General features: G+C 32.6%; 23 protein-coding genes and 4 long non-coding RNA genes across 36 annotated transcripts; 11 read left to right on the top strand and 16 right to left on the bottom strand.

Annotated features, from left to right (window-relative positions):
• Window positions 1–3,488: 3,488 nt before the first annotated feature.
• On the bottom strand, window positions 3,489–5,292 carry LOC107416476 (protein trichome birefringence-like 19). The gene is made up of 2 exons (XM_016024959.4): window positions 4,777–5,292; window positions 3,489–4,331 (listed from the first exon to the last, which is right to left on the bottom strand). Exons 1-2 carry the CDS (start codon window positions 5,290–5,292, stop codon window positions 3,489–3,491), a joined length of 1,359 nt encoding a protein of 452 aa, XP_015880445.3.
• A 1,684-nt stretch (window positions 5,293–6,976) lies between these two features.
• Window positions 6,977–9,723, top strand: LOC107416486 (uncharacterized). Its single transcript, XM_016024973.4, has 6 exons — window positions 6,977–7,330; window positions 7,799–7,921; window positions 8,079–8,267; window positions 8,366–8,447; window positions 9,027–9,091; window positions 9,206–9,723. The coding sequence occupies exons 1-6, from the start codon at window positions 7,040–7,042 to the stop codon at window positions 9,494–9,496; spliced, it is 1,041 nt and encodes a 346-aa protein (XP_015880459.1). The 5' UTR covers window positions 6,977–7,039; the 3' UTR covers window positions 9,497–9,723.
• Window positions 9,724–10,219: 496 nt separating this feature from the next.
• LOC107416493 (protein trichome birefringence-like 19) lies at window positions 10,220–12,065 on the bottom strand. Its single transcript, XM_016024982.4, has 2 exons — window positions 11,406–12,065; window positions 10,220–11,264 (listed from the first exon to the last, which is right to left on the bottom strand). The coding sequence occupies exons 1-2, from the start codon at window positions 11,910–11,912 to the stop codon at window positions 10,485–10,487; spliced, it is 1,287 nt and encodes a 428-aa protein (XP_015880468.3). The 5' UTR covers window positions 11,913–12,065; the 3' UTR covers window positions 10,220–10,484.
• Window positions 12,066–14,675: 2,610 nt separating this feature from the next.
• On the bottom strand, window positions 14,676–16,417 carry LOC107416495 (protein trichome birefringence-like 19). Its single transcript, XM_016024983.4, has 2 exons — window positions 15,897–16,417; window positions 14,676–15,603 (listed from the first exon to the last, which is right to left on the bottom strand). The coding sequence occupies exons 1-2, from the start codon at window positions 16,362–16,364 to the stop codon at window positions 14,830–14,832; spliced, it is 1,242 nt and encodes a 413-aa protein (XP_015880469.3). The 5' UTR covers window positions 16,365–16,417; the 3' UTR covers window positions 14,676–14,829.
• Window positions 16,418–17,223: 806 nt separating this feature from the next.
• LOC107416490 (protein trichome birefringence-like 19) lies at window positions 17,224–21,043 on the bottom strand. Its single transcript, XM_016024978.4, has 2 exons — window positions 20,297–21,043; window positions 17,224–18,275 (listed from the first exon to the last, which is right to left on the bottom strand). Exons 1-2 carry the CDS (start codon window positions 20,846–20,848, stop codon window positions 17,448–17,450), a joined length of 1,380 nt encoding a protein of 459 aa, XP_015880464.3. The 5' UTR covers window positions 20,849–21,043; the 3' UTR covers window positions 17,224–17,447.
• Window positions 21,044–24,223: 3,180 nt separating this feature from the next.
• LOC107416491 (protein trichome birefringence-like 19) lies at window positions 24,224–27,538 on the bottom strand. The gene is made up of 2 exons (XM_016024979.4): window positions 26,822–27,538; window positions 24,224–25,102 (listed from the first exon to the last, which is right to left on the bottom strand). The coding sequence occupies exons 1-2, from the start codon at window positions 27,374–27,376 to the stop codon at window positions 24,338–24,340; spliced, it is 1,320 nt and encodes a 439-aa protein (XP_015880465.3). The 5' UTR covers window positions 27,377–27,538; the 3' UTR covers window positions 24,224–24,337.
• Window positions 27,539–28,399: 861 nt separating this feature from the next.
• Window positions 28,400–30,583, bottom strand: LOC125421774 (uncharacterized). Of its 2 annotated transcripts, none has more exons than XR_009638563.1 (2): window positions 29,085–30,583; window positions 28,400–28,933 (listed from the first exon to the last, which is right to left on the bottom strand). It is a non-coding gene; the product is annotated as an uncharacterized LOC125421774 (long non-coding RNA). The 2 variants fall into 2 exon arrangements; XR_009638562.1 differs by having other exon boundaries at window positions 28,400–28,936.
• A 3,479-nt stretch (window positions 30,584–34,062) lies between these two features.
• LOC107416477 (protein trichome birefringence-like 19) lies at window positions 34,063–36,845 on the bottom strand. The gene is given in 3 exon segments (XM_060816817.1): window positions 34,063–34,428; window positions 34,431–34,871; window positions 36,225–36,845. Coding segments are annotated over 3 exon segments (1,428 nt in total).
• A 9,952-nt stretch (window positions 36,846–46,797) lies between these two features.
• On the top strand, window positions 46,798–47,986 carry LOC107416494 (uncharacterized). Its single transcript, XR_001581300.4, has 2 exons — window positions 46,798–47,257; window positions 47,358–47,986. It is a non-coding gene; the product is annotated as an uncharacterized LOC107416494 (long non-coding RNA).
• Window positions 47,987–51,648: 3,662 nt separating this feature from the next.
• Window positions 51,649–55,677, bottom strand: LOC107416489 (uncharacterized). 2 transcript variants are annotated; one of them, XM_048472840.2, is made up of 7 exons: window positions 55,321–55,677; window positions 54,992–55,125; window positions 54,435–54,621; window positions 53,701–53,847; window positions 52,552–53,166; window positions 52,175–52,354; window positions 51,649–52,026 (listed from the first exon to the last, which is right to left on the bottom strand). In XM_048472840.2, exons 3-7 carry the CDS (start codon window positions 54,570–54,572, stop codon window positions 51,853–51,855), a joined length of 1,254 nt encoding a protein of 417 aa, XP_048328797.2. In that variant the 5' UTR covers window positions 54,573–54,621; window positions 54,992–55,125; window positions 55,321–55,677; the 3' UTR covers window positions 51,649–51,852. The 2 variants fall into 2 exon arrangements, with proteins under 2 accessions (XP_048328797.2, XP_048328796.2); XM_048472839.2 differs by having other exon boundaries at window positions 55,305–55,675.
• Window positions 55,678–56,337: 660 nt separating this feature from the next.
• LOC107416480 (protein FLX-like 2) lies at window positions 56,338–59,977 on the bottom strand. Its single transcript, XM_016024963.4, has 5 exons — window positions 59,794–59,977; window positions 58,348–58,927; window positions 57,772–57,917; window positions 57,593–57,690; window positions 56,338–57,006 (listed from the first exon to the last, which is right to left on the bottom strand). Exons 2-5 carry the CDS (start codon window positions 58,905–58,907, stop codon window positions 56,473–56,475), a joined length of 1,338 nt encoding a protein of 445 aa, XP_015880449.3. The 5' UTR covers window positions 58,908–58,927; window positions 59,794–59,977; the 3' UTR covers window positions 56,338–56,472.
• A 686-nt stretch (window positions 59,978–60,663) lies between these two features.
• Window positions 60,664–64,400, bottom strand: LOC107416482 (uncharacterized). The gene is made up of 6 exons (XM_016024966.4): window positions 64,068–64,400; window positions 62,745–63,072; window positions 62,428–62,644; window positions 61,746–62,283; window positions 61,568–61,666; window positions 60,664–61,452 (listed from the first exon to the last, which is right to left on the bottom strand). Exons 1-6 carry the CDS (start codon window positions 64,135–64,137, stop codon window positions 61,196–61,198), a joined length of 1,509 nt encoding a protein of 502 aa, XP_015880452.2. The 5' UTR covers window positions 64,138–64,400; the 3' UTR covers window positions 60,664–61,195.
• Window positions 64,401–65,559: 1,159 nt separating this feature from the next.
• Window positions 65,560–67,045, bottom strand: LOC107416492 (uncharacterized). Its single transcript, XM_016024981.4, has 2 exons — window positions 66,723–67,045; window positions 65,560–66,623 (listed from the first exon to the last, which is right to left on the bottom strand). Exons 1-2 carry the CDS (start codon window positions 67,043–67,045, stop codon window positions 65,762–65,764), a joined length of 1,185 nt encoding a protein of 394 aa, XP_015880467.3. The 3' UTR covers window positions 65,560–65,761.
• LOC112491220 (uncharacterized) lies at window positions 66,730–67,954 on the top strand. Its single transcript, XR_003055512.3, has 2 exons — window positions 66,730–66,870; window positions 66,998–67,954. It is a non-coding gene; the product is annotated as an uncharacterized LOC112491220 (long non-coding RNA).
• Window positions 67,616–72,341, bottom strand: LOC107416481 (uncharacterized). 4 transcript variants are annotated; one of them, XM_016024964.4, is made up of 7 exons: window positions 72,164–72,341; window positions 71,159–71,240; window positions 70,728–71,074; window positions 70,250–70,395; window positions 69,766–70,042; window positions 68,771–69,043; window positions 67,616–68,376 (listed from the first exon to the last, which is right to left on the bottom strand). In XM_016024964.4, the coding sequence occupies exons 3-7, from the start codon at window positions 71,034–71,036 to the stop codon at window positions 67,876–67,878; spliced, it is 1,506 nt and encodes a 501-aa protein (XP_015880450.2). In that variant the 5' UTR covers window positions 71,037–71,074; window positions 71,159–71,240; window positions 72,164–72,341; the 3' UTR covers window positions 67,616–67,875. The 4 variants fall into 4 exon arrangements, with proteins under 4 accessions (XP_015880450.2, XP_015880451.2, XP_024928624.2 ...); XM_016024965.4 differs by having other exon boundaries at window positions 72,131–72,341; XM_025072856.3 differs by having other exon boundaries at window positions 70,728–71,240.
• Window positions 72,342–75,683: 3,342 nt separating this feature from the next.
• On the bottom strand, window positions 75,684–77,343 carry LOC125422195 (uncharacterized). The gene is made up of 3 exons (XR_007240528.2): window positions 77,207–77,343; window positions 76,959–77,033; window positions 75,684–75,949 (listed from the first exon to the last, which is right to left on the bottom strand). It is a non-coding gene; the product is annotated as an uncharacterized LOC125422195 (long non-coding RNA).
• Window positions 77,344–79,330: 1,987 nt separating this feature from the next.
• LOC107416498 (proline dehydrogenase 2, mitochondrial) lies at window positions 79,331–82,326 on the top strand. The gene is made up of 4 exons (XM_016024986.4): window positions 79,331–80,089; window positions 81,035–81,680; window positions 81,780–82,020; window positions 82,109–82,326. Exons 1-4 carry the CDS (start codon window positions 79,487–79,489, stop codon window positions 82,146–82,148), a joined length of 1,530 nt encoding a protein of 509 aa, XP_015880472.2. The 5' UTR covers window positions 79,331–79,486; the 3' UTR covers window positions 82,149–82,326.
• Window positions 82,327–83,846: 1,520 nt separating this feature from the next.
• On the bottom strand, window positions 83,847–87,695 carry LOC107416497 (probable inactive ATP-dependent zinc metalloprotease FTSHI 3, chloroplastic). The gene is made up of 4 exons (XM_016024985.4): window positions 86,207–87,695; window positions 85,317–85,640; window positions 84,652–84,952; window positions 83,847–84,390 (listed from the first exon to the last, which is right to left on the bottom strand). The coding sequence occupies exons 1-4, from the start codon at window positions 87,317–87,319 to the stop codon at window positions 84,191–84,193; spliced, it is 1,938 nt and encodes a 645-aa protein (XP_015880471.1). The 5' UTR covers window positions 87,320–87,695; the 3' UTR covers window positions 83,847–84,190.
• A 1,780-nt stretch (window positions 87,696–89,475) lies between these two features.
• Window positions 89,476–93,446, top strand: LOC107416484 (uncharacterized). Of its 3 annotated transcripts, none has more exons than XM_016024967.4 (9): window positions 89,478–89,715; window positions 90,527–90,783; window positions 90,911–91,106; window positions 91,594–91,764; window positions 91,844–91,960; window positions 92,333–92,530; window positions 92,631–92,690; window positions 92,778–92,876; window positions 93,118–93,446. In XM_016024967.4, the coding sequence occupies exons 2-9, from the start codon at window positions 90,641–90,643 to the stop codon at window positions 93,214–93,216; spliced, it is 1,083 nt and encodes a 360-aa protein (XP_015880453.2). In that variant the 5' UTR covers window positions 89,478–89,715; window positions 90,527–90,640; the 3' UTR covers window positions 93,217–93,446. The 3 variants fall into 3 exon arrangements, with proteins under 3 accessions (XP_048328659.1, XP_015880453.2, XP_015880454.2); XM_016024968.4 differs by having other exon boundaries at window positions 90,578–90,783; XM_048472702.2 differs by lacking the exon at window positions 91,844–91,960 and having other exon boundaries at window positions 89,476–89,715.
• Window positions 93,447–96,044: 2,598 nt separating this feature from the next.
• Window positions 96,045–98,896, top strand: LOC107416501 (S-adenosylmethionine decarboxylase proenzyme). Its single transcript, XM_016024990.4, has 3 exons — window positions 96,045–96,336; window positions 97,076–97,234; window positions 97,329–98,896. The coding sequence occupies exon 3, from the start codon at window positions 97,537–97,539 to the stop codon at window positions 98,638–98,640; it is 1,104 nt and encodes a 367-aa protein (XP_015880476.3). The 5' UTR covers window positions 96,045–96,336; window positions 97,076–97,234; window positions 97,329–97,536; the 3' UTR covers window positions 98,641–98,896.
• Window positions 98,897–100,986: 2,090 nt separating this feature from the next.
• On the bottom strand, window positions 100,987–105,327 carry LOC107416487 (uncharacterized). The gene is made up of 8 exons (XM_016024974.4): window positions 105,163–105,327; window positions 103,924–104,043; window positions 103,689–103,835; window positions 103,006–103,152; window positions 102,772–102,921; window positions 102,338–102,435; window positions 101,682–101,892; window positions 100,987–101,360 (listed from the first exon to the last, which is right to left on the bottom strand). Exons 1-8 carry the CDS (start codon window positions 105,239–105,241, stop codon window positions 101,275–101,277), a joined length of 1,038 nt encoding a protein of 345 aa, XP_015880460.3. The 5' UTR covers window positions 105,242–105,327; the 3' UTR covers window positions 100,987–101,274.
• A 149-nt stretch (window positions 105,328–105,476) lies between these two features.
• On the top strand, window positions 105,477–107,825 carry LOC107416488 (pentatricopeptide repeat-containing protein At5g38730). Its single transcript, XM_016024976.4, has one exon. It carries the CDS (start codon window positions 105,896–105,898, stop codon window positions 107,663–107,665), a length of 1,770 nt encoding a protein of 589 aa, XP_015880462.3. The 5' UTR covers window positions 105,477–105,895; the 3' UTR covers window positions 107,666–107,825.
• Window positions 107,826–113,606: 5,781 nt separating this feature from the next.
• Window positions 113,607–114,379, top strand: LOC107416496 (stress-induced protein KIN2). The gene is made up of 2 exons (XM_016024984.4): window positions 113,607–113,843; window positions 114,005–114,379. Exons 1-2 carry the CDS (start codon window positions 113,715–113,717, stop codon window positions 114,074–114,076), a joined length of 201 nt encoding a protein of 66 aa, XP_015880470.1. The 5' UTR covers window positions 113,607–113,714; the 3' UTR covers window positions 114,077–114,379.
• A 1,553-nt stretch (window positions 114,380–115,932) lies between these two features.
• Window positions 115,933–120,356, top strand: LOC107416479 (pentatricopeptide repeat-containing protein At3g02490, mitochondrial). Of its 2 annotated transcripts, XR_009638705.1 has the most exons (3): window positions 115,933–117,981; window positions 118,330–118,417; window positions 119,801–120,356. XR_009638705.1 is itself a non-coding variant. In XM_016024962.4 (2 exons), the coding sequence occupies exons 1-2, from the start codon at window positions 116,007–116,009 to the stop codon at window positions 118,332–118,334; spliced, it is 1,980 nt and encodes a 659-aa protein (XP_015880448.2). In that variant the 5' UTR covers window positions 115,933–116,006; the 3' UTR covers window positions 118,335–118,763. The 2 variants fall into 2 exon arrangements, 1 of the variants encoding a protein (XP_015880448.2); XM_016024962.4 differs by lacking the exon at window positions 119,801–120,356 and having other exon boundaries at window positions 118,330–118,763.
• Window positions 120,357–125,368: 5,012 nt separating this feature from the next.
• Window positions 125,369–129,148, top strand: LOC107416502 (protein NSP-INTERACTING KINASE 1). The gene is made up of 11 exons (XM_016024991.4): window positions 125,369–125,989; window positions 126,136–126,268; window positions 126,410–126,481; window positions 126,606–126,749; window positions 126,877–126,948; window positions 127,048–127,107; window positions 127,194–127,291; window positions 127,414–127,563; window positions 127,663–128,004; window positions 128,093–128,472; window positions 128,581–129,148. The coding sequence occupies exons 1-11, from the start codon at window positions 125,893–125,895 to the stop codon at window positions 128,899–128,901; spliced, it is 1,869 nt and encodes a 622-aa protein (XP_015880477.1). The 5' UTR covers window positions 125,369–125,892; the 3' UTR covers window positions 128,902–129,148.
• Window positions 129,149–129,282: 134 nt separating this feature from the next.
• On the top strand, window positions 129,283–133,073 carry LOC112491419 (protein NSP-INTERACTING KINASE 2). Of its 2 annotated transcripts, none has more exons than XM_025073021.3 (2): window positions 129,283–130,115; window positions 132,573–133,073. In XM_025073021.3, exons 1-2 carry the CDS (start codon window positions 129,927–129,929, stop codon window positions 132,816–132,818), a joined length of 435 nt encoding a protein of 144 aa, XP_024928789.3. In that variant the 5' UTR covers window positions 129,283–129,926; the 3' UTR covers window positions 132,819–133,073. The 2 variants fall into 2 exon arrangements, with proteins under 2 accessions (XP_024928789.3, XP_024928790.1); XM_025073022.3 differs by lacking the exon at window positions 129,283–130,115 and adding an exon at window positions 131,442–132,369.
• A 380-nt stretch (window positions 133,074–133,453) lies between these two features.
• On the bottom strand, window positions 133,454–134,902 carry LOC107416478 (F-box/FBD/LRR-repeat protein At1g13570). Its single transcript, XM_060816818.1, has 4 exons — window positions 134,615–134,902; window positions 134,193–134,555; window positions 133,868–133,996; window positions 133,454–133,750 (listed from the first exon to the last, which is right to left on the bottom strand). Exons 1-4 carry the CDS (start codon window positions 134,900–134,902, stop codon window positions 133,454–133,456), a joined length of 1,077 nt encoding a protein of 358 aa, XP_060672801.1.
• Window positions 134,903–137,896: the final 2,994 nt, after the last annotated feature.

Raw genomic sequence — 137,896 nt, forward strand, 5'->3', positions numbered from 1 at the left:
ATTTAATTATGGTTTTATTACGGTTTAATTTATTTATTATGCATGAGCAAAGTGTATTTCGGTAGTAATTATACGTGGTTTTCAGTATTAATTTTTCGGGCATAATTGGGTTAAATATTTTATGAAAATATTTGTTTAAATTTTATAAATTATGCCCGCGGTATTTTTATGGTTGCATCTCGTACTTCGAGAAAATTGTGGTTTGTTGGTTATCAATGTTTCGTACCGGTTTATTAAATAAAAATATGTGGGATGGTAAGTGTGAGAATTTAATGTATTTCCCACGGTAATTTTGGAAAACGGTACGGTTGGGTAATAATGTTTATTTTTAGACGCACTCATACAGTATTGGTGTTCTGGTGTATGGACACGTGGTAGTGCGCAGGTATTATGTGGTTTAGCGCGCGGTTATTACTTCACCCGTGAGTTGCCATTGGACCGTGGGCAGGCAAGTTTGTTATTGCGCACAGCCGCCCCCCTCCTTGGTCGGGTTGATGGTTTCAGCAGCAGTACTGTCGGGATGCCGAAGTGCCGTTGCAGGTTTCTCTTTTTAACCCCCCCGCCAGTCGGTGCTCGGGATGCTGGGTATCGGAGGGCATCACCGGTATATGATGTGGTGCGTCAGGTGTAAATTGCAAATAATATTTTAAACCCCAAAGGTGTTCAAAAATTATTTACTATAATTTATTACATTTTAATTATATATTGGGGTATGTATTTATTTATTTATTGTTTATCAAATGGTTTGATCCCTTGGTTTTCGGAAGGTACGTACATCGGGTTTTGTGAAAAAGTTTTAAAAAGGAAACATTTCAAACGGAGCGATTGGTGAGAGTTTTGAGGGAAATTATTATTTCCAACAGTTATTATTATTATTTATTAATTGTTGGTATTTATTCAATTTCCTTAATTGTTATTATTATTATTTTATTATCATTAAAGGTGTTCAGTAGTTAGGGTCACTCATTGAGATGATTAGCATCTCACGTTTTTAAGTTCTGTTCCCTTAGGTGCAAGTGGTGGTAGACGTTCTTCCGGAGCGAACCAAGTTTTCCGCTGCTGTTGTGTTCCGAGAAATACTTCTGTACTCTTTCATTTCAGTGTATTATTTCTTTCATCTTTGTTGTATTTCTGTTGATTAGCACTTCTTAAAGCTCTGTATACTATTGGGATACTTATGTTTTATTTATGCACTGGACTGTTGTTGTTTTTGAGAAGTGCTGAAATTTGTGGAATAATTTGTAGTTTGCGGGAGGAATAAGGGGATGAGTATAGAAGTGTGTTTTCAGTGCAGGTAATTTGTGGTAAGTCCATCCCTTAGGGGAGGCTCTGCCGGATTTTCCGTTGGAGGGTCCGGTAGGGTTTCCCTGGGATCAGGGCTTGTCTAGGGTTCCGGGGAGGAATTCTGGACGGGTCCTGACATATCTTTCTATGTACAACTGCTCCTGTACTTATTTCAATGGAGCCTTCTACTGGATACCCTTTAGAAGATTTCCTATTAGTTCAAGATTTATTGTGAGGTTTGATTTTTGTGATGAAACTATTTGGAAAATAAAGCTGCCAGTATATGATGATAATAAAATCATTATATCGATGGGATCACTTAAAAATTGCCTTATTTTATATATTTCTGATGCTCGAAAAGGTCAAAGACTTGGAAGTGGATCATGCACAATCGATATATGGGTGTTGAAGAAATTAAGTCGTAGTAGAAGTGGTGATATGGTATTGTGGGACAAGCAACTATCTGTGGTAATACCATCATAATTTGCTTGGCCGCTAACAACTGGATTGAATGGTGAAATTTTAGTCTTCAAGTATTATTGCTCGAACAATTTACAATTCTGTTTCCAATTTGGTGTATATGATTTTAAGAAGCAGAAAATTTGGTGTACATATTAAGGCTCTAGGTTCATTTACTTTTTATGAAAGATTGGTGTTTTTAGGGAAAGGGGACACGTACTAAAATTCTAAAATGACCTTCATTCTTCTTTTATTATTATTTTCCTTTTAATAATTGTTGTGTACGATTTTGATTTGTCTTATATATATTTTTTTTTTTTAGTTAAGTTCTTAACTGTTTATATAGCAATATAAATTCCATGATTATAATTTTTTTTTTTTTTAATATCTCACCCTAAAATTGATTTTAATTTTGATTATTGCTAAACAACAACAATAACAAAAGTTATAAACAACAACAATAACAAAAGTTATCTTTGAAAACTTACACATACCATAATTGATCCAAACAAATTTGCACTGCTGCCAAATAAAAGAAGAAGGAATTTGGAAAAATATGGCGAATGGACAACGATGAAATATTCACCTAAAATGCAAAATGCTTAAATAGCCGAAAATAGGTGGAGAGGAAAATATAATTTTACACCACAAAAAAATGCAACTTTAACCACACTTTTAAAGTTGGCCATCAAAATTACTGAAACTTTTACATATAAAGATTCAATCCATAACATTTTTTTGGATAATAGTACGAGAACTCTTAACCATACTTCTGTTAAACGTTATACTTATGGATTTAATCTCCTTATCAATCCAATTCCAATAATATCGCGCATATAATATAAATAATTGTTCTCTACCATTTCTCGTATCATATCTACTTATCTACTCATATAATATAATATCTGCTTATCGTTTTCTCCACTAAGCAATCGGAAATGACATAAAGAAATGCAAGGTAAACAAAACAAAACACAAAGCAGATAAGTAAACAATAAACGTTAATGCAATGCAAGCAAAACAAAAACATAATAAAAGATAAAAAAGTACATACATTTGCTAACAATGTAAATTAGAGGTAAACAATAATAAACCATAAACAAAACTCATGATAATGTCAAACGCCGATCCCTAAATTTCAAATTACACACTACAAAAAAGTCTTAAAAATTTTCAGAGTGAAAAAGGCTATAAAGAACAAAAAACCACTCAAAATGCAACAATTAAACAAATGTACGATTAAAAAAAAAAATGCAACATATATAGAACCCAAAACACAACCTAAAGCAAATGCAATCCACTGTTCATAAACCAAGATTAAAAAATCAAAAGGAAGTAAACAAGTGCTACAAGAATATAGCACAATACACACTATAAAAAAAACTCAAAACACCACCCTGCAATGGGTCAAAAAGCCATCGAAAAAGAACAATAAATACAAATAATACAATAAATATTCATACGTAGAACCCAAAAAAAATAAAAAAAAAACCCTGAATCAAAAGCAAAAGCCACACATCGTTCTTATAAATCAAGATCAAAGAATCAAAGAACTTGCAAACAACAATATGGAACTCAAGAATACTTAACAAATGACATTTTATTAAAAAAAAAAAAAAAGTTGGCCAAATGATGTACCATTATATCTTTGGTCCTACAGGAATAGAACGAAAATGGGAGAGGAAAGATGCGAATCTGTCACGGTATATAACATACCAAATTTTGCTCATAGTAACATGCTATCATTATTCTATAGCCTTCCCATGTAGATGTAGATGGGTGATTTGCGGTGTCTTCAAGACGTAAAGCAAAAACTCATTCCATGTATCAATAGGGCCAGGCAAACACCAATGAACACAGTCAGCAATTGACATATTCCTTGTTGGTGAATATCCATAGAAGTTTGGATGTCCATCAGGTCTCAACAACATAGCTTCAGTTAAATCCAACACCCTCAACTCCAAGCGCTTCTTATTCTTCTTCTTCTTCTTCTCCTTCCTAATTGCTTTCTTCTCTGCTTCCCTCAGCACCCCAACTTGATTCAATTTCATCTCCAAAATAAACCCATCTAACTTCTTCTCCTCCTTGCCATAAGGCCTCGTCCTCGGACACTGTCCACCTTCTTTCCATGACAGATTCTCGAAGTGTGCCGGAGAAAATGTCCTCAGAAATGTCACCCCCTTGTAGTTTTCAAGTTCCTCAAGGGTTCTAAAGAAAGTCCGGAATGCCTTCTTGTGTCCATAGAAGACTGTTAGGTCAGTGATGTTGTCATGTTGGCACCTTGAACATCCAACGATTTCACCATTTTCGTAGTATATTACAGGTCGAAAGAACCAATGTCCACCGGAGACGATTACGTAATCGAAGTTTTCGACCTCGGTTGCCCATGCCTCGTCGGCTTCGTCCAAGTAGAGGTTCATGAGGTCCTTGGAGTTGGAGTAAATTTTGGGGTCTGCTTCTTTGGCTTTGACTAAAAATGGTGACCACAGTGTCCCTACGGTGAAGTTGTAATCCTTGTACAAATAGCGCTTGAAATTATAACTTGTGTATGAATAATAGTGATGAGAAATATCCTCAGGATAAGCCACCTGACAGTTGCAGTGTAAAATTAAATGTTTATATTATATCGTCATATAAAACTTTTTTTTTTTTTTATCTGGTCAATTTGATAATTAATCTTAGCCAACAACTCTTTTATCACAAACAAAATATATTTTCAAAAAAATTGTGTAAATACACTAAACCTATATTTTAAATTAGATCTACCTGTTAAATTGTTAACATAATATTATTAGGTTGACTTAAAATAACTCTGAAAGAAAATTTGATTTGACATAATAATAATTTTCTTGACTTGATAATTTTAACCAACCACCCTTTATCACAATGTTAATTTTTTTTTTTTTTGAATTTGTTTAATTACAACAAACCTATATTTTAAAAATTAGAATTAAGTGCTTAATATAATATAATTAAGTGACTTTGAAAAAAAAAAGATCTTGCATATGTAGTGATTGATTCAGTCGTACTTACACTGTTTAAGAGGCACAGCAGAGAATGCATTTGATTCCTTCCAACGGAGTCCCCAACAAAGGCCAATGACTTCCCTCTGACAATTTCAAGGAATTGAACAGCATCAAAGAATGGTAGCTCACAATCATCTGGTTTCCACCTCCATTTCAAGAACTCGGTATCAGATCTCCCAAACTTCATGCAGTTTTGTTGATCAATGATCAGATTGCAAGATGTATTTGTGTAATAAGTTCCATTTGGGTATGGAACCCAATTTCCTCTAAATATATCACAAACTTTTCCCTTGGGTTCTATGCTTTTCAAAGTAGTAGTGCTGGTATTATTTTCTCCCTTCGGTTCTATGCCTATCAAACCACTACTAGTGATATCACTCTGGGGAGATGGCAATAATGGTGAGGTAGAAGAGTAGTTTAGATAGAGAGGGATGGCAATGAAGAAAAGTGAGGCAAGGGCTAGTAGAAGAATCTTGGGTCCTGTGAATTTTACACCAGGAAGCTCAATAGCTTGAAACTTCATGGTGGACAAGTGTGAAGCAACATTTTAAAGATTTTGACGATGGACTAAATATATAATGGTCCTTAATTGGAATAATTACATATTCCAATTTCTATGTTATCAAAACCTGTTTGTTTTCTCGTGAGGCATTATGGTTTACAATAAAATGCTAACTGGAATGTTGAGTATCCTCAACCAATAATTATCGTTTTATGATTTGCACATATTTAATAATAGATAATAAAAGCAAGCTAGATGATCCATTGGTTAAAATAATTAATCTTTTTATCAATTGCACATTTGTATATATCCAAATCATAAATTAGAAAAATGTAATGGGTTTTTTTTTTTTTTTTTACTAAAAATTTCCATCTTATCAATTATATTTGTATATATCTAAATCATAAATTACCAAAACATAACAGTTTTATTTGTATATAACTAAATCATAAATTTCGAAAATATAATGGTTAAAAAAACAAGAAGCAACAAGATAACACTAAAGCAAACATGCCATTTAGCTTATTAAGTTCTAGCAAAAGCTTAACTTTGATACTAGAATTATAGTATCCTCATGAAATAAAATTTTGCAAATAAATTATGTCATTAAACTGTAAATTTCATCATCCATTTTGATTAAAATATAAAAATATATTGTGTGACATTTTTTATACAGCTACATAGCTGTTGTCACAAAATATATTAGATATAAAAAAACAACTGGTAGTCTTTTTGCAACATCATATTCAATTTGGAAAGATAATTGAATTTGGAAAAAAAAAATTAAGTATACGTTTGTTAAAGAAAATTTCAAATGTTAAAAGCCTAGAATTGAAAATTAAAACAATTCAGAATTGAAAAGCCATGCTAGAAACTTTTTCATGTCTAACAATAGCATTGTTGATGAAGAAAAGCCATTAAACTATCAACAAAAAAGAAATAAAAAAAATTTCATTTAGTTTTATAAACCTTGAATAGTTTATTAATATTGTCAACTTTTAAAAATAGCTAATAGATTTTGATTATCAATTATGGTGCCTTTTTATTTAAAATTTCATTTATCAATTATATTCGTATATATCTAAATTATAAAAGAAGGAATTATATTTGAAATTTAAAATTAAAAAAAAAAAGAAAAGAAAAAACCAAAAAAGATGAGGTTTCTAAAATGAGTGTTCCAGAGTTAATATTTATATATATTGGAAGTGTGAATTGGATATTCGAATATATATTACATTGCTAGGTATTTGATGAACTAACCAATAAATGATGGCCATTAACTACATATGATAGGTTATTTCTTTCATACATCATTACTAAAAATTTACAGCATCATGATAAATTATATAGGACACTGTGTATACACGTTTTGATTTACAGCATTCTGATAATTATATAGGACAGTGTGTGTACACTTTTTGATTTACCGACTTGTAAATTACCAGTTTTGATTTAATAAGGCTGGTAAAAAGAAATTGAAAAGCAGGTAAAAAGCAAAATAAAGAATAGAAAAAAATAATAATAATAAAGAGTGTTGTTGCATTAATATAAAATTTTAAAGTTGGGGTTTTCTGGAAATCAATGGTCTATTATAGTTTGTGAGTGGGTATAGAGATTTTGTGTGGTGCAATTAGAGGTTCCCAAACATTTCCTTTTTGGTAAAGCCCAATCTGAACAGCCTTTGCTGTTGTTGAAGTCGGAAACTGTGACAGATTCACAGGCATTCTTGAGAGAGAGAGAGAGAGAGACAGAGAGAGAGGGGGAAGAAATGGCGGGTTTGCTAGCATGGGCAGCAGACGTAGTAGGAGGTGGTGGTGGGCAAAGCAACGACGAGAACGATTCGATTTCGATCCCAATAGTCTTCACCGAGGATCAGAGAAAGTACATACTAGAATTGGATCAGAAAGCAGCTTCTCTGAACCGTTCGATCCAAGACCTACGCCTCAGACTTCCTCCCCCAGATATCTCCCAGCGTCTCCCTCACCTCCATGCCCACTCCCTTGCTTCCAATGCGGCTCTTGCTCTTCAGCTGAATGCCCACTCAGCCACCCGCGAACAGGTTTTCGTCTTCTTCTTCTTCTTCAATTTCCCCAGCTGGGTTCTTCAATTTCAGATTTTTCCTTATCTGGGTGCTTGTCAATTTTGCCTTTTTTTCTTCGTATCCAATAATTCGATTCTTAATGCATCTTAACTGGTGTCTTTTATCCTTGATTCTTTTGGAAAGATTGATTTTTGTTCGCCATTCTGCCAGGGTAGTCTAATGCTGTTGATTGGGTGCTTTTGTTAGTTTTAAATGGTTTTATTATGGTTTGATAAAGAAATGGATGCAATCGATTTAAAAGAATTTGTGAAGGGTAAATAATTTTTAAATTTTGTATGGTGTATAAAGAAATGGATGATCCAATAGATGTAGCTGAAAAATGATTGATCACTTAGTGTTTTGCAGTGCAGAGGATTTTTTAAAAAAAATTTCTATGTAAGATTTGAGTTTTCCCTATTAATAGTTTCAATTACTCCTTTTGGCTAGGCCCAATTGAGAGAGGTGACTCTGCAGGAAGAAAACGTTGCATATGAGAAGGCTATATCGAATTGTGAAGGTAAAATACAGGAGAAAGTGCAGGAAGCAGATTTGCTTGAGAAGAAGTTGGAGGTGAGCACTATAATACTTCCTTTATTAAGATATCAACAACACATCCCATCCTGTCGTGCATCATTTTCTCCAATAGAAATCTTGTAATAATTTCGTTGTGGTTTATGAGAAGTTAACAGCACCGTTTCAGTTCCTCTTTGTTAACTAATGTTTTCAGGAATTGGAGGAGCGCGAGAAGAGTTTGAGAGCTGAACTAGAAAATGCGCAGACAGCATTGAACGCCTGCCGGTCTGATAGAACAGATGAATTGGTGGGTGAATCCAAGACAACGGATGAGACTGGGCAAGATACAGAAGAATCAAAGTCTTCCATGCTAGACAAGTTAGAGAACAAGAAGAAAGAATTGGTACGTTGCACCTTTTCATTTGATCTCGTCCGTATTTATTTTGTTGTTGTGTTTTTTCGTACTCTGTTTATTTATATAAATCTGCTTGTTCCTTTTAGACTTCACTGGAAGAGGTAGTCCACGACTTAGAGAAAAGATGGGCACAAATTCAAGAAAAAGCACTAAAACAGCCCACCCCAGGTATCTTTAATATTCAATTTCCTTAGAATATTTGTCTGCTTGAAGGATTTTAAACTTACAAATTATCTGTCAGGAGCTGATTTCTCACTTGGCTATGCATTGGTATCTGCAGGACCTATTTATTAGTATTTATGTTTAATTACAAACATTTTTAAATCTAGGGAAAATCTTAGTTTTCTTTGAGCATTAAAGTGAGACCTTTTTTGGAAAGACTGTGTAAGGCAGATGAATGACTTATAGCGTGAATTGAAAGTTGAAAGTTTGATAGATATGAAGAAACTAATTTGTTCATCACAATTACCTTATTAGGTGTGATTTTAAACTCTGTTTGGTTTGGAATTTACAACTTAATGGTCAATGATAGACTTTGAAAAGGGATTCACTAATCAAGTAAGGAATTTCCAGCTTTCCTGGGGCTCCTGTCATATAGCAGTCCCTGAGTGGCTGATGTGGCACCATCATCTCATATATGATGCTAGTTGCCAATATCGGATGAGCATGCTAATCTGTAATTAAAAAATCCATGTCTATGCTGCTAGCTTGTAAAGACTTTGACTTAAAGCAGTTTCTAATGTGCAGCTCAAAGGGAGAAAACTTTGGATAAACAACTTCACAGCCTTATTGAGCAACTAGCAGCTAAGCAGGTTGTAAATTCCCAATAATCTTTTGATTTTCCCTACTTGTTAATACTGATTTGTCCGTTTATCCATTCAATAGCTGAGAACAGAGTTCATCAATTGTTTCTGCTTTCTTTGCAGACACAAGCAGAAGGTCTAGTTAGTGAAATTCATATAAAAGAGATGGAGCTAGAAAAATCAAATGGGTTGTGGAGGAGGGTTGGAAACAATAATGCAGAGATGAATGCAGCTAGAAACCGATTTGGACGAACGGCATCTGATAAGGGATTTGCTTCATCTGATTATGTTACAGATTCTAATCAGAAGGGTCTTTATGGTACGAGAAGTGAAAGGCTCATGCTGCTCAGGTCGGCGTTTGTGCTATACATTTTAGCTTTGCACGTCTTGGTCTTCATCAGAATTTCATTTTGAAGAGCATACTGATAATACTTGATGAATCTTCATCCAGACTATGAGCACATACTGAACTTGATGTAATATTTTTTTAGGCCTTGCCTATATGGAAACCAAAGAGGAGAGATATGAGAAAAAAAAAAAAAAAAAAAAAAAAACCTATTGTTGGACGTATTATTCTTGTTTATATTATACTGAAAATAAATAATACTACATTGGCAAGTTTGTTTTTCTGTTGAGTTTGAGATTGAGTTTCATCATCAATGCTAAATATTAACGACTTATTGTGGCTTTTTAGAGATTTGAAAATATTATACAGAAACAAAAACCGATTTCAACAATTGGTCAGCAGCAATATCTTCCCTTGAAATTTTGTAATATAAGATTAAGGGCAGTTTTTCTGTTTTTATCCTTGGCGTGATAGTTCCTGAATATGGTAAGTTAAAAGGGATGCTGGCAAGAGTAAATTTTTAAGCGGTAACTCTTGAGACTAACCCTATGTTAGGTACTTGTTTTTTCCCTCAAAAAAAGAATCCTTGCACATTTCAATGGAAAATCTAACATGAATTTTCATTTTGTTGTTATCTTTATCATCCATCTAGGTTGTTGCTATCTTTAGCATCCATCTAGGTAGTAAAATCAAATTTCGATCATCAGAACAGTGATGCTATCAAGAATCCAACGAACTCTGACCAAGCTTGTGATGATGGTCTTTCCCCCCCCCCCCCCCCCCCCCCCCCCCCCCCCTTTTTTCGGTTAATCTTGAAGTCTGCAGCAAATGGAAGCAAAAGAATAGAAGTCGCAGAATTATGGAAGTAGCCGGCAATCCAATCCAGGCTGATCAAAGTACGCTTGAATATACTTAACTGACAATTTTCCGTATGTATACAGCTTTAAATAAATATATATAAATATATGTGATCACACTGTGAAAAAAAATGAATAACTACATCTTTCTTTACACAATATGTATATGTTCTGATTCAACATTTTTCAGTCTTCTCATCTAGGAACTCTGCTCTGTCTTCAACATATACAGCAAAAATTCATTCCAGGTATCAATGGGGCCTGGCAAGCACCAGTGAACACAGTCAGCTAGTGTCATGTTTCTGTGTGGTGAACGTCCATAGTAGTTTGGGTGTCCATCAGGTCTCAACAACATAGCTTCGGTTGTGTCTAGCAGCCTAAACTGTAAACCCATTTTCCTTCCTTGTTTCTCTGCTGCCTTCAGTTCCTCAACTTGATTCAAATACATCTCCAACATATATCCATCCAACTTCATTTCCTCTTTGGTAAAAGGCTTGGTTCTTACACAATTTCCTCCTTCATTCCATGCTCCATTCTCAAAGTGTGCAGGAGAAAACGTCCTCAAAAATGTCACCCCCTTGTAGTTTTTAAGTCCCTGAAGTGTTCTAAAGACAGTTCGGAAAGCATTCCTGTATGCATAGTAGGGTGTGAGGTCTGTGATGTTCTCTTTTTGGCACGTTGAACATCCAATAACTTGACCATTTTCGCTGAGTAATAAAGGTCGAAAGAACCATTGTCCAGCTGAAACAATCACATAGTCAAACTTTTCAACCTCTGTTGCCCATGCCTCGTCTGGTTCATCCAAGTAGAGGTTCATGATGCTGTTGAAGGAATAACCACTGGGGTCTGCTTCTTTGAATTTAACTAAAAATGGAGCCCAGAGTGTTCCTATAGTAAACTGGTAATCTGTGTATAAATAGCGCTTGAAATAGTCTGTGTTTGAAGAATAATCATGAGAAAGATCCTCAGGATAAGCCACCTGACAGATGCAATGTAACGGTTGTATCAGTATTAGTATATATGTGAAGATTGAAAACAAGTTTAATCAACAGGGAATTGGCTACTAAAGAAAATTCTGCAAAACAATTTCTCTTGCTGTAGTGCCTGATTGAGTGCTTACACTGGATAAGAGGCACAGCAATGACTGCATTTGATTCCTTCCAACGGAGTCCCCTAGGAAGGCCAATGACTTCCCTCTGACAAGCTCCAGGAATTGAACAGCATCAAAGAACGGTAGCTCACATTCCTCTGGTTTCCACCTCCATTTCAAGAACTCTGTATCGGGTCTCCCAAACTTCAAGCAGTTTTGTTGATCAATAATCATACTGCAAGATGTATTTGTGTAATAAGTTCCATTGGGGTATGGAACCCAATTTCCTCTAAATACATCACAATTTTTGCCTGGTACTGTGCTTTTCAAACCACTGATATTATTTTTGCCTTGTTCTATGCTTTTCAAACTACTGATATCACTCTCTGGAGATGGCAATGGTGAACTTGGACTGTTGTTTAGACATAGAGGGATGACAGTGAGGAGAGATAAGGTAAGGGCTATTAGAAGAACCTTGATGTGTGTGTTGGGTGGTGGGTATTTTCCACTGGGAGCCTCTAAGGTATGGAACTTCATATTGAATATGTCTGAAGCCAGGTGTTTAATTGATTTTTCTATATATGGTTTCAGAAATTATGCCGTTTCTTCTTGGCTATGGTCCTTGGTGGATTAATAATCAAATTTAATATTATTTTTTCAAACCCTTTTTTTTTTTTTTTTGGTGGCTTCAATCACTAACCGTATCTTCATAATGACACATCTTTATTTCTTGGTGAGGCATCATGATCATTATTTAAAGAAGACCAGGGAAAAGGTATTTCAAAGCATCTTTTTTCAGAAATACATATTTTCTTGAAAATACGTCTCAGCTAGCCTAATACATGCTTCATACTGGACTCGTTTTCAACAAGCTAATCGTGTCATATTTAGACCATGCACATTGAATGAGTTAAAACATTGCTATCCACAAATGGGAAATACATTTTTTTTGTTTGACATATTTTCTATGTAAAATTCATGAATTTACAGAGAATCTTTGCTGTTGGTTATAACTCAGCTGATTCCAAGCTGTCAAAATAAATATTGATAAAGAAAAGAAATAACATGTGATGTAAGCCCAAGTTGACAGTATATTAGATAAAGAAAAGAAATTTTCTAAAAAAATATTTACATATATATATATATGTATGATTTTTCTCCTATATAGAAATCCTAGACAATTTTTTGTTCAGAATAACACATATTCTTGATAGGATACATGTGTAAAAGAAAAAAAATATGTACATTTGTATCCTTTTCAAAATACAGATAAAATTTTGTCCAGAATTCTAGATGACAGAATTATTGTGTATATATATATATATATATTATAAATACAAATTCATATATCATTCCTACATAATAACATAGATCCATGTGCACCCAGTTATATTTCTTTGATCAATCACTGATTCATATGGCTATGATTTTCTTCATCGACGGGTCTTGAATCTACCCTTCATGGTAGGCCAGAAAGTGATTGGGAAATCACAGAATCATAAAAGGGTGCTAAGTAACGGTACTGGCGTGGCTTAGGAGTGAAGTCTTTTAATGATTGCCAAGTTGTAAATTGTTGCCTTCTAAAACAGGGTTCACACCTTTTACATTTCAGAATGTCCTTTTGCTATGTCTTTTGGAGTGCTTATCTTATCTTATATGCATATCTTTTTGTCTGAACTTCTTTTGCCTTATTATATTGTCTGGAACCCGATAGATATAATGATTAAATATTCTTCCTATAGGCTATAGTTTTCACTAAAGTAAACTCCGGTTGGCAATGGAAGTTGGGCAAAACCAGATAAGCTAATACTTAATTGTAATAACCATTGGATACTTGGTCAATTCTCAAGATTAGCCTAAAAGTTTAGTTTAATGGAACATTAAGCAGAAAAAAACTGCTTCTTTGGCTTATTCTTTTCTAGTGCATAGCTATAAGTGAAAAACTAGTATGATAGTTATTAAATATATTGCCCTTATTAGGTGTCTAGATTGGATCCTTAATAATATATTTAGACAAAAAAAAAAAAAAAAAAACTTTTTATCAGGAAATTGTTTATCAAAATACGCCAGTTTGAGTAGTTGGGAGAAGCATCTAAGCACGATAGCAGAGAAATGATTGTAGAGTTATTTTCTGTCAAAGTTTCCTTAAAAAGTACCGTTCGTACATTTTCTACGAAACTGCAAGTCCCTCTTTTATAACGACGGTGCAGATTTGAAAGATCATTTCATGCATAATGTTGTCCCAACAGCAAAAGTCAGCTCCCAAATTCAATTATTTTAATCACCATTTTTTTGAGCTGTTGCTTTGTTTCTATCAAAATTGCCTCACAACAAGCAGCGATATAATACCTCAGTATTTGTAGAATTAATGCAATGACAATAAAACATTTGTCGGTCTACATTTTTTATTCATTTGGGAAAATGGTAAGTCATGATAATTTGCAAATATTTTCTGCAAGAGAATAGAGCTATTAACATGGGAATTAAAAGAATTTAGAACAATTGTGCATTATTATTACTATTTGGGGTGCAAGAAAAGGTCTAAATTTGACAGAGATAAGTTTTGCTGATTTTTGTTCACTGATGAGTCTTGCTTCAAGGGTTGTTTTGCTTTACCTCCTTGTCTGGGTGATGACTTAAACGTGAAGGGTTGGACACCTTGTTGAATCATATATGCAATTTTTTAATTTTTTTTTTTTTGAGTAAAATACAAATAAATATAGGAAATAATTTTCTGTAGAGAGAAAGTCTGTCTTGCATATGTTCTGATGCTTGGGAATTTAGGAATCAAACATTCTGGACCAGTGAAGAACTTTCCAGCAAGAAAATAAGTAGTATTAGCAAATGAAAGAAACATCAAAATTTTCTTATGCCTCCAATAATTTTCCATGTCTAAAAACGAGACCAATAATTGACTATAACAAAATTGTGACAGATATATTGATGGCTAACAAACATGAAACGATGTATGATCTTACACAGTCTGCACAAAATAATATATCTTCATTTGACTACCAGCCACCACAGGTAGACTGCTTACCTAGAGTTGGCAGTCTTTTTAACAATGATAAATCCAAGTTATGTATAAATTATTTGGTTGGTTAGTTGGCTTTAATAAATTTAGTTGGTTTTGATTAATTAATTTTCCCCTCCTCTATCCCGATCTCTGAACCTTCCCAAAATCCACCCATCCCCAAATCAATCTGCTCAAGAACGCATAAACAAACACTTTGATTTTTTAGCAAGTCCTTTTCCTTTAGTTCCACTTTAAATGTCACGGAAGAGGAAAGATTGATTTCTGATTTAGACATATCGCCAACTTTATGACTGGCATCTTTTTCACTTTTGGAAAATCTAAAGTAAAAAAGAAAAAGTTCAACATGCTCATATGTCTATCATTTTGTGCAACTTGTTTTTCATTTTTATTCAGCAGCCAATCAAAATCTAATCTTTCTCATTTTCCATGAATCTTTTTCAACATGTGAAGCAAAAAAGCATTCCAAGTATCAATGGGGCCTGGTAAGCACCAATGAACACAGTCAGCAATGGTCCCATTCTCATCTGCCCTGTGACCATAATGGTTTGGATGCCCATCTGGCCTAACCACCATTGCTTCGGTAATATCTAGCAACCTGAACTTCAAACCCTTTACTTTCCCTTCTCTTTCTGCTGCTTTAAGCTCCTCCACTTGAGTTTCATACAACTCCAAATCGGCCCCGTCTAATTTCATTTCCAGTTTGGAGACTGGTCCTGTTCTTTTGCATTCCCCTCCTTTATTCCACTCTCCATTCTCGAAATGAGCCGGTGACAATGTCCTCAGAAAGGTGATTCCCCTGTAGTTTTTAAGGTTTAAAAGTGTTCTAAAAGCAGTCCCGAAAGCCTTCCTGTATCCATAAAACATGGTAAAGTTTTTAATGCCATTTCTTTGGCATAAATGGCAACCAACAATTTGACCATTTTCATAGAATATTTGGGGACCAAAGAACCATCTTCCTGCTGAGATTATCACGTAATCAAATCGTTGAATTTCCGCTGCCCAGTCACTGTTAGTCTCATCTAAATAAAGGTTTATGAGTCTGTTGTAAGTTGGCCCATTTGGTTCTGTTTCTGTAGCCTTAACCAAATAAGGTGACCAAAAGGATGCCAATGTGAAGTTGTAGTTAAGGTAGATCCAGATTTTGAACCTTGAATCAGTTTTGTTGGAAACAATATCTTCAGGGTAAACCGCCTGTTATTAATGCAGAAAGTGGAGTGAGAAAATGGAACAAATTTAACAGAAAGGAAACAAAATCTGTTTTCTTTTTTGTCGACAATATACCCAACAAACATATGTTACAGGCATAAGCTTCTGCATTCGTACTCTATGCACATGAGCCTAGCTGGACGGAAATGTGTAATGTCCCAAACAATTTTCTTCGAACACTTTATTGATTTTATTCCAAGTAGAAAACAAAATGCTTAGCTGCAAATTAGAATATTGGAAATGTGGGGTTACATTACTCATTATTGAACATTACTTACACTGGCTAACAGGCACAACAATGATTCCATATGGTTTCTTCCCAAAGAATCTCCAACAAAAGCCATTGACTTGCCTCTGACAAGCTCCAAGAACTGTACTGCATCGAAAAGAGGCAGCTCACATTGTTTGGGTTTCCACCTCCATTTTAAGAACTCAGAATCTGGTCTTCCAAACTTCATACAATTTTGATGGTCAAAAATCTCAGAGCAAGTGACATTAGTATAAGAAGCTCCATTGGGGTAGTAAACCCATTTACCGCGAAACATGTTGCAGTTGTTTCCAAAATTTATGGTGCCAATCAAATTGCTTGTGAAAGACAGCCATGGTGGTGAAGATGAAGTATTGGTAAAGAAGTAGAGGGGGACTGAAGAGAACAGTATTACTGCAAATGCAAGTAGGACAAGTTGGATTGTGGTGTACTTTTGTGTCGGATTCTTTGGAGGGGTAAAATCAATGACAAGAACCATAATGGGAGAAGAAGATACTATTCTACAAGAAAACAAACTATCAAAATATGTGTGATTATATAGGATGAAGAAAAGGATTCATAAACAACTATCATCATAGTTGATTAGCCAAAAAAAAAAAAAATCAATCATAATTCGCAAAGTGTCTTTGTTTTACCAGTAAAGTTAATGTAAATGGGAAAAAGGAATCATAGCTTTACCAAAACTCCTCTTTATGTGATTATGATCCACATCTGATCAAACATAACCATAATGAAAGTGGACAGTAGTTCATGAACCACCGTGACATAGAGTAAAATATGCATATATCAGTAAGTCTCAATTAAAATTATAAAGTTATGTTAAAAAGAAATATTATTCAATAATTACAATAAAAAATAAATAAATGCTGCAGAAAATGAAAGGAAGGAATTATTTAGGACTCTCATAAGACATTTACTAGGACAAATTTTTGCCAGCATGAAGGATAATATGGACCATATATGACTTGTAACCGAGTGATCCCTAGCGTGGCTTTGGTGCCAAGAAACAGATGATTCTGATGCTTGTCCTATATATCTAGTTTCCAATGTACCCATCAAATCAGCCATCCATGTTTCAGGGGGAAAAAAGTTACAGAGAGGGACAATTTGAAATTTTTTGTAATTTGGTGGGAATTATTTAATTTCAATGTGGAAGAATCACATAGAATCCAATTACTTGATTGTTGCACAATCATGATTTTAGGTTATTCATGAATCACGTGTCATGTCCTATTTTATACCATTCTTGTACTTTTAAAAAAAAAAATTAGCACAATTAAGCAACAAGAAAAAAGAGAAGAAAAAAACAGAGAGAAAAGCTTTGTAATTGTATGTAATTGGTGGGAATTTGGGAATCTTATATAACTTCAATATGCAGAATCACAAAGAATACAGTTACTCATATATGCATATCCATGATTTTGGGTAATCCATGAATCATTTCATGTCCTATTTTATACCGTTCTTATATTTTTCAAATAAAATTTAGCACGATGAAGCAACAAGAAAAAAGAAAACACCATTTTAAATACAAAAACAATTAATAATAAATAAAAAAAATCTATTTCACGAGCAATTTCCTATCATTGGAGTACAGATTTTTCTCCTCCTCAGCAGATCTGAGTCGTTCATTCTTCATCATCTCCAACAAGAAATCATTCCAATTATCAATGGGTCCAGGCAAGCACCAGTGAACACAGTCATTATACAAAGTCACATTTTCATGTGGCCAATGACCATATCTACTAGGATGACCATCTGGCCTCAATAACATAGCCTGTGTTGTATCAAGCAGCCTGAATTTCAAACCCCTTTCTCTCCCTTCTTTCTCAGCAGTCCTAAATTCCTCCAATTGGGTCATGTAAAGCTCCAAATTTGGACCTTCCAAATGAGTCTCATTGCTCCTAAATGGCTTTGTCCTAACACAATTCCCACCTTCATTCCACAACCCATTTTCAAAATGTGATGGTGCAAAAGTCCTTAGATATGTTATTCCCTTGTAGTTTTTCAAGCTGTTGATGGCCTTGAAAGCTGTCCTAAATGCTTTTCTATAGCCATAGTACATTCCTAAGTCTGTCACATTGTCAAGGAGGCAGTAATGGCACCCAACGATCTTTCCATTTTCATAAAAAACAAGTGGACGGTAAAACCAGTGGCCTGCTGAGATTATAATGTAATCGAATTCTTCAACTTGGGTTGTCCATTCCTCGTCGAATTCATCGAGGTAGAGGCTGAAGAGGCCGGTGTGAGTTGGACCATTAGGATCAGATTCTCTGCCTTTAACCAAATGAGGTGTCCAAAGTGTTGCCATGGTGAAGTTGTAGGTTGTGTATCTCCAGCGCTTGAAATGCTCATCTGGTGTGTATGACACATCTATAGGATATTCCACCTGAAAAATAACCAAAATTCCATGAAAAATTTCATGCAGAAATTTAGTGATTTTTTTTTCTTTCTTTTTTTCTAGTATAGAAAATGATATTTAAGCAGCATAATTTGATTTAAATTCAAGATGTGCTCAACTGGTCATGAAGGAAATAAATGTGGATTAGCTTAGTAGACCATCCTCTTATTGGACAAGATAATTAAATTCCAATATTATATTCTAAGGGCCCTAATTTGGTCACTATCAGGACTCGACATTTTGTTCTCAAAATAATAATTTAATTTGTCTTCTCGTTGGATTCTTTTTCAGATAGACAATATAAGGTTCACAATGCATGTTGCGTATATACTTTCCCATGTCCAAACATATATAAAGTGACAAATATTTCACAGATGGTAAACTTTTTTTTTTCAGTAGCAGCATATAAACAGGGACAATTGTTCTCAGATAATACATTAGATTAAAAAATTATAATATACTAGAAATGGAGGGTCAGAGTGCAAATTTAGCCACCGGAGATCTGTTTGGAAAACAATTTGTATATCTCTATGCATTATTTAAGAACTATTCAGATAATTAGAAAAGTATGTGTTAGGGTCCACATATGACTGATTGAAATTAAGATTTGACGTTGTAATAAAACCTTACATTATTAATTAGTTATTGTTGATGTAGATTAAATCTAATCATATACCAAACAACTTTTATTCAAATTTGCTGTAATGTCAAAAACCAGTGTCACCTATATTAATCAAATTTACTAAGCAGTGGTGCATATGATTTCAATTTCAACTTTCAAATTTCAATTTCAATTTCAATTTTATGAAACTGCGTGCATACTATTCATTTTTTATTATTATTATTTTTTTTTTCCTTCTGTTTCCATTTTCTCTTTCTTTCCCAAGAAGAAAACAAACGAAACAGAGAGATATATAGAAAGAGGTTAAAAGTGACTTAAAAACTTTGGAATCAGAGTACTTGGATTTATATTGTACTATATATACGATAGGGGCACATTACAAGGTTCTCTGACTCCTTCAGATTCTTTCTTGTTCATTTTTAAAATAGAAGAGTAAGTAATAGCTTTTTTGGGTAACCGTCTACACTAAGTATATATATTTTTATATTTGACTGCAGATCTATTTGATTAATTATTTAATTAATTAAAAGGTTTAGATCAACAAAAGTGAATGAAAATCAAAAAAGAAAAAAAAAGACTTTTAAAAAGAACCACAACATCAAATGGAGAGAGAGAGAGAGATAGTTTTAATATATTTTGTTTAATTATCATAAACTTCAAAATTAATTGTTTTCCTTTTTTTTTTTTTTTTTTTGTATGTCATGTCATACTTTTATATTATATATAAACTAATTTAATTGGAGGGTAAAACAACAGGCTCACAGTGCCACATGACATGTATATATACTGTGGGACAAACAAAGTAAAAAATAATAATAGTAATAATAATAATAAAAGCAGGTGAAATGGCACTCACATGCAGTTTTGGCTTCTCATAGGTACCATTGGCAAAGATTCCATGCCATATATGCCACACACCCAACTAAAGATAATATTTTTGGACTACTGTTGTTGATAGAATTTACCTAATCCTTGAATTGCTTAAAAGGCTTAGGTCAACTAACCTTGCTTCAAATATTAAAAATTCATTAAGTAAAAACAAATCAAGCAAACTGAAAATGAGAGCCATTGGAACTTATATTGAGGATCAAACCCCAAAGATTGAGTATAAGGTTCATGCATGTTCGTATAATTCTAAGCTTATATCTATGCATATATAAGTATAAATTATATGTTACTCTGTCCAAGACCAACTTTTTCTCAACCCATTCCCAAGAAAAAAGTAAAAAGAAAAGAGAAAAGACTCTAGACAACTTCTTGTGAGAATTAAAAAGAAAGGCAAAGGTGCATATGAATAATTAATTAATTTGATCATAAAAATAGTAGAAATTAAAAATTAGAAGGAAGAAGAGGAGATTAAATTAAATTAAATTAAAATTAAGCATACCCTAGAGAGGAGGCAAATCAAAGACTGCATTTGGTTTCTACCCACAGAGTCACCAACAAAGGCCAAAGACTTGCCTCTGACCAATTCCAAGAACTGAGCCGGGTTGAAAATAGGAAGCTCACACCCATCTGGTTTCCACCTCCATTTCATGTACTCAGAATCAGGTCTACCATATTTCATACAGTTTTGGTGCTCATGAATTGCCCAACATGTTTTGTTAGTGTAATAAGGAGCTTTTGGATTTGGAACCCATTCCCCTGAAAATAAATCACACTCGTTTGTGGAAGAAGAAGAAGATGGCAAAGCTGTATGATCATAAACAAATTTATGGTCATGGTTATAATCATCGGAATTAGGAGGTGGTTTTGAAATGCTTTGAAAGAGCAATGAAGAGTAGCTTATGGAAGGGTAGCAGAGAGGGATAAAAATGGTGAGGAAAACAAGGGAAGAGAATGCTATTACAAGTACTAGTTTGGGTGATTTCTGAACAAGAAGTGATTGGTTTTGGTTTTTCCCATGGGGAAAATCATGAAGAGCTTGATTATGCTTCATTGAGAAAGAGATAGATTGGGCGAGAGAGAAAGAGAGAAGGTAGTTGAAATTAAAATTTTAAAGAAGAAGAAGAAGCTGATGTTTATATGGGGGTATAGGTGAATGATGCATGATGTTACACAGACAATTTTTCTAATAGTCCAATTTTTATAATAGTCACACCCTCTTTGTGTTTTGACCAGTTGCTCAGTTTTAAATGGGAAGCAATAACATCGAAGGAGGATCCAAATATACATTGGTTTAGGAAATTAAATAAATATAAACTAACAAATAAAATAAAAGAAGGAAAAGAATATATATATATATATATATATATATATATGTGTGTGTTGAAATTTAGATCATGTGCAAACTACGTTTTAGTTTTGACCCGTCAAGTGGGTGAGATTTAATATCTATCTATATTCAATTTTATTGTAGATCTCTGTTTGCTTATTAGCAATAAGTACTTTTTTTAAATTATTTAATATGATGATAAGTTAATGATCAAGTTATAAAGCTTGTTTAGCCGTACATACATATAGATATATGCTGTGAAAAATTCATTTTGAATTGTACAAAATCATTTTTTTATTTATGAAATTTAGAACATATATGCATATAATATTTTAATTAAGTATAAGGTCAAATTAATACTGCTTCTTTATTATTTATATGATGCATATATTATATAATATGTATTAAGTACTGTAAAATAAGAACTGTTTTGGGTTTCTTTTAATTTCGTTGGATATAGTATAGCATTTGTTATTGATTATTTTTGTTGGCTCTACATATATGGCTGGTGGTATATGAAATATTGTTTCTTTTAGGACTAATTAATCTCTGAAAAAGATGTCAAAATGTCTCTCTCCCCCTCTCTCTCTCTCTCTCTCTCTCTATATATATATATATATATATATATATGTATGTATAGATTCATAAAACAAGTAATTAATGTACGTATAGGTAGGAAGCTGGTGATGAAAGTAACAAGGTTATAATTACCAAAAAGTTTGTGGCGATTTCTGAACAATGTTTCTAAGAGCTTTTTCTACAAGTTTTTAAAGGATTCAACAATTCAAACTTAAAAATAGATAGTCTGATGCTCCCCTTAAACTGTAATATTGACTAGGATTATTTGCATTTCCTATCACTAATCATTTTTTTTTTTTTTTTTTGGGGAAAACCTATCATGAATCTGCATACACTTCTAATTTAGAAGTGGCTAGGAATATATATAATATTCCTAAATATAAGTTAAAGTAATTTGTATACATATATATATCAACGTCAGCCTTATATATCTTATTGGGTCCGCTTAATCATGTGGTTGCTGAATCTTAACTCCCTACCTATATTTAGCATCTGATCATTATAATCAGCTGAATGTTAGTCTTCAATCTTTAATATTAACCCAAAACAAAAAAAAAAAAAAAAAAAAAAAAAATCGGCTGAGTGTCGACAAAGGAGGCAGCTATATATATAATATATGTATATATATAATATTATTTACAAACTTTGGCAGTAATGTAACAAGCTTTTTGGGGTAACATGTCATAGATTGTGTGTGTATATATAATTCCATGCTCCAGCCTTGGCTTTGGATTCGGCAATCGCCATTCAACAGTACCGTGGTTTAATAATTAAAGCTGCATGCATCTTGATCTTCTTAATTATTTTATATCAAATATGTCATTTATTTTTCTCAACCTTTTCTTATTGATCTTTCTACACTTTTTCTTTATATATAACATGTCATTTTCACAATATTCGGATGATTTTCTAAATTTAAGAAAAATGTGTATACATACTAATTAAATCAAAGTAATCTTTTTTTATCTGGTCAATACAAACCTATCTCATATTTAAAGCTATCCTTCTTGGTAAGAAGATTTAATTAAATACAATATTTTTACGCATTTACTTTTCAGAACATCCAAATCAAGGAAAATACATTGATATGTAGTACTTTTAGAATTGAAACTTGGTGAGAAAAAAATGTTACAAAATTACGCAATTCCAAATTCCAATAATGCTATATAGCATATGGCAGACATGAATATATGGTGGAGGGCACAATTATAATGTTAGAAACCCAAAGCGCCATGTATTATAGCTAGATTTGGTATATTGATGCATATGCATTCTTAGACGAAACACAAACTAAATGACGTGTTAAATTTGTCTTCTTAAACGATATTTGTTATTAATATTTATTATTTTTTGATAAACGTGAAATTATTAGTTGGTATTACATTACTATCATAAATAATATATACAAGTATACCACACGACTATTTTAATTGTTATTTAATTATTTACAATAGCAGTCGTCCAAATAAAGGTGCGAAATGTTTAGGTGGGCTTATTTCTTTAGGGTAACCAATAACCATGGCCCAAGTCTTCTTTGCTGCTGACTTTTTTGCTCGTGTGGTTGTGAAGATTTCCATTGTTCCATCAGTTCGAGATAGACTGTCATTTTTATGGCCGATTTGCAATGATTATGCACCTTTTTAATTAATTAATTTAATATTATTATCTTCTTCTTCTTCTTTTCCCTTTTTTTAGTTTCCTTTATTTATTTTTTTTATTTGTATTAATTGTTTCCTAAATGTAGGTCTTTTTTCTTTTTCTTTTTCTTTTTCATTTTTTGGGGCTAAATGTGGGTCTTCTGCGTATATGTAATGTATCTGCCATGCATGAATATGATAATTATGATTGGGAAATTAAGCCTTTTTTTTTTATTGACAAACCGGAATTGCCTAATCAATTCAACGATGCATTACATTAATTATATTTATTTTTTTAATTATTTATTCATTTTGTTTATGTTTTTTAGAAAAAATATTTTTTAGAAATTTAATACTTTGATATTTATTTTTCAAAGAAATAAATAAATTTTATTTTGGTTGAAGTGGATTTATCATTTCGAGAATCCAAGAATGCAACGAGTCAGCGGTCTGATGACACAAACGTAAATATGGGACAAAGAAGGCTCAACCTAATTGGATGTATGGGTGTATATAGTCAAGCTTTGGTGCATCCAAAAAACACTTTTGGTGGGTTATGTGGACCAAATTTCTTTTGCTGTCAGCTTTATAACGTGAAAAAGGATAATTTTAAACCCCATATGTCCTCGTTGAAAAGTGCAAGCACATATATTCTACTACTTTGTCATTGAATTTTTTATATATTAATATTATTATCATTATTATTATTTTTATTTTTTGGTGTGTGCGTGTGCAAAGGAAAATATTTAAATATGAGATGGATTAGCAATCGGTGTTTCAGAATTGGTGGGAAATATAAACAAAATTTTTTGGTGAATTTTTTATTTATTTATTTATTTCTTTTTTTTTTTGGTGAATGGGAAATATATACAATATGCAAAAATTACAAGTACGTAATTATCATTAATTATTTCTTTCAGGTAATCACAATTAAAGAATGCAGTAAAGAAAAACTATCTCAAGCAATTTGCTATACATCAATTAATGGTATTATAAATTAATGCAGATCAATCTTCATCATCTCCAGCAAGAAATCATTCCAAGTGTCAATGGGTCCAGGCAAGCACCAGTGAACACAGTCATTATGCAAAGTCACATTTTCTTGTGGCCAATGACCATACCTACTAGGATGACCATCTGGCCTCAATAACATAACCTGTGTAGTATCAAGCAGCCTGAATTTCAAACCCCTCTCTCTCCCTTCTCTCTCAGCATTCCTAAATTCCTCCAATTGGGCCTTATAGAGCTCCAAAGTCTCACCCTCCAATTGAGTCTCATTCCTCCTAAAAGGCCTTGTTCTCACACAATTCCCTCCTTTATTCCACAACCCATTTTCAAAATGTGATGGTACAAAAGTCCTGAGATATGTTATGCCCTTGTAATTTTTCAAGCTATTAATGGCCTTAAAAGCTGTTCTAAAGGCTTTTCTATACCCATATGACACTCCTAACTCCGTGGCATTGTTGTTACTGTCTGGGAGGCAGTAATGGCACCCAACAACGTTGCCTTTTTCATAGAAAATAAGTGGACGGAGGAACCATTGGCCTGCTGAGAGGATTATGTAATCGAATTCTTCGACTTGGTTGGTCCATTCCTCGTCGAATTCGTCGAGGTAGAGGCTGAAGAGGCCACCGTTGTATGATTCTTTGCGTCTGATTAAATAGGGTGTCCAAAATGTGGCCATGGTGAAGTTGTAGGTCGTGTATCTCCAGCGTTTGAAATTAAAATCTGGTCTTATTGAGACATCTACAGGATATTCCACCTGAAGAAAAAAAATAAATAAATAAATAATTATCAGTGATGCGCCTTAAAAAATCAATGCAAATGTTCATGGATTCAATTCTAGAAATAATGTAAAGCTTCATAAAATAATGATACCAAACTTGAATTCTTTCACTCCTAATGTTGAAGACATTCTAGCAATAATATTTGGACACCAAAAATGCGTAATTATCAACTTTATTTACCATTGACTGTAACATGTTTTTTTTTTTTTTTTATTGGTTCAAATTGAATTTTACTAATCCATTAAAAAAGTTTTATTTATCTTTTAATTTATTTTATTTTTTCAAGCAATAAAATGATGTGACATTATTTATCATATTAATTGGGTCTTCATGATATTATTGTTAATTTTATTGAATGCCAAATTTAGTGCTTTTTTAGTATGCAATATAAGGAATTTTATAAGAACATAATTTGATTTAAATTCAAGATGTGTGATGAAGGAATTAACTTCAGTCACATGCTCCATCGGCAAGTTACGGATCTCCAATTCCATCAACACGTTGTTTAAAAAAAAAAAAAAAAAAAAAAAAAAAAGAAACTCCATCAACACGTTTAATCAAATATTATTCTAAGGGCCCTAACTTGGTCAAAATCAGACAGACTGGACATTTTATTATAATCTTTTTTCTTAGTCTTCTCACGCGTTGGGATAATTAATTAATTTTTTTTTTCTTAATTACAGATATATAGATTCAAATGCATGTTAAATACTTTCCCATGTCCAAACATATACATATAATTAATTGAAAATATATTACAGATGATGAACTTTCTTAGCGAATTCATAAACAAACTATTTTAGGTAATACATTATTAGATTAAAAATAATAATACACTAAAAATTGGTGTAATTCAAACATAGCAGGCAGAGACGGATTTATTTGGAAGACAAAGAGAGCCGTCTCTTATGACTTATGAGGGTTGCTTAAATTAGGATGTTTATATGGTAAATGCCTAATTTGTTGGATAGAGTTTGTTTGAATTTAAACTTAAAAAGATAGATGGCTTAGTATTTACCACATAATCCCTCTTAATTTAATGGTACAAGATTCTTTCTTTCATTAGAGAAATTTGTATATATTTGTACAATGTTGATATATTGAGAATGGATAAAGCTTTGCTATCTTTCTTTTTTTTCTTTTTTTGTTTTAATTTCTATTTGACTAATAATAGAATCTTTTTTCGTCTTAAAAAGTTTTTTTTCTTTTTTCTTTTTTTTGCATTTATTATTTTTCATTTTATATTTGTTAATATATATTTTTAACTAATATGATATCATATTAAAGACGGAAAAAAATGAAACAGAAAAAAAAAAAAGAAAAAAAAAAGGACATAAAATCCATATTTGCTAGGAACATAGGTGTTACTGTGTATTGAAAAATCTATTGGTAGACAAATATTATTGGGTTTTACAATCAATATGAATATTTACTTCAAAAACCGAGATTTAAATATTTTTAATGACTTATATACACTAACATTGGTGTAATACGTTCTCGACAATCCCAAACAAAAATATATATCTCTAAAAAATGACTCGCTCTCTATCAAACCCCCTTTCCCAAGAAACAAGACAGTGACTGTAAGACTTCTAGTGGGAAATAAATTAAAGAAAAGAAATGAGCATATGAATCATGCAGTTTTGATGAAACAGTAGAAATATTAACTAGGAAGAGGAAGAGGAAGGACTTACCCTTGAGAGGAGGCAAATCAAAGACTGCATATGGTTTCTGGCCACAGAGTCTCCAACAAAGGCCAGAGACTTCCCTCTGACCAGTTCCAAGAACTCTGTTGGGTTGAAAATCGGAAGCTCACACCCATCACCATCTGGTTTCCACCTCCATCTCATGAAATCAGAATCAGGTCTACCATATTTCATACAATTCTGATGTTCATGAATTTCCCAACAGGTCTTGTTTGTATAATAAGGAGCCTCTGGATTTGGAATCCATTCTCCAGAAAAAATATTACACTTATTATAATTGGTAGATGCATTAGAAGAAATAGTAGTGGTAGATGGTAAATTAGCTGTATGATTATAAGAATAATCATGATGATCATAGGGAGGAGGTGGGTTTGTGATGCTTTGAAAAGGAAAGGAAGAATAGTTTATGGAAGGGTAAGAAAGAGGGATGAATATGGTGAGAAAAAATAGTGTGAAGAATGCTATTAGGACTGGTTTTGGAGATTTCTGTACAACTGCCTGGTTTTTGCCATGGGAGAGATCATGATGACTTTGATGCTTCATCGAGAAAAAAGTAAGTATTACCCAAAAACAAAACAAAACAACAAAACAAAGGGGACAAGAGAGAGAGAGAGAGAGAGATGTGCAAATTAAAATTTTAAAGAAAAAACGTGACGTTAATGAAATTATATTTGGCTATGGGCCGGTGACAAATCTACACGTTTTAGTTTTGACTCACCGGCTGGAATTTAACCTACTCAGTGTCTGTATAGATCCCTTTTTTTTTTTTTTTTTTTTTTTTTTTGGGTGAATGTCTGTATAGATCTGTTAGTTAAATAGCAAGTAGTTTTTTTTAATTATTTAATAGGGTTAATACTACAATTTAATAGATCTGTTAGTATCCTTGGTTAGGAGAAGACTTTCTTATTTAAAATGTTATAATTTATAACTTTAAGTTTCAATTTGTTTTATTTTGGTCTAATTGGATTTTTTTCCCTAATCGTGATCAAGGATTCTGTCATATTTAGTCAATGTTAAAAAAAAAAAATGAAATTTAAAGGCTTAAATTGGAATGTTTTAAATTGAAGGGTCAAAAATGATATTTTTTCCATTCTAGAAGGTAGTAATTAAATTACAATTGACCCTTTTACTATAATGATGACTTTAGGGAGAAATTGTAGAAAAGCTTGTTTGACAATATTATATATAATAAAATATTAATTTTGATTTATTTTAACATCGGAATATATATACATACATATATATATATATATATATATTGTAGAAAAAAGGATTTGATTTCTAGATTTTTGCCAAAGGAAACAATGGTTTTACTACTCTGATTATTGAAATGTCCTAATTCAATTCGTTCATAAGTATAGGAATTAAAATCTAATATAGATCATAACCTTTTTTAATATTTTAGTTTTTATCCACCAGGCCATTTTAGTATATAGCCAAAATGATTTATAGAATATATTGGTAGAACGAAACTAGCTTTAAGGTCAATTCTGACAAACTTTCTAAGAGCTTTTCTAGCAAGTCTAATTTTTATAAAATTCAACGATAAAATAAATAGTGGTCCTCTTCAACAACTGTACCAATGACGTGGATTATTTGCATTTCCATATCATAGATCTGCATGCAATAATCTAATAGAGAAGTAATTAGAATGTATTTAATAGGCTAACCTATGGATAATTATGAAATAGAGATAAAATCGAATGGATTCTGGTACACCCATTTTTTACATGGTTTTTCTACAAATTTTTACAATTGAGTCCACGGTCGTAGTAAATTCATTAATGCAGCACACTGTGACTGTGACATCCTCTCCATTTTTATGAAGGAAAGGAAACTAACCCATCTCTCAATTTCTCTCCACCCATCTCTTCTATCTTCACATGGCCTGTCAAAAATGTCAAAGGTAAACATGCTGTGCATACACCCACTGCGGTTGACTTCATGTGAGGACTTCGAAATCGATATGTACACAAACTCAACATGGATGCAGGGTTTTTGTCATAAACCCAGATCTGCCCTCTTCAAGCTTAAACACAAGGGTATGATTAAGCTCCATATGTTTGTTGCTGAGGAAGTCTCTGTCCTTTCGACATCAAGCTGCTGTCACAACAAAACTCTTGCATTAAGTTTCTAAATTGTTCATATACCTGATTGCAACAGATTCTTAACTTTGGCATTTATGCTAAGAACTGCAAAATTCAACCTGCGAATATTCAAATGGTATTTTAGGGGATATTCAGAAACTTACTGACTCAATAAGTACATATAAAATCTTGTGCTGGCATGATCCGAAAAAACTAGCAGAAGTGTTGTTACTTAGAATGCTGAAGTTTTAGCCAGATAATTAAGAAAATTGAAAAACAAGGAAGAAATATATAATATATCTATCGAATTTATAACTAAGAAGATAGTACAACATAATAAAGCATAGCTTTCAAATGAGTGCACATGCTAGTTGTATATGTATGTGATCTTTCTTATACTCTATCTCTGTTCATTTTATTAGCAATATGAGATCTACAGATAGCTATAGAAGAAAGGGTTACCACCATCATATAGCATATTTTGCTACTAACTTTATCCAATGCAAAACTCTGCATAAAAAAAGGTGAAGTATAATTCATCATATCAAATAAAACACTTAACATTTCAGCTTCAATTATATGCCAAAGTTTCTACAGATGACATTCTTTCATAAAATTTAAAAGGACCAGTTTCTGAATCAGACACAGGGGAGTTCATAAAGGGTCCATCACCAAATGTTAATTGGTATTTTCTAACTTGAATTTCTTTCTGCAAAAATGTAGAGGTAAATTAAATTATAAACCAAGGGCGGTCAACTTGAACTGGGGATTGGTGGGTATAAGATAAACCTGGCACATGGTGATTGGTTGGTAAAGTCATAATAGAGCTAGCAAAGTGAAATAATCAAATTAGTTGTTTTCATTCTGAACAAAAAATAATAATAAAAATAAATAAATAGTTTTTTCCTTTTTTTTTTTTTTTTTCCTCCATCCAACAAAGAAATTTGCACTTCTTGGGGAAAACCAATTTTTATTTAAAAGTTTTATAAGGATTATTCCATCAATCTTTTACTTTTTTCCAGTTCCTTGTAAAACCCAACTTCCAATTTTTTATTTTTTATTTTTCTTTTCCTTTCCTAAATAGCCTGTCCTTTTTGTTGAACAAGTGTTCCCTACATAACCCCAGATAAACAAAACGCCACAAATAAACAAATAAAAAATATATATATATTGGTTCTCTTAGAATCTAAAATCTATAATAAAAAGAGAAATAATAATAATAAGAAAAGGGGATTTTTAGAAGGGAAAAGAAAAGAGTACCTTATTACCTTGATCGAGCAATAGAAGGGGATTGGAAAAATATGACAGTAGAGAGGTTTGTTTGAAGAAAACTGAAGTGGAGAAACAGACCTTGAAATGATATCCTCCCATTTGCCATGGCAGTGTCTGACTCTGCTGCTGACCGGAACTTGGTGGAGACCGCCGAGCTACACGCATCACGAGGTGAAGTAAAGGAAAGAATGTTAGAATTTAGAAACAAATCCATCTGGTAACCCCGCCACGACTCATGCCTAAGCTACCTCCCACCTCCCTCTTGCTCTTGCTTCTCTGTCCGTCTTCGGCTACCAAATTTTAATCTCAGCCGTTGGTCTAATCACATGGCCAAAATTAAAAAGCACGTTTTTTGTCCTGATGGTTTTATTTCAGGATATCCGCAGGATAGCCTAACCTATATTAATAAATTTTATTTTATTTTATTTTATTTTTTTGCTTGGACTATATATATAAAATTTATAATTTATAGTATACATAGGAATAGACAAAATCCAATCCAACTCGTTCAATCTGTTCAATTCAATCTATTTTTAATAATTTAGATTGGATTTTTATATAAATTGAATTTAAAAATATCAAAAATTATTTGGATTAAATTAATTTAGAGTTGAATATATAAATCCAAACCATATAATTTTTTATACTTTTTTTTATTTTTACATATTAATTTTTAATATGTTTTTAACATATTCTTTAATTTTTAATATTTTTTAACATATTTCAAATTTTCAATTCCCAAATAAAAATATGAAGCCCTAAACATGTTTGCCGCTGCCACCACTAGGTCCACAACCAAGTTCATTTTTTGCTTTTCAAGACTCAGGCACCATGGCACTGTCCGCATCAGTTGCTAAAATCAAATAATAAATTTATAAATTTCAAATCGAGTAAACAATTCAAACCAAACCGATCATAAATAATTCGATTTGATTTGGATTTAAAATTTTTAATTATTTGGATTGAATTGTATATTACATAAATAGAATAATATGGATTGGATTGTAATTTTGATTCAAAATCGAACCAATCTGATCTATGCTCACCCCTAAGTATATATAAGTTCACCTTGTATTAATGTCAACATTACTGCCCAAAAGAGAAAATAGTCGGCTGATCTTGTGGCTGTTGATTACTCTCCCGCTGTATCTATATATATATATATATGGTGCAGGAAAGAGGGAAAAAAAAAAACATATATATATATATATATAGAGAGAGAGAGAGAGAAATCAATCAGGTTCACAGGTGGTTAATAGGTTTATTTAATAATTTTAATATTAAATATTTTTTTGGGATCTCATGAATTATATATTCATTTTGAAATATTAACTTTTAAAGTAATTTTAAAGCTATTAAACAAAGTTTGATAGAAAAATTATTAGCTTAATTTTATGTGAATTTAATTATATATATATATATATATATATATACATTCCTAGTAATCTTCGACACTAAAAGACTATCGATTATATTTAATACATGTGAAAAATTAGAAAAATAGGCTCTTACATACACCCAACATAACATGGATGATCACGCCTAGTAAATGTTTTTTTTTTTTTTATTGGGGGGCTAAAGCACGCCTTGTAAAATGTTATTATATATATTTGTGTGTGGCTGCTGATTATAATAATCACTAGTTGAATGCGGACACCAAATCTGTGTGAAAAAAGCAGTCTTTCAACACCAAAAGATTACCATTCACGCTTTGGAATTTTTTGATAAATCACGCTTTGGAATTAGTAATATTGCATGAAGCATTTTTTTGGGCATAACATGTCACAGATTTCCATTAAAAAAAATTTTAAATGCGACCGTTAAATAAATGATGTGGTATAATCGTCAATATGATATTGTTTCTCCAACCATGGCTTCATATGCGACAGTCATGCCAGCAATATCGTTGTTTATTAAGTAACTAATAAAAGTTTTTAATAATGGGGTAATTTTGACACTATGACAAAGTTTAGGATGAAATTTCTTCAAAAAAATCTGTAGGGAAAATTGAAAGTCAAAAATAAAAATTTCAAAAGAGGTTTTTTTTTTTTTTTTTATTTTCTCTTTCATTTTTATATAGAAAAATATTATTTGTAATTATGGATGAACATCATCAATAGCATCTATATATTATATAATAATTTAAATAATTACTATTTAATAGTTTATTTTTAAAATTTAAATAAAAAAATAGAATTGACTGCTCTCATTTTCAATTAAAATTTATTTTATAAGCCAATAATCCTAAAAAAATAACATAAATAGTAAAACATTTTTATATTATATATATATATATATATATATAATATTTTTAATATATTATATATATAATATATTAAAAATATTATATATTTTATAATTATATGTCAACGGTAATAAAATAAGATAGTATTTAGTTTTTCCTCGTAATAATAATGAAAATGGTATCGAGGGAATTATAAAATGATAAACGTTGTCTCAAATCTCAAATATATATTAATTTACACTTGTAGAGGAGAACGTGGTTATGATTTGTTTTATTTTATTTTTTATTTTTATATTCTGAAAAGAATAAAATAATTGTGCATCAATTTAGCATTCAAATTTTTACCAACATAAGCCAATAAATCTAGAATATAGGAAAGATTAAAAAATTATTTGAATTCTTTTACAATTTGATGTAGACCGCAACACCAAAATACTTCTAATTTACTTTTTCTTTTTCTTTTTTGGCTAAATAAATACTTCTAATATACTTGGATGATGCTAAAAGTGTCATCTAAAATTTTAGCCCAAAAGCATATTCAATTTAGCCCAAAAGCCGACCTTATTCCAATGTTGTCTTTTTCCCCACTTTTTTTTTTTTTTTTAAACTTCCATTTGTAATGATATGGATTTGGACAACTCTAGTAATAGCATCGTCCGAAGCTTTAGGCAACGCCCTTAAGGTATCCACCATCAAGGAAATTGTTTTGGTGAGTTAGCCTAAAAACTTTAGGAATATTTTGTTTCTAGCTATCAATATAATGTTTTTCCTTTGTAATCCACATTTAAGAGAAAAAAAAAATAATAGTAATAATAATTGAAATAGGAAATCGGAAAGAAAAAAAGGAACACAATATCTTAATTATGTTGACACCTTATAACCCAAAAACCAAACTATCCATACTTCATTAAAATAAAAAAATAGATATATATACAAAAAGGATGGGAAACAAAACAAGAATGACAAAACAGAAAGTAAAATCCTACAAAACAAACTTAAATAACAAAATCTATAACCTATAGCTTGTCTCCTAACAAATTATAATGTGTAAGAATGGTCAAAATTAGATTTTTTTATAAGGTACTTTTTCAGTAATTAAATTGATTCAATTATTAAAATATTTATATTTACATATGAGAGGTTAAGAATTCAAAATTTTGAAATAGGGGAAAAAATTTTAATTTATATATGTGTATAAAATTAATAATATATATATTTATATATAAATTAGTAAAGCTTGCGCAAACTAACAAATGTTATTCTTTTTTTTTTTAATTAAAAAAAACAACAAATGTTATTTTTCATAGAAATAAATAAACGTTTATAAGCGGATATATTTATAGGAAATATTACAAAGAAACCTCAATTTTCACTTATGTTTTAATTGATTCCCTAAACTTTATTTTGAAACAAATTTCCCCCAACAAACTATTGCATAATGTCAAATTAATTACTCCCTTTTTAAACATTTTTGGCTGGAACTAGAGAAAATTGACCTTCTAATATTCACATTAATTAGCTACTTACTAGTAAAACTACTACGAAAGAACCAGTACCATCCGAATTAAAATTAATACGAAACAGTTTATAATTATTATGAAGAACAGAAGAAGAAAGCACCATTTTTAATCATTAGAATGCAGATTTTTGTCCGTCTCCTCCTCAGCTGATCTTAGATGTAATTCATTCTTCATCATCTCCAACAAGAAATCATTCCAAGTGTCGATGGGTCCAGGCAAGCACCAGTGAAGACAATCATTGTAGGAAGTCAGGTTTTCTTGTCTCCATCGACCATGACTATTAGGATGACCATCTGGCCTCAATAGCATAGCCTGTGTAGTATCAAGCAGCCTGAATTTCAAACCCCTCTCTCTCCCTTCCCTCTCAGCATTCCAAAACTCCTCCAATTGGGTTTTGTAAACCTCCATATTGTCACCCTCCAACTCAGTCTCATTCCTCCTAAATGGCCTTGTCCTAACACAATTCCCTCCCCTTCATTCCACAACCCATTTTCGAAATGTGATGGTGAAAATGTCCTTAGATATGTTATACCCTTGTAGTCTTTCGAGTTTGTTATGGCCTTGAAAGCTGTTTTCAAGGCATTTCTATAACCATAGAACATTCCTAACTCTGTGGCATTGTTAATATCTGGGATGCAATAATGGCACCCAACAATGTTGCCTTTTTCATAGAAAACAGCGCGGCGGAAGAACCAGTGGCCTGCTGAGAGTATAATGTAATCGAATTCTTCGATTTCGGTTGTCCATTCCTCGTCGAATTCATCGAGATACAGGCTAGCCAGGCCGCTGTCTGAAACTCTGCGTTTGACTAAATAGGGTGTCCAAAATGTTGCCATGGTGAAGTTGTAGGATGTGTATCTCCAGCGTTTGAAATTAAAATCTGGTGTTTTTGAGACATCTATAGGATATTCCACCTAAAAACAACAATAATAATTAATTAACCCAAATGCTAACTTAATTCTATGCAAATTTGTTATAATTTAACTACTACAGAGTAAAACATCAGTCTCACATTGCCACATGACATGCACATACATATATACAGAAATTTTGCCAAATATAATTTCTGTTTTTTATTTTTGAAAATTGTTTTCAAAAAATAATTTGCCAAACACTTTTTTTTTTTTTGGGTAAAACAATAGTAAATTGTTTTTTGTTTTCTATTTCTAAAACAGAATGCATATGGCTAAATACTAAATGCGCCTGAATATACTATTGTTTTCCATTATAAATATATAAGACATGCATGCATGTTCATAAAACTTATATATACATATATATATATATAAATATATATTCACCCTATTCACCAAAATATCTGTATATGTATGTATGTATGTATAACTTCATCATAATAAATAATACTAAGCTTATGTATATGTATAAATTAAGTATATCTCTCTAAGATAGTACTTTCTCTTAAACCCTCCTCCCAAGAGGGGGGGAAAAAAAAAGCTGGCTTGGCCATGATGCTAAAAAAACTTTTCCTCTGTGTTTAAAAGCTTAAAATTGTTTTCTAAAATCAAATATAGGTATTGACCATTGTTTTCTAAAAACAGTTTTAAAAAATAAGTTGTTCTATAACGAATTCACCCCCCCCCCCCCCCCCCCAACCCCAAAAGGAAAAAAAAAAAAAAAAAAAGGGAAAAAAGAATACAATAGCAAGTTGTTTTGTGTTGTTTTCAAATATATAGTGTAAATGTATGGAAGAACAATTTGTTTGTATGGAGTTCCCACCTCATCCCCGTGAATCCCCGACCTTTTTATGAGATACACGAACCCAACCCAACAAAGCCGCGATAATTTGGGAAAGGAAAAAAAAAAAAAAAATTCCCATACACTTCTTAATTTTGTAGAACAATATTTTATTCATTTTATAAAAGCCATTTCTATAAAGCCAAAACTAAAAAACATAGCCAAACAAGTCTAAGACGAGAGACTTCTTGTGATAGGAAAGGTGGATTTGAATGTTTTCTTCTAAATGAAACATGAATTATGGATGAAGATATTCTATTTTTATTTTTCTATCCTCATTTATGTATGATGGATACTAAAATTTTACTTTTACTTTTAAATTAAAAATAAAACAATTATGCAATTTCACTTAGTTTTTCTTTTTATTTAATTACAAATTAGTTTTTCTTTTTATTTAATTACAAATGTTTTTAAATGTTATACAACGGGGATAGAAAAAAAAGAGAACAGAAGACATGAATTCGTAAGAAGTAATAGAAAATGAGGAGGAAGAGGAAGGGTTTTATACATACAATAGAGAGGAGGCAAATCAAAGATTGCACATGGTTTCTGGCGACGGAATCTCCAACAAAGGCCAAAGACTTCCCTTTGACCAGTTCCAGGAAGTGAGCTGGGTTAAAAATAGGAAGCTCACACCCATCACCATCTGGTTTCCATCTCCATTTCATGAACTCACTATCATGTCTACCATATTTCATACAATTCACATGGTCATGAATTGCCCAACAGCTCTTGTTGTAATAAGGACCCTCTGGATTTGGAACCCATTTCCCTGAAAAGATATTACACTTATGTTGTGTAGATGATGATGGAGAAGAAGAAGAAGAAGAAGAAGAAGTAGATGGTAGATTATAATAAGAATATTCATAGTCATTGGAAATTAAGGGTGGTTTTGAATTATTGCTTTGAAGAAGAAATATTGAAGAGTAGCTAATTAAATTTATGGAAGGGTGGCAGAGAGGGATATATATGGTAATAACAAAAACAAAGGTGGAGAATGCTATAGCTACTACAACCAGTTTAGATGAAGATTTCTGCACAACTATTGCCTGGTTTTTCCCATGGGGAAGATGATTATGATGATGAAGATGATTATGATGATGATGATGATGAAGAGCACGATGCTTCTTCATTATGAATGAGAGAGAAAAGGGTGTGTATGGAAATTAAAATTTCATAGAACAAGTTGAAGTTTAATTATATGACTATGGTCCAGTGAACGATCGATTCATCAAGATGTCGCATTGCACTTAACCATTTTCTAATATGGTTCCACCCCCTTGGTATTTGCATTGCACTTAACCATTTTCTAATATAGTTCCACCTTGGTATTTGCAATATTGCACTTAACCATTTTCTCATATAGTTCCACCCCCTCGGTATTTTGACTTGGTGCAAGCTTAATGGGAAGAGATTGATAGCACATGATGGAGGAGAGGATCGAAATATTGATCTAGGGAATAAAATCAAATAAACAAATAATAATAATAACAACAACAATAATATATAAAAGTAAAAATCAGGGGTTAACCTGTAACCTATATATATGTTCGTACAGATCCATTAATTATTTGGCAAGTAATTTTTTTAATTATTTAATATGATGATGAATTTAAAGAGAAAGTAAAGCTTGTTTGGCCATATATATATATATATATATATATATATGTATGTAATATTAATTTTTGATATGTAAAATTATTTTTTTATTTTGAAATTACAATGTGTGTATACTACATAAGAAAAAAAACATCGAATTTTTTTTCAGAAAAAAAGCAGATACTACATAAAAATAAAAAAAATAAAAAAATAAAAAAATTGATTTTACTTAAAAATACCGATTTTGCATCGGTTTTGCTCCTAATCTATATGAAACTTCATCCAGTCAGTTCTGACCATAGAATCTATATATATATATATATTATATTTGGGATAGAGGATTTGTGGAGAAACAGTGGCTTTTCTAATGGGTTGTACCACATTGACAAATTAGAATAGATGCATGGATATATATAAAATTTTCATTCTCAATTAAGTACATGGCCAAAATCGCTAAACTTCTTTTTCTTTTCTTTTCCTTTTTTTTTTTTTTTTTGGTTTTTTGGTAATAGAGAAACATCTTATTTTTATGTGTATTATGTACTTACCGAATTACCTGTGTAAGCTAAAACTGTAACATAAATATTGTATAGTTTAGATAACTTCTTGGGTAAATTACCTAGCTAGGAAGCTGGTATAGAAAGAAACAGTGGGTTAGTTACCAAAGTTTCCTGATCCCAACTTTGTAAGAGCTTTTTTGCTAGTTTTTACAGAATTAATCAATTATAAAATTGATAGTTGATCCTCTTTAAGTACTGTACCACCATTAACTATGAATATTATTTGCATTTTCTATCATGGATCTGCATGCATTAGTCTAATGTAGAAGTAATTACGATATATAATATTCCTAGCATAATTTAACTTTCTATATATATACATATATTAATTAACAACAACATTATCTTATTGAGTCCGCTAATCGTTTGGCTGTTGAATTACCTCTTGATCATAATAATCATCATCAGCTGAATGCGGACCAAGGGGACAACCATATATGTAATATTATATTCAAACTTCTAATTAATGCAAGAAGCTTTTTTTAGGGGTAAAATGTCAAAGGTTTCCACGGTATATATGCTTTCCATGCTTCAGCCATGGCATGGGATTTGCCAATCGTAAAAAAAGTTTATTGGGAACATATATTGATGCTTGAGTGAAAGTTTAGGAACAAATTCAGTAAATAGTCCGGCCTGCATAAACTCTTTGATCACAAGTGCATATCGGCCTGCTATCCATACATGAATTTTTTTTATTAAAAAAAAGTAAAGAATTCAAGTTCAAATCATTATCCGAAAAATAAATGAATATATCCGTGAGAGTAAGATCGGTAAAAGAGGACAATTCTACCAAATATTATTATCCAAAAAATAAATGAATATATCCATGAAAGTAAGATAGGTAAAAGAGGACAATTCTATCAAATATTAATACATAGTAAATTGTATTTTGATACTTTAAAATTTCAGGGTTATGCGATTTCAATTCTAAATTTTTTATTTGTACAAATTAGATCTTGAAATTTCAAAATTCGTTGCAAATTTGTCTAATATCTAATAGAAATGTTAAAATTAATAGTACTAATAGCATGATATCATGTTGATGTCATAATTATTTTTCAAAGATAAAAACAATATATTTTTTAAGAATTTGAAAAAATAAATTTGTTAGTTTGCCATTTTATATCTATGGTTTTTTATTTGAAAAATTGTATCAATTTGTTTTTTATTAAAATTAAAATAGCCACAATCATAATTAAATATTTTTGGTCCAAAATTAGACCAAAAAATAAAAATTATTAGATCAAAAATTAAAAATAATTTTTTTTTATGCCCAAACCAAAAAAAAAGTGAGACTCAAGTATCAAAATAATTTTTTGTCTAATTTTTTATGCTCAACAGCTCTTGTTGTAATAAGGACCCTCTGGATGTGGAACCCATTTCACAGAAAACATATTACGCTTATAATGTGTAGATGAAAAAGAAGAAGATGTAGATGGTAGACTAGCTGTTATATGATTATAATAAGGATATTCATAGTCATTGGAAACTAAGGGTGGTTTTGAATTACTATTGCTTTGAAGAAGAAATATTGAAGAGTGACTAATTAAATTCATGAAAGGATAGTAGAGGGCAGTGTCGGAAACAAAATTTAATGAAATTTTCTTTATTTTTCTAAAAAAAAATGGAGAAATTAAAATAAAGATTTCAATACTTTACCAAAAATGGTTCTGTATTCACGATAAATTTGTTACCTAATTATTTCTTAAAAAATAAACATACTGAAGACTCATTAAGACCCAAAAAATAAAATAAAATAAATAAAATAAAAAATTGTTTCAATTATAAATTAAATAGTACTATATTATCAATAAATATTTTTTTGTTTAAATTACATACTTTTTTTTTTTTTTGGTTATTAGCTATTTGTATCTTAAGTATAATTATCGATAAGTGTATATTAAATAAATACATAAATTAAATAAGTATTATATTTTTTTGAATAATAAATAAGGATCATATTGCTATGGAATTATGAAGTATTATAATTATATTAAATTATATAGTCGTTGATAAGTGAGAGAAACCCAAAATACATATAAATAAGTTAAAATAGTGATAAAGCTAAGAAAATAAATGAAATAAAATAATACTTAGAAATAAATTATATCTTGAATACAACAGCAACACCTTAATATAATATATTGGTCTAAGAAATAAAATAAAATAAACAAATAATAATAATAACAATAATAAAAGTACAAAAATAATAGTATGTTGCTGTTGTATTTGTCTTGAAATAATATTTCCAATCTACACGTTTTGTTTTTGACAGATCAGCGATGGAACTTAACCTATAACCTATGTTTGTATAGATCTGTTAATTACTTAGCAAGTAATTTTTAATTATTTAATATGCTGATGAATTCAAGGTGAAAGTAAAAGCTTGTTATATATATATATATATATATATATATATATATATATATATATATATATATATATATATATATATATTAATATTGATTTTTATTTGCAAAATCATTTTATATTTTCAAATTATAGCATATCTATATCATCTCGACTCGGATGAGTATTTATTTTCAACTTTTTAAATTTTTTACGGCAATGATAAATGAATTTGATTAGCTAAAGATTAATAAGTTTGATCAGTTAAAACTATTGGATTGGATCTCACATCAAATACATATATATTATCCAACATTTTTTAATAATTAAACTCACTTATTTTCAACTTAAAGAATTTAAAATATCCTTATTTAAACAACATTAATATATATATATATATATATATATATATAATTTTGCTATTATGAATAAAATCGAGTACCACATGATGAGTCACAACCATCAATAACCATCAAATTTATATAATTTGTGCAGTCTAACAATCATAGATGATTATTACTTATCAAATGGCAAAAGATTTTCTCTATAAGAACATTTTCATTTATTTACATATAAATATATATTTTATATTTGGGATTGGGGATTCTAGTTTGGGAGAAACAGTGACTTTTCTAATGGGTTGTCTCATGTGAACAAATTAAAGTAGATGTATGGATATTCCATTTTCAATTAATTACATCTCCAAATAATCGCTCATATTCTTATTTCTTTTTTTGGGGTAATAGCTAAACTTCTTAACTCTGTCATGTGTATTATTTACTTACCATGCTACCTATGTAAGTTACTCCAATAACATAAATATTGTATAGTTAAGTTAATTTCTAGCATAAATTACCTAGCTAAAAAGCTGTTATTGAAAGAAACAATGGTTTAGTTACCAAAGTTTCCTAACCAACTTTCTAAGAGCTTTTTTGGCAAGTTTTCACAGAATTAATCAATAACAAAATAGATAGTTGACCCTCTTTAAGTACTTACAGTCTGTACCATTGACTATAGGAATATTATTTGCATTTTCTATCATGGGTCTGCATGCATTGGTCTAATATAGAAGTAATTGCAATATATAATATTCCTAATTTGTATAAGTTCACTTTGTACACGCATATATAGATAAATTAATAACAACATTTTCTTATTGGTCCGCTGATCGTTTGGCTGTTGAACTTTACCTCTTGATCATAATAATCACCAGCTGAATGTGGACAAAGGGAACAACTGTATATATAATATTATTCAAATTCTGAAATTAATGCAAGAAGCTTTTTCAAATTTTGACAAACAGAAACCAATAAATCTGGCATATATAATAATATATGCTTCAAAAAACTATTTGAATCCCTTTACAATTTGATGTAAACACGATTGCTAATGCAACCAAAACAATTTTGCAAAGAAAACCAGATCAAGTATCAAGAATTTATGAAATCCCATGAGGATTCATCCATTTCAATTAAAATAAGTAGTGGGTCTGCATATAAAAACTTTTGGAATATTTTATTTCTGGCTATTAAACTAATCTTAGAAAATCTTTTTTTGGCACGTAATCCCCATTTTAAGGGTGGGGGAAAAAAAAATACCAGTTGCAAAGTGGGTAAGATCTTCTAAGCTTGACATACTACCCAATATAATTAGTTGAAGACTTTTCTCACATGCTGTCTGCTTATAAAATAATCATTTACATTTCTGGCCATTTTCATTTTGTATCGAACAAACATTAACAAAAGGAGTTTTTTTAAATTATTATCAAAAAAATAATCGAGCTTATTCAATGCTAAATCTGATATCTCTCTCACATTTGTTGCTTATGAGTTTTTTTATTTGCTTTCAATTTGATTCTTCAAGTTATATATATATATATATATTTATTATTTTTATGTATCTATGCTCTTTGTTAAATATTGTTTACTAGCATCTAAAACATTATGGGAGGTGTAGGATTTTTATTTTATTTTATTTTATTTTTGGGTAATTGTTTGACGGTATGAGAATGGGCATTTTAGAAATTTTGATTCAAAAGAAAAAATTGGTAAAGAGATAATAATGAACAGTGTAAACAGACGGCCCTTTCAACCAAGAATGCACCTTCCTGCTCGACCAGTGGGCCAGCGGCCCTAATGACACAAAAGTTAATATGGGCCAAGGCTTCACCTATTTGAAAGTGTGGGTGTATATAGTCAATCTCTAAGGTTGTCAAAAGTGATTGGTGGGTTATCTGGGCCGAAATTCTCTATCAAAAGTCAATATTTTGCGTTACATATTAATTTTTTTCAAGTGAAGGGAAAATATTTGGATTTTCTACACAAATTATTAGGTTTTTTTTTTTTTTTTTCTCTGTTACATGAGTTGAAGTAGGTATTTCAAAGGTCTAGGAGGTATAATTTTGATATAATTTATCACAGCAAATAGAATGAATCCATTTCAAACAAAAGAAAAATAAATCCAAAATAATTAAATAAGGAATAATTCATTTGGTATCTCATTCACGTCTACATTTAAAAGGTTCTAAATTCATAATACCAAATGAATGGAAATTATCCTAACAATGGGTTAATGAGAGACCAAAAATGTATTTTATATAGTTCCATATCTAGGTGAAATTACCAAAACACCCTAAACGTGAACCTTTTGAATGCTTACTTTATATACAAGTCCCACAAGAATTGCCGACCACCACCACCAACATCAGTAGATTCCCAAACTCCTTAGATGACACCACTCATGTCAATCCACTCAAAATATGCCAATCTACACAAACACAGCAACCTCATGGCCGAATTACAACCCACCCAAACGATTGCTTTTGGCTGCAATTATGGCACAACATGGCTAGGCAGGATCATATATACATAATACTTTCTTGATAATATTTAGTAATTAAACACAGAGGATAAGTTTTTGCTTTATAGGATATGCAGCAACCTCATCGCGGTCTCCCACCATTAGTCACCGGCGGTGAGCACAATCCATGTAAAAGGCATTCGTCTGGCCAAGCAGAGAAGAAATATTCTACCAATGTCAACCACCGTGGCTAGCTACAAAAGAATAGTTGGAGGTTTGGACTTGGTAATTTTAATATGAATAGGGACTGTGCACAGTGCAAGTTGTAGTGCAGAGAGAACTTCTCATTTTATTTTTTTTGTTTTTTTGAGTAAACGATCGGCGGCTTGCCTTTGACTCAAAACAAATTTATATTCTAAGAAAGTAACATGGTGAAAAAAAAAAAGAAAAAAAAAAGAGTAGTATTATGATGCTATCCACGTAGAAATATATGTGTATTTACCAAACTGGTGCGTACTTGATCCATAATCTAGTTTTATTCCAAAAAGGAGAAAAAAAAAAAGTACAAATAGGTTTTTATCAAAAAAAAAGAAAAAAAACAAAGTTCACACGTACGGTTCAGTTAGAATAGGAGTTTTGTTACTTGATATTAATTAGAAAGTTTTAAAAAAAAAATGTTTTGTTTTACAGTGGTACTAAATTAAAATAAAATAATGTTATAGATATTAAATTATTGAAAAAAATATATTTACCGAACAATAGGTATATAATTCAAATTCAACCATAAAAGTGTGAATGTGAGGCACAATACAACCATGAAGGAAAAGATAAAAATATAGATTTATTATATATTTAGCAAGTCAATCTTTTGTGTTTTTGCAAACCAACCCCCAAAAAAAAAAAAAAAAAGATATTTCCTCAAAGTTAGAACAAATAATAATATAATTAAAACCCTATGAATTAAGTCGTATTAAGAAAGTAACTTCTTTTTGTTTTTATATGTATATTCATGAATCATATATGAGGCAATAAACTTGAATATCACTTGACACTAATTCAATGAATTTAATGTTTATCTTATTATACCCCACACACATCAATACATCATGGTCATGATGGTAAAATTAGTTGTATGTGATGTTGTAATTGATAACACGGTTCAAGAAATAGAAAAGCAGAAATAGACAACCCTAAAATAATTAATCTTAATTAATTAATTGAACTGACAAGTAGGGACGGAGATATTACAGAGTACTGAAGAGGTGTAACTAGAAGTGTGTGAAGGACTAAATTATGAATATGCATAAAAAGGAGTAATTGATGGAAACATATCTACCAAGGACCATACAGTAGTAGTACTGCAACATAAGACAAGGACACGTTTTGTTCTTGTTGTTGTTGTTATCCCACATCGTTAAGAGAGTTTTCATGCCTCGAGTTTCTCTATCTCTTTGAGAAATGAAAAGCAAAATCCTTTTTGGATCTAATTATGTAAGAAAATATATATATACATATATATATATATTTCAATTCAAATGAGGATGTAATTTAGGATAAATGGATCTTTATTTAAAATTATTTAATTATATGTATTGGATGTAATATGTTACCTGATCTTTTCAAACACTTAAGTCTATTCATTATCAATCTAAATAAAAAATATGTAATATATATACAATCACGTTTGTATCAAGATAATAACTTTTTATATTAATTTTTTTATTAATAATTAAATCACATTAAAAATTATAATTTAAAAATGATCAAATTAAAATTTAATGATATATTAAAATTTATTTTTAAAAACAAACTTTATTAAATTTTAATAATTAATAAAAATAATTTTAATTTTTAATTTTTAATATGATATAGACAATAATTTAAAAAAAAAATCCTAATACTAATCTTTGTATTAAATACACAAAAATACATGATGTACTCATAGCCAGGGAGCTAAGCAGTTGAGTCGTTTAGTTGGGCGGCATTTTGTTGGCCTGTATACATGCCCCTATATATATATATATATATATATATATATAATAAAATAAAAAGAGGTACTTTCATTCTCATATTAACCCAAAAAATAAATAAATAAATAAAAAGTAGTTTCATTCTCGGATATAAACCTACAATTAGCACGGTTAATAATTTGGTGTAAAATTAAAACCCAGTTACCAAACTATATTTGCAGCTCTTGATATAATTTTTTTTTTTTTTTCCTTGGCAATTGGTAATAAGGGATTTGAATCTGGGTTCATTAAACAAAAAACAATAATGAAGTCTTGCGGAGTCTCTAATATATGGTTTTTTCAAGTTTTTATCTGTTAACATCCAATTAATTATATGCCACCTTCTTCCTCCTATATATAATATTTTTCAACCGAAAAACAAAAAAAAAAAAGAGAGACCTAGTGGCCAGTAAGCATCCAATATGTCGATAAACATAGTTAACTTTAACATATACATATATATGAGACATTCGAATATATATATATATATATATATATATATATATATATGTATTTTTTATGACGATCGATGGACTTCCATCAATGCATGCTGTCATTTTTCCAAATTTAAAAAAGTGGGGCATGCATTTGGAAAATTCTTAATTCCGTGGAAGCAAGAACACACACACATATATATAGATATAGATATATATATATATATATATATATATATATATATGACAATATGAAGAATTGATGGAGTTAAATGTGTGGTGCTTTTCAAGGCAGATTAGTTGGACAGAAAAACCATTGAAGTATGCTAAATTGTCAATAAAAAACAAACCCAACTTAATTCAACTTTGATATAATTTGAATAGTAGTCGTTAAGCCATTGATATGTAGCTATCTCATTAAGCAGTAGAGATTCCTTCCACTGTATTTTCTCGCTACATATATTGGCATTGGTCCACCACTTAGAGTTTATTCCATATATATCACATATTTATATTGCATATATGTGTAACATTTCAATCTCCATCTTTGATAATTGCTTCTTCTTTTGGCCATTTCTGAAAATTTGTTTTACTCATAAATGTAACGAAATACACATAGATTAAAACCGTGGAGGAAATAAAGTTTAATATTTTATAATATACCTATTATGGGTTAGAAATTATCTTTTGAAGACAAACCAAATGTAAAATCCAGTAAAACCAATGTTAAACGCTCATACAATTTTAAAAAGAAAAGAAGTATATAGAATAAAATTAAAGACTATATATCTGAATATGTTAAGGAAAAAGGAAACTAATAAACTAACGAATTTTTATAAATGTATATAATTCGCTTTCGTTCGGTATCGTGAGCAATTTAATTATTTGTTCCTATGATCAATCATTGATATTCAATAATCAATGAATCACATATTTGTTTTCAAAACTAATAAACCATCCAATAAATGATCCATTAGGTCGCACAAAAAGGCCAGGTTCATATTATATATGTGAAATACCGAAGAGCATTTTTTTTCTTCTTTTTCCTTTTTTTTTTTTCCCCTTTAAATATAAAAGGCCTTTTAAACGAAGCCCCAAAAAAAAAAAAAAAAAAAAAAAGGGGGTGTATGTTTTTCTTTTTGTTAGAGGAAACATATACATATTGTTATATTATCAATTTGTTAATTATTGTGGGTTTAATTTACCTATACTTCAATTTATTAAATGGATGGATGAGTTGAATACAACATGTAATAAGATTATTATATAATTTATATGCGTAGCATATTATAAATTTGGAGCAAAAAATTAATAAAAAATATGGTGTACTATACCTCAGCATGAGTAAAGACAAACCGAGTGAAAACAAACCAAAAAAGAAAATAAAAGCAGAGATTTTTTGCAGATTTGGTAAATTTGTACCACCCAATACTAGGGACATCTTTGCTTTTTCAATGGACCATATATGCAAAGTGAAATCTGGATCATGTAAATATAAAGGTTGCCTTAAGAATTGCGTGGTCTGCCTTCCAAGCTCTTAATGCTCTTCTTGTGACCTCCAAACCTACTTTAAAACATTCATTCATATCATCTTTCTCAACTTGTTCTTCTCAAACTCAGTCCCTAACTCTCTCTCAACGATTGCCTTTTCAACCTTCTTATATCTTCCAGTCTCTTTGATTATTTACTGTTGACCTTCTTATATCTACCAATCTTTTTGATTTTGCTACTTAATATCACTTTCAACTTTGGCTTTCTAAAAACCCAGCTCTCATTCTCTCGCTTCTTTCCCAAGGTTTCTCTTTCTTTCTTTCTTTTTTTCGTCATTGAATAATATTGTTTATATGTAATTAGTTTTCTGAGTTTATTAAATTTTTTTTTTCCTTGTTCTGCAGAGTATAATTGGGTTGGTGGTGAAAAATGGTGGTGATGGGATTGGGAAGGCTAATGGTGAACTTAAAATCTAAAATAAGGTCATTGAAGATCATGAAGAAACCTTACGATAAGATCGAAAAGAGCGAAAGTATGAGAGTTGAAATAAGAAGCAGGAAGGCCAAAAAGCTTATAGAGAAGACCCTCAAATTTGCTGATTCCCCAACAAACAAAAGCTATGCTTTTTGAATATATATACATTCATATTACATATATATTCAGAGAGTATAGTGTTCCAAGTAAAAATGTATATGTATTGAGGTTAATTTCGTCCTTCTCTATGATGTTATGCATCCAATCCTTCATGCCTACTTGGGTCTATCTTCTTCTTTTTTCATGTTTTCCTTCTCTCTCTCTCTCTGATCTCTCATTTCAGCACACACAAGAGCAGGAGAAACCTTGATAAAATTTTCATAATATCAAGAACATATGGTGTATATCCGTTCAAGATTGGACAAATTCCTTTCATGTTTAACAATCCTTGTAAGGTCTAAATACATAGTACTTGCTGAAATTTAATTTGCTAGTACTACTGATGTATATATATTAATTCATCTATATAGAATAGCTAGCTTTATCAGTTTGTCAGTAATCTGTTTTTGCCCAAAACTTTTCTTATTTTACTTACAAAATTGCAATATCCTTTTGGCATGAATTAACTTCTTTTATTTGAATACAAATCAAGTATATAAGAGTAATAAGACATTTCTCAGTAAAACAATTTTATTCATATGGAGTACTCTAACCCATATGTACATATAATATATAGATTATTATGGCATTAGAAGGGGATGAACAAGTTAATAAAACATTGGTCAAAAAATTAAGGAAATTTCTCAGACATCAATTCGACATTGATATGAAAAATCCTGATATTATGCAGGAGTCATGCATTACATGCCCTTGCAACTAAGAACCGACAATTTCCAACTGCAACAATATATTATAATTAATCTTATTTTTAACTCTCAATATTTTAATTTATAGATATCCATGGAATAATTTGTCCTTTATTGCTTGTCACAATTTTGTATATACATGTCCATGCAGAAAAACATATAATTCTGTTTGTATATATATATATATATATATCGCACTAGGATATAATGCAAATAAATTAAGATAAAATGTAAATAACCGATAAAGTCAACATAACATTTTCTGATGTGAAAAATAAAATCAACACATCTTGATGTGAAAAAAGCTATATATATATATATATATATATATGTACAGCTATGTGAAACGGCAATAAATTAAGGTTCACTGGAAGAGAAACTACCCTGATCATGCAGTTTTATATGAGTCTCAGCGGTTTACAAGTGACCCATGACCTAATCAAACATGTTATAAAGAACAGCAATAAGAATACAAAACATATGTTATAGAATGTATATCTATGTACTTAATACTTATATATATTTCAAATAGCGCTGTAGATAAATTAATATATAGATGAGATATGAAGCTGAGGATAAAAACTGAGGATAAAAGACAACGGAAAGCAAAGTCATTCCTGATCTGGCATTTGTTTGTAAAGGTAGCTTTAATGGTGGACAACATGTTTTGGGCTTTAAACTTTATAAAGGGTTTTCCTTATTTACATTATTTTTCTAAAAGGCACTTCCACTATATATTTGAGGCTAAGGTTATCCACGTGATGTGATGGAAAGGTTCCATGGAAGATGAAAGCCACTTTTAGAAAACGCCATACATGAATTCTGAATTATGATTCTTATAACATACATGTGTACATCCATATAAAGTCAGGTAAAACATATATATATATATATATATATATACACATAGTATTTTGCTACAAAACGTGTGTACATTTTGAATGGGCTCTGTTATAGAGTTGGCAGAGGAGATAATATAAGTATATGGGAAGATCCTTGGGTTCCGTATATGCCAAATTTTAAACCGACACCTCTTGGTGCGAGCAATCAGGAATGTAGATTGGTCGAGGATCTAAGGATGCCTAATGGAGATTGGAACGAGGAGAAACTGCAATCTCTCTTTGATACTACCTCGGTGGAGAAAATCAAAAGGATTCCAACTACTAATAATAACCTGGAAGACAAGTTAGTGTGGTTGGGAAATAGGAATGGAAGGTTTTCGGTTAAATCGGCCTTCAAGCTGGAATTCTGGAAGGATTGCTCTGAATCATATTGGTGGAAACACCTCCGGAAATCAAAATTGCATGAAAGATTAAAATTTTTCCTTTGGAAGCTGTCAAACCAAGGGCTCCCAACTGTCTCAAATTTACTCTCTAGGAGCATAACAGTCAATGTGCCAACGTGTGTACATGGTTGTAACATTCTAGAATCTGACAACCACCTTTTCTTCCATTGCCTTTCGGGTGGTTAGAGCAATTTGGTTCGCGATGCCTTGGAGCATAAGGTAGGATGAGTTTGCAGACCTCTCCTTAGAAGAAAAATTTTCTATGCTTGCTGATCCTGGTAGAACCCTGCCGGTCCACCCAAATGATGTTGAAAACTTTTTCCTTTATGGCTCTCTTATTCTAGACCAGATTTGGAAGATTAGAAATAGTTCTGTTTTCGATAACAAGACTTTTGGGTTAGAATGCACAATGGAGCTGTTAAATTTCAGGCTCAGGGAGGCCAAGGTGGCTATTGAAAGAACTGATATGGTCAACTTAGTTGTACTTGGCCCTGAGTCAGCTTTGCACAGAATCCCCCAGCACTTTATCAGAATTAATTCAAATGCAGCAGTTAGAGAGGATGGTAGTGTGGTAGCCATTGTTGCTAGAAATGCCGAGGACGAACTTCTAAAAATATGGAGCTTTCCTTTTCACTCCGATAATCCAGAGTTAGATGAAACTTTTGGTATTTTACGAGGGCTGTTAAAAGCTAAGGAGGAAGGCTGGTTCTACATTTAGAGTGAATCTGATGCTAGGAGAGTCATTGTGAGCTTGTTGAACAATGATTCTCAAAAGTTACATTGGATGGTTGAGGGCGTCTTTAAGGAAATTCTTCTGCCGAAAAACAGTTTTACTGAAGTTAGTTTTAATTGGTCCCCCTAGAAAGCAAAACTTCTTAGCGCATTTTGTTGGGTAGTGGTGTAGTAGGAATAATGTTTATGGTCTTATAGATAGTAACTGCCTCCCTAGTGTGTTTTCAAGTCTGGTTTCCCAAGAAAGTGGTTCTTCAACCACCTCACTTTTTGTGTAAGCTTTTTGTAAGCTTTTCTGGGTTTTGGTTAATGAACTCGTCTTCCCAGCAAAAAATTAAAAACGTGTGTACATTTTATATGTTGCTCCAATATATGTATTTATCGGTTATATCTGATAGATTATATTTAATCGGATCATGTAATTTACCGTAGTACATAGATTATATATAATTAATTAGGTGTGCGTCTGAAGGTGTGCATGCGTTTTATAATAAAATTGATAAAAAGTGCATATATATATATATATATATAAAATTAAGAATAAAAATGCGATTAATGAATAGAAAATTCTGAATAATTAGAGATTTATCTGCTTCAAGGTTACTGTTTGATTCTTCAAGAGACACAACTGTTCGTGAAAAGTGGATTACTGTAAGGAGCTTTGCTAACAGATTCCACTGGATGTTCCTCAACTATGCCCATAAACTATAGATGTGCCCTGCATCAACGTTTTTGCTTTGCTACTTGATAAAAGCAGAGGATCTATGCGTAAAATTTGATAGTACGAGCTTGCCTTTGTATTTTTTTTTTTTTTGGTTGGCTTGAAAGCTTGCCTTTGTATTTTTGCCAACAAGTTTTAAACATTTTGTATTATTGAACAACACTAGTATTTTAATTTTCAGTATTTTTTATTTAATGTAATTTATCATTGAATAGATTAGATTTGTGCATTTTTTTTAACATTTTGTTATACCTTTTAAAAAGCACTAAGTACTGAGAGGATATAACACTGTTTCAGAAAGTATACTGTTATATACCTACTTTTAGACAATAGCAATTTTTGTATTATTTAGGCAACTAATTTATCAAACGTAAAGTTTTTCAATTCCAATATCTTTCATGGTTACTTTCGGTGTTATTTTCTTATCTTTTTCAAGGCCTTCTCTTCTACAAATTAGAAAGTTCTTATAAGATTCTACTCTTCAACAATTAAGCCGTCTTATATTTCAAGTGATAGAACTCTTCAAATAAACATTTTTTTTTTTTTTCTATATGAACTTATCTTGATTAAAAAAATGATTAACCAACATGGCTTTGGAATAAAAAGTAAGAAAGGCGTAAGGAAAGCAAACATTCTTATTTTATTTAAAACAAAAACAAAAGTAAAAGCAAAATCAAATAAAATATATTGTCAACCTAAATTTAATTGATATTATTCTTACCCAAAATAAAAAATAAAAAAAATACTGTAAAATAAAAATGCCCCATTTTTTTTGCCACGGACATCAAATAAGCCCTGGATCAGATAATTGAGAAACAGCATCATCGATTGCGAAAGAGCATTTGCAAATCCTTACAATGAATGCATGTCCAAGGTAGCAAAGGAGGGTCCAGACAGTAGGAATGGATACACTGAGTTTGGCAGAGATAACAGCTTATCAGGAGATCTTCGGGTTCTCGAAAACGACATGCAGTACAAACGGGGACTGATGAAGACTGTTAAACCCCCCAAAAGATTATCAATGAAAGAGGGAACAAAAAAAGGGAGATTAGCCTCTAACATGACTATCAAATCTGAGCAAAATTGCAACCAAGGACTACCTAACTAAGCTTCAGCAAGGAGAAGATTAAGCATAGATTTTACCTGAGGACTAATATTGTGCATTTCCTCATCACCAAGAATGAACATATCCATTGTTGATGGACCACATGGAATGGTCTGAGAGTATATTTTCTGATCAAGTGTGGCTGCATCCTCAAACTTTGTAATGCTCACAAATCTCGCTTTGCATAAAGGACATGTTGATACTTTTCTTTTCGAAGCCTGCATGCACCATCACCACACTATGAGTGCTTGGAACTGAAAGAACATAAATAGCACATTGAAGAATATCGTAGTCCATCTTAGGCTTGACAACTCCATAACTACAAAAGCATAGAACTTGATATTGTGTTTCCACTATAATAAATAAGCATTCAAGTTGAAAACTAAATCGAATGTGGATAAAATAAAATGTTTACCATAGTATCAGCCCAGTTCTGAATGCATGAATAACAGAATCGATGTCCACATGGCAAAACTCCTCTGATTGGGCTGAAATCTGTCCAACATATAACACATGATAACTCTGTTGAAGGAAATTTGGTTTCATGTTCAATCTCAGCCCCTTTTCTTATTTCATCTTTTGAGTTCTCAACATTGCAACATCCATTCTGTGAAGTATTTTCTAAGCCATGTAATGCATCATCAGACTGTACATTTAGATCTACGGAAGTACATAGATCATTATGATTTCCATCTTCAGCATCTTCCAAACCTTCATTTGTAGCTGCCCTTTGGTTATAAGAGCCATCATCAGATGTTCGTCCACTTTCCAATCTATTTTCCTCTCTTATTCCATCTAAATTATTGGACAAAATCATGACATCGTTATCAGATGGATTGTGAACTCTGACTAGGTAGCAATCTTGATCAGAATCGGAGTTTGCTAACTGCAAAGTATTCTGAACCCTATTCTTTCTAACAAGCCTCCTCCCTTTGCGAGAAGTTTCAGGTTTAACCCTTCCATTGTCATTGGAAATCTTTCTTTTATCTCTTATCAAATCCATTGAAGACTCAGAACTTGACTCTTCATGCTGTTCAGAAGGGGAAAAAAAAAAATTAACGCCATAACTTATATAACCTTTGGTAGGTAAAGAGTAAATCAAAAAATGTAAAATACAACCAGAAACAAATCATAAAGCAAAAAAGCAAGGCAATTGGGCTACAACGAAACAATTATTCATGTATCAATTATGCTTGTAACCGTAGAATACACCATATTATTTTGCTTCCATTTCATTTCTTAAACTTACCACTATTACATTATTCATGGAAACAATTTCCATATACCAACTTAGAGATTGGACTTAACTGGCCAGTGTTATCAAAACAGCTATAGAACCTAAAAAAGAAGAAATGCAAAGCATACTCATAATTCTTCTAAGTCCGTAAGCAAGGAAAAGGAAGAAGACAACGCTATCCAAGAATATGCAGTGCAGACTGTGCAGTACTGACAATGACTTGAGGTCAGAAAATGGGTGCTCCATCTCAACAAACAGCTTGAGAACCCTTTCAATAAAGGCAACATGAAAACAAAACAGAACAAAACGAATTGAAATTTTTACTACCTCAATCCTAGGGAATCCAGATAAAGGAGGTTCATCGAAACAGCATCTGCTATTAGACTGCAGCTCTTGCTTTGAAGTCTTTTTAACAAGCCTCCTTTTCAGCTTCCGAGAAGATTTACTGACTTTTGTGGTATCAGGAATCAAATTCTACAAAAGATAATGAAACGATATAATCTCACATGAATGAAAATTGAAAGACTAATCTGCCAATGGAATATATATGAGAGGGGAATCCTAGAAGAAATCAGGATTGAAAGTATTGGGTGTCACAGAGTGCTAAATGTGTTTGTGTGGTACCAAATAATCTTTTTTAACGCAAAATCAGGTAAATTCAGGGCTGCACATTTGAAAAAGATGGACACTTCTATGGAGAAAAAACAATTTAGTGCACAAATTGACAAACTAACACCATGCCATGCTGCTTTCTGACAAAGACATATTTACTTAACATGATAATTAGTACCAATACCTGTGTTGTAGCAACTCAAAATGACATTTAATTATCATTACAACCTATTGCATAGAAATCAAAAATAGTTATACCATCTTCCTTACCACACTAATAATTCCTGACCCTCCCCAAGTGTCATTGCAGGAAAATAAAAAATAAATCTAGCAGGACAGGACAAATAATAATTCAATTGCTAAATTAGCATTACGTAAATGCAAAGAAACCGATAGCTCATAAAGAAACATATATACAGAGAGAGGAGTTGAGATTTTCTTTCAGCTACCTCATTCAACAAACGAGAATGAGTCCAAACAGAATGACTGGAAGACCCAAGCCCCATGTAGCCACTTCGTTTTTCAGAGCCATCACAAGCATTTGATTTGTCAGACAGCACCTTAGGATTTTTAGTCGAGACACCCATCTTTGGGACATGTGGAACTTCCAAAAGTAAAGGCCCAACTTCTTGCCCACTGCAAAAGAATTAAAATAGGGTGTGATGTGAATTCGTAATTATAAATTCATCTGCAACTATAATTATAGACCAGGGAGTAGTGACAAGAAAGACAATCAAATCTTACAAGTTATAACATTGCTTATTAAACCACCAAATGCCATCATCTAAAGCTTCAATACTAAGAAAACCAACATTTCCATAATATCCAATCTAGGCATTTTAGAGGGTTCAAATAAGGGATTCAATTAATACATCTAAAGAGGCTCAAAGCAACAGATTCAATTCAAAAATGAGACTTGAAACCAAACCAGCAAGAATCGTTTACAACCCTAAGAGAACCTAAACACAAATTAGAGAAATGTGAAGAGGAAACAAATAAATCATACCATTGCAAGATATAAGGATGCTCGGGAACACGCTTCCCTTGCTTTATGCATTCCTCCACCCATCGATGATTTACAATTATAGTCTTCAAATTCTTAGCGAGTTGGTATTTCCTTCCTTCAAATTTCCAGCATACCTAATCATCCCCCAAAATTCAAATGCAAAACAAAATTAATCACCTATATATATATATATATGTAATTGAAACGCAAACTATCCTATTTTTGGTTTCGGACGTTTCTTGAAAAATCAGATGGCAGATTCAGAAAAAGCAAAATCGCATTTCTAGGTTTTACCCAAAAAAGAAAAACCCACCAAGTGAGTAGTCGACCTTGACAGGGTACCGACATAGTGGGCACCGGCATGAGAGATGAGCTTGATAAGGTTGAACCGCTCGGATCCATGATACCCACTGACCGTTGCCACCACAGACTCCATGCCTTCAATTCCACCACCTGAACACGACTCTGCAAGCACTCACAGTAGATACCAGCCGACCGTCATTTACGAAATTTACAAAGAAAAAGAAAAAATCACTGGTTTAATGGAAGACAAAATGCCGCGAACACCAAAAATTTTGAATTTTTCCTCCTCCTTTTTTTCTGTTTTTTTTTTTTTTTTTTTTGGTGCGGCCCAAACTTGTTGGTGATCAAGAACTCCTCTTCGAAGGTTCAAGGGGCCGTGCAATATACGCGATAGAATTTAATTGGGATTAATTACAATTCAAGTGTTTTTTTTTTTTTTTTTTTTTTTTTGAGGCTACAATACAAGTGAATTATATTAATAATATATATTAAAAAAAGTGAATTACATTAATGATCTTGCAATTTTTATTTTTTATTCAAATATCTAGTTATTTGGTTTGTTCAGTTTTGTTTTTCAAAAATTTAAATATATATTAATTTTTTTAGAAGATTTTAATATATTAATCATACACCTCCTTTTTCTTAATATATATATATTTTTCTTTTTTGAAGTAAAAGTAACCACTTCCGTTGATGCGTGATTTTTTTTTGCCTCTTTTCTCATGCAGAAATTTTAACGAATTATTATGTTAAAAAATGAGTTAATTTTATATTTAATTCACATATTATTTTCGAGTTGAATCTAGTAACATCAAAAGCGGTCCATTTTAAACGACAAAGCCCATCCAAGGATTTCAGCCCAAAAAAAGGGCCCAGCCATGAAGAAAAGTTGGGAGAGAAAATCACGGAAATTGATTCATGCTTTATGCTATTCCAGTTATTTCCATGAATTATTTTTTTCCGTCTCCCATGAACAAATCTGATTGCTGACTGCCTGTTCAATATTTCTAAGCACAAACACAGCAAGGAGACAAGCTAGCAAATATTAAAATTCTTAGGTAAATAATTATGATTTTCTTTCCTTTTCTTTTCTCTTTTTTTTTTTTTTTTTCAAATATCCTGAGAAAATACACTATCTCTTACAAAATGTCATTGACATGGAGCAAATGCCCTCAAGTTCATCTCCGAACAGGGTTCCCACCACCACGAGATGAAGTCTCATATCCAACTCCACTGCGTGTAGGCGGTGTTGCAGACCCATAAGGCACATTGTTGGAAGGTGTCATTTGCCCATGATGCCCAGAAACACCTCTGGACTGAGGATCATAACCACCACCACCACCTCTAGATGAATCATAGCCAGGTCCTCTTTGCATGTCATAACCCGGTCCTCTCTGTAAATCATATCCAGGCCTCTGTGCATCATATATACCTCCTCTCTGTGCATCATAGCTGGGTCCTCTTTGCACATCATACCCAACTCCTCTCTGTGTATCATAACCAGGTCCTCCCCTCTGTGCATCATAACTGTGTCCCCTCTGTGAATCATATATAGGGCCCACAACTGCATCATAACCAGGACCCCTTGTTGCATCATAGCCAGTCCTTGGAGGAGCTGGCCCGGTTTGAGCTCCAACATAAGTAGGAGTTCCACCAGCTGCAGCAGCAGTAGCACCAGTACCAGCACTAACTGTCGGATGATGGCTACGTCCCTATAATAGAAAATGCAGAAAGTAACAGCCATTACTCTCATTTTCACCAGACCACAAGAGAAGAAAATAAAAAAAATCTCATTTTTCTCTTCAAGAAACGTGGCAAAAACTGTTCTGTCCATCGTCCTAAAACTTACAATACTTGTGCAACTCCTACCAATCAAAGTCGAGGATGTTGAAAAATTGTCAACAACACAAGCAAGCAAAGTCCAATTGCATATGAAATTTCAAGATTTATAAACTATATAAATAAGCTGGCTCTCCAACATCCTAACATGTGAACCAAAATCAAGCATGCAAAAGCAAAAGCTAACAGACATTGCTATATATCTTTCAATTTCAGTCCCACAGTGTTAGACATCTCATTCTAATTTCAAGATGGAATTCTTTTAATCAAGTTCAGTTATTCACATACCATTTAATTACAATATGCTTCAAGGGCAACAAGAGGACATTAAACCAAGAATCAACCAGGAGAAAGAGGGTGAAATGGCAGCACGATTCAAATAAATATCTTTTATCATGTTCTATTTGCATATACTCCTTCACATAAATATTGCAACCAAGAAGATGGAAGATGACAAACCTGGGGACCAACATAGCCATCTTCATAAGCATTTTGTCCTACAGGATGCCCAGAAGTGTCATTCTCATTGTTTCCAGCGGTGCCACCATAAGGCCCACCTGCATTAATATAACTGCTAATGAGCCACTATGATATCATAGAAAATCAAGGGAGAAAAAGAAATGTAAACATAAATATACCAGTTCTTCTATCAGCACTAGAAGTGTTCACTAACTCTGCCCGTAGTTTCTCCACTTCTCTTGCCATGGTCATATAGTTCTTCTCCATTAGCTGAAGTGACTCAAGGTGGTCATTGTATAATTTCTTTTCATAGTCATAAGTAGCCCTGCATGATCAAAAGTTTGACAATAATGGCTTTATCCAATATTGAAGCTAAACCAGCCAAAACTCAAAAGAGAATATAACACATGAGGCATGTCATCATGATCATGAAAGCTCGATGAAATTTCTATGGGACTGTTCCTACACCAAAAAATTTATTAAAATCGAAAAAAAAAATTAATTCATTTCACAATTTGCATACAGAAGTGTAGCCTGCTTTCATGATTTAATTTGATATTGAAAAGTTTAAAAACAAACATCGAGCGACAGACTAAAATCTAAATTTATCTCCATCAGAAAACAATCCGAATCAAAGGAAGAAAAAAGGAACAAAAAGAACATTGAAATGCATGGCTTGTTTGCTAAATCAAGAAGTCAAAATTTCAACACTTTCCAGTCCAAACCAGAGTTCAAAACAACAGTATACCACAAACCTGCAATGCTGATATTCCTGCCTGAGGCTATCAAGTTCTGATATCAAAGCAGGAATCTGCTGCACATCTGTGTGCGCCCTCTGAAGATCCTGGGACAGCTGTTGCACTTTTGAGATAAGTTCCTGCCTTGCTACAACTAAATTCTGGGCCTCTGTGCGTGCCTGCTGGAGCTCTAACTTAACAGGCTCACCAGCTTTAAGTTCAGATTCCATCTTGGCAATTTTATCCATTAGGTTTCCCACCTGTTGTTCTCTCTCAGACTTTATAGCGCCTATCTGGGCATATAATATTTGCAACTCATGCTGTGCTGCAGCCAGTTCTTGCCTCAAAGTTCCATGTGTGGCAGCAAGCCTCTGGTTCTCTGTTGCAAGTCTCTGCATCTCCACGTGCTGTGCTGCAAGCTTCTGTTCCATAACTTCTGGCGGAGGCAACATATCGAAAGGAGGAAAGGCGCCTGGCAGAGGGTGCATTCCCTGGCCAAATGGGTCAGGATGAACCATGCCAGGCCCTGGAAGAGGACGCCTCAGATGAGGAGGAGGAATTCTACCTTTACTTCCCATTTTAAGGACCCAGTTGTAATCTGGGATAATAAACATTCAAAATTAGAATATTAAATAAACTATCACAATTTAACTGGAAAAAAAGAATCAAATTGAACTTCTTGTCAAAAAAAATTAATAACCTAATTGTTGTTGTCAACATATAATAACAATAATGGTTTTCAAAAAAAGTTAACATTAAAAAAAAAAAAAAAAAAAACTCAAAAAATATAAAAACTATTGATTCAGTGTTAAAAGCAGCAGTTCTTGAGTCTTAGAGATCAAATCAAAATTCACAAACTTAAAAAGAGGAACTTTATAAAAATGCAGACTAATCTAATATGCACTCGAAATCTCCATAGAGTTGAAGGAGAATTTCCACAGAATGCCCAATCACTTCCTCTCTAAATCTGACGTACACTGTAATTCAGTTTCACATCTTTAATACCAAAACGAAGTAGAAAATTCATAAAATAAAAATAAATAAATAAATAAAAAAGAATCAGTTTTTGCAACCCTTTTCATTCAGTGCATTCAAAACCCAAGAGAATTAAAGCGTTTCAACATCTACTAATCAATTTACACACACAATTCCTCCCAGCAACACGAATTGAATAAAAAAGCTTATCCATCGCAAAAACAGTAATTTAACATATAAAAGACATAACAGAGGCGCACACCTTAGATTGAGAGCAGCAAAGCGACAATTCGAATCATTCAGTTTAAAATAGAAAATATATATATATATATATATTAATTTAAAACATAAAAATAGGATATCAAAGAAACAGATGGAGTGTGTGTATATGTGAGTGTGTGAATGTTTTCTTGGGAAACAAAAGCTTGAAGATTAGGGCTTGAGAAGAAGCTGAAAGAGATGAAAAAAACGACGCCGTAGTGGGCGTACCTGAAGTGAGATCGAAACAGAGAATGTCGAAGAATGATTGAGTGGCAAACGGTGAGTCGCAGAGAGAGAGAGAGAGCCAGTCAGATAGACGCACACATACATAAGAAGCTACACCTATTTAAACCCCCTCACTCCACATCAAATATTTTTCAAAATATTTATAAAACACCCGTGAAATTGGAAAATATATATATATATATATATATATATATAGATATATAGGAGGAGACCAGGTGTAGTCCGTATGTAAATCTGTATTAAAGTTGATATCTTTTTTAAAAAGTATCAGTTTTGTTGTATATATATATACATCGTTATATACAGCAAAGTTACATATCAATTTTAATGCAATGTCATATGCAGATATACTGTATCGTAGCATTTATATATATATATATATATATATCAAAAGGATGTCGTACTATGCGTATTTCTTCCTTTTTTATTTTATTTAATTATTTACTTTCTGTTAAGATGGAAATTAGTTGAAATCTCTGTGGCAGCTGGAAGGAATAATAAATTAATAATTCATATTTGAAGTAGATTTTTATTAAACCCAGTTTCAAAGTAAAAAGAAATTAATCATCCAAGGAATAACTTACTTAGATTACCATTTTTTTTTTAAACATTAAATTGTATTTTTCAATGTTAAAATAAAATAATCGCTTCGGTATGTCCTCTTTTTTTCTTTTTTTCAAGTAAAGCTTTTGACATGCCAATGTCATCGTGTTGTTATGTACTTCTATATGAAATAAGGCAAGAGCATACTTAACAATTTGTTCATTTTTTCCATGCTGAAAATAAAGTGGCTATTACATACAGCGAAACTATAATAAAAAGTTATACAAGCAAATTAAATGAGCAAAACAATGAAAAATAAAAGGTAGTGAAATTATTATATAGAACATTGTTTATGCTCATCAATCTTTAACCCAGTTTCAAGCCAATTCACATTATACAGTGTTTGAGAGTTTGTAAGGAAATAAAATATTAAAAAAAAAAAAAAAAAAAAAACAGAATTTGTCCCTACGAAATTGTAATGACTTGAGACCAATAACACATATCAAATCTTGATGAAGAACCACCTATTTTTCTTAAATTTAAGGCAAACTAGCAACTAAAAAGACCACCAGTACTTCTGTCATGTGAATCCATGTGCATTTGTTTCCCAACAACTTCTCAGATTGTTATTACCAAGAAAAAAAAAAAAAAAAAAAAAGTACAACTTCTCAAATTGTAGTCAATTTTTTCTTCTTTTTCTTAGCATATCCCTCGCTTTTATTCTTTACTTCTAATGTCAAAAAACGAATTCATCAGCTTCCTTGTTCTTAAATTTTTTTTCAAACTTTTTTCCATCCAAAATAAAAATAAAAATCTAATATTGTACTCAGTTGCAAAGATATCAGGCCACCACTTGAGGAATATTAGCAAGTGATGCTTGTATCTTTTCCTCTGAAAATGACAAGTCAACCATATTTCCTTGCAAATACTTCTCATAAGATGTCAGGTCGAAATGGCCATGTCCGCACATAGCTGTTAGGATAACCTTTGCTTCTCCAGTCTCTTTGCATTTCAGAGCTTCCCTAATCGTGGCAGCAATGGCGTGTGTTGGTTCTGGTGCTGGTATCAAACCTTCAGTCCTTGCAAATTGTATTGCACCTGAGCCACAACAAAGTTATAGTCTAATTTCTTCTTTCTCTTGCTTTCAATTATACGAAAAAAAAAAAAAAAAAACACAAGTATGATAAGAATATGGTAATACTGGTAACAATACCATGAAAGCACTCTGTCTGTGGAATCGAAATTGCTTCCATAAGACCAAGTTCATAGACATGAGATATCAATGGAGCCATACCGTGATAACGCAATCCTCCTGCAGTAAGAGAAAATTACTTTCAATTTGAAGAAATGACAGAAGCAGGAATTGACAAAAAGCAATTGATACTATTTACCTGCATGAATTGGATCAGGAATGAAATCGTGGCCAAGCGTATGCATCTTCATAAGAGGAGTCATCCCTGCTGTGTCACCATAATCATATGCATACACACCTTTTGTCAATGAAGGACACGCTGAAGGCTCAACTGCTCTTATAACAGGGTTTATCTTCCCACTGAGTTTCTCTCGGATGAATGGAAAACTCAGCCCTGCAAAATTGGACCCTCCACCTGTACATCCTATTATAAGATCCGGGGTTTCACCTATGGCCTCCATTTGTTTTAGACATTCCTCACCTATAACAGTCTGGTGGAGCAAAACATGATTGAGAACACTTCCCAGGCAGTACTTGGTCTCAGGACTCATTGCTGCAACTTCTACAGCTTCTGAAATAGCAATTCCTAGACTTCCTGGGCTTGTTGGATCCTTCTGAAGGATTTTTCTACCTGCTTCAGTAATGCTAGATGGAGATGGATGTACTTTTGCTCCCCAAGTTTCCATCATTAATCTTCGATATGGCTTTTGATCAAATGAAGCACGAACTTGCCACACCTAAAATGAATGCAGAATTTTAAAAAACCTTGACATTATCTTTGTCAAGCAGATCAAATTATGAACACGAATTGATTCAATTCAACCTTTTAATATGTCACATATGGATAGCTCCTTATAAGGATTATCTCGAATTCTTCTTACCTCACAGCCAAGACCAAATAAGCTGCAAGCAAAGGCCAATGAGCAGCCCCATTGACCAGCACCAGTTTCTGTAACAACATTCTTGACACCTTCCTTTGCATTGTACCATACTTGTGGCACTGCAGTGTTTGGTTTGTGTGATCCAGCAGGGCTGACACCTTCGTACTTGTAGTAGATTCTGGCAGGTGTATCCAGAAGTTTCTCCAACCTCTTCGCTCTATGTTTTACCAAAGACATATTAGATTCTTTCTCACCAAGTAACAGGAAGATGATTATCAAAAACAGAATTCAGGGACAATAGGAGTAGATTAAATAACCTGATAAGAGGGGTCGGACGCCAAAGCTTGTATACATCAATAACCTCATCTGGGATATCTATGAACCTGTCATTGGTTGTCTCCTGCTTAATTAACTCATCAGGAAAGAGAGGAGACAAATCTTCAGGTTTTACTGGTTCAAGAGTCTTGGGATTTAATGGTGGTGGAGGTTTTACAGGAAGATCTGCTATTAGATTGTACCATCTACGGGGAATTTCAATTGCTTTTGAATCTGCATTCAGGGATGCCCTTACTCTACCACCATTTGATAGTCTAGGATACAATGGTTTTCTCTTCAGTGGAAAATATCCAAGCCACTTTTCCTCAACTGGTGGCATACAAAATAGTTATATTATATTACACATGGCACAACTAATAAAAATTAATCACACAACAAAGTAAGGCAAGGTCAGCAGCTTATACCATCTTACAAAATATGTGTTTTCTGTTTTGGCATGCAGGAAAATGAATGTTACTTAGAAATCAAAAGGCTGAGTTTCAGAAAGATATGAAAATGTTTTTACCACGTAATGCATCTCTCTGCTATTTTTTATCAAGAAATTTCCCAAAAGACTAGGCTTTCATGGACTTTTTGGACCTCTTTGCATAACATAAATGGTGGCACTGTTCCAGACCAATATTTGAGCATTCTCTTAACGCAAACTAACTTGACTATCAGAGAGTGAGAAGCAAAAAAAAAAAAATTAAATAAAATAAATAAATAAAGAAGAGAGTGTTCTCCCATTTAAAGTGCATTCACAGGTATGTGGAGGTGAATAAAAGGAACACCAGCTTAAAATATTGTTCTCGTTTCAAATATTTTATATGTATGTTGGTCTGTCAAGTATATAGTAACTAAAACTAAAATTTAGCATCTCTTTAATTATCTCTTGGAGTTCAAAATGTCCAACCAATTAAATGACTAAGATCAACGGCTCTCATTTTGCTTGTTCTCTGCCAGAGCACAACACAATATCAAAATCATACTTTTTTTTTTTTTTTGTTTTAATCATCTTCATCTCAGCTTTGCCACTAACAACATTTATATAAATTTTAGTTTTTGCCCCACCAACATTTATACAGAATGCATAAATTAAATCATAAAACAAGTAATTAATAATAATAAAAGTAAAAGGCTTTGTCAGAATTTGCAGAAGCTAGGGTCAGTTTTCAACTGAACTTGATAACAATAATGCACCTGATCAATTACCAAAAAATGAAACTTGGGTTTTGCATCAAAACACTTAAGAAAAGCAGCTGAGGCACAAGAGAAATATTGAAAAATGGGAGGGGAGAACCAAAAAAAAAAAAAAAAGTTTTTACCTTTGGCGTTTGTGTTTGATAGAGGTGAAGATGAAAGTGGACGTGCAGAGAAAAAAGATTGAGAGCCCATGTTTCTTGGAGACTCCTAGAACTGAAAGAAATCAAGAAAGACTGCTAGGGTATGTGATACTGACAGAGGAGACTAGTGGACGATATTTGATATGGAGTAGGTGGAATATTTTAGTACTGGCAATCAATGGAGGCCGAATTTGGACATTGGGGATGGTATTGAAACATTTACAAAGTTAAGGTTGATTATTTAAAAAAATAAAAATAACAATAAAAAAAGAAGGAAAAAAGAATACTAAATGTTAAATCAAACGATGGGTAAAGATATAGTAGGATAATGATGAGATTTAGGCATTTATAACCTTGAAGAGTCAAACAAGGAAGCAGACCTGGCTTTTTTTTTTGGTAATAAAAAATAATATGTGACTTGGCTCTGTTTCTGCTTCCACGTGATTTTGAGACGTGAGGATGTTGCTCATCTGATGCCTAGAATGGTCAATATGTTGCAGATGTGCTGTCTTAACGGGAGATCAATTTTGTTTTTTAGCCAAAAAAAAAAAGTTCATACTCTTTCTTTTTTTTTTTTAATTTAATTTTGTTTTCCCTTTTCTAAGTTTAATTTAAATGAATATAATTTAATATCTTGGTTTAGGAAAGTATCATCAACTTCTTTTTAAAGTTTAAAAATCATCATTTTCTTCTTAAGATAAATTTTATAATCGAGATTAAATATACCAAAAGAGGGAACGAGGAACAAACAAACAAAGATGCTTTACAAGGCTCCTGTTTTGCCCTTTTTTTTTATTTTATTTTATAGATAGAAGTAAATATCAAGATCTTTTACTTAAGCCCAATCCTTTTTTATAAAAATAGAATTTTTTTTTTTTATCCATTTTAAACTCACAATCTTATAAATATGGATTTGATAGGAAAAGCTTATCAATTAAATTAAACTTATTTAACTATAAAATAAATTTTACCAACACATTATTCTAAAAAAACTATTTTTTTTTTTTTAAGATTATCTTAGAGTACTATCATATTCATTGACTTTTAATATTTATGTTCCTCTTAGGAGTATTAATAATTATAATAAATAAAAATGATTTTAAAATCACTAAAATCACTTTTATATATTTATTTCTTATAATATTTGGTTAAAAAAAATATGCAATAAGTTTTCCATGATTTTGGTATTAAAAAATTAGCTAAAGAATTACCAAATAAATTATTTTTAAAAATTACTTCCTCAAAATGAAAGTAATTCCTAGAAATCAATCTCAAGAACCAATCCCCAATGGACTGTGTTTAGATTGCTACGCTGCATTCCACTAGATTCGATTATTTAAAATAGTTTGTTCGAACATTTCAAATGGACCCAAATGCATTCTCTAGGTCTAAATTGAACCCTGCAATAACACAAAATTTATTAGATTATGTTTTTTTTTTTTTTTTTTTTTTTGGGTTTTTTGACGAATAAGAATTTTCTTTAAACAAAAATACAAAGACAAGATGATAACATACTTCATCACAAGTAGCTTTACAAAAGCTGGAAGGGAAATTAAAACAGGAAATACAACCTTCATTGAGATTATCCTTCACTGAACTAGGAATCAAATATTATTTACAGAACTCAAACAAAAAGGAAATACTTATATGGGCGTGTATATATATGTGTATCTTGCTCATTCCCATTTGCAACGAATCTTGTCTGTGTGCCTGAAGGAACATTTCAACACCAAACTTCCATCCAATCTTCTTAACACAAAGCTCTCCACCAACACATAGCAACCAAATTTCCTCCACCCATTTTCACTTCTAAACTCTTCAACCCTCTCAACCTTCACCTCCCTTTCTTCACCATTAACCCACCCATGTTCCTCTAATACCCATTTCATATTCTCAACAACTTCATGACTAAGACCAACACTCACCACTCCTTTCCTCCCATATGGGTTATAAACTTTGAACCAAGTAAACGCACCACGCCCATTTCTATCATCCTTCACTGCTTCAAACCCACCTACCAATGACACTTCTCTTTGCACATATTCATTCACAGTCACAGTATTTCCTCCATAGTTGACATTCCCACATGAATAAATTTCTTCCCACCATTGCTCCAGAGTCAGTGAATACAGAATCGTTTTCTTCATTTGGCGCTTCACTCCTGCTTTCTCTCTCACAAACCCAAATGGGCAATACCATTTTCCAACAATAACAGAAGGGAATTGGACATTGAAGATGGGAAAATTGAAGTCTGGAAGCTTTTCTCTAAGAGAGGTATCGATGCCTAAAGCTTCATTTAATCGAGACCCGTGCGAAGTTCTAGAGCAACGAACTTTCCACCCTTTTCTTCTCAGAAATTTAGGAGGAACACCATCAGGAGCTACAGACTTGGCAAAGAAACCACCACTTTGGTGTCTATGAATCTTGAATTGTTGGTATATGTTTCTGTGATTCAGAGGTTTCGGTTTCTTGTCCCTCAAGATGTCTCTAAAGCAGCAGGTTATGATATCTCCCTCTCTTGAGCTTGTGCATGCTTTTCTGCAACATAACAAGCAAGAAAGTTAGTCTTTTTTGGAAAACGAAAGTAAAATAGAACATAACCGGCAAGGGTCAGAGCAAGATGAAGATCATATATACCCTTTGTGTCTGCCTTTTGCTCTGATAACATAGTAGCAGTTGGAAGAGAGAGGCTGATAGGGAACTGGGAGAAACCAAACCTTAGTAGTGCTTGTTTCATGGTACTCAGATGTATAAATAACGCTGAGAATCTTGTCCTGAGGAAATGGTAATTTCTTAACTTTCTTTCGCTTGCATATTCCGCAACTTGCCCAACAGAGAATATCCTGTGCATCTGCTTCTTCATCTGTGAGTACTAGATGACCTGAATTTGGAACTTCTGGTTTTGTTGCAAGGGTGTGTGGAGATTTCCGGTACATCGAAAGAGGCCTTGTCACATACATCTTGCAAAGTATGTCTCTCCCCTGATGGCTTGCGAAGGTTTTGGTAGCTTGATTCCTTATGAACTAAGATCCCTCTGTTTTCGGTTATTTTGTCTTGGTTTATGGTTAATAACTGGAATATTCCTTATGAGTTAAGAAAAGGAAAGTGGAGTATTACACTTCCAATAGTTGATTTGTACAAAGAGAAAGTCAGTTCGAGCATAAATTATTGAATAAAAAAGAAAGATATAAAGAAAACCAAGATAAAGAAACTGCTTGCTCCACTTTCTTTTTTTACTCTTTTGCTTTGCTATTTCACCTTTATGTCAATAACATTTTCAGCAAAGTTAGAGAAATTCACAAATATGGGTAGTGATCTTTCATGGCTCTGATGATATACATCTGTTACTTTACCTTTTTTTCTGCATTTGTGTTTTAATCGGAAGGCTGTGCTAAAGCCACCACCCTAATACGCAAAACCAAATAACTATTAAAGTAAGGGGTTGGCATCATAATTTTGGTTATAAAGTAATCCATCGAAGAAAAATTAAAAAAAGAAAAGCAAAAAGGATAAGCCATTTTCATAACATCTTGTTTGAAAGACATTGAGATTTTATTTTTGTCAATGCGCAACTAGTACAATGGGTTCCCACCAGAAAACTAGTTCACATAGCAGGTCCATGCAGTAAGAAGATCAAAAACATTGGGAACAAGAAAAAAAGAAAAACCTTCGGACGGGCTTATTTTAAATTGTGTACAATTTGTTTTTTCCTTCTTTCCCAAATTAACATTAAAAGAATCTCCCAAAATTTAGTTAAGAGGCATCATCCATCTTAACTATTTGGAATTCCTCAACTTTCTGCAAAAACAGCTTCTGCATCTACTTCAAGAAATGTTTTTATAATTCCCATCATCTCTCCACCAGGGAAACGCCCAAGACATCCTCTTGCAGCAGCTATCTCATGGAACTCATAAACTGAATCACCACTGAAAGCTCGAGTTTGTTTTCTTCTTTCTTCTTGTTCCATCCCAACATTGTCAATAAGGTCTTCACCCGCTTCAACAGTTGGAAGAGGAAATGGATCAATAGGGGTCCCTAAGATAGATTCAACGCCGACAGTAGCCACAAAGTCTTTCAACCGACACATTGCAAATGGAACAGGTTCAAAGCTGTGGTCTCCATATTCAACTGGGGTAGAATGGTCTCCAGTGACGCATAAGAAGTACTGGAAATTACCAGTTGTCTCAGCCTCCCAGAGGAACTTGGCCAGCTGCCCTATGGCTTTATCTACAGCCTCCAATCCCTTGACTTTAAAAATGCTTGCCTTATCATGCCCTGCATCATCTATTGCCTGCAATATCAAATAGCAAGGAAACTTCCTTCACCAAATGAGAAGGCCTTCACACAAGTACTGAGAGACCTCCTTCCTGTGCGAAAGAGCTCTATTTTTATATATATAATTTTAATTAGTTTTCTAGGTAGTCCAGGATCATTTAGCAATGATTATCTTTGCCGTTATGGGTGATCACTTAACAAATAAGCATGATGAGCGTGTAATTACCCTTCCAGCACATGCAACTTTTAGCCTTAAATTTATGAATTATAATATATTGACTTTGAATCAACAAAAGGCCAAAATTAATGCATCATGCCTTTAATTCGGAATGCTGGTTGTTGAAAAGCCGTGCGAGTTGCATGAGAACACAAGAAAATAAATAAAAACATTACTTAAAGAGGATTATTACCTTTATGTGAAGAAACCCAAAATCATAGCCATCTGAATGGCCTGGTTTGTGTTCATCCTCACCTGGTACAAAAACGTTTGGGGAAGACTGCAAAGGAGCTGAGAGTGCCTTAGCTATTGCAGTTGCTTTGGAAGTTAGAAGCGTTCGATAGTCTCCGGTTGCTCCAGGAGCTTCTAGGATGTCAATGCCCAGAGATAATCCCAGCCCAGCTATAATTTTTGTAGGAGCTACCATGCATGGCCTCAAACCATGTTTCTTTAGAAATGGAGGAACCTGCAACAAAAGATTTGAATTAACATAGAAACAAATCGATGAAGGTATGTCATCCAGATTCTTCTAAAAATGAGTCCACATAGCCCCCAAAGGTCTGACACTCAGGGCACTGTAGGAGAAAGAGAAAAAAAACAAACAACACTAACATGATAAACCATTAAATCTTGCAAGACCAACACTTCACCATCTCAAGGTTATGCTGTTGGTTAGGGATTTCTAAGGCTTTAGGTATCCAATCGAAACCTGACGTCTCTGCATCTAACTGTCCAGTTATTCACATGATAGATTACCAAACCACAAGATGAAAGAAAGTATAAAAGAAAAGTCTACCCCACCAATTACAACATTTCCCTAGCCCCCCATGTTCATTAGCTGCTCTGCAGCTGTTTCATCTCACTAGTATCTCAAAATTTTCACTCCTTATTCTAATAGCAAGAAAGCAGTGACACTCAACAGGTTACAACCCATGAAAAACAAATGTTATTTTTTCTTTCTTTAATTTTCAACATTTACCAAAATTTAGAATGTTGGACAGAATACAAGAATAGGAGCAATTCAGTTGAATATATTAAGTGTAGAAGTTCCAATAGGAGGACCATTTCTGCATGCAGTGACTTATCCAACAAACCACCAATAATAGCAAATTGAGGCATATATCCATCAATTAAATATAGCAAAATGATAAACACTGCCAATGCCAAGTAAAGAATGAGACAACATACCTCAATTCTAATACCACAACCTCGTAGAAGGACCACATTAGCTATGTTCTTCCCTTCTGAAGCCCGCTTGGCATTCAGTGGATGAGAAACCAGAATCCGTGAAATTTCCTTGGATAATTCATTGACAACTTCAGCTGTATGCCTTGCTTCTTCAGTATTGTCTAAAGCTTCAGCTTTCAAGAGCAGGCGGTTATCCTTGAGTGGGTCTGTTCCTGATATATTTCCACTTAACTTTGGTCCTTTCACAACCACTCCACATCTATGTTCTGTTGCATACCTGTTGGAAATGATTCAATTTCTTTTTGGTTAATATTATTATATCATCAAAATCACAAGCCTTAACCTTTAAGCCAAAAAAGTAATGTAAGAGATCAGTTAATATAATATAAAATGGACCCAGACATTCTAAAATAATAGTGAAGAGAGTTTAACCATAGGCACACATCAAATTAAAAACAAAGTCATAGAGAACAAAATTTTGCACCTCACTCTGACTTCATACTGAGGAAAAGATGGAAGCTTCATTCCATCAAGTGCAGCACAGAGTATGGGCCCCTCTTCTTCAAAGTGCCTGTCAGCCCTCCTGCTGATGACTATTCCAGTTTTCTCATCCAAAGTTGCAAAATTAGACTACAGATCAGAAGTTGGATATGAGGCTTTATGAAAAACAGCCAACAAAACTAGAATATTAAAACAGCTGTTCTTCAAAAATCAGTGTAACAAGAAGGATGAAACATGAATAGTCACAACAGAGAGCAACTGAAACTTTATTGAACAGAATGCAGTAGATTACACACCATGTGTGCAAGTTATCTATCAAGACCATCTTCAGTGCTAAAATGTATCACGTGAAATGCCAAGATATTGAATTGCTTATCCAAGATCATATCCTGATTATAAGGGCACCACTTTATGATGCCAAAACAGAAATGGAAAATAGTAAATGGTAAACATATACCCACCTTAAATGCAATATCACCTGGTGACATGGCTAATCCAGCACCCATAGACTCAAATGCACCTCGGCCGCGGTAATATACTCTTGGGTCATAACCCAACAGAGAAAGGTGAGCTGTGTCACTTCCACAAGCCAAACCTACTTCAACAGGATCCATTAGACCATTAATTCCTGCAGATGCAATAGCATCCAAATGGGGCAGGTTGGCTGCTTGAAGAGGAGTCTTGAACCCAAATTTTGGTAATGACACATCACCCAACCCATCAATAAGCACAAATGCTACTCTTCTCTTAAGCTGCTGTGGGTTACCCATGCCTGTATATGAGCTAAATACAGCTTTTTCCTCCTTTCCTAAATAAAGCAATGCTTTATAAATTCATAGGGAAAGATGAAAAATAACAACTTTCTGTGATTTTCATGAGAAGTACTGCATACACTTTTTTCTCTTGTCTCCGCTTTATCATAACCAACTATAGTTTTAATGTGTTTACTGTAGAGGCAGCAGACTATCCAACCCCTGCAACCATGTTAAACAAATAAGCAAACTTATCAGGACCAAATATTCTCCAACAAGTGCTCAACAAGTACTTCTTGGCAAGCTATAATATGATCAGATTTATAAGTAATAACAGCCGTGAATTAACTTATGCTCAATCTAACAAGACATACTTAATTATCTTAACCATTCAGCATCGTAAATTGTACAAATTCTTCAAGGTTATCGCCTTAGACATTACACAAAACAAGCATCCACATTTGAGGGAGAAAAGAAAAATGTAACATGATTGACGGTCGATCCATTTTAGCATAAATGACGAGTTCACTAAACTTCTCGCTATTAATATTCAAATTTAATGGAAAATTTGAAATCGTAAAGTTAATTAAAAAATAAACAGAAAAGAAAAAGAAGAAAAATGCTAATATTGGAATCTAATTTCAGGTTGGTAACGTAAAAAATTTGGGCAACGAAATTGGCAGTCTTGTCTATTTAGCATAAATGTCTAAACTTAGCTGAAGTTCGGTTTAAATAATTAAATAAAAAAAAGTGTAAAAAGGTAACAAATAGAGAAAATGTTTTTAACATCCTGTTGGTAAACCCACGAATACAAAGAGAAAGCTCCAAATTTTACAATGAAAAGCAGCTGATTTCATCGGAATAAGGCCGAAATTTAGATGGGCATTTCCTAATCGAAAGAAAACCAACTAGAGTATAACTAAGAACTTCAACATATCAAAAAAAAAAAAAAAAAGGTGAAGATGAATATAACCAACTACACAAAAATAGCATGCCCAATATATATATCATCATTCAATAACAGATCAAATTCTGAAGTATCTGATGGAAAGAAAAAGATAACAAAAACAAGTGATTCAGTGCATGCACAGCAAGAATGAATAAATTCGCACCATGCTTATTGCTGAGTTGCAGAGACTGTTTACCTTCAGGCGTGAAAAGAGAACGAGAAACAGTGTTTTTAAGTTACAGAGAGCCAAAGAGAGATTCTAAAAGAGTTTCTTTGACATCACAGAGGAATTGGGTCTTGTGGCTGAAGCATTTTGCCACTTTATTCTCGAAACCAAAAATTAGACGGGTACAAACCGCAAAAGCAAAAGGATGGGATTCTCTTTTTTGGTTAATATAAAAAATAAAAAAATAAAAAGTAAGGTTTAAAATAAAAATAAAAACAAATTACATCGAAACCTTCCAACTTTTCATCCTCTGCTATCTGCTAGATTTTGACAGATTTTACCATGTCACTGACTGATATTGCCACGTAGATTAACATAAATAATAATAAAATCCTTCTATCAAATCTGAAATCTCCATCTCCCTTTCGAGAAACGATGATACAAAACCATATGTGTCATCAACAGCGCACATCATGTTGTTGTTGAGCCAAATTACCAGCTAACACACTTCTCTAACTTTCTTTTAATTTTCTTCTTCTTTTTTTTGGGTAAAAAGTTTTTTCTGCTTCCTTTTCATCAAAAACCACACTCCCCCAAACTATACAAGACAATCACAAAATTTTGCACGGACAAAGACAACAACAAGCACAAGAAATACTAAGAAATTCCAACCAAATGAATGTTCCTCCTAAATAATAACAGTAATTTATGAAATATTCATAAATTCAAACAAACCAATGAATTAGGAAAAACACCCATGACATATATTTCAGCAAGAGACCGAATTTCCAAATCGCTAGTAGCTAAAAGTAGGGGTGGACATGGATTGGGTTTGTTCGGTTTTGGACTGAAATACAACCCAATCCATATATATCGATTTTTTTAATTTACAATCCAAACTAAACCATTGAAGTATTAAATCCAAACCAAACCAAATCATTTATGATTGGTTTGGTTTGGATTGGTTGATCGGTTTAAAACTTATTAATTTATAAATATATAATACAAATAAAAAAATTTTCAAATATAAAATATAAATAATAAATTATAATTATCCAAACATAAAATACAGTTAGAATAATACAATATAGTTTACAATGGAAAATAAAGAAGAAAATGTAGCAAATGATATACATCATGCACTTATTAAATAGCTAACATTAATGTCATCATCTCACTTCTATAAAATCAAATTAAAATTGTTAGAACAAATAATGTAAAATAATACATTCGTCAAAATTCATTCACTCAAGAATCAATGCATAATTCCTTTTTTTTTTTAACTTTAAAACTTTGGTAAATCATAAGTCAATCAACGTTGACAGATTCACTAATTTTAGTTGATTATGTAAGCTCTACAAAGATCAAAACAATAAAATTAGCAATAAATTATATTTAAACATTTATATATATATATATATATATATATATATATATATATATATATATATATAAGTAACAATTGGATACAATATATGTAGATATATATATGATGGGGATGTAAAAAAATATATATATATTATGGTGATGGTAATGGACTGGTGGTGGGCGACAACAAAGGTAAATGTTTAGTTTAGCGTTACAACTAACAATTTGATTTAAAATTTGAAATATAGGGATGTAAAAGAAAAAAAAATATATATATATATATATATTAAAAATCAATATATAAAAATGGAAAAAAAATTTAAAAACTAATATATAAAAATGAAAAAAATATTCTAAAATTAATATATAAAAATGAAAAAAATAAAAAATATATAATTTTTTAGTTATATAATATATTATTTGGATTGGATTGGATTGGATTTATATTTCCAATCTATAACCAATCCAATCCATACAATTTATAATATTTTGAACCCAATCCAATCCAATTAATGTAAAAATCCAATCCAAACCGTTAAAAATGGATTGGATTGGGCGGATTGAGCGGGTTGGATTGGATTTTGCCCACCCATAGCTAAAAGAAAGTCCCAGCAGAAAAAGGGGAGAGAGAAGAAACTGGAGAGAAGCTGAAGCTACAACCCCATTACTCATTTCTCATTTCGATTACCATTTTGGGTTTCTGTTTGGAGGTTTTGATGGAGTCGCCTCTGATAAGAAGATGAATGCAGCCTACAGTGTTATTGGGGAACAGAAAAGGAGCGGCGTTAATACAAGGAAAAGTAATAGCTCTCCCAGCTAGGAGAAAATTTCTGATACTAAAGAGTTTTTTTTTTTTTTTTTTTTTTTTTTGTAAAAAAAATTAAAAATTGAACAAGGCTTGAATTTGGATCTGAAATGTACTCCCAATAATTTATCACTGATCAAATTTACAAGTATTTTTAGATAAGAGATTAATAGTTAATAATTTAGCCAAAAGAGTCATTTGCATTCCAAAATGATTTTAATAAATTCAAGATATATATCGATATAAAAAATTAAAAAAATAAAAGTTTGTACATATACACAAGAAGACAAATCTTAAAAAGAAATTAATTAAGATAATACAACTTTTTTTTGTTTTTTTGAGTCTATCAGTGTAAGCATTAAAGCATAATAGATATAATTATTCACATATATAATAAGTTATCTCCGACACAGAATTTGAATACACGTTCATATCTTTTTAGATTATAAAAGTGATAGGAATTTATATTCTTATAAATCAAATATAATAACATATATAATTGTATAGTTTCAGTTTTTTAGGTGATAGAAGTTCAAGATATTAGACAATATTATAGTTGTAAAGATAAAATGGATTAATAATTGGTGAAATCTAGTAGTAATGTTCTGTAACATGTTGCATTATTACTAAATATATTATAGATGTCTAATATATAATATACAATGCGTTCCATCACCTTTTAAAATATTGTCTTACACATACTTTTAATTTGTATTTGATAATCTGTCTCTATTGACTTGTCTCTATATATGAAGGTTCGCATGGCAAACTTGCATTGTGAGTTATTGCTTTATTTTATTTTTATTTTTATTTTTTGCTAATATATAGGTTTTTAGATATTATTGTTTAATTTTGCTCCTTTTCATCACGTGCACTACTTTATCGTTCCTACATATATGTTGATTTTTGTAACCAATCCAGATAGCGTGTTAGACATTACTGATCAATCATAAATTCAAATTATTCTTAGATGGTGAATATATATTTATATATATATATATATTTTATTTTATTTTTTGGTGAAAAAAAAATTTCATTGATGATAAACGGATTTTAGTGATCTTTTAATTGTTCATAGACGATATACATGTGGGTAGGCATAGCAGACTTGCAATGTGAACTATCGCTTCCCTTTTTTGTTTTTTTTTTTGGCTAATATAAACATTGCTTCTGCGATATTATTACTTAATTTTGTTGCTTTTTATCAAATGCATTATTTTGTCCTTCTTCTTACCTACACATAGCACTCTGTAAACCAGATAGCATGTCAGACAGTACTGATCTATCAAAACTTCAAATTATTGGCCAGAATATTATCAAATTTAATTTGTTGGGACCAATATATATTTATATACTATTTAAAGAAATGACAGAGGATAAGAAAACTGTGAAACTTTATAAGATAGTTTTCCTCATAATTAATTAAAATTAATTATTGATTGCCAGCCGGCTCATCAATAACAAGGCTAAAAAAAGTAGAAAACAAATCGGTATAGAAATTAAGGATCAAAAAACAAAAAAAGCAAAAAACAAAAGAAAACTTGAAGGATCAAGATGAGGAAGGTAGATTTTCATTTGTCAGTTCCGACTGTAATCTTAGCAGCATCAGCAGCCTCTTGGGGCTTAGCCTTCATTTGGCCACCCTGCATGCATGCACGCGATATATAGTTATTAATTATATAGTATGCAAAAGCAACAGAGACTATGAAGATTATATATTTTTAGTAAATGATCATGAAGATTATATATACTCAATCAGTTTTTAAATGAGGATATTTTCAATATTTTTTTAAATTGATGATAAATAGATTCAATCATACAGAGCCTTTAAATGATTGAGTCAATGTATCGTTAATTTAAAAATGATTTAATTAAAATTTCTAAGTAGGAATGACAATTGCATCAGATCAAATCAAGATTTCTTAATGATCCAAGCCAATCAAAATGGATATGGGAAACTATAAACGGGGCTTCACCCAGGTTGGGTTTATAATTTTATGTGCCTGTTTCGAATTTGGGTTGGATCGGATTCGAATTTACTTTATGTATCTAAATGCTTTTAAGGCATTATATAATAAATTTTGAATTTTTCTTAATAAAATCCATTGGGTCAAGTCAAGTCGACGAACCCAACTGGTCGGGTCAAGCAAAACCCAATTAACAATCAAATTAGGTCAAATTTCAATAGGGACAAGTTGTTATTGGGTTCCGGTTAGGTTTATTCGGGTTTAGATAAACTGGATCCAATTATCACTCCTAACTCATTATATATAACCAGATACATGGAATTGCTATTGTTGGGGAAGTTGACTACTGAATGATAGATCAAACACATCCTACAACATATTACATAATATGCAATAACAATTATAATTCTTTATTCCACAACATATTGAACGAGGTGTTTGGTCCATCATATAGCAGGCAATTTCGCCCATAATAACATTCTTTTACATATTATATATATATATATATAAAATATTATCACACTAGAAGCAAAAAAGGTAAAGATCGCAATCTTTAGAAAAAAAAAAAAAATTGCATGTAATCAGTGCGTTTCAATTTTATTACAATCAAAATATCTCGATATAATTAGGATTATATATAAATATAAACAGGATCAAATAAGAAATAGGAAGAGATTTGTGAAACCTCTTGGCATGACTCGTTGGCAGATTGGCAGCAGGCAGCATGGTTTGCCCTCTCCATCGCACTGCTAATACTTTCCTAAATAGAAACAATTAAAATTAATGACATTCTATATATGTATATACAAGCAATATGCTAATTTTCATGTATTTGGTTACAGAGAAATTAATCTGTAACCTTTTGTTGCTATAAAAGAAAGATACTACATAGATTCACCAAAAATAAAAAATGAAATAAAATACTTTACCGACCTGCTGAGCTCTGTCCTTGGCGTCCACAGCTTGGTAAATAGTAGTACTGGTTGGTCTGTTTGATTGATTCATTTTTTTTTTTCTTTTTCAAGGCAAATTAGTTTGAGAGTGATGTTACAGAGATTTATAAACTCTACCACATACCAAGTTATATAAACCAGGGAATTTGTCATCTTGTTCAAAGTTCGTTGCGTTTTTAGAGGCAGTTAATTGGACTAGTTCTGCATCTTGGCAAAAAAAAGTTATTTTATTTATAAATTAATTTCACTTCCTTTATATTAAAAAAGAATATTAATCTATTAATGTTATAAAGATATATAACCAAATAATTAAAACATAGTAAAAATTAATGAAATTTCTATGTTCCATAGCTAATTTCATGTCCATCAGCAAGCTAAAATTGGTACAAGCAAAACATATTTTTACTTTCTCATCTGCTGAATCTAATTGGCAGAAGCAACCATTTATTTACATTGGGAACAAGCTCATCACAAAAAAATAAATAAATACAAGCTAATTCTAATCCTTTCACGCATGAATATGTGTTACAAAATTTAGAAATAAATATTCCACCAACAGAAACTGGAAATTAATGGACCACACTTAGTTGGATTCAATTTCATAAAAGTCATTTTATAAGGAAAAAAAAATTCGTAAAAGTCAAACACGTATTGTTGAACTTTGAAAAATTAAGGGGAAAAAACATAATTATGAAAGTCAAGAGGACCGTAAAGGTTGGAGAATATATAGTTTTTAATTCTTACTTTAGAAAATGAATTTTTTTTATTTTTTATAAATGTTATGTAATTATTTGCAATAATTTTCTTCCATTTTGGTATTATGAATCCAAAATTTTTTAAAATGAATATAAATAATTTATCAACAAAATCGTTTGATAAATTCTATGTAAATAATAAAATACCAATACCAAGTGAAAAGAAAAGAAACAAACCATGTTAAAAACAAAAAAAAAAACTAAACAAAGGTTTATACTTTTCGGTAGATGTTGACATATAGCTTGAAGAAATTAAATTACATTTAAAAAATGTTAAACATCTCTTTCACAAAAAATAATAACAAAAAAAAAATGTTTAACATCAAAGGAAAATTCAAAAAAATATTATACGCATGATAAAAGCGTTACAAGCAAAAGCTATAAATAAATAATTTTCTCGTTTTATCAAACACAAAATGATAACGACAGAAACTAATGGAATCCCAAAAAGGATAAAGATTCGGTGGAGCCACGTATGTACCAATCCAATCTGACAGCCACTGATGAATGAATCTTTATAAGAAATGTCCGCGTCCGCATTAAGCGCGTGATACATCGCCAACCCCCCAGTCATTCTCATGATCATATGACTCATATCCTCATCATCGCTTAGTCACAACAGCCCCACCCGTACGATCAACCTGTGAAGGCACGTGTTTCCAGAGAGCGCGTAAATGTGGAACAACAACACCCCACCATCAATGCTCCCATTTTCCAGCCTCTACTGGGTCCCACTCCCACAATTAACTAAACAAAATTGAAAACCAACTTTTATTATTATTATATTTTTGGTGAATAAAAATCAAAGCGACTTCCCATTAGGCAAATTGAGCAAATTGGGGGCACAAAATCTCCTGCTTTTGGATCCACCTAAAAAGTCAAAAATGCCAATCAAAATTCCGACCACAAAAGAGTCAAATTACTAAAAATCCAGATAAGTTTAGCCAAAAAAAAGAAAAAAAAGGAAAAGAAAATATTTATTCATAATTGTTATTTATATGATTAATAATATTTTTATACAACAATAATAATAATAATAAAGATAACTTTGAAATATTAAATAAACATTTTCTTTCCATCCATTTAATTAAAAATAAAAGAATCAATGTCTTTAATTATTTTTTTTTTTCCTTCTTCTTTAGCCGTGTATATATAAGGAATTTAAATCTTTTTTTTTCCTATTACTTACTTACTCCATTCGTCTAAACATAATTTATTATTATTTGAAAGTAACATAGTGAAAAAAACCTACCCCAGTGATCAATATGAATGGATCTTTCTGTTAATTATCTGGAAAATTTTAACATACCAAATGACACCCTGTACAAAAAAAAGTGATAAAATCTCCTATATAACCCCCTCTAAACCAAGGCAACATCTCCACCATCCAAAACAACCCAAAGAGCCAAGCCTTTTATTTCCATACCAATTTTAAAAACAAAACACACACACACAAATACACGTTTGAGAGCAGAATCACCATTGAGTTGTTCTGTCACCGTTTGATGGCAAGCCTCGTTGCTCGGGCAAAGCTCCTGAAAAACCTCCGCCACTTCACCACCACCACCACCAGACCTCTCAACTCTTCTACCCCTTCCTCTTCATCCTCTACCTCCGCCACCGCCGCCACGGCCTTCTCTGCCCTCAATTTAGCTGGTGCTGCTGACACCAAAATCGAACCCACCATCACCACCACCACCACCACCACCATCCCAAAATCCACTTCCATCTTGGATTTCGACGACTTGGACAAGCTGTTCTCATCGGTTTCTACGTCGAAACTGTTACGGGCCTCGGCTAACCTTTATATGGCCTCGGTGGAGCCCATAGTTGACTTGGGCATGTGGGTGATGAGGTCAAAGTTAATGGAGAAGCAATTGGTGAAGGATATGGTATTGGGGTTGATCAAGCGCACGTTTTTCGAGCACTTCTGCGCCGGAGAAAATACGGTGGAGGCCGGTAATTCAGCTTTGAGGCTCAGAGATGCAGGGCTTAGAGGGATGCTGGATTACGCTTTGGAATTTGCATGTGACAACGAGTCTTGTGATCGAAACATGGAAGGCTTCCTTACCACCATCGAATCCACCAAGTCTCTTCCACCTTCCATTGTGAGTTTGATTTCTCAATCTTATGAATTTTCCATACCACCAATTCATAACTTTAATTTTTATATATATATAAAAAAAAATTTAAAAATTAACTCAATTTCAATTCGTTTGCATTTGATCATTTTTTTTGGGAAAGAAAATAATAAAGTTGTCAAATCAAAAGTGTAACGTATACTTTAGAAGCTTACAAATTCACGGCGAACAAAACGAGCAGTATCATCGTAGACATAACGACAGAATCTTTTTATTTTTATTTTTTTTGGGGGGGTGAAATTTGAGCGGTATATGTTTACTTGGAAAAAAGAGAAAAGCCATGTGGCATCTTCCTTGGTGGGTCCGACTCACTGTGTCGGTCACACCACACACTTATGGATAGCCCCGATTTGGATCCGGGTTACCCGTTTTACAGCTGGGGCCAACTTTGATGGGAAAACCAAGTGGTACATTTAGTACTAACAACTTGAATGTTTGAAGGAAAGTTGAACGGTACACGTATACCATCAGTCCCTTGTTATTGGGCTCTATTAGCTGTCTACTTTTCAGCACAGCCGCCAAATTTGTGTGTTGCCATTTGCCAATTTCCCGATTATGACTTGTCCAAAATAGGCTTGATTCAATGTAGAATCGTTAAAAATTTACTTTTAGATTCTGAAATTTGATCTTATCGGTTGAATTTCATTTTCCATGTCAATGTAGAATATTTATAATTCTTTTTTTTTTTTTGTAAAAAAAGAAGGACTTATGTTAACTGATGCAGATAGAGTGGAATAACTATTGGCTTCAACACAATTGAAGACACAGTCACTCTCTTTCGAATTAGTAATTATTGTAGTCTGATTATTATTATTTTTTTTAACAAGGAATGGTTTTTAAGAGAATTTTGAATTTATCATAATGTTTTTTTTTTTTTTTTTTTCCCTTAAAGTCAATGGCTTTTTTCAACAGGTGAGCTTCGTGGTGGTGAAAATCAGTGCAATTTGCCCCTTGAGATTACTGGAGCGTGTTAGTGACTTGCTAAGATGGCAACACAAAAACCCTTCTTGCAGTCTTCCATGGAAGCTCAATACATTCCCTATTTTCTCTGATTCAAGTCCAACATATCACACTCTCACAGAGCCACAACCTTTGACTCCAGAAGAAGAACGTGATCTTCAATTGGCACATGAGAGACTACTCACACTGTGCCAAGAATGCTTAGAAGCCAATCTTCCTTTGTTGGTTGATGCAGAGCACACAGCCGTACAACCTGCCATTGATTACTTAACGTATTCTTCGGCCATTATGTACAACAAGGACAACAACCCAATTGTGTATGGAACATTGCAGGCTTATTTGAAAGATGCCGGGGACAGACTGTTTTTGGCAACGAAAGCTGCAGAAAAAATGGGGGTTCCATTGGGGGTCAAATTGGTGAGAGGAGCTTATATGTCTAGTGAAAGAGAGCTAGCTTCTTCACTGGGATACGAATCTCCCATTCACAACACAATTCAGGACACTCATTCTAGCTTCAATGACTGTGCTTCTTTCATGCTTGAAAGACTCGCTAATGGGTCTGATGCATTGGTTCTTGCAACCCATAATGTTCAATCAGGTAGTAAAAGATTTAGTTTTTTATCACTTGGGTTTTGTTGAACAGGTTCATTTGCTTTCTGGGTTTTTGGCTTTACTTGCTTAATTTTGATTGCAAAAGGGAAACTAGCAGCGGCAAAAGCACATGATTTGGGGATTGGGAGGGTGAACCAGAAGCTTGAATTTGCACAGCTTTATGGAATGGCAGATTCTCTTTCCTATGGTCTGGGCAATGCAGGGTTTCAAGTTAGCAAATATATGCCATTTGGACCTATAGATGTTGTTATGCCTTACCTCTTAAGGAGGGCCGAAGAGAATAGGGGCATGTTATCTTCTTCGACTCTGGACAGAGAACTCATGAGGTAGTTAATAATTTCACACATATTCTTAGCAGCAAAATTTCTGATATGATTTTAGTTTGATTTTATTGTTATGCTTTTTTGCAAACAGGAAGGAATTGAAGAGGAGACTGATTGCAGCGGTCCTCTAAGGGAAAACATTACATTATCCCCACCAATAATATTGTAAATATAGGGTAAGATTTGTATTTATTAGTAAATTTCTCTACTTAGGTAAGGAATTGGAAGTTCCAGTTCTTTTTCCGTGTTCATTATCATGTTTGGCTCTGTATCTTGGCAATAGATCTATCTTTTACTTTTTCGGCTTCATTGCAAACTTGGATCTAGTTTAATGCAGATAGATGAGAGCATAGGGTCAGTTCTATAGTTTTCGGACTATTATTGAAAAAACAGTATATATATATACAATATGTATGCGTGTGTTACCAAGTATTATATATATGAGATTAAGATTCGCACGTATATGAGGATTTCCCAGATCAGCAAATCGACAACATGAGCAGTTTTTGCACCTCTATGCATGGGCAGTAGGGTCTAAACACTTATAATAGATTTTTGTCTAAAAACTTATAATAGAATTTTGTCCTCCAAGATATGAGATCTGAAAAAAACGTGTCAGATATATTAAACTATGGTTTAGCAAATGAGGATAAGAACTGACGTTTGGTTGATGTGGATGGCAAATCCATCACCGGTTTTTTGTACTCCATCATCATATAAAGATATCAGGAAATTTCTGGAACAAGAAGTTAAACCAGAAAATTTGCTAAATTGTTGACCACTTCTCCCATCTGTCTCCAACAATGCAACAGATATCATATATTATATATTTTTTAGCTTCTGAGGTACAATATAATAATATTATATCCAAAATAAGCGAGCAGATGGGAAATCCTCCAATCCCCAAAAGAAATAAAAATGTTCTTCTTCACAAATATTTACAAAGAAAAATGAATCGTTGGGGACTCGATGGAAAGAAAACAAAAAGATAAGAGGGCATAATATGTTTAGCTTACATGATGAACTAAGCTGTATCCCAATTTAGCCACATAAGAGAGTATCCTCCTAAATCTTTTCTTTGAATTACACAGAAATTAGAACAAATTGAAGGAAAACATAAAAAGTAAGAGAGAGGGTAAGTTGTTCACGGACTAAGATAAAATTTTATATAATACAGACAAAACCTCAACATATGCTTATGCCAGAAGGTTTTATATGGAGGATATATATTGGAATGGCAAAGACTCATATTTGGAAGGCATTGCAATGGGTGTCAAAATCACACCCGGTGGACCACACCAAGGTATCCAAAACGCCTGACAAAGTGTATATGCTGACGAAAGGGCATACAGCATATCCATCCCACTTGGAAAACGATTTTCACTTGGTAACAAAATCAACTTCTTTCAATTGATAAATACAGTCAGTTTACACACAACCATGGCTAATTTTGTTGCATTGAATGTGACATGATATGTTATTCTAGTACGAACAAAACCCATAAGATAGGATAAATAATTAATAAATGGAAGATGAAAGTGAGAGCATACGATGTTCCCACTAAAAATTTGTGGTTCTGGTTAATGGAAAACTAATTGGCAAATATCATGATATGAAAACTAATTAGCAAATGTTTCCCACTCATGATATCATGATATGCCATGGCATGATTTGCATGCATATCAGTACACTTAACGGGTTCCTAGAGCATCTTGTAACAGGAACAACAGGCAAATTTGCAATCTACCTTGTATAAGGAAAATGGAAAGAAGCGTTGAGGATTTGAACAACTTGAAAAAAGTACAAAAGGAACAAAAAAGTTGTAAAGCTGGTCATAAATCCGGAATTTTTTCTTCATCTTTCAAATCAGTATAGTAATAAGGCAGACTTGAGAAAAGCGGGTGTAGGACTCCTAACAGGAGTTTTGTTTGACATAGAGTCCAAACAACACATAATTTCTGCAAAGTACAGATTCTTAGATCTCTTTGACAGGAGACATGTTGACAATTCTGGAGTTCTTATGGTAATTGACTATCATTTAATATTTCTGTTTGATATATCATAATAAATCAAAAATTTTTACTCTCAGATATCGGTAGAACCCAAGTGATTTTTTTTTTTTTTTTCCTTTTACCAGATAAATTACAACAGAAGCAGTAAATGTACGTACTCTTCAGCTTAGAGTTTGATATCCTAGTGGCCCTTGCAATCCTTCCTCTCCTGCTTCATTCTTTCTCATCAGAGATGGCATCCATGGAAACAGTTTCCCCAGCTCTTTGCTTATTGTAGTCGGTCTAAACTGCTTATAATTGATACCAAACTTTGCCCTTTCAATTGCTTCCATTACATCTTCTCTCTTAACAGTATCACCACCTAAATTTCCAAAAGTAAAACTACTTAGAAGAAGGCATATAGAAAATTATGCAAACACAAAGAGGAAATAGAAAATGGGGGTCTTGGCACTTTTGGGGGTGGGGGAGAGGAGGGAAAGCCCAAAGCTTACAGTGGATATATTAACACCAGGCAGAACTTACTAAAACCATGGTCACATATTTAAAGGTTAAGGCTATATCATCTGAGAAGGAACATATCTGGATGTATTTTCAGTCGCCAAAAAAATTTACTTTGACCTACCTCTACGAGCAGCAAGTAAAGCAGCCTCATTCACAATATTTGCAAGATCAGCACCTACAAAACCTGGAGTTAGAGAAGCAACTAGATCGCAGATAAGATACATGTCTTCGTCTAGTGGAACTCCTCTTAAATGTACAGCCAAGATCTTTCTCCTTCCTTCTTCATCTGGTTCTCCAACAAGTACTTTTCTTGAGAAGCGACCTGGCCGACAAAGGGCTGGATCCAATGCTTCTGGCCGATTAGTTGCTGCTATAACAACTACTTTCATGTCTGTCTCAAAGCCATCCATTTCTGTCAACAACTGCCAAAGCATAAAACAGTTTAAAAAATCAGTTTAGACTGTGAGAATCCTATAACAGATTACTTAGTGATAGTGGAGAGTTGTGACATAAAAAATCCAATGAACCAAATTTTGATGGCAGCATATATTAAAAGGATTCTAAATAACTGGATGTTGGAAATAGATTTGAATGTTTCTCAACAGCATAAAGGAGAAAGGAAAAAAGTCTATTCTGACTCTTGAGCAATACTAAAGTAATTAAGTAGAACTGGAAACACTTAGAAATGCTAGGTTAAATGAATATGCTGTATAAAATAGTACCAAAATATTCGTGGATTTTTATTATAATGAATGAGAAAAACTCAAAAAAAGCCAGAAGATTTGCCTGGTTTAGTGTTTGGTCACGTTCATCATTGAAACTTCTACCACGCTTTCCTCCAACAGCATCAAGTTCATCAATGAATATGATAGAAGGTGCATGTTTCCTTGCTACATTGAAAAGATCTCTAATCCGAGCAGCCCCTCTTCCAACAAACATCTCTACAAATTCACTGGCAGAAACAGTGAAAAATGGAACACCTGCTTCTCCAGCAACTGCACGGGCCAATAATGTTTTTCCTGTTCCAGGAGGGCCCACCAGTAACACACCTCTGGGTAACTTTGCTCCAAGTTTTTGGTAGTTAATAGCTCCTTGTAGGCATGAGACTATCTATAAACAAAAACAGAGTTACGACAATAAATGAAGAAGAGTTTTGGTGATACATTCAGTGAACTCAATTTGAAATCACAAATGCAAAACTAAAGTGTCGTTCCTTTGGAAATAAACCATATATCTGCATAAATGTGTAGGTCAACTACTTTCTACACAGATTTTATCCAGAAGATATAAAGATGAGCTAGCCAAAGAGCCAGCTCTTTGTACTTGATATTTCTATAAACACTTGATCTATCCAAGACCAGACCTTCAATAGCAATATATAGGTACAGATTTTCACTGCAATTCCTTTCCAAGTTCATATGCAAAGGTACATGAATTCTGCTCTTTGTCATAGTTTTATTTTGACCATAAACCATGATTAAGTGCTTAGAGGTGGTGTCTTCTATTTTTACAAAAATATATAATTTTTGTAAACAGACTGAATCATAACAAGAAAATGAAATAAACTAAGTAAACCATCGGCTTAACCATCATAGGAAAGACATGACATATTTATAAAAAAGCTGAAGCAAAATATTCCATATATTATATGCAGCTGCAAGAGAAGAGGTGCTTACCTCCATGAGCTCCACTTTAGCAGCATCAACACCTTCAACATCATCAAATCCAACTATCTCGTTGTCAGGTCGCCGCTTCCTTGCTGGACTATTAGCAGCAGAAAGCTGACGATAGAGAAGCCACATTAAAGGTATCAAAGGAATCCACAGAGTTAGCACAGTTATCAAGGTACTCCTAATTGACATCATAACAGATTGAGGGGCTGAGCTATATGTAGTTCCTTTCTCTCTCATCAAACTGAGAAGAAACTTTTCATCATGATCTATTTTCCTTGCAGAATACTGCCACACAGGGACAGAAGCTCTAGTCCTTGAAATTTTCTTTAACACATTCACATTTGGCGATTGGACAGACATTGAACCATCGCTTGCAACTTTATCGACCACATTTTCGGATGGAGCACTCATTGCTGATGATTCTTTATCAGACATTTGAACATTTCCAACACTCTGCAAGTTTGTATTGTAATATATCCGACGAGAACCCTCTTCGATCAAAACCTTGGTAACAGACCCATTTTGAAGGCTCATAATCAAATCTGAATACGGAACCATTTTTGGAGATGGCAATGCTGTTACTTTCAAAAACAGATAGCAAAGCCCCAATGCAACAGAAATTGCAGCAGAAAAAGTCACTCTTCTTATATTTTTCCTCACAAACGTCCCAACATCATCTAACATCGACCTAACCGATAACCTTCTCAGTTTTATAGTCAATAACCGCAACCTCGGTCTTAATCTTAATGATAATCTCCTCCTCACCTTATCACTGTTCTTCCTATTCACCGCATAGACAGGTCTATCTCCATTGTTACCACTCCTCAATGGCTTAATCTCATTATTAAAAGACAACCCACTTTGTGATTTACAACAGCTATAAAATCCCAATGGGGAAACTCCATCTTTTTCACTGACCAAGGACCTAAACTTGCCCTTCCGGAGCAACCCTTTTTGGGATTTGTAAAACTTATAATGCCCCCTAGAAGGAAAGGGAAATGAACTACAAAAGAAACCTCCATATCTCCCCAAAGTCATGGTCTTTCCACCATAAAATCCCAAATTGTCTCGGGCAATAAAGTACCCATGACTGCAACCAACAGAAAAACAAGCCATGTCTCCTCTACAAGCAGCGCTATCTATCAAATAAAATCTAACACTGCCCTGTGCCCATTAACTGCGATACTATACTACCATTTAACCATAAAAACTAGATAAGTGGATGAAACTCAACAGGCTTTCGAGTTGTACACTTACCTGGTTGAATCAGCTTGTGAAGGGATAAATTGAAAGTAGAACATCTGAACATGTGTTTCTTAGGTTGGGCCCGTTTAGAAGTTCGGACGAGGAAGATAAAGATATGGTTTTGGCATTCATTCATGGAAGATTTCAAGGCTTGTAAGGGATATCCATTTCATGAGGTTTTGACAACGGACTTTTTAGCTTCTTGGGTGGGTAAAATTCTCGGTATCTTGCTTCTGTGGCCCCCAAAACTTGGGAAGATATGCAAAATCAAGGAATATCTATTTTTCCTTAATTTTCTTTTTGCCCTCTATTATTATTATTATTTTTTTTTTTTTTTGGGTTGTGTGAATGTGCATACAGCGATTGAGCATTTTTTTTTAGTGAAAATTTTAATTCATTTTATTTTTTTTAAATAAAATTAATGACACTTCCACAGTACGTTTATACCTATAAATTGAACTTTCATTTTCACTAAAATTTATTTATTATAATTTTTTTACAATTTATTAAAAATTATTATTGATAATCATTATTATCTAGTTTAGTTTAGTGTGCATCAAATACATAACGTCTTTTTCTTTTTTCTAACATTATAAATAACTTATATATTTTTATATCCTACAACTCAAATTATGTTTTTATAAATATATATAGGATGATCAAACCATTGAAACTATAAATGTCATCAAATAATATTTAATTTGATAGTTAAAATTATGATCGTATAACAATTTGATCAATAAAATTAATTTAAACATTAAATTAAGTATATATTTTTTCAACAAATGTAAATCTTTTGTTCTTGTCAACTTTTAACACATAATAGAACTGAAAAAAATTGTAAAAAGAAAAAATTCATAATCAATAAAAAAGTGACTTATATATACAATTGCGTGTCAAAAAATATTCTAAAGTCTGCATTTGGTTCAATATTGAATTTTTTATAATTTTGTTTCTAAGTCATGATTTTTCTATTATTACAAAAAAGACTCAAGTAATACTCTTTCAGATATGCCGTTAAAAAAAAGAAAAAAGAAAAAAGAAAGATTCTTTCAAAAAAAATTGTTATCCTTTTTTTTTTTTTTTTACTCTCTAAAAAAGAAATAATAATAATAAATCCTTCTCACATAACAAATAAATAAATAAAAAAAATCATCCCATAGGTATGCAAGATGATGTTGTATTATTGAATTTAGAATTTAAAAGGCTGTATGCAATTTAGAGTTTAATAAATTTAAAATGAGATAGATTTTAAGGAATTTGATGGATGGTAATGGAATTTCATAGATTTCATAACAAATTTATAAAATGTTTAGATAGTGGTAAAATTAGTGGGAATTTAAAATTTTTTAGAAAAGTAAAATTTTTTTTTGTTTGGATAATTTTTAAGAGAAAAAATTTGTGAATCTCACTAAAAAATAAATTTTATAATGTAGAAAACTAAGAGGGAAAGTGAATCCTACTAAAAATTCTAAAATTTTTTAAAAAATTAATTTTACTTATTTTTTTAAATACAATTTTATTTTTTAATTTTAATATATAAATTTATTTAATAATTTAGAAGTTCTATTTTCTCCTATAATTAACCAAACATAATAAAAAAGAATAAAAAAACTCATTTTTAAAAAATTAAATCCCAATAAATTGATTATTTCTTCAATATTTTTTCTTTTACCAAACACTCAATTATAAAAATTTAACAAAATTTTTAAAATTAAAAAATAAATTTCATATTGATTATTTTATTCACAATTTTACTATTAAAATTCTTTCAAATCAATTAAAATATATTATTTTTTTTAAAAAAATTTAAAATTAATAACGATTTGAATATTATTAAATTTCAAAAAAAATTTACACCTAAATTTTAATAAATTTTTATAAAATTTATTAAAATTTTAATTAAATATAATTAAATTTATATAAATTTTTTAAAAATCTAAATTGAACATTTTAAATTGCGGAAAAAATATTTGCTCATTAATTTATTTTGTTTTATTTTATTTATTAAGCCGAATACAATGTTCGCTTCGCAGCAAATCCGATTTATTGCAAAAAGAGGGAACCACCTCACCATTTCATCGGACTGGCAATCCAACTACAGCATTGCGAACACGCGTAAAGCTTCGTTTGGGTTTGAAGAAACAAAAAACTGCCATTCTTTCCTTTCGATTTTCTCTAAATTTTTAATTGATAATTATAACTTTCTTAAATCATATAATACATACAAGAAGAAGATAAACCCGTCTCAAATTCTCAAAACCCAGGTTGGTCTTCTCTCTTTTTCATCCCATACCTTATTTCTCATCATGTAGATTGTGTATTTCTTACGCAAAGTTGAGAAATTTCTGGCTTTTTTTTAAAAAAAATATTTAAAGAGATGGAGTTGTTAATTTTCTGCTCATATCGTCTGATTATGGTGTATGCCTATGTGAATTTGTAAAAATAATTTTTTGGGGTGATCTTATTTTAGCTGATGTTCTTGTTATTAGAGTTGTGTTTGGTTTTAAAGAAAAAAAGAAAATTCTTCTTTTACATGTCCATGATTGGTTTGGAGCAAATTTAGCATTAGTGATGCTTTATTGGGTAGTTTTCTTCTTCTTGTCTCGTAGTAGCATTTCTTAAACATTTTCTTTATGGATTATGCTTTGAATTCCTTGGAATATACTTATCATCTTGTTGTCCATAGTGGTTGTTTGGATATTTGGATCGTAATACTGCTAGGCGGCTGTTTTACCATGGCCGACTCAGACACTCTGTCACAGGATTTAGGCATCGGAGTTAGCATGTTATAGGGCCATGGAGTTGTGGTGTCGAAATTCATTGGCTAGTAGAAGTCATCCCCTATGTGCTTGGACTCTGTTAATTTACAGCATTTGAGAAAATTCTTGTAGTTTATGATGTTCTATTTTAGTTGTCATTTTTAAGCATCGCAATATTGTTGGGCCTTCGATTTAGCTACTATAAGTTTCCATTTATGTGCTTGGATGGCCTTGTAAAGTCAGTTTCTTTGATTGGTGAGTTTATTGGTCACTTGTAATTTTGATTATTTTTTACCATAAATATTGTCTGTTTCAGGTTCTTCTTTGTATGTGATCAAAATTTGATTAATCTCTCACCATGTTAAAGATAACAAAGCTATTGCTGATGAATCTGCCTTCTGGCATGCAAGAGAAATTTTGAGGTAGTGAGATGGAAAAGAAACCAATAGATGATTATGAGCCTGGTCCAGTTCCTTCGCCAAGGCCATTGGATAGATTTGGGTTTGTAAAGCAGGAACCAAATAACCCAGCTGAAGGTTTAGCAAAGAGCAGGTCCGCCCAGGAGTTTGAAAGGTATGTTTTTCCTTCAATTGAATTTTATTGAAGTCTTTCAGCTTGAATGAATGTGAGATTTTTACTTGTGAAATATTTCCCCCGTGGCAGTACACGTCAACTCATGATTAGTTTGGGCGTTTTTCAGGGATGAAAGAAGGGTTAGAAAATGGAGGAAGATGATTGGGGTAGGAGGCAGTGATTGGAAGCATTATGTCAGAAGAAAACCTCATGTTGTAAAAAGGCGCATAAGGAAAGGAATTCCTGATTGTTTAAGGGGTCTTGTATGGCAGTTGATCTCTGGAAGTCGGGACCTTTTGCTGATGAACCCTGGAGTATATGAGGTACTCATTTTCTTATTTGTTTTGTTATAAACATGATATATTACCTCTCATTTTGTGAGTCTTTGATATCTGGTTAATCATGGTTATTATTTGATAATTCTATGTGATTATAGAATCTATAGTCACACAATGATGAGTAAAATTAATAAAATCTTATTAATCGAAATTATAAGTTAAATTGATAAAATCTTTTTAAATCTAGACATGCTATTGCTTCTTGACAGTAGCAGCTTTATTTACTCTAATTAGGCTGGTTTTAAATTTTGAGATCAACATATAATGTTGAAGTCCTATGGAAGATCATATGGACTGAATTGTTCTGCGGGGATGGGTAGGGATGCTGGATTAAAGGAACTGTAGTACTCTTCCTTGATTCAAGATGATTCTTTGTTTGTGCTTTGGTATTCAGTTGATACGTAAACCACTTATATTTTAGCCAAATACACAGTCATAATAAGGTGGTAATGAAGCTTTATGTTCATTGCAGCAATTAGTGATATATGAGACATCAGCTTCAGAGCTGGATATAATTCGAGATATTTCCCGTACCTTCCCTTCGCATGTTTTCTTCCAACAGAGACATGGTCCTGGGCAAAGGTCCCTCTATAATGTTTTGAAGGCATACTCTGTCTATGACAGAGATGTTGGATATGTTCAGGTTTGTCACTTTTAACATCTTCTCGTTCTAAAATTTTGTTAAGTCAAATTGTAAACAAATTCAACTTATTCAAATTCAGGGAATGGGTTTTCTGGCTGGTCTTTTGCTTCTTTATATGAGCGAAGAGGATGCTTTTTGGTTATTGGTTGCACTACTTAAAGGAGCTGTCCATGCACCAATGGAAGGATTATATCTGGTAGCCCATTTGTATATAAAAGATTTTGATCTCATTTTTTCTTGGTTTGAAATGTTATAACTACAGTCACTTTGACCTACCATTAAGTTATTTGTCTCTTATATGTATTTATCTGTGTATGCATATACATGCAATGGAATTTCATAGTCAAGCTCAAAATGTGAGCTTGGCTCTTCTAGACACTATTTTAATTTTTTGGGTACACTAAGTTTTTTAACTATATAAATGTGTAATTTTATGTCTTTTATTCCTACAAATATTTTGGTTTTCCTAGTTTCTTCATCCTATCCTTTTAAAGCTTCATATATTGTTTCAGTGTGAAGAAAATGATTCCAGTATTCTTAGAGGTGTTGGTTTGTACTTCTTGAGTAGGTGGGGTTGCCTCTGGTTCAACAATACCTGTTTCAGTTTGACCACTTGGTGAAGGAGTTCTTGCCTAAGGTGGGGGAGCATTTTGCTCGAGAAATGATAAATCCTAGCATGTATGCAAGTCAGTGGTTCATAACTGTTTTCACATACTCTTTCCCATTCCATTTGGCTCTTAGAATTTGGGATGTCTTTCTCTATGAGGTTTGTATATTGTACCATGACGTCTCATTTGTTTGAAGTGCATAATACTGGCTTAGAGATTAGCGCAGAATTGACTTTTTGATTTATACATTTTTACCAGGGTGTTAGAATCGTATTTAAAGTTGGTTTGGCCCTATTAAAGTTTTGCCATGATGACTTGGTAAGTTTTCAGTACTCCCTTGTCTGCTGCAGACCCAAATAAGTGGTACCTTCCGCTTTATAAATGATTACCTATATTGTTTAACAGTTAAAGTTACCCTTTGAGAAACTCATTCATGCTTTGCGTAACTTCCCCGAGGATGCAATGGATCCAGATACATTGCTACCAATGGCTTACTCAATCAAGGTTATCTCTCTCCCTCTCACTTGCGTATGCTCTCCTAAATATGTTAAACCTTGGATGCTTTTCCTTGCAAGGGTAGTAATCATAAAAAGTAGACTAGGTTTGTTTATCTTCTTTTAGTTAAGGTTATTGACCTTCTCAAATAGACTGTGCCATGCACTTGCTCATATTGGGTTTCTCTGGTCACCGAAATGCTAATGCAATTATGCTGTTATCCATTTGTTATGTTTTGGTTAACTATTAGGTATCCAAGCGTTTGGAGGAGTTGAAGCTGGAGTATGAAAAGAAGAATGGAAATCGTTCTTCTGAATTTTCTGGGAAGTCTTCAAAACAGTTGCAGTGACGATTTTCCAATCCAAATGATGAAGTCCTCTGATCAATGCATACACCAATTTTTTCATTCTTTTGTCATGGGGATTGTTGTTATTTTTACAGAATGTTTCTAAAATTATAGCAATGTCATCCACCGGTAAATTGTTTATTTGCTCAAGTTAGTACCAATAACTCCCCATTTGTGCCAAAAGTTGATGCGTTGGATTTGCAATACAAAAGTTTTTGAAAACATTTCGGAAACACTTATGTCTCCCATCATAAGGTCTGCACAAACAAAGCCAAAAAAAGAAAAGAAAAAAAGGTCTGCACAAAAATACTACATCCTCAAATATTACAGCAAGAAGATGATTAAATTTGCTTTTGGAACTGAACAGATTAACACCATAAAGATGTAATTTTTTGGGGTTAGAAACTGTATAATCTCATGTATTTTTCGTGCCTTACCTGCTAAGGATATTCAAAAAATCATATTTGTTATTAAAGTGGAATGATAAAAAAAAAAGAAAAAAAAAAAAAGAAAAAGCTTTTCAGCTTGAGTTTCTCATTTGCTACCTAACTTGTCATCATCAATCTGAAGTCTTCACACCAAATTCGTGGTTACTCAGAAGCATTTTCTTGTTGACTAATTGGAGTTGGACTGACTAATTGGAGTTGGACTGCGAACTTGCTTTGCTTTCATTTGCCAAAATACAGACGAACGGAAAAAAAAACAGAAGGGTAACACAGAATTCCACGCCGTTTCTCTGTTGACTGTTTGCCTTCTTCACTTTGACAGAAGCTGATTTGGGTTGATTAAAAAAAAACGAAAAAAAGAAAGCTGATTTGGGTTGATTAAAAAAAAGAAAAAAAGAAAAACAAAGCATTTTCAAAAAGAAAAATCTCTAATTTCAGAAAACATGACAGAAGCTGATTTGGGTTGATTAAAAAACTAAAAAAATTAAATCTTGCAAAGCAGATGATGATGATGATGATGAAGATTATTGTACTTTAGAGTAGGATGTGATTTTGCATTCTTATCCAACAAAATTTGTTAATGTGTGTTTGTTTAATGGTGTATTATCAGTGAGTCAACATCATAATCATCATCACGTGATTTGAGGAATCAATATCATTGGACAAAAATTGTAAAAATGCTTAAAAACGCATACATGTCTATTTTTGCCGCATTACTTTCCTTCCTATCCTAGCACCTTCTATATGTTGTTTACATTCAACTAATGGGTCCTCCTTTTCCAGTAAATCTTTTTCTTTTATTTTCTTTCTTTATGCGTTTTACTCAAAAAAGAATGATTATAATTCATAATTTTTTTTTTTATAACTTGATGAAAGAAACAAAAATGGAAAAACAAATCAAAAAAGAAGCAGACAATAGAATCTGGTTCCTTTGATTGCACAATCCCATTTGGAAAAGCATAAGTTTAGATAACAAAATTTTGTGTCACTTTGTGATTTTATAATTGTGGTTCTAACCCATATGAGAGGTTAAAGTCAATAGGGGAAATTCTCCTTTTTTAGGTTAAGTGGACCCAACCAGCCTATGCTTTGTTGTGTGGTGGAGAGGTTGTGTACTAGTCTTCATTCCAATTTACTTGGCCAATTATTTAATGCTTTCCTAAATTAAAATGTTTAATTTAATTTGGTAGGTAATGTTGTCTCTAAGCCTGCTTAATTAGACCTGTTGAGTAATCCCTACCTCTCCTACTAAACGGCTTCTTAATTATTAAAAATTGTTCCCTGCTTTTACCAATCAAATTCTATCATTTTTTTATCATTTTAAGCCTCCCAAATTTAAGGGGATTTAAAATAATAATAATAATAATAATAAATGAATTACTTAGAATCTGTGGGACCCAATACAAAGACTTTGTAGTAGATCGAAGGGATGGCGGAGAATCAAGCACTTTTTTAAGGCAATCACAATTCACACCAATTTGAGTAGTAAAATCAAAATCAAAAGTTTGGCATTATAAACGTATATGTAAAAGACGTGGGCCCCAAGAAAACCATGCAAGGCAAAGCGTGGGAAGCCAGAACACATAATGAAATGACAAAACAGGACAGCTCATTCTGTACCTATCGGATTGTGTACCTGATATTGTGGGCCTCACTCTGGATTAAATCTCCACCGCACGATCTTATCATCAAACCACGTCAAACTTGACCACACACAAAAAGAGAAAAAAAAAAAAAAAAAAAAGATTCTCGACAACTCTAGCCTAGCCCGTGATTGCGAAACGCAACATGTTGCTCCGATCCAATGCACCGACACCATTGGGTTTTGCTATTTGTTGTATTTAATTTTATTATTTTTTTGTATTAATTTTTTAAAAAATAAAGTTTTTAATAGTTAATTATTTAAATTATCATCCAAAATTTCATTGCTAATCATTCGTTAACTTTGAGAGAAGTATTAGTAGCATATTTCCTTCCATTTGCTATCTAATTGATGTCCATACGTGGCAGAATATTATTGGATTCCCAAGTATTCCAAATTTCCTCGATTTAGTTTGACTAATTTTAATTTAAAATTCTGAAGCCACGTGTTCGGCCAGAAGACTCACAGGTTTTAAGTTTGTTCACGGAACGGTCAGAGAATCAGAAGAGTGGCTGAGGGAGGAGGGGGGCAATAAGGTCATTGTAAAAATTTAGTGGTGGTGGTGGCTTGGAGTGTCATTTGCGTTATACTTTTTTTGGGAGACAAGGAACATGAGGGCAGGGTCGTAATTAAATTGAAAACGAGTGGGCGATCTTTGAGGACGTAAATCCAATTTTTATTTTTTATTTTTAGCCTCCCTCGCAAACCTTTATTGCTATATAAAAGGCCATCCAAGCAAGCAGGTCTAACCTCGCGAAGTATTTTGGTGTGCCCTTACGTTTTTATTGTTATTATTTTGTTTTCTGCCTCAAGAGACGTTAGGGTTTGTTTTTCTCTGCACGGCCGCCTTGGAAATCAGAATCTCTGAGTTTCTCTCTTCGCCACCCAAAAAAATTTTAAAAAAATTTGTTTAAATTTGTTTTTTTTTTCTTAAATAGTTGTTTTTAGGTTTTAAATATAGAGGTTTGATTCAAGTTTCTGCAAAAGGGTTTTTCCGGGGGAGCGCGCCGCGCTGATATACATTTTTGTGAATTTGTGAGTATAATCTTGTTTTTTGTTTTTATTTTTCTTGGTTTCATTGTATCATATCTATGGTTTTTATGTTTTTATATATATATATATATATATATTTTTTTTTTTCGCTTTTGAAAATGTGGGTTTTGGTTTTCATAATTTTGCTGGAAAATATATGTTTTTTCTTGGAATTTTATTAGTGATATTGTTATATATCGGCGACTTGTTCAATTTATATCTCCTTTAAATCGCTAAAATTAGGGCTTTTGCAAAATCAATTATTTTTTTCTCAATCTGAGGTTGGTTGTGTGTATGCTTCTTGTAATCTGTTTGTCTTCTTTTTTGGTTGGTTCTCTGGATTGGGAACAACAAAATCAATTATCATTTTAAATCTTGGGCCGCTGTTTGTTTTCTTTATCAGTTTGATAATTTTGTTTTTGTTTTGCCATACAGATCTTGGTTGAATGATAACTTTCTATTTTCTTAGAGGCCCCGTATGTTTATGTTTATGTTTTTCCATATGTTTTTCGCTTTATTTGTATATAAGATTTTGAACTCTATTTGCCTTGTTGTATGGTTTTATCGTATTATACTTTCCCAAACCAACAAAGCATTAAAATGGTCATGGCAATAATTGTTCTTCATGCGTTTATTTTTATGCTACACCAAAGGTGTTTCATTTTTATTTCCTTTTGGTTTCTTTAATTATTTTAGTTTTGATGTAAGATTGTAATCTCTAGTTTTTTGATTGTTTTTGCAGGTGAGACTGAATGAACTAATGGAGTCTAAAGGTGGTAATAAGAAGTCTAGTAGTAGTAGTAGTAAATCCTTATTCTACGAAGCTCCCCTCGGTTACAGCATTGAAGACATTCGACCACACGGTGGAATCAAGAAGTTCCGATCAGCTGCATACTCCAACGTAAGTTATTTGCATGTTTTTTGTATCTCGAATCTTGCTTTCGCTTTATGTGTTAAAATGGTTCATTTTCTAATCCTTTGTTCTGTTTTCGCAGTGCGTCCGAAAGCCATCCTGAGTTCTGCTAAGTTTCAACGTAACCCCTCGAGATCTTTAATACTGCATTTGCTCTCTAAGTCTGTTTTTCTTTTACTTCCCTCGTTCTCTCGTTCTCTGGCTTGCTGTCTACTGCTGCGTTTTGTTCTTTTCCCTCCCTCGTCCTTTACTGTTGCGGCATATTCTTTAAGACTTTCGTTTAATTCAATATGGCACTGCCAACCTCTGCAATTGGATTTGAAGGCTTCGAAAAGAGGCTTGAGGTAACCTTCTTCGAGCCAGGAATCTTTGCTGACCCTGGAGGCATGGGTCTTCGATCTCTGTCCAAAGCTCAATTGGATGAGATTCTAAAACCTGCTGAGTGTACCATTGTTTCTTCACTGTCAAATGAATACGTTGATTCTTATGTCCTTTCAGAATCTAGCCTCTTTGTGTACCCATATAAGGTTATCATTAAAACTTGTGGGACTACGAAGTTGCTTCTCTCAATCCCTGCCATCCTTAAGTTGGCTAATACTCTTTCTCTTGCTGTGAAATCGGTGAGATATACTCGTGGAAGCTTTATATTTTCTGGTGCACAGTCTTATCCCCATCGCAGCTTCTCTGAGGAAGTAGCTGTGCTTGATAGCCATTTTGGCAAGCTTGGTCTAGCAAGCAAAGCGTATCTGATGGGAAGCCCTGACAAAGCACAGAAATGGCATGTATACTCTGCTTCTGCTGAATGGGCAAACTTAGTTTGGGGAGCACAACAGTCTGGTCCAGTCTACACTCTAGAGATGTGCATGACCGGTTTGGATAGCAAAAGGGCATCTGTCTTTTACAAATCGAATTCAATTTCTGCTGCTGTGATGACTGAGGATTCTGGTATCAGGAAAATTCTTCCACAATCTGACATATGTGATTTCGATTTTGAGCCTTGTGGTTACTCCATGAATTCTATCGAAGGGGATGCCATCTCTACTATCCATGTGACACCGGAAGATGGTTTTAGCTATGCAAGCTTTGAAACGGCAGGTTATAATTTTGAGGATGTTAATTTGAGCAAGGTGATTGAGAGGGTTTTGACTTGCTTCCAGCCCTCTGAGTTCTCTGTGGCTTTGCATTCTACTCTGGTTGGCGAAGAAATTGGATCCAAGTTCCCTCTGGACTTGAAGGGGTACTCTTGCGGAGAAAAGAGCTATGAAGTGCTTGGAATGGGTGGTACCCTCATCTACTACAGCTTTATCAAAGGTGGAGATGCTGCATCTCCCAGGTCGATTCTGAAATGCTGCTGGAGTGAGGACGAGAAGGACGAGGAAGTTGAAGAGAAATAAGTGTTTCTTATATCTTAATAATACTATTAAATAAAATACATTGTTGTTATTGTTGTTGTTGTCCTGTGGGGTTATGTTTTTCAGTTTTATCTGGTTAGAATAAAGGAGTAGAAATGCTTAATGCTACTCCATCAGTCTCCATTAGTCTGTTTTTAGTAATAGAAGGGTTCTATCGCAGATTTAGACGCCATCCATTATTGCTTTTGATTGGCAAATGTTGAACCACTTATATGGAATTGTCGTTTTTGTTTTGTTATTTTTATGGTGTGTGATGTGATGTTAGCAGGGTTTTATGGCAGACAGCAGTTCTGAAGAATTATCATTTGTATTTGATTATTTTATGATATTTGATGTGATGCTAGCTGGTATTGGATATATAATATTTATTTTAATCTTTCTAATATTATTAATTTTATAATGATGGAAAGAGAAGTCTTTCTGGAAGTTGGCTTATTAAAGTTTCACCTCAAATTTTTGGAGCACTTAGAGAAACTCACAAAATGGATGAGAGGTGTCCATCAACGGGAAAGTTGAATAAATGACTCAATTATTTAGGTTCTTAAAGAAATATAACCCCTTCTTTGGAAGAAGAGGTATTTAAGTCTTAGTGTACCCTTATTTATAGACTATATTTAAAACACGTTTATTCCATAATTTTTCGACTTTTCCACGCTTCTTCTTCATCTTCATCTTCTATTTTCTAATTTTTTGGCTGAATCTGTCATTTATTATTGACTTTGAAAGGTTTTCACTAGCATCAACCTTGTCATTGTTGATTTTGTAACGTTTTCATTGGCACAATATATTTTCATCTTGACTTTTAAATGTTCAAAATACATCAAAAATAGACCCGTGCTGTTTCACGTTTTGTTGAAATAAATATTTTATTAGTTGTGTTTGTACTTCTAATTATTCTTGGGTGGGTTTTGCTAATATTATTGTTGGAATAACAATGTCATTTGTGAAGTTTGACTTTTAATAGTGTTTGGAATCTAGATTTTAATTTTAGGGTTATAAAAGAGTAATAGTTTCATTAAGATGACTTGAAGGTTTTATAAATTACTATTAGAAAATATAATAATAATAATAATAATTTTTATTTTTATAAGGTTTGGACATTGAAAATGAAGTTTTCTTGTTTCAAAAATCCGGTTGAGTAATTCTCTATGGTAATACTCTCCCCTAGTAGAGTAATTCTACATTAGAGTATTACATTACTCTGATATAATATTAATCTACTATGGTAGTATACGTAATTCTAAATACAGTCGAGTATTACACTATAGTAGTATACTGTAGTAGTGTAAATTAACAACTTTATTGCAGCAATACTTTACTGTGGTGATACTGTAAATTAATTAACTTTTCTAATTTTTGAAGTTTTAATTTTTTTTGTTATTTACGTAAATATTTTTTTTTTCAAATAATTTGTGTTGAATTTATATATTATATATATTACAGGTATGATTGAAGTCTTTATTATCTTTTGGTGTGGTGAAGAATGGATTACTTAAGAAAACAAGTTTGCTTATAATGGGTTTAGAATAAGTGCTTTATTTGTTTCTTCTTCAATTAGAATAAAGTTGAGATTCTAGTATAGTTTTCATGTACCAACCCTTCAAAATAGAGATAACAATGATGATGATGTCAATTTTTTTTTTTAATTTCAGAGGATATAGAAGCCTCTTCCAGAACGTCATAGTGTATTTTTGTAAAAGAGAAGAGAAGACTTGTATCTCATGGTTTGGAGATTAAGATAAGATTTGGAATAATAAAAGGTTTGAGTAGATGCAACAAACTTCCAAAACATAGCTTAACTTTTAATTTTAAGAAGACCGAAGTCGGCAACAAGAGGAAGAAGAATAAGTGTGGAAATTTTGGAATAGAAGTGTTTTAATATATTTCTATAAAGAAGGGAATATTGGTATATTCACATTGATAAAAAGAGTTATATATTTCATTAGAGCCTTTATTTTTACTTCTTGAAATTCTTGGAAGAGGGTGGTGTATTTCAAATGTCTCTTCACATTTGCTGCTTTTAGGTGGCATAATTGCAACGCAATGAGCATTTAGACGGGACCAATAAGGCAGCAGAGCTGTCAAACTTGATCAGCAAGTGAAAAAATATATATATAAAAAACAGGCTGGAAAATGCTGGCAAGTGCCAGAAGAAAGATATAAAGCTACTTTTCCAAGAAATGGGTCCAAATACTGTTACTATGATAACCCAACTTGTCATGAATTTTAAATTGTTTCCACGGCATCCAACGAATGCTTAATGTCGAGGAAGTCAAATGGGTTACAATTTATATAGTTGATTTCAGATTCATAACAAAGTATACAAGCTTGGTAGGAATATTATAATTAAATAAATCCACTGAAAATTTTTGATTAAGGTGCCAAAAATCCAGACATAGAATGAACGCTTGCATCCTACTGAGCAAGTGAGAACCGCCTGATCTCAAATATAAATAAGAAAAAATGTTGACTATGGTTGTATGATGCAACAATGAAATTGTAAAGGCTGAAAGGGTAATGTGAAGGAGCCCTATGCTTCTAATGTTCTAACCCTTCAGCATAAAATGCACAATTCTACAGCATCTAGTGACTTTTTGTAGAAAGCATACGCAACTTTCAGTATGGACGAAACTTCCTAGCTGCTCGGAGCTGCTGTATACGCTTTTTGTCCTCCTCAAATTTGCTTTGCAACATCATAATCTCTGCAAGGAAATCAATATACATTCTTGGTTTCAATAGTTGATAGACATCATGAGCGACTGCAGATTGATGCTCCTAGGATCAAGCAAGCTTACAGCTAAAACATCTTCGAACTAAAATCTAATGAAAAATAGAAAAGAAACCTACGGATGAACAAATGATCATATAACAACAGGAACAAATAAACAGAAATATATTCTTTTTTCCCGAGGTTTAAGTTAAAAGTTTCATATTCAGTCTTCAAAAATATGCTTTAACAGTTAAAGTAAAAAGTGGTTGAATCAGATAGCACATTAATAGTTTACAAAATAGAGTCATCATACCATTCCTCTGGGCTTCCTTTCTTTGGAACCGGTAGAAATTGAGCCCAACACTTTTGTCCTTCTTTTTGGCCATCTTGTCCTCCACAGCTGCCTGGGCAACAGAGCCTACAGTAACTCCACTTTCAACATCTGTAGTCTTTTTCCTTCCTTTATGATGTGTGACAACAGTCCATCCCCCTTCTGCAGCTTGGGCTTCTCTTTCTTTTCTTTCCTGCATTGTGCCAAAAAAACATAACCTGAGGATGACCCACATGGTCTCAAGATGAAAAGACTATAGAATATGCATAACCAATTTATGCATTAATTTAAGGAGCATGCACTAAAAATTTAACCAACATAAGATCAAAGATCGGTAAAATGGGAATAACATGCAGAAATACCAAGACAGAAGTATAATACTGGAATTTGTCTTATACCATCATGAATAAATTTGTAGAACAGGTACACAAAAAACCATATAGTCCATCCAGTTTTTCATACAAGCAAACAATTGAAATGCAAAGAAAACACATTTTAGTTTACGGAACAAGTAAACCTCACTTGACTTTCAGCAGGAGAATTTATATGCACATGTGAGTGGCAGTTCTAGGAGGGAAATACGTTAAGGGAAATTAAAATAAAAATAAATTAAGAATCGTTGTAAGGGAAAAATTTACCTGTTCCAATTGTTCCTCATGAGCAGTTAAAAATTCATCTATCTTTTGTTGCAGTATATCTAGCCCTTGTCTACTTTGATAGTAGTCCTTAATCCACTCTGCAGTTTGTAGAACTCTTAATAAGAAAACAAATACTAAAGTGTGCCACCAAATGTTAAAGAAAAATATATCTCAAAATTAATCCCCATAGAATGTAGGAAAATGATGATAAACCGAAATAGATATAAACAGAACAAGGAAAAATAATGGCAGTATAGGTTTAATAGATCATGTTTAACACCACTAAAAGAAGACACGCTGAGCTCAAAATCCAGCGAACACATGCATTAAATTCTGCAGCTATTCGAAGATTTAAAATGTTTTTCTGGCTTCAGATTACTTTAAGCATACAAAAAAAAAAAAAAAAAAAAAACATTATATATAATAAGTCATACTTTTCATTCCTTTTGAGTCATCTTCATCGCCTGAAGAGATAAGATAGACATCACTCTTATAAGCTCCTCCTTCCTCTTTCTTTGACTTGTCAGCCTCTTTTGATGAATCATGTTCCCTCTTTTTCTTTTTCTTACCTTCCTTTGACTTGCCTACATTTTAAATTTTGTTTATCTATTGTAGCCAGAATCTGAGCAAATGAACATAGGTAATACTCCACACTCAGCATATCATACCTTTCATCCCTTGCAAGCAGTCCTCATCTGCTAAAGAGACATGAGAAACCTCATTCATATCAGCTTGTCCTCCTCTGTCCAGCCCCACATTCTTCTTTGTTGAACTCTGTTCCTTCCTTCTTTTTTTCCTAGCTTTCTTTGAGTCTCCTATAAGAAAAGGAATACTGATTGATAGATGAATTTTAAAGTATAACTACAAATAATGTAATCAGATGACACTTTTCTCAGATGAAACAAGGATCATCAGTTCTGAATACATAATCTTTCTCAAGGTCATGTACGTTCTATTCTATGACACTGCCATCCAATGAAAACCAAGACTTCCATGTCTGTGATTCCACCAACCACTCAACAATAAGATTTGACCAACCAGAATTGTAGGATAGAAAAATACGCATGATGCTTGATAGTGCCAATCCAATTCTTTTAGAATTTAATGAAGAAAATAAAGAGTAATGACATGAGCTAGCATATTAAAAAAAAAAACGAAGCAAAATTTTGCATTGATATTGATAATTTCAATCATACCCCAGAACCAACCAAGATAAAAGTCCACTAAATGCACAAATATCATCAAAGCGCATGTAATTCTAAACACTCATGAAAAGATAATACAAAACCAAGGGTCATTTGCAGGAATAAAGTATTTACACATAAATGCGACAAATTATCTGTAAGTATACCATTTTGTTTCTCAAAACCATCACTGGTCTCAGTATTAACAGGATCAATCTTGAAAACAGAGCTGCTATTCTCCAAGCTCTTGAATTTTTTCTTCTTGGGTGATTTTGGTCCTTTTCCTTTTTTGGCTGTTTTTGTTGAGTTATCATCTGAAAGAACGAAAAGAAGCAAACAAGAGAAGATTAGCCAACTATATAAGTAATCCTTCAAACCACTTGAATAAAAAATCCCTATTACCTTCAGTGCTTATCTGAACAACTTTGCCAATGTCAACATTCTTTTGTCTCTCTCTTTTTCTTTTTGTTTTCTCTGTAGTTTGGTTCTTCACAATTTCTACATCTGTATTCAACTTTCTACCTGGAGAAAAAAAAAGATATACAGGATGTAAGATGGTCCTGACAAATTTCAATGAACATTGTAGTGCCTCGTAACTCTCTTCCATTTAAAACATTTCAATCAATTATAGAGTAGTTCCATCTAGTGTAGTATCTCCAAGATGGGATGTGACTATGGATCAGCTTATTGGGTATAAGTTGTCATTCTAAAATTAGGAGTTGTTGGAGAAACAAATGCAGCATTGTCTTCCAATAAATTTATATTTATATCAAATTGCAGCTCTTTTCCCTTCGATTTCTCCCACTCAATTTTATTGAAGTTAAATTTCACACTGATCAAGATGAAATCACGCAACCTAATGAGTTGTCAGCTAAATATTATTTCTGAGTATGCTCACGAGGTACACAATAAAAAAGAAACTTATTATATGACTATTCAAGTGATAAATTCAAAACTATCAGCTCGTCTGGCACACTCTAGCCTCCCAATAATCCTTTCTCGCTACCAGCTTCTCATTCTGTGGTGCTGTAAAATAATGGTGTAGGAATTGAGGATAGTTTTTAGCGTCAATTTGAGTGCAAAAGTTGAAAAAAAGGATACACTTTTGACACTGCATTGGAAACAAGTTGCACTCAGTTTTTCTCTTACCATCCATTTTTTGCACTCAATATGTTGCAAGCTACAGAGGTACATCGAAATAGCCTTTTACTAAAACAACTAACAATCTCAGGAACAGCAAGTACCAAAATCATGGTTACAAAATCATACGAGATTCTTTTGCCAAATCCATTGTTGGAAAAGCATAAAAAAAGGGTGCTAATAAATAATATTCGACCCTAAATTAATTGACAGAATGCAAGCACTCCTAATCGTTGTGACTACCCTTATTTTCCTATATTGGAGATTTGTGCATACCAATCTTTCTTTCAAAGATTGACAAAAACCCATTTTTTGAGTTAAAAACACATAAAAGCACTGACTTACTAACCTGAACCCACAACCCAAAAAGTCGTTACATAAGCAAAGAGAGACACAGAAAACCATTCCCATGAAATTAGAGAATGATATATATCCTCAACAACAAAGTTAAAAATCAATCCAAACAAAAACTTTAAAAAAAAAAAAATTTGAAAGACAAACCCTTTTCGAGTAGCTTCTTGTTTTTTAAAGGAGACTTCTTATTCTTCTTCTTCTTCTTGTGCAAGTCGTTGTTTGCCATGGTAGAGCTTTTTCCCTCTCTGCACTTCTTAATTCTTATTCAGAAAAATATAAGAGCAGCTGCAGCAGCATACACACTTCTGCTGGCTTTTACTTCATGAATATGGGGCTCCCTGTTTGAGGAGGCGAACAAATATCGGGTCGGGTCGGGTCAAAGTTTTGCACCTGTACGGATACTTGGATTGGTGGTAGCCGTTCATTTAATCTAACGGTTAAAGAGATGGGTAAAAATGTCAAAGTGTAGTCGACTTCCAAAATCACGCTCGTCACGTTCTCACTGCCTTCGATGGCTTCGTTGCTCTGCTTCTTTCTTGTGCTTCTGTGGCTGTGTAGCTGCTGATAAATACTCCATCCCCTTCTTCTTCTTCTTCTTTTTGTTTTACTTTTTATCATTGCTTTTCATTAATGTTGGTCGCGAAGCAGAGCAGACACTTTTTAGTTTGTTTCGCACTACCATGAATCGCATCCTTTATGGTGCTCTACAATCCACCAGCATCAGTCGTGGGGAAATTTGCTTTTGTTTATGGGGATACACTAAGGCAAACGAAAAGTCTATTCGTTTATTTATTGTTGTTTAAGGCAAGCCCAATCCAAAGTTCACAATTTTTTTTCTTTGTTTCAAAATTCACTCAGGGGATTCTTTCTTTTTCATTGAATGGCTGGTTTGGTTTCTTTGCCTGGTGAGACCCAATTCATTCAAAGTGTTTGTAGCATTGTAATCAAGGGTCATTGGAACAAGCTGTTCAATCCCAAGACGGGTTTTTGTTTCAATTCAACAGCCATCCAGCAAGTTCTCCTTCAACTCTCTCGTTATGGCTATGTTTCTCTTTCTTGGGATTTCTTCAAATGGGTTGAATCGATACCCAATTCCAATTACAAGCACTCCTTGCAGTGCTCTTGGACCATGATTCACATACTCACCAAGCACAGGCATTTCAGATCTGCACAAGAACTGCTTGAAAAAATTTCCCTTAAGGATTTCTTGTCTTCTTCGTCGGTTCTGAATGTTTTGGTCAGTACCCACGATGATTTGGATGCAAATTCACAGATTTTGAGCTGGCTTTTGATATTTTATGCGAATATGAAGATGACCCAGGATGCAATTCAGGTTTTTGAGCACATGAGGTTACATGGGTTTAAGCCTCATTTGCATGCTTGTACGGTTCTTTTGAATTCTTTGGTTAAGGATAGGTTGACTGATATGGTATGGAAAGTTTACAAGAAGATGGTTAAAATTGGGGTTGTTCCGAATATTCACATATACAATGTGTTGATTCATGCCTGTAGCAAGTCTGGGGATGCAGAGAAGGCTGAAGGTTTAGTTAGTGAGATGGAATCGAAGTGTGTTTTTCCTGATCTTTTCACATATAATACATTAATCTCACTGTATTGCAAAAAGGGTATGCACTATGAAGCTTTATCTGTTCAAGATAGAATGGAAAGAACAGGAGTAAATCCTGATATTGTTACTTATAATTCCCTAATTTATGGATTTTGTAGAGAAGGAAAGATGAGAGAAGCTGTAAGGCTTTTCCGAGAAATCAAAGGTGCCAAACCTAATCATGTAACATACACCACTTTAATAGATGGATATTGTAGAGTGAACGACCTTGAAGAAGCTTTGAGGTTGCGTGAGGTTATGGAGGCCAAGGGCCTGTTCCTTGGAGTTGTTACCTATAATTCAATTCTCCGCATGTTGTGTAAAGAAGGCAGGATAAGAGATGCAAATAAACTTTTGAATGAGATGAGTGAAAGGCAAATTGAACCTGACAATGTCACTTGTAACACATTGATAAATGCTTATTGCAAGATAGGTGATATGGTATCTGCCTTGAAGGTGAAGAACAAAATGCTCGAGGCTGGATTAAAACTCGACCAGTTCACGTACAAAGCACTGATTCATGGATTCTGCAAGCTGCAGGAGATGGATAGCGCCAAAGAGGTTTTATTTTCCATGCTTGATGCTGGATTTTCCCCTAATTATTCCATATATTCATGGATTGTAGATGGTTATTGCAACCAAGAGAATGAGGATGCAGTAATAAGGCTCCTAGATGAATTTGTGAAAAGAGGTCTTTGTGTTGAGGTTTCACTGTACAGGGCACTAATAAGAAGGTTATGTAAAAGAGAAAGGCTTGATTGTGCTGAAAAAATATTCAAGCTTATGCAGGGGAAAAAATTATTAGGAGATAGTGTCATATACACCAGTCTGGCTTATGCTTACATGAAAGCAGGGAAGTCAAGTGTTGCTACAGTGATGTTAGATGAAATGTATAATAGGAGGTTGCTGATAACACGTAAGATATATGAATGTTTCAATGCTTCTTATGCTAGTGATTATGATATTATACGCGTCTTTTGGGATCATGTCATCGAGAGGGGCCTGATGTCAAAAGGTATCATCAACAAAATGCAGCAGTCATGAAACAACATGGAAGACATTGCAGAATCGATGTTTTACTTTCCTCAAGCAACACAATTTCCCTAAACTCCCTTTTCAATATGTTGCTTACACAGATACAATGTTCCAAATTTGGTAGTTTATCAGTCAAATATCAAATTTGGAAACAATCTTTTGACATGCTGGATGGATTTTATATTCATGAATTCATACCTCTGCTCATCAAGTATTTATATGCAACCTTTGATGGCGGGCTCGGGCCTCAACTGCAAAGTTTGAGACAGTGTTTCTACCTGATAGATCACAGAGCCTATTTTGATTGCATTCTGAGTTGGGTCATTTCAAGCACAAAAGATGAAGGATTAGTGCTTTATGTTCTACAATGCATATGACTCCAATTGAGGCTAGGAAAGATTTGAAATGCAGCCATAAGCACGGCAGCATGGTCAGCTTCCTAGATGGCGATGTTCCTTTATGGCACCAATTTCTCTAAAGTAGATGTTCTGGTTCTCACCCTGGTCAAAGATTTTGGATATTTTCTCCCTCACATAAAAGTCTGCAATGGGGTAAAAATTTGTGGCTTTCGCTTAGCAGAAAATTTTTGAATTTGGAGTGGATTCTAGTCCACCGAAAGGGCTGGCTAAAGGCAAGACCTTTGGCATGGGCCTCATACAAAGGACCCAAAATAAAACATACGATGTATCGTACTTTTTGTAATTACTGGTCTTTAATTTTCTTTTTTTCTAATAAAACAGGTTAATTTTTTTCTTCTTAGAAACATTTTTTTTTTCTACAATTTTTTTTTTGGTTAGAAACTTAAAGATGGGTAACATTTTATTCTTTATTTCAAAAATTAAATGTTAGCTTCGTTACTTACTTTTAAGAATAATTTTTTAAAACAAAAATTAAAATTTAATGTTATTCTTGAAATTGGGCTGAAGATGTTTAGGCCTACTTGAAAAAATGTATAGGATAATCAAATATTAGAAACATATTAAATGTATCAAAATAATTCTTTGTCAAGGTGACTTGTATAATACCCTTTTGGGACAACCAGTTAATAATGATGATAAGGCTTGCCTAAGAAAATAGTTTTCTTTATAAGATCGTTCCATTAAATCAGAAAAATTAGGTAAATTATTTAATAAACAAATGAAAGGAAAAGAGACAGAAAAAAAAAAATTGCAAAAAGATTTTGTGCAATGTCAGCAATCCCCCTTTTCTATTTTTCCTTTAATTGGTTGTTGCTAACTATTTTCATGAAGATATTTAAACAACCATGTTGATAAATACATTTTGTTCTCTTATTATTATTCAGACTACAATCTATATAATATATGAAAGAAGAAGAATATGCGCCACGTGTCAGCATACCTTTTTTCCAAATTTTCTTCAAAATCATCTTTTTTATTTTTATTTAATTTATTAATTTATTATTTATTTATGGTGCATATAATGTAAAGTATTTATTTTTTAAATTTGAAAATCAAAGTAAAAAATTTGGAATAATCTTTGTGTACAAAAATGTTCATATAATATAATTTTTAATTTATACAGTTAGTGGAATTGTCATACACATAATTGCATTGTTATTCAACTTTTACCATACATGAAATTGCCATACATAGAATATATTCTTATTTTTATCTTATTTATTTACTTATGGTGCATAAAATGTGAGGTATTTATTTTTTAATTTATGTAAATGGCAGTTTTTTTTTGTTACAGTTAGTGAAATTGTCATACACGAAATTGCTTTATTATACAGTTTTTACCATACACGGCATTGCCATACATGGGATTGCATTATTATACAGTTTTTACCATATAATGTGAGGTATTTATTTTTTAAATTTGGAAATCAAAATAAAAAAATTCGGGACAATCTTTGTGTACAAAAAGGTTCATATAATGAAATTTAAATTTATACAGTTAGTGGAATTGCCATACACAAAATTGCATTGTTATTCAGCTTCTACCGTACATGAAATTGCCATAATGGAATTTATTCTTATTTTTATTTTATTTATTTACTTAAGGTGCTTAAAATGTGAGGTATTTATTTTTTAATTTATGTATATGGTAGTTTTTTTTTTTTTTTTTTTAGTTACAGTTAGTGGAATTGTCATACACGAAATTGCATTGTTATACAGTTTTTACCGTACACAGAATTGCTATACATGGAATTGCATTATTATACAATTTTTACTATATACGGAATTGCATTATTATACAGTTTTTACCATATATGGAATTGCATTATTATATGTAATAGAATTGCATTATTATAGTTACTTTTTGAAATAAATTTAAAATAAATAAAATATATGATTTTATATTTATCAAATAAGTCAAATATATTTAACTATAAATAACTAGGTGCTACCTTCCGGTTATTTAAAATTTTGGTATTCAATACTATATTGGATTTTATTCTCTCATATTTCTGTTTTAGTTATTAAATTTTTTTTATTTATTTAATTTCAGTTTATTTTCTTTTTTTGATGGATCCTCATAAAAATCATCTTAATCATGAGGATGTACATGAACCATTCTATGGATTTTTGATTGAAGATGATGATGTTGCTGTGGAAATTGATGGAAAAGAAGGAAAATTTCTAAATGAAGAATTCTCACTGATTATAGATTTACCTATATCTATCAACTTTTTCAAGAGGATAGAGAACAAAAAGATAAAAAGGAAAAGACATAAGAAATAAAAGATTATTTAAACCAAGAGCATGTAAGAAAGAAGAGTATGATAGTTCTGGCAATAAGGTGGTATCGAAATTCTCGAATATTGTGACAACTTCATTGAACAAGAAGCAATTTAGGAAGATGAAGCATTTGTCCTAGACATTATAATTATTTTTTATGTTTGATTTTTCACATTGGAATCTATTATGTTTATTGGGATTGAAATAAAAAAAATGGTTTTATTTTAGTTATTATAAATTTTGTTTTTGTGGTTGGTCTATATAATTAATCTATATATTTGAAAAATAATATTCGTTTTTGTTGTTTTAGCTTTCAAATAAACCTATAAACCTCTTTCTATTATTATTATATATAGTTTCATTCAACAAACACAATGAAATGATCCAAGCGTGCACCGATCATATATATAAAAAATTCTATAAAAAAATTATTTGTGATGCATATAATGTGAGGTATTTATTTTTAAAATTTGGAAATCAAAGTTAAAAATATGGGATAATTGTCTTTATGTATAAAAAATTTCATATAATAACCCTTATCTTTAGGTTTCATGAGATGCTAAATGACTTGGCTACTTTTGGTAATAAACAAATATCAATATTGTTTAATAAATACTAAAGAAAAATTGTTTGTTTTTTTTTTTTTTTTTTTTTTTTAATTTTAAATATAGTTTGTGTATGTGCAATTAGTGGACAAGGACCTGCTTCCAACTGATAAATTTTATTCTGAGTATCATCGTCGGTCCAACAATGCTTCCATATTGTACAAACCAGAAGAACTTACATGACATCCAATTATAAACCAGAAGAACTCAATTACCATCATCCTTCCATATTATAAAAAAATATATATATATATATAGATATAAAACTTACGTGACATCCAATTACTGATAACCAGAAGAAAGATTAAAAAAGGGTTGCAAGGATGGAAATAAATTTACTATTTCATATTCCCTGTCTTACTGCTTTTCTATCAATTTCAGGAAGCTTTAATGACGTGCGATTAGAGAACCAGATATCTTAATTGCTAAACCCATTCTGATCTTATTCTCTTTTATCTTCTTTTTTGTATCTTTATTAAATTGAAATCTTCTTTATAAAAAAAATTCCAGTCTTGAGTAAAATAATTATAATATAGAAGCATTGTTGGAAACTATAAGTAAATATATATATAATATACAATAAAATAGTAAATATAATATACTATTATTATTATTATTATTATTATAAAATATAATATTATATGTATATAATATATAATACACTATATAATTTGCGTATATGAACTTAGTACAAATTAGTAAATGACAAATTGCTTGGCTACTTTTGGTAATAAATAAATATCAATATTTTTTAATAAAATATCAAAGAATTAATTAGGGAAGTTGACAAAGGGAATTAAATTCATTCTATAATTATTAAAGTTTATAATACTAAGCGAGCAACAATAATCGGTAACATACCATTGAAAATTATGTGGTTTACCATGTATTACATCGTGATTATTTTACTTGAGGACCAATATCAAATTACCAATGAAATAATCTATTTTCATGATTATGATTATTTGTAACTATTGTTTGTTATATTAATTTATTGATATATAGAATTCTTCAAATATATAGTAATTACTCTCCTTGGTTTTTTTTTATTTTTTTATTTTTTTCCTTATTAGGATGTCATTGAAGAATCAAAATCAATTAAATTTTTATATTATGCCGTACATAAAGGGAATAAATTTTTTCATAATCGCATAATATTATAGTTTGTAATCTCTAGAACTATTTAAATTTTAATTATTTTTTTAAGGATAAATATCAGTTTTTTTTTTTTATCAGGATGACATTGAAGAATCAAAATCAATTAATGGATTTTTCAATCCTGCTTCTCACCATTGCCAAATGCTATAATTTGTGCTAAAAAACAATTAAAATGGCATTATTGATGTACCAAATGCTGAACTTTCTAAAAAGACATTTCCTTATAACTATTTAATTATGAAATTTTATTTATCGGCAATTCAATATATATTTATATATATTGTTAAGAATAGATGGCATAATATTGGGTATATTACCAAAAATTGACTTCTTATATACTTATTGTGTATTACATCATGATTCCAGATCAGTTATTGAACCATCAATTAATTAGGGAAGTTGACAAAGGAATTAGATTCATTTTATAATTATAAATTTCTATACATGGTTTATTATTAAATTTTATAATAAAAGATGCCCATTCCTTTTATAGATTCTATACACAAATTTTATAATTAGTTATTTCGTACTAAACTTATGTTTCATGATCAACAATAATTACTGGGAGGAAATTCCGTACATAGATTCTCAAATTTTGACTAACCATTTATGTTTCACGGATGATTATTTACAAAGAATTAAAAAATCTATTTAAATTTAAATTTAAATTCTATAAAAGAAAGATATTATTTAAATACATTTAAATTTAAATTAAATTATATACATATATTTGAATTTGAATTTAAATTTTACAGATGGAAAAAATTAAATACATAAGCATTTTTAAATTTGAATTTTATAAGTGAATGGTATTATATATAGATATTAAATTTTTAATTCTTAACAAACATTTATAATATACATTGAAAAAAATAAGATCTATATATACTTATTATCAATAAAATTTTTAAAATAAATTTTCGAATATGACTGGACAGATTAATTTTATCAATGAGATTAATGCTAATAAGTGTAGTGGACGCTCAAAGTTCAGAGAAGTTTTTCAAAAATTTGGATTAGTTATATTAAATTTAAAATTTTAGTTTAATATTATTTTTATGATATTTTATATTTGATTTGATTATAATTTTTTTTATAATATATTATCAAAATAATGTATTACAATTATATATGTTGTGCATAGCAGGAGTATGTATCTAGTATATATTTACACAATACACACACATATACATTTATAAGCAGTCTAACAGTTATATATAAAGACGTCAAGGCATGGAACGGAATCCGTCAACCCTATTTTTAGGAAACAAGCATTAAACTGGGAATACTCAGATCTTTCTTCCAATACACTCCAAGTCAAACGGCACAATACTCTCAATACTCCAAAAACAAATCGACACGTGTAAAACCGAACAATCCCAAGCTGACACGTTTCAAGCTGCATTCCACAGGTTGAATACGTGTCAATCATCTTGGGTCTTGATTACTATATAAATACCAGCCAATTACAGAGGGGTTCATCACCAACTTCTTATTTATCAAAGCCTGAGATCAATCATCTTTTCATAAAAACCAGTGTGATTTTGTGTGTCTGTGTGTGTATTTCTTTTTTGACAACCAAAGAAACCAAAAATGGCAGACAACTCTCAGAAGATGAGCTACCATGCTGGTGAGGCCAAGGGCCGAGCTCAGGAAAAGGCTGGCAACATGATGGACAAGGCAAGCAATGCTGCTCAATCAGCCAAGGAATCAGTGCAGGAGGTTCTCATTTTCTACTCTCAAAATTTATTTATTATGTACAATTATACATTTACATATATATATATATATATATATATATATATATATATATGTATATATAATATAGTATGAATAATGTTAATAAGTTGTATGTCATGGTTTTGGGAATTGTTGTTTTGTAGGCTGGTCAGCAGATGAAGGCAAAGGCACAGGGAGCTGCTGATGCAGTTAAGGATGCAACTGGAATGAAATGAAAACTTCAATGGACAAATCTGATCTACCTTGATTTCACTTAGGCCTTCTTATTGTTTTTAATTTTAGGCTCTTTTTTTGTTTTTTTTTGTTTTATTGTCTCTTTCGAACAAAGAAGGGAGCTCCTCCCATGGAGGGTCTGAAGCTCATCTGGGTTTTTTTGTCCATTTTTCATCATTGTTTTCTGCTCCTTGTTAATGAGGAGCTGCTTGTTAATGTTATTTTTGTTTGAAAGAAGAGGACTGTCTGTTGTAAGTTCTCAACTCAGTTCATAAAGTTTAAATCATAAGTTGATTTTGAAAGAATATCTCTGTGTTATTTATTTAATTTCTCTGTTTGGGTAATATCTAGCTAATTTTTTTAGTAGTAAGTACCTGCGAAGGATTAACATTAATTTCCTACTAGTTTTACATTTGGCAATTAGGACCCTTTCCACTGGGTTTTCTCTCTAATCTTTGCAAGAATGTATATTCACTTCAAGAGCACATATACATAAGTGAGGAAACCAAGAGAATGACCTCAAAGGGAATCTGTGGGTTGGATTGCTAATGATTAATCGAAAACACACACACACACACACACACACACAAAAAAAAAAAAAAAAAAAAAAAAAATTGGGGCAGCTGATCTTAGAGCAGCCACTTCAGATACCTGGAAAGTTTTTTTTTTTTTTTTCTCCTTCTGCTCCTTGGCCAGTTATCAAGGCAGAAACTCTTCCTCGCAGCTTGTAATTGTCATTTTCACCATATTTGAGGATATTTAGTAATTTCTACCATAATCATATGTATGATGTATCCAATCCTAATTGTTCTTTAAAGATGGTAGAAATTACATTACTGATATTCTGACCAAAAGAACAATTCTTGAATTTCTTTTTTTCTTTTTTTTTTTTTGGGAGTTATTTTGCAACACTACTAGAGAAAGATTCGAGTAAATAAGGGTTGTAATAATAACTATTTGGCTAGAAACATCTCAATTTATTCCCCCCCACCCCAAACCCAAAAAAAAAAAAAAAAAAAAAGAAGACAAAAAGGAGACATCTCAAATTGTGTACATGGTATGCTTGTTATTTTAGATAAATAATGTCCTCAAATTAAACCTTTTCTCAACCCTATGAAAAAATTAAACGAGTAGCAAAATTCAACATTCTTCACAGATCCAAATCTTGTTAAGCTTCGAATTTCAGAATCTACTAAAATAGATAATAAAATAAAAACTTATGAATAATGCAATCTAATATAGTTTAAATAGTAGGAAAAAATATCCGCTTAGATTTTGTATAATGATCAGAATTATAGTTACTTAAAAAAATAGTTATGTTTAGTATCCATGCTCATATTTTAATATAAAAATGATGTACTTATAATACCAAATAATAAACAAGATTTTTATATAAAATAGTCCAGGAAACACACAAATCAGACCATTTTGGTTAATTAGTAAGAAAATGGGTCAATTTTTATTTTTAGTTTTTGAAATGTATTTATTCAAAGTGAATATTAGTTATAAAAAAAGAGAGTATTATTTCTTATCAAAATACTAACTACATGATTAATATTTAAGATTCACTACATGTTTAGTGTTTGGTATTATTTTTTTTAATAAAAACAACATTAATTTGGGACTTTTACAAGAGAATAAATTATTTTATTACTAAAATCTTCTGCCATATTTTAAAAAAAATAATTATGTCAAAATATTAATTAATTTTTCTGATTATTCAAGTATGATATCCCACTCAAAAAACAGAAAAAAAAAAAAAAAAGTTAGTGTTTAAGTATTTCACTGTATACTTGGCCCAAAACCACCCAATCCTACACTTGACCCAAAGCCCAACCAATCTAAAACCCTCTCTGTGGCTGTCTCTGTTCCTCTCTTAATTGTATACTGAGAGCTTTAGCTGCAAAGTATTGTGCATTCAAAACCCTAAAGATGAGACAACCATGGCATCAGCTTCTTCTCCGAGCTCGAAGTCGCTCTTGGGCTCGTCTTCCTGTTCACCCTTCGCATTCCCAGGTACAATCCGAATCCAATCTTCAATCTTTTCGCTTTCTCACATCACTCCTCCACAACCATTCTATTCACGACGACAAGATTTCACCTTCACTGGTACCCACTGCTTTTGTTCCTCGCTTCTTTGCGAACACCATTAACCCCACAAATCCCTCCATTTTTTCTCGGAGTTTCTCATCCGAACAGGCTTTTGAACTTAAGGATTCCGATCATGCTATCATATCCGATATTTTCTCCAAACACAGGGGTGTGGATGATATCAGGAAGGACTTGGAGTTGAATAATATTGTTATTAGCCATGAATTGATATTGAGTGTTTTAGGGAAGCTGGATAGTTGTCCCAATGTTGCAAGAAGGTTTTTTGATTGGGTTTTGGAGAGTGACGGTGAGAGGTTGAGCTCCAAATCGTATAACTTGATGTTGGGTATTCTGGGTGTTAATGGGCTTATGCAGGAGTTTTGGGATTTGGTTCATATGATGAAGAAAAAAGGGTATGGTGTATCTAAAGGCGTGCGTGACAGGGTTTTGGAGAAATTTGAGAAGGAAGGTATGGATGGTGATGTTGAGAAGTTAAGAGGGGTCTTTGCCTTGGGGTCCATAGACAATTCGTCGGAGAAGATTTGTTCAAGGATGTCTAAGATTATTAGAAATGAGGTGTGGGGGGATGATGTTGAGAAGCAACTACAGGATTTGAATGTGACATTTTCAAGTGATTTGGTTAAATTGGTGTTGGATAGTCTAGGTACAGAGCCGACGAAAGCGTTGATATTTTTTCGATGGCTAGACGAGAATGGGCTGTTTAGGCATGATCAGCAAACTTATAATGCTGTGGCACAGGTTTTGGGTAGGGAAGATTGCATTGACAGGTTTTGGAAAGTAGTAGATGAAATGAGGAGTAAAGGATATGATATGGAGGTGGAGGTTTATGCTAAGGTTTTAGGACGTTTCTGCAAGAGGAAAATGTTGAAGGATGCTGTGGATTTGTATGAATACGCAATGGCTGGTGCAAATAAACCTTCCGTGCATTGTTGTACCTTTCTATTGAAGAAAATAGTTGTAGATAAGAAGCTTGATATGGGTCTGTTTTACAGAGTTGTGAGGATTTTTACAGAGAGTGGGAATGCATTAACAAATTCTATGCTTGATTCAGTTCTTAAGTCTCTAAACAGCGTTGGTAGATATGGAGAGTGCAGCAAGGTTTTGAAAGCAATGGAGGAAGGTGGGTATGTTGTTAGTAATAATCTACAGAGCAAAATCGCATTCCAGCTCGGTAGTGCTGGCAAAAAGGATGAAGCGATTGAGATTGTGGATGGTATGGAAGTGTTTGGGAGCAGTTCTAAGACATGGGCTTCATTAATTGAGGGACTGTGTGTAGCTGGGGATCTTGATAAGGCTTCTAGTTGCTTACAAAAGATGGTGGAGAAAGAGGGTGCCAACTCTGCTGGTTATGCTTTTGATTCGCTCGTAATTGCATATTGCAGAAAGAACAAAGCAATGGATGCTTACAAGCTTCTAAATGAATTAGTCAGTGAAAAACAGTTAAAGCCATGGCATAGTACATACAAAGTTTTGATAAGTAAGCTACTGGTTGAGGGTGGATTTGGATATGCTTTGAATATTTTGGAAATGATGAAAAATCATGGATTCCCGCCCTTTGTGGATCCATTTGTTGAGTATGTTTCGAAGTCTGGAACAGGTGATGATGCCGTAGCGTTTCTGAAGGCAATGACTTCAAAGAGGTTTCCATCTATCTCTGTGGTTCTCCGTGTATTTGAAGCCTATTTCAAGGCTGGAAGGCATACTGAAGCTCAAGATTTCCTTTCTAAATGCCCTGGATACATCCGTAACCACGCTGATGTTTTGAATCTCTTCTGTTCCATGAACACTGTAAAAGGTGCTGCTTCCACTAGAATGGCTGCTTAGGTTTTTCCTTTTTTTTTTTTTTTTTTTTTTTTTTCCCCTCTTCTTATTGTAATTTTAAGGCTATAGCAAGGCAAATGTTCAAAAGTTTTGGTATGAATTTGTCTTTGTTTCACCATCAAAATTCATTGACAAGGAGAGCGTGAGATCAACTATTTTCAGTGGCTAATAAAGTTCAAGTTGTTCAAGTTTTGCATTCATTTTTTGTTCTTTTAAATGCTGAATGATATGAATGTTGATGGGTTCTATGAAATTAATCAACCGCAGTGGTCCAGGGTTTGAAGCTTATTGGGTTTTAATGTTATGGTAAATACTTATGCAGGTTAAGTAGGCGTCTTGAAGTTTCATTGACAACCTGTTGGAAGAGTTTCTATAGACTTCCTGATCATGATCTCACTCGTAAAGTCTTGGTATTCTGATTTATATTATATCTTCAAAAGATATATGTTTTTCTGTATTTTGGTTGATAATGAGGGGCTATCTTCTTATGGTGTTAAAAGTAGGGTATTCTTTCAATAGCTCTCCAAATCCATAGTTGGAGCTCTATTAACGAACTTCCTTTTGAGCCACGGTTTTCTAAGGGACAAAGAAAGTTCCCAGTTAAAATGGAATCAATTTGGGTTTCAGTTTTATCAGTTATTGTATGTGAGTTTTCAAAATCAAAATTGAAAAATATTCAAACCAAACATGAATTAGAAGTCTTGCGGCGTAAGTGGTGTATACAGTTGATTATTGCTGTATTTGAAGCATATACTTTTACCTGGATGTATTATTATGTTTTTCCATATGCATTAAAATATTAGATAATAAGTAATTATTGTTTTTTTTTTTTTTAATAATTACTATTCAGCTACGTACATTTGCAATTTATCAATAATAAAATACTTTCTAATACTTGTTCCATTATTTATTTTTTCTCCCCAGAATTGAAAGACGAGATCAAATTTAATCTTTCTTTCGACAATAAGATACCATCTATTTTTTTCGTGTTATATAAAACCGTATTTATTATAATATTTCACTTTCTCATGCTGTATCTATGGTGATGACCATGAGATATTACCCTTTTAAAATGAAACTTAATATTTTTTTTAGCATGTGGAAAATGTGGTTTTTCCAGATTTGTAATAGTACTTCGACTGCTGTTATATCTTATCTATTTAATTTTTTATCAATTTTTTTTTTTTTTTTGTTTTTGTCCTGAATTTTATCATTAGTTTTCGAGATTCTTCAAAATAATAAAGTTTGATATGCTTACGTAAATTGAAATTGATATCACATTGTGGAGCAACACATTTTGTGTACCACATATTTCCGTGTGGACCACCCAGTAGGCCACAAGATGGTGGAATTTTCTGATAAGGAAGGAAGAAGAGGAAAAATGCTTTTGAAGGTGTTTGATATTTGTTAAAACTTCAAATCATACACAATTAGAAAAGAAATCAATTACATCTTCATTGATAGATGCAACTAGTAATTGTAGTTGGGCATTACTTGTTCATTTTTGCTAATCTGTGTTTCATTCTGTTGCTGAACCAAAACCATGATACTGATCTTGTGGTTCTTATGAAGTCATTTTGGCTAGTAAAATTCTGGATAATAATTCTATTTTTCTCTTTTCTTCTTCGACATATACATCAAATGCGATAAATCCATTCATGGAATAAGATAGTTTCTGCAGAATTGATTATTAAGATTCTTAGTTTTGTTTACTATTCATCATTTTCGTAACTAAGTTTGATCATTTTAGTAAGAAACAGTAAGAAACTATAGTTGCATGAGCTTTTTTTCAGGAGAAGACAGGCTTTGCCAAACTGGCGGCCAAATGGATAGAATGAGACTAAACGATGAGCAAAACGTGATGAGTGTGACTCAACATGGCAGTGGACAAGGTTTAGTGTCATTCTCCACGAAATTTTTTCTCTCTTAGAAAAATTAGAGGAAATTTCTTCTTGGAGGTTTCTGTAAGATACATTTTTCAACCGCATTTATGATTATTTATTTTTTATTTTTTTAATGAATTGGGAATTTGGAGCAAAGAAATAAAGGACAAGTAATGTTGTAACAGACAGTGTGACAAAATGCCATCATCAGCTCGATGATTAGTGGCTATTGCTTCCCATCCATGTGCGTAGCATCTCTGTTTTTACAATAAGGCTCTCTATGCAGTTGAAGGGGGACTAAAAAAATTGAATCAACCCCACTCTAAGTTTAGCTTTAGATTAGCTATAGATGATGATCAATTCTATCGTGTATGAAACATAGACAGTATGATAATGATTTGTCATCCATTGTTATGGTTCTTGTTTGTGTTCATAAACATTGAAACTTTTGTAGATTCAGTTGTTTGTCATGGTTTATCAGCAGAATTGTCTACTGCTTAGCCTTTGTTTTTGTCCATATACTTGAACAAAATTATTTTCAGGGAACATCTAAAAGTTACGCTCTTGTTTGGTCATGTACTAAAAAAAAATTGTTTTATTTTTCTTTTGGAGCTTTATTCGACCATTTTGTAGAGCTAAACAGGAAGCAAAAGTATCATTTGAAACACAATCAACAGAAACCATGATACCAAGTCTCCCTTTAACACTGTAGGATTTGAAAATGTTATTTCAAAAAAAATAAAATAAAATAAAAAAATTAAAAAACAAAGAAACTTTGACCTCATGATTTAGATCCTTCACTTTTATTTAGTGGATGAAATTCCAAACAGACCCTTGGAGCTTTGAAACAGTTGGTCAGTGACCTTTAAGGGGGGCAAATTTTCTCACCAAAAAGGAAAAACAGGCCAAAGTAGTGGAGAGAGAGGGGAGGGAAAAGAGAAAATGGTCATCATGTTTTAAACAGTTTTTACAGAGAGTTAAAGAGAGACGCATGGGCTAAAGGACCAAATTATGGCGGTGATATAAAGTGATTTTGGATTGGGGTCTGTTAGGAGATGTTAAAAACATCAATCATCATCAAAGTAGAGAAAGATGGGACACCGTGTTTCCACAAACCAGCTTTCCCTAAACTATTTGGTACCATGATTGTCTTTCTTCTCGTGGACATTTTTAATCACTTTCACTTTCCTGTCAATGAATTCACAATTGGGACACAACTTATTTTTTCTTCTTTTTACTTTTATTTTTTTAATATATATATATATATATATATATTTTCTGATATATATCTCCCTCCCGACCATCACCAAAGAAATATGCAGAAAATGAAAATTTGAACAGCTTCTTCAGCCTTATTAGGAGCTAGCTATAGGGAGAGAAGCACACCAATTATGGCCAAACAAAAGATACCCATTATCCTTAAAAGCACTTTTTGATACATTTAGCACATAAGTAACTGCTATCATGAAGAAATGCTCAGAGATTATCAAGATGTTTGTAGAATTGCCAATGTCATTAAACATACAATTAGAGCCTTTGTTGTACAATCAGATGAACATAATCAACATCAGCTATCAGATTCCATGGTGCAGCATGTTTTTAAACTTGTTTTTAGAACCAATCTTTGGAAGAGATAGCCTGCTCCTGAGAATCATTAAAAACCAACCCCACAAAAAAAAAATGAGAAGAAAAGAGAAAAAAAAAAAAAAAAAATTCATGGTAGTGGAAATCAGATCTCTCTGATGATGAAGAAAATTTGAGTGGAGGAGGAAAGAGTTGCAGAGTGGGTTTTGACATATGGAGACAAGATGGGGTTTGCTCTGAAATGTCTTACATTTTCAATTGCACTGCCAAAGCAAGCGTCATGTGGGTCTATACTTAATATGTTTGTTCAGAGAGGAAATAAAAAGGGGAAAGTGTAAGACTGTCTCACAATTCAAACCTCAATAAATAGTGGAACAACAATTATTTCCTACTCATTTGGTTTATCCTATTTGTTTTGACTGTGTCCAACTTCTAAAACTCAACAACTAGACATGTTCGCAGTTGATATGTATCCGTTTTCTTTACCTTAATGACTATATTAATATTTGTTCCAAGGCATAGCAATTTAGATTTTGTTACTGTGCCTTTTCGTACTGAAAAAAATTGCAGAATTTCTTTGACTGTTTGAAATAAAGAATCCGTACAGATAATCCTGAAACAAAGATCTTGGTGGTGGTGTGTGCAGAAAAAGTGCATGAACATAAAATTTAATATGAATCAATCTGTATATCCATGTCAATTGATGAAAATGATATGTACATTTAATGAAACACCAAGAGTCTTTATTACATAATGCTAAAGCTGACATTACAAAATTAATCGTAATTCTTAATCATTGATTTGTCAAAGAAAAATTTAAACACGAAAAAACAAAAAATAAAAAGGGTTCCACAATCCATGCTTACCTACACTGCCCTCTCATTCTAGTAGATAATGTTTTGACATTTTTATTATAGTTTGCATTAATAAGTATTCCCCATTACTTGTCCCTTCATCATTATGCTCCACAAGCCACAATAAATGGTGTTATATATTATTTATTTATTTTTCAAAATTTGCTTGCAATGCGGTAGTACTCATTACACTAGCCTATATGACAACATCTTAGGTTCATGCCTGATTTCAAATGCATTACTTCTTTTTTCCCAAAGTTAGGAATGTAAAATACAGAGACTATTTATTAATGTTGTTGCAACACTCCCTCAAAATAGGTCGCTTTAATGACATAAATAAATTTCAAATGATAGTTTTACAAATGATTTTTCTAACCTCACATTTTCAAGCTTACATATATATGTATGTATATATATATATATATATATGCCCAGAGAATAAGCAAGCAAACCCCAGAGAAAAAGTTTTCTCACAATAAGACAGGTTACCTGTTATATATTGATTGATCATGTAAAAGAAAAAGCTTTAGAAAAAAAAAAAAAAAAGGAAATTGCTTAAGATAGACCCTACCCCATTTAATATTTGCATAAGAAATAAAAAAAAGTATAGTCTTTATTTTTCAAATGCTACATATTTCTGGTCCTTTCAATTTAAAGTTATATAACATTATGCTTTATGCATGTTCCGTTATAGTCGAGTATGTTTTCCTTCAAAGCATGTATCTTTAGTTCAAATTAAAGTTAGTCCATATATATATATATATATATGGAATTTATAGAGTATTAAAAAAAAATATTTTTTGATGGATAATAGAACAAAGATTATGTTGTGAGTAATGTAATTAGTGATGAGCCTGTAATAACACGGGTCAAGGTGTGAAGTTACTGATGAAAAGCAAAGTAACATAGCCTATCCCAGAGTGACACGTGAGAAAAGCACAGCCTTATGTCATAGTTCTGTTAAGCTGTCAAGTTTTGTTTGGTTGTCTTGTTATGAAAACCAAACTGTGTTGGCACTCGATCACTGTCGTTTTTCTTAATCACAGTGAAGATAGAGACACGCAATCCAGACAAATGTTGGGTTAAACTTATCTTGGATTTTGTTGAATTAAAAAATCACAAGATTATGGTCCAAAGCCAGTGAGAATCTACTAGTGGGAATGCTTTTTTTAATGGTGGGGGAAGTTTGAAGCGACGTGATGAAAGGGACAAAATATTTGTCTAGCTGCCTTTAATCCTGGACAGTTTTGTCATTTTACACTATTAAAATGCTCTGTTCTTTGCTTTGTGTTTGGTCTATTCTTACTTTGTAATTGCTTAAGACTATATGCAATGGCCGATAAGGTTGTAATGAGGTACTTTCTTGTCCCATGATCAAATTCATGTTTGGTTGCATTTTACGCTTAGCCTTTAATTAAAGAGTTCTAACGTATGGTTGGAGCCATTTTCAGTTTTCTTGATTCTCTTTTTCATATTTCCCTTTCCAATTCTAACCTCTCATTTTCTTATCTTACATAATATACATATTTGCCAAATATATATATATATATATATATATTATTGACATTGAGATTAGAAAATTCAAATTTAAAATTATTGTTTAAAAAAAATAATGATTTCTTTTATGTATATATATGCATTATAAATAGAAATTACTAATAAAATTTGAGACAAAATGGAGATAGAATTTATAATAAAGGATCAGGTTGAATTGCTAGTATAATTAGTTTACAATACATACCCTCATATCAGATGGTGCTTAATCTAGGGCCACTTTTGAGATTTGCAATCCCCATCTTCAAGCTTTGCTTTATTTGCAACACTTTTCTTGTCCAAGTGCCACATATCTCCTTTATAAGTTGTGTGGAGTTTTGCATCCAAGAAACCCTCATTTTTTTTAAAAAAAAGTATAATCTATTATCTACCATGGTAATTTCCTAGACGTAATTGATCATTTGATTTCATTTTCATCAAATATCTTATGAAAATCAATGCCTTAAAAACTGTTATAAAGAATGATTCAATCTTTCACCAATTCCTAAAATTATAAACAAAGTTAATACTCGTCCTCTGGATCTTTAAAACTAATTAGAAGTGGGCGCACACATATTTTACTCTTGACAATGTTAAGGTGATTGAGAACCAGAACATAGACAAATCAAATGAATGCATATACAACAAATATATATAAATATATGATATTATATACATCCATAGCCTTAAGAGCTCGTTATACGCGCCTAGCTTGCAGCTGGAGAAGATATCAGTTACTCTCATAATTTAAAGAGGGAAAAAAAAAAAAAAAGGGGAAAAAAATTAATTAAAAGACTAGTCCTAGAGAAAAGAGGAGCGCTGGCAGCTTTTGCTTTTAAAAGTTTTATCTTTTTGAACAATATTTGGGAATGACTGTCTGCTGAAGGAGGAGGGTGAGCATGTGTGATTGTTAGCCGATAGTGGTTCATGGAATCTATAAAGCAAAACCAAACATTTCCAGCCACAGGACATCAATTATATATATATATATATATATATATATATTAATATAATATACTATTTAAATACATAACAATTTATGTACAAGTGTTTTGAACCAAGATCCTTATAGGTCATGAATAGTGGGTGACCAAATCCATCATCAATCTCGAGCCCCATTTTCTTCCCTCGAGATTGACACATTCTTAATTCCATACAAGAGAAGATGATGTTTTTGTGACTTTACTGGATGGCCAAGCCCAGAGAATGTTGGATTCCCCACAGTCCCAAGCAAAGCATATATATATATATATATATATAATTCTTTTTTCCTGTTCCTCTACTGCTGATTTATTTTCAATTTTCTGTCTTAAAAAGTTAAATTTCAGATAATCTTTTTTTTTGGGTAATAATTTTAGGTAATCAAATATAATAAACCCACACCTTCAAATATAAATATATATATATATATATATATATATACACATATATTACCATCCCTAGGCCAAATAATTTGCATGACCCACAACTGGGTAGAGCTCAGGAGCAACTTTGGTTTCTCTCTTATGAGTATGTTTATAATTTGATTCCCCATTCCATAGATGTATAAGATACTTCCCTATCCTCATACTTGGAGTGCTTTTTGCTTTAGACATAAAAATAGAAATATAAACCTCACACATTGCAAATGCATGATTACACTAGAGGGAATTTCCTACTTTCTCCCTGTTCTATTAAAATTTCTACCTAGATTTGGTTACTTTTGTTCTCTTTTAGGAAAACTATTATATATTATTTTCTTCTCAAACTCCTGACTCAATGACAGGCATGCTAGTTCCCTTTATGCTACCCCAAAGAATAAATTTTTTTTTTTTTTTTTCCTTGGGTCTGACACAAGATTTTTGGTTAATGGGATTCTAGCATGTAAAGTAAGAAGTGGGTTCTGATCTGAGGATAAACTTGAACAAACTAAAACCCACTCTCACTTGGTTGTTTTCCTTCAAACTCTATCAGTCACAGCAAGCAAGCTTCAGCTTTGGGGTGGGTCTCTGTTACTTGGTGAGTGAGAGTGAGTTATTCTTTTCATTGGGAATGAGAGGAACAGAAGCTGCTATCTATTTTTGGGTTTTTCTCTGGTTTTGGACTTCTGCAAATGGGATTCTAAACCCCAAAGGAGTAAACTACGAAGGTAAAAAAAAAAAACAAAAAAAAAAAAACTTGAATGTATTGTTTTTGTGCTAATAAATTTGCAAAAAGGGTGTAAAAGTTTTGAGTTTTTAAATAAGTAGGAAAAACTCAGAATTTCTTATCTGGTTTTCTTTTGTAACATCTCAGTGCAAGCTTTAATCGGTATAAAAGAGTCTTTGGTGGATCCTCATGGTGTTCTTGATAATTGGGATGGGACTTCTGTTGACCCTTGCAGCTGGACTATGGTCACTTGTTCTCCTGAAAGTCTGGTTATTGGCCTGTGAGTCTTCACTGTAATTTTTATGAAGATTTTAATTCATTTCAAAAGAGAGAGGGAAAAAAAAAAAAAACTAAATTTTTTTGTTTTGCTTTTGGTAGTGGAAGGCGTTTTTTGAAACGATGAAAATTGTCTTTGTTACAGAGGAACTCCTAGCCAAAATATATCCGGTACCCTCTCACCGAGCATAGGAAATTTAACAAATCTTCAAATTGTGTAAGTACTCGCACAATTCTGATGGTTTTAAATGCAATTGCTTTTCTCTTTTATTATATGGTTTTTATGAAAGAATTAATGTTCTTGTACTTTTTCTCATGGTCTTGGTACTTTTTCCCCACAGGCTTCTTCAGAACAATAACATTACAGGACCAATCCCTCAGGAGCTTGGAAGGCTCTCAAAGCTTCACACGCTTGATTTGTCTAATAACTTTTTCACTGGAGAAATTCCTGCTACTCTAGGTCACCTCAGAAGCCTGCAATATATGTAAGCATTATTGAAAATAATAGTAAAAAGCTCAAACAGATATTAGCAAAGCCATAAATCTCTTCTTCTTCTTCATTTTGTTTTTTTTAATTGTAAATCTGATATGGATTATTCTAACTGGGTTTAGGAGGCTAAACAACAACAGTTTCTCTGAGGCAATTCCGACGTCGTTGGCTAACATGCCACAGCTAGAGTATATGTAATTATCTTGGCCATTTCTATCTCAGTGATGTATATCTTTTACTAAAATGTGAGCATGGAGTGTGTTCTTATCATTCTCTAATCTTGTGGATTTCAGAGACCTGTCTTACAACAATCTGAGCGGCCCCGTACCAAGATTTCCTGCTAAAACATTCAAGTAACTCTCTCTCTCTCTCTCTCCCCCCCCTCTAATCAGAGAATTGGGTACCTAACTTTATCACGCTTTTCTCCTTTATGTTTCAGCATTGTTGGAAATCCTCTGATCTGCCCAACAGGATCAGAAGCAGAGTGCTATGGAACTACACTGATGCCAATGTCCATGAACTTGAATAGTTCACAATGTATAAAATTTGAATTTACTTTTCTTTATAGAGAATTCTATCCATAAGCTATCAACAAGCTTCAATTAATTTATTGGTGTGTTCTTGTGTTGATTCTGACCCCAGTTTCTTTTCTTCTCTAGCTGATCAACCTTCTGGCAAGCCTAAAATCCACAATGTAGCCCTTGCCTTTGGTACAAGCCTTGGCTGCCTGTGTCTGATTGTACTTGGATTTGGCTTCGTCTTATGGTGGAGGCATAGGCGCAATAAACAGAAATTCTTTGATGTCAAAGGTTTCTCTTCAATGATAACCCTCCATTGATATAAAAGTACTATGGTATTAGAAAACAAAGTGGTCAGTCCTAATTAATGCAATTGTTGTGGTGTTTCAGACCGGCATCATGGGGACATTTCCCTTGGAAACCTGACAAGATTCCAGTTCAGGGAACTTCAGATTGCAACAAACAACTTCAGCAGCAAGAACATACTAGGAAAGGGTGGCTTTGGAAATGTATACAAAGGAACTCTCCAAGATGGTAGTGTCGTGGCGGTCAAGAGGCTGAAAGATGGCAGTGCACTTGGAGGTGAGATTCAATTCCAGACTGAAGTTGAGATGATCAGCCTGGCAGTGCACAGGAACCTTCTCAGACTATATGGCTTTTGCATAACACCAACAGAAAGGCTTCTAGTTTACCCATATATGTCCAATGGCAGTGTTGCTTCCCGTCTCAAAGGTAAAACAATAAGAGCATCCATATTATTAACTACTACAGAATGCAACAATCATGGTTGATGGTTTTAACTGTAAATTGTGTTAAACAGGAAAACCAGTCTTGGATTGGGGCATCAGGAAGAGAATTGCTTTGGGAGCTGGAAGAGGACTGTTATACCTTCATGAACAATGTGACCCGAAAATAATTCACAGGGATGTGAAGGCTGCAAATATACTACTTGATGACTACTATGAAGCTGTGGTAGGAGATTTTGGGTTGGCAAAGCTTTTGGATCACCAAGATTCACATGTCACCACAGCTGTAAGGGGCACTGTGGGGCATATAGCCCCTGAGTATCTCTCCACAGGCCAGTCCTCTGAGAAAACAGATGTTTTTGGATTTGGGATTCTACTCCTTGAACTCATTACAGGCCAAAGGGCACTGGAATTTGGCAAGTCTGCAAACCAGAAAGGAGCAATGCTTGATTGGGTACTTCACAATGTTCCTATCTATAGTATCTTCATGGCTCGGGTTGAATAGCAAGGTTCTAACAAGTCTTTCTTGTTTATGTGACTAATCTGTGTAATGTGATCACAGGTGAAGAAGATTCATCAGGAAAAGAAGCTTGAAATTCTAGTAGACAAGGATCTTAGAAACAATTATGATCGGGTTGAGCTGGAGGAAATGGTTAAAGTGGCTCTCTTGTGCACCCAGTATCTTCCAGGCCACAGACCCAAGATGTCTGAAGTGGTTCGGATGCTTGAAGGTGATGGACTTGTGGAACGTTGGGAAGCCTCTCAAAGAGTTGAATCGACCAAATGCAAACCCCATGAGTTTTCATCTTCAGACAGATACTCTGATCTCACAGATGATTCTTCATTACTTGTCCAAGCAATGGAGCTTTCTGGTCCTAGGTGATTTTCTTCTCAAGAAAAGTTTTTTCTTCGTTTAAACCAAATTGAGCATGTCATATTCAAAGGAATAAATGATAGTTGAAACCATTGAGTTTTACATGAATATTGAAAGTTTTTGGTGTATATTTGCAGTATATCAGAGTGCCCAAGGTTTTTTGATGTTTGTATTCCAATTGTACAGATTATTATTTGTGTAACTGACATTTTCAGATTCATTATATACTATAATGGTATTCAAATTTGTTCTTGTACTTCATTTTCTTCAAAACCAGATTTTTTGAAAGAAAACAAAAACTCATAAAATCTTTAGAACAGGTGCATCATTCTTTGCAACATGAAGCAACAGTTGTTCTTACAATAAGAAGTACCTGTAATACAGAAAACATATGGACCTTGTGTATGGTATTTTCTTGATGAGAAATAGCTACTTAAAAGAATATGTAGACATAAGCGCCAAGGAAGACCATTTGTAATATCGGGTTGATTAAAATGCTACTAAACAAAGAATGAAGAAGTAAAGAGCAATACACAGCTCAAAGTACATGATCTTCTGAGGTTTAACATGTTGTGAAGCTCACCGAATTTGTTGAAACAATGCATGAGGAACTGTTTCATCTCTGTAACGGATGAAGGGAATTGTCCCAAGAGCAGGGGACGTAAAAGTACAAATTCCTTTTACCTTTACCACCTTGAGATGTTGAAACTTCAGATAATGACTTCTTTACGTGCTTAGTAAGTCTCTTATAGTGTTTGTTGCAACATTGTTGATGTTAAAGACCTATGAAAGGAGGATAACAGTGTTAATGTACATATATCAAGGTAATTTATGGCCATAAAAAAATAGAAAATAAATGTAATACATCAATCCAACTCCAAGCACATCATCTGAAACAAAGACTATTTCGTGCAAATCCAAATCCAAGTCATCACCAAACGGAAAAACGAAAGTCAATAACAACATTAGCATTGGTGAGGAACTGAGGATATAAACCAACAATCTGAACCACATATATAATAATTCTGCATAATATGATTCTGCTTTTGTATAATGTGAAAGAATATATATACCAACCTTTGAAAAGTTTCAACCAATGCACCAGCTCCGGAGGATGCGAAAATCACTCCATCATAGTAATGGTGAAAACCCGGTGGCAGAAAAGGTGGAATCAGAGGGAGGTTAGCATATTCAGCTGCAATGATGCATACATATATAGGGAGGTTAGCATATTCAGCTACAATGATACATATATATATATATATATATATATATATATATATATATATCTATAAATGTATATGTGACATATACATATATGAATGATTAGATGATTAAAACAGAAATAAGATAGCAGACAAGAATATTTTGTTAGTTAACCAAAAACGGATTTCTACAAGCTAGAAAGAGACATTACAAAAAGATATGCAACTCTATATAGTGACAGTGAACAAAAGGGTTAGAACTTAGACGCAGAGAAATACCTAGTGAAATAGATAATTCAAGGATATATCATTAGTAATTACAAACTTATGATGGATAATTATGCAACAAACCAAACAAGTATAGCATACATAACAAAAGCTGCATTAGCTCCAGACTATATATAATACCTTAATATAATTTAATTATATATAAGAGAGAGAGAGCAATTACAACTTAATTGACAAAAACAGACCACAACATTTAAAGTTTAGTTATATATATTGTGTGCGTTATCTTAGATAGTAACAGTTTTGAATTATCATCATCAATTGTCCAAAAGCATCAACTGCTGTTGCATTGAATTTGATTGATATTTTATAGGCTGTTTAGTTTAACACGTAAAGATTAAATAAAAATGACAGTTCACATTAGTATAGTAAAATTCACAATCAACAAAACAAAATTCTCCACATGAACTGGGAAGGGGGGGAAAAAAGTGAATAGGGCAATTAATCGACATGCAGCTTTCAATTTTCCACGTAAATTAAGCACTTCTCACAGCATCAAACAAACAACTATTTTCTCAAATCCATTTATCAGTTTTAGATTGCAAAAAGTAGTCAAAGTTAACTAAAACTAGAAGCAGAAAAGAAGACATCAAAAGGCCTAATTACAGGCACAATTCAATAGAAGGAAAACCAAACCAATCAAAAAACGTAATTGGGTATCAATAACATTTTAAACAGGATATCAAAAGAAAGTACAGTAAAATAAGATGAAATACTCTTAATGCAAATTTGCCAAAGAAAAACACCTTTTAATCATTCATCAGCAACATTGTATGCATAAGAAAGAAAAGCAAACATGATTACCCATGGTAAAAAAAAAGAAATAATAACAATAATAATAAATAAAAATTCAAGATTCAAAAATTAAAAAATTAAATTCCCTTTCCCTCTACGTGTGCCCCAACTGAAATAAGACTTATGCCAAATAAATAAATAAACATGCATTTCAAGGGCACATTAGGATCAAGATGAGGAACCTAAAAAATGAGATTCCTTTTTTTTTTTTTTTTTTTTTTGGTTGTTTTTTGGTAAATGCCAGAAAAATGAGACCTGTAAGAATGGAATGGATGATGTCGTGGTAGAAGACCAATGGCATTATGCAAACTGAAGAGGACGAACGGCCACAAGACGATGAATATGTGTAATGCTGATTATATTTTATGAAGTTTAAAACAATACAATAATTGAAACAATACAATATACCCTTTAAATTTTAGGATTTCACAAATTCGAGATCACTATCATGTAATATAATAGAAATAGTTTCCAGATGAGGAACAAGCCAAAGCAACTCTTCAACCAGCAGCACAATACTATGTCTTCTTTTCCATCTCAGTTCTACGTTCTGATACGTAAGATTATATAATGGAGGAATCATGTTCTCTCTTAAATTATCAGGATATATCAATACCTTCCAAAAGTTACACCAACAAAAAAAATATATATATATATATATATATATGTATATTCATGGTCAGTCACAAATAACAATACTATATGCACCAAATAGTTTACCGATTTGACATGACAAGATAAATGTGTCATTATATTATTCTATTAGGTTTAGAATATTAATATCAACTAAAGATGCATAAGTGTACCCCTTAAAATAATAAGTAAAATTCAGTTAGATAATGATACGCCATTTTGTTCCATCAGTTGATAAACAACTTTATTATAAACAATAAAAAATAAAAAAATAAAAAGAAAGAAGAAGAAGAAGAAGAAGAAAAGAAATCAAGACCTGATAAAGTGAATAGGTAGCTCAGTAGAGATTTTATCCAGAAGTAATTTTTCACAATGATCAAAGGTTCCAAGAAAATCCTTGAAATCTTGAGGATGGGAATTCGAGATATAAGGTGTAACACTAAACTTCGGCATGAAGCCTAGAATAAGAGATTGAGTACTGGAGGTGAAGACGGTTGAGATGAGTACTGGAATTCTTGGCAAGGCTGCTAACCAGAAAGGAGCAATGCTTGATTGGGTACTTCACAATTTTCCCATACACACTAATTTCTGAGTTGACCCATTAATAAGTTGCCAAAAACTTCTGTTCCTCTTGAGCCATGAAACTTTATATTATCAGACGGAGAGCCCACAGTTTCACGGCTCTGGTTGGATAACAAGGTTCTAACAAGTCTTTCTCTTGTTTATATGACTAATTTGAGTTATGTGATCACATCCCAGGTAAAGAAGATTCATAAGGAGAAGAAGCTTGAAATTCTAGTAGACAAGGATCTTGAAAACAGCTATGAACGGGTGGTTGAGCTGGAGGAAATGGTTAAAGTGGCTCTCTTATGCACCCACCGACCCAAGATGTCTGAAGTGGTGCGGATGGTTGAAGGTGATGCACTCGTGGAACGATGGGAAGCTTCTCAAATAGTTGAATCAACTAAATGCAAACCCCATGAGTTCTTCAGACCGATACTCTGATCTCACGGATGATTCTTCATTGCTTGTCCAAGCAATCGAGCTTTCTGGTACTAGGTGATTTTCTTCTCCCGAAAAAAGTTCTCTTCTTTTAAACCAAATTGGGCATATCATATTCATAGGAACAGATGATAGTTGAAGCCATTAAGTTTTGCATAAATTTTGTAAGTTTTTGTTGTATATTTGCAGTATATATGCTTGTATTGGTTAGTATTTGTGTAATTGACATTGTCAGATCCATTGTATACTATAATGGTATTCTAGTTTGTCCTCTTACTTCATTTTTTCAAAAACATTCAGTGCAATAGAACTTTCGGAAGTATTTAAAAATAAAAAAAAATAAAAAAAAAACTCAAAAAATCTTGTAATGGTTTAGAATAGGGGCATCATTCTTTCTTTTACTATTTTTTGTCTTCAAAAGTCATTTTCTGCGACAAGTGCCAGCATGAAACTCTTATAATAAGAAGTTTTGTCTAATACATAAAACATATGGACCTCATATGTGGTAATTTCTCGATGAGAGAATAGCTACTTAAAGAATATGTAAATGTCAGAACCAAAGAAGACACAATTTTGTATATCAGGGTTGATTAAAATGTGATTAAACAAGGATAAAGAAGAAAAGAATAATATACGGCTCAAAGGGCTTCATATTTTGAGGTAAAACTAGTAACTTTAACATATTGTGAAGCTCGTGGAAGTTGCTCAAACAGTGCCTGAGGAACCCTTTCATCCCTGTAACGTATGAGGGTGATTGTCTCAAGAGCAGGGGAACGAAAAAGTAAAAACTTGATGAACTCCCATGCAGCACTCTCAAATGTGCTGATACCTGTTATCTTCACTGCTCTAAGATGTTCAAACATCAGATTTTTCCAGTGTTCAGTCCATAAAAATGTTACTATACCTGCCGATGCAACATTTGGGCTGTCATATGCCTACGAAAGAAAGAAAAATGTTAATGTTTTATGGTTATTTAGAACTACATAATGCGAAAAACTAATTTGCCAAAGCAACTCACTGAAACAATTAGCTCCTAAGTTTGAAGCAGCTACGAGAATGCAGATTATAATAAACAGTTCCACAATACCATCTAGCTTCACTTCTTTCAGGTCAATAACCAAAAGATGGTAAAGATGTTTGAACCCTGAAGGAAATTGTGCTGGTATACCATCAGACAGAAACTAACAACGAGAACAAATGCAATAAAATCAGTACATATGATTAAGTTATTTGAGAAACCAAAACTACATAAACCCAAAAACAGTGAAAAAGAGAAGGAAAAATAAGTACCTGAATATAATTTCACCACAGAGTAAGTCTCTCCACACCAGTCAAGGATGTCACAAGTTCGACTAGATTGTTAATATTTCCATGTACAAAGTCTACATGACGCCTTAACCGAATGTCAACAGTGGCTAGAGATGGACAATTCCCAAGATTTATAGCTTCAAAATCAGAATCTATTTTCAGATACCTAAGTTTTGGGTTGTGGATCCTTAAAACAGCTCGATTATCAAGAATAGACAATGTCAGTCTCTCTAGAACACAACAATTTTCAATTAAGCTCCGTAGTGTCTCACTGTCAATGTGAACTTGAGTGAGATGGAGGATTGCAAGTCTTTCTAATCCTTTGAATTCATTAGAGAGCTTAATGTCGCAAGCAAAAAGCTCCAACCTAGTTAGGTGAGAACAACACAATAGAGAAGAAGGCAGCTTAAAAAGCCTGATTGTATCAAAATACTGCAGAATCAACTCCTTAATACCTCTCAGAGTCAAAAAACGAATCCACTGATCTAAACCTGAATGATCTGGTTACAATAAGCAGCAAGCTTAAACTTCTCTATTGGGCCTGCATGTTTTGATTGAACCAGCTGGATAATTTTCATCACCACTTTCCCTCTAGCTACTTTGTCCATTGCACAACTGGATAAGCATTTATCATCAATAACAAACTCTGAAAGGCCAGTCCAATTGTATCTCCAGTTCTTGGATAAGATACTGGTCTTCACAACTTCTTTTAGCGGTAATTGCAAGAGGATGGTGTTTAGTAGATTCCAAGGCAGATTGGTAATTTCATGCTCTTCCATAGTGATCAAATTCTAGTTTCAATAATTAAGCAAAAATATTAGGCATATGCTAGCTTCAATGATCTAGAAAACAGCCCCATCTCCAAAGAAAAATATATTCAATTTTATAAAACTGCACTCAAGTTTGATACATGCACTAAGTAGAAAAACTGTAAAAATTGGCTTAAATTATGCACACAAGGGATGAAGTAGGTTACCAACAGGAACAGTTGTTATTATCTTTTAGAAGCGAGCTATTTTACTAGGGATCAAATGTACAAATAGCAGATCAAGAAGGGGTTTCAAATACAATGGAATGAATTCGATTCTAGCTAATATCTTATTTTTCTCTATGGGTAGTGTTACAGGTAAAACAACTAAGAGCCATTCTTGCAATGTTCTCTATCGTACGTTTTTCTTCGGGTCCTTTGAATCTTTCTTAAATTCTTGGCAAGTAAAAGAATAGTTTATAGGTGATGTTTTACTACAAAAACCATGCCAGGCAATGTATAAGAATCTATACCATTACAAATTATCATCAAAATATGCAGTTGAAAGCAGAACACACATCCATAAAACTGTCTTTTTTAAAAATAAGAAAAAAAAAAAAACAAACAACAAAACAAAACAAATGAGACAAAACAAAATAAAATAAAATAAAGAGGAACAAAAAGTATGAGGAAGAAATGATTTTCCTAATCAAAATTTTTCCCTTATTTGGATGTTGATAAAAACACAAGGAAAGTAACCATTGGAATGAAGAAATGGAAAATTTCCATTTTCTTTCCAAGTGGTTTCAGAGAAAACTACCATCAAAACCTACCCATTTCTTGGAAAATCCCACTGCTAAAAGCACCAACCCATTTCTCAAAGCATTGTAAAAAACATGTAAAACAGAAAGAAAAAGAAGACGAACAACAATATTGATTAGAAACTGACCAGGATTGTACAATCGACGAGGTGGGTTTGAAGAAATGTATTTTTGTGCAAGCTAAGAGATTTACGATTCTTCGAAAAGAAAAGAAAGAAAGATTTTGGTGGGAAAACAATCAAGAGCTTCTCCTTATAGTTTACTAGAGGGGTATTATTTCTGTGACAAAATGCCAAAAGCTAAGGAATTAATTATTATTTTTAATCTAAGAATGACATTTATTTATTTATTTTTTGCTACAAATATAAGAATTGCATTTACTTGGTGGCTATTACTATACACAAGAGAAATTTCGAGCTGCTGGGACGAGAATCCTTGAGATCTAAGTTCTCGCAGAAGTCTCGAGCTGCTGGGTATCTTCTTAGTATACCTTTCTTCACCCCTAGTGGTGGTTGTAGCTTTAAGAGCCTTTGGCTTTTACTGCTGCTCGCCGAATGGAGGATAATATACCAACTGGAGTCACAGGAGTACCTGAACTTCGTTTAACGGCCGATGAAGATAGTGCGAAACAGATATCCCAATGCTTTCTGGTGGGGAAAATTTTATCCGGAAAAATTATTCCAAAAAACAAGGTCCAGCTAATAATTCGAAGAGTGTGGTTTACACAGGAGTCGGTAGGGGTGGAGCCACTTCGCCAAATGTGTTCTTCTTTTCTTTTAAATCGGTTGATGATAGAACCAGAATCTGGTCATGACGGCCTTGGTCCATTACGGGATCACATCTCCTTCTGCGAGAGTGAGGTCCTGACCATGCAATCCGAGACATCGATTTTAGCCTTTTATCTTTCTGGGTGCAGATACATGGTCTCCCACTCCAGTTCATGACAAGAGACAATGCCATCAAGATAGGCTCCTTGTTCAAACAAGTTTTGCAGTGCAATTCCTCCTCTCACACCAACATTATAGGTATGAAATACATGAGGCTACGTGTCAAGGTAGATGTAGAGAAGCCGATACCTACTGGTTTTCTTCAGAAATTTGATCAAGGAGGTGCTTGGGTTCAATTCTGTTATGAAAGACTCGCGGAGTTTTGTTATAATTGCGAAATCATAGGACATGGGCAAGCCACCCGCAAACTATCTACTTCTGGAAATCAAGCAACCAATGGAGCTCTATACGGTCCCTGGTTGCGAGCAGAAGCGGGGGCTTATACCGTGGTATCGGAAGGTAGTTTTCTAAGAAGAGTCAAAATTTTGAGAGGTGAAATCTTTGATTCCCTCTTTGAGGACACTAATACAGATACCAAAAATGGTGAGGGAGAGGTGAAGCTGGTAGTACCAGATCCAGATTCAGATGATCAGGAGCCTGAACAAGAGGAAGGCACAGAGTCAACCTATGACCGAGTCTCGGACCGAGTTCGGCTTAGGGAAGGGGATGAGCGAAAGTCACATGCAGAGCCAGCACAGACTATTGTTAGAGTTAGTGACTCGAATTCTTGTTGACCCGACCTGAAAAGCTCGCGGTGCGACCCATTTGGTGAAACTAATTTTGGAGAAAAATTTAGGGCTCTGTTCAATTTTAAGATGTCTTCCGTACAATATATATTTTTTGATGCTTTTGGGGTTTTTCGGCTGTAATTGGGGTTTTAGGATATCGCGCAATTTTGCTCACCTTTGTACTAATTTTTCGATATTGGATTTGCTTCTCCCTGCCCGTGGTTTTTCCCGTCAAGGGTTTCCACGTAAATTGTGTGTCTGTTCTTCACTTTCTTTGTTTTCGTTGCTATTTGTTTTTCTCCCAATTCCGTAACAACTATCACACCAACCTCTAAGGACCACGTGCATGGAAAAGACGTGTTGGGAGAAGAACGTCACCTACCCACTGACAAAGGCTAGGTTTTTGAAAATTTAAATTCAACAATGCCTGCCCTCAGTGTTCTCAGTTTTGGGCCGGGCCCGAGGACATGCGTAGAGGAAATGCTTCAATGGGCCTTCTCTCAAACCCCGTTATGCGGGCCAGAAAAGGAAAGCTGCACCTGTTGGACCTAATAAGAAAATGCGAGTTGCCAATGCCATCACAGGGCATCCCACTCGTGATGTTTTGTCCAGTTCTACTAAACATGAAGATGCGGAGCCAAGTGATCCA

This window comes from Ziziphus jujuba, chromosome 4 (assembly GCF_031755915.1).
Source record: "Ziziphus jujuba cultivar Dongzao chromosome 4, ASM3175591v1".
Classification (NCBI taxonomy): domain Eukaryota; kingdom Viridiplantae; phylum Streptophyta; class Magnoliopsida; order Rosales; family Rhamnaceae; genus Ziziphus; species Ziziphus jujuba.

Bases quoted from the DNA above. Each gene is read 5' to 3' on its own strand.
- LOC107416501 (XM_016024990.4), top strand. From the start codon at position 97,537: ATGGCACTGCCAACCTCTGCAATTGGATTTGAAGGCTTCGAAAAGAGG.
- LOC107416482 (XM_016024966.4), bottom strand. From the start codon at position 64,137: ATGGGCTCTCAATCTTTTTTCTCTGCACGTCCACTTTCATCTTCACCT. The intron at 62,284-62,427 runs GTAAGAAGAATT...CATTCATTTTAG, and splicing joins TATTTGGTCTTGGCTGTGAG to GTGTGGCAAGTTCGTGCTTC. The intron at 61,667-61,745 runs GTAAATAGTATC...CTCTTACTGCAG, and splicing joins TCCTGATCCAATTCATGCAG to GAGGATTGCGTTATCACGGT.
- LOC107416493 (XM_016024982.4), bottom strand. From the start codon at position 11,912: ATGAAGTTCCATACCTTAGAGGCTCCCAGTGGAAAATACCCACCACCC. The intron at 11,265-11,405 runs GTAAGCACTCAA...TGCATCTGTCAG, and splicing joins TGCTGTGCCTCTTATCCAGT to GTGGCTTATCCTGAGGATCT.
- LOC107416476 (XM_016024959.4), bottom strand. From the start codon at position 5,292: ATGAAGTTTCAAGCTATTGAGCTTCCTGGTGTAAAATTCACAGGACCC. The intron at 4,332-4,776 runs GTAAGTACGACT...TGCAACTGTCAG, and splicing joins TGCTGTGCCTCTTAAACAGT to GTGGCTTATCCTGAGGATAT.
- LOC107416489 (XM_048472839.2), bottom strand. From the start codon at position 55,427: ATGGAGTCTGTGGTGGCAACGGTCAGTGGGTATCATGGATCCGAGCGG. The intron at 55,126-55,304 runs GTGGGTTTTTCT...GGGGATGATTAG, and splicing joins CAAGGTCGACTACTCACTTG to GTATGCTGGAAATTTGAAGG. The intron at 52,027-52,174 runs GTAAAATCTATG...GGGGTTTAACAG, and splicing joins TGCACAATATTAGTCCTCAG to TCTTCATCAGTCCCCGTTTG.
- LOC107416491 (XM_016024979.4), bottom strand. From the start codon at position 27,376: ATGAAGCATCAAAGTCATCATGATCTCTCCCATGGCAAAAACCAGGCA. The intron at 25,103-26,821 runs GTAAGTCCTTCC...TTTTTTCTTCAG, and splicing joins TGATTTGCCTCCTCTCAAGG to GTGGAATATCCTGTAGATGT.
- LOC107416488 (XM_016024976.4), top strand. From the start codon at position 105,896: ATGGCTGGTTTGGTTTCTTTGCCTGGTGAGACCCAATTCATTCAAAGT.
- LOC112491419 (XM_025073021.3), top strand. From the start codon at position 129,927: ATGATTCTGCTTTTGTATAATGTGAAAGAATATATATACCAACCTTTG. The intron at 130,116-132,572 runs GTTAGCATATTC...ATCACATCCCAG, and splicing joins ATGCATACATATATAGGGAG to GTAAAGAAGATTCATAAGGA.
- LOC107416492 (XM_016024981.4), bottom strand. From the start codon at position 67,045: ATGTATGTGACAAGGCCTCTTTCGATGTACCGGAAATCTCCACACACC. The intron at 66,624-66,722 runs GTATATATGATC...GTTATGTTGCAG, and splicing joins GCAAAAGGCAGACACAAAGG to AAAAGCATGCACAAGCTCAA.
- LOC107416486 (XM_016024973.4), top strand. From the start codon at position 7,040: ATGGCGGGTTTGCTAGCATGGGCAGCAGACGTAGTAGGAGGTGGTGGT. The intron at 7,922-8,078 runs GTGAGCACTATA...TAATGTTTTCAG, and splicing joins TGCTTGAGAAGAAGTTGGAG to GAATTGGAGGAGCGCGAGAA. The intron at 9,092-9,205 runs GTTGTAAATTCC...CTTTCTTTGCAG, and splicing joins AGCAACTAGCAGCTAAGCAG to ACACAAGCAGAAGGTCTAGT.
- LOC107416496 (XM_016024984.4), top strand. From the start codon at position 113,715: ATGGCAGACAACTCTCAGAAGATGAGCTACCATGCTGGTGAGGCCAAG. The intron at 113,844-114,004 runs GTTCTCATTTTC...GTTGTTTTGTAG, and splicing joins CCAAGGAATCAGTGCAGGAG to GCTGGTCAGCAGATGAAGGC.
- LOC107416490 (XM_016024978.4), bottom strand. From the start codon at position 20,848: ATGAAGCATAATCAAGCTCTTCATGATTTTCCCCATGGGAAAAACCAA. The intron at 18,276-20,296 runs GTATGCTTAATT...GTTATTTTTCAG, and splicing joins TGATTTGCCTCCTCTCTAGG to GTGGAATATCCTATAGATGT.
- LOC107416495 (XM_016024983.4), bottom strand. From the start codon at position 16,364: ATGGTTCTTGTCATTGATTTTACCCCTCCAAAGAATCCGACACAAAAG. The intron at 15,604-15,896 runs GTAAGTAATGTT...CATTAATAACAG, and splicing joins TGTTGTGCCTGTTAGCCAGT to GCGGTTTACCCTGAAGATAT.
- LOC107416498 (XM_016024986.4), top strand. From the start codon at position 79,487: ATGGCAAGCCTCGTTGCTCGGGCAAAGCTCCTGAAAAACCTCCGCCAC. The intron at 80,090-81,034 runs GTGAGTTTGATT...TTTTTTCAACAG, and splicing joins AGTCTCTTCCACCTTCCATT to GTGAGCTTCGTGGTGGTGAA. The intron at 82,021-82,108 runs GTAGTTAATAAT...TTTTGCAAACAG, and splicing joins CTGGACAGAGAACTCATGAG to GAAGGAATTGAAGAGGAGAC.
- LOC107416502 (XM_016024991.4), top strand. From the start codon at position 125,893: ATGAGAGGAACAGAAGCTGCTATCTATTTTTGGGTTTTTCTCTGGTTT. The intron at 126,750-126,876 runs GTAAGCATTATT...AACTGGGTTTAG, and splicing joins CTCAGAAGCCTGCAATATAT to GAGGCTAAACAACAACAGTT. The intron at 128,473-128,580 runs GTACTTCACAAT...ATGTGATCACAG, and splicing joins AAGGAGCAATGCTTGATTGG to GTGAAGAAGATTCATCAGGA.
- LOC107416481 (XM_016024964.4), bottom strand. From the start codon at position 71,036: ATGGGTAACCCACAGCAGCTTAAGAGAAGAGTAGCATTTGTGCTTATT. The intron at 70,043-70,249 runs GTGCAAAATTTT...CATTTCCAACAG, and splicing joins CAGTATGAAGTCAGAGTGAG to GTATGCAACAGAACATAGAT. The intron at 68,377-68,770 runs GTAATAATCCTC...TTGATATTGCAG, and splicing joins TTGGGTTTCTTCACATAAAG to GCAATAGATGATGCAGGGCA.
- LOC107416478 (XM_060816818.1), bottom strand. From the start codon at position 134,902: ATGGAAGAGCATGAAATTACCAATCTGCCTTGGAATCTACTAAACACC. The intron at 133,997-134,192 runs GTACATGGAAAT...TCTCGTTGTTAG, and splicing joins TAAGGCGTCATGTAGACTTT to TTTCTGTCTGATGGTATACC. The intron at 133,751-133,867 runs GTAGCTGCTTCA...TTTCTTTCGTAG, and splicing joins TTATTATAATCTGCATTCTC to GCATATGACAGCCCAAATGT.
- LOC107416484 (XM_016024967.4), top strand. From the start codon at position 90,641: ATGGAAAAGAAACCAATAGATGATTATGAGCCTGGTCCAGTTCCTTCG. The intron at 91,765-91,843 runs GTTTGTCACTTT...ATTCAAATTCAG, and splicing joins GAGATGTTGGATATGTTCAG to GGAATGGGTTTTCTGGCTGG. The intron at 92,531-92,630 runs GTTTGTATATTG...CATTTTTACCAG, and splicing joins GGGATGTCTTTCTCTATGAG to GGTGTTAGAATCGTATTTAA.
- LOC107416497 (XM_016024985.4), bottom strand. From the start codon at position 87,319: ATGGCTTGTTTTTCTGTTGGTTGCAGTCATGGGTACTTTATTGCCCGA. The intron at 84,953-85,316 runs GCAAATCTTCTG...ATGCTTTGGCAG, and splicing joins GTGACCAAACACTAAACCAG to TTGTTGACAGAAATGGATGG. The intron at 84,391-84,651 runs GTAGGTCAAAGT...TTGGAAATTTAG, and splicing joins TTTACTTGCTGCTCGTAGAG to GTGGTGATACTGTTAAGAGA.
- LOC107416480 (XM_016024963.4), bottom strand. From the start codon at position 58,907: ATGGGAAGTAAAGGTAGAATTCCTCCTCCTCATCTGAGGCGTCCTCTT. The intron at 57,918-58,347 runs GTTTGTGGTATA...TTGATCATGCAG, and splicing joins CAGGAATATCAGCATTGCAG to GGCTACTTATGACTATGAAA. The intron at 57,007-57,592 runs GTTTGTCATCTT...TTTCTATTATAG, and splicing joins ATGGCTATGTTGGTCCCCAG to GGACGTAGCCATCATCCGAC.
- LOC107416479 (XM_016024962.4), top strand. From the start codon at position 116,007: ATGAGACAACCATGGCATCAGCTTCTTCTCCGAGCTCGAAGTCGCTCT.
- LOC107416487 (XM_016024974.4), bottom strand. From the start codon at position 105,241: ATGGCAAACAACGACTTGCACAAGAAGAAGAAGAAGAATAAGAAGTCT. The intron at 103,836-103,923 runs GTAATAGGGATT...TCGTTCTTTCAG, and splicing joins TGTTCAGATAAGCACTGAAG to ATGATAACTCAACAAAAACA. The intron at 101,893-102,337 runs GTAAATTTTTCC...GGCACAATGCAG, and splicing joins ATGAGGAACAATTGGAACAG to GAAAGAAAAGAAAGAGAAGC.